Source organism: Pinus tabuliformis, chromosome 8, assembly GCF_031772625.1.
Source record: "Pinus tabuliformis cultivar Carrire ecotype Pingquan chromosome 8, CPIR1, whole genome shotgun sequence".
NCBI classification, from domain to species: Eukaryota; Viridiplantae; Streptophyta; class Pinopsida; order Pinales; family Pinaceae; genus Pinus; species Pinus tabuliformis.
The window spans coordinates 1,369,328,141-1,369,472,319 of record NC_142294.1 but is presented as its reverse complement, the minus strand read 5'-3'; the positions used below and the strand labels follow the sequence as shown (position 1 = coordinate 1,369,472,319).

Genomic DNA, 144,179 nt, shown 5'->3' with positions numbered 1-144,179 from the left:
AGGTAGAGGTGAAGGGGCAGAGGTTTAGTAAATGCTCCATCGTTTCTTCCTGTAAGCCACATAGATGGCATTTGGATGGGCCAACAAAACCCCTTTTTAGAAGATTCTCCCAAGTGAGAATTTTCTTTTGGTGCACTAACCACATGAATAACTTGACTTTCATCCACTGTGAGTTCTTCCAAAGGTTATTCCAAACCTGGTTAGGGTTTGGATAATCACAACCTATGGCAATGCATTTAGCTTCTTTGAGGTTAAAATTACCTTCAGTGTTTCGACCCCATCTCAGTTGGTCAGATGAGGAAGACACACTTCTCCAAGTCAAGAGCAAGGGGGTCCATCTGGGCTTTCAAAGGGATCTCTTCACTATATCCTTGATTCTTCCATATTCGCCATTTTTCATTGTCCCTTTCCTGCTCCCAGAAGTCACTTACCATGAGTAAACCTTTGTTATTGGTGTCATTTTTTAGAGCGGTTAGTTCTTCTCTAAACATATTTGGTTCTTGTTGCCAGTTATCCTTCCAAAACCGAGCAAGGTTACCATCTTTGATTTCCCAAAAACTATGCCTCTAGACAACGCCTCTATTCTCCCAAGCAAGGTTCCATATGTGGGAGCCCTTGATGAGCCCTGACATTCTGATATGATCCCTCTCCTGCCAATTACTTGCATATTTCTGCTTCCAAAACTTGGCCCAAGGAGTAGTTGATTCCTTGAGCCACCTCCACCACAATTTTTCTCCTAAAACTCTGCTTAGGATTTGAGGGTCATGAAGCCCCAAACCTCCATGGGCCTTAGGTTTGCAGAGCTTGTCCCATGCTACCAGCGCCCACTTCTTTTTCTCTTCCCCATTGCCCCAAAGAAAATCTCTTTGAATACTTCTGATTTGTTGTATGACACCTTTGGGAGCAGGGAGAACTGAAAACATGAATATGGGTATAGCCTGCAGGATAGCCTTAGTAAGCACAAGGTGCCCTGCCAAGTTCAAAGACCTGCAGGTTCATTTCTCGACTTTATCTTGAAGTTTATTAGTGACTGGTTCCCACACTCCCTTACTCAGAGGTTTGTCAGTAAGAGGCATTCCAAGGTACTTGGAAGGTAACTGAGCTCTTTGAAACCCTAGAATTCTGGTGAGGTTCCTCTAAATAGCAATGTCAGTGTTGAAAAAGAAAAATTTTGATTTTTCAAGGTTTACCTCTGTACCAGTCGCCAAAGCAAAGTCGTTCAAGATTTGTTTGAATGCTCTGGCTTCTTTGACCGTAGGAATGCCCTGCAACATTGTATCATCCACAAATTGTTGATGAGTAGAGGCATCCCCATCCGGGGTAAGTTTCAGACCTTGGATTCTTCCTTCACCATTTGTTATTTTGATCGCTCTACCTAGTCCTTCCATCATGAGAACAAAAAGGAAGGGGGAGAGCGTATCCCCTTGTCTAAGACCCCTAGAAGGTATAAAGGTTCTAGAGGGAGATCCATCAAGCGGAATTGATAAACTAACCGAGGATACAAGGGACATAGCCCATCTTATCTAGTTGTGGTCGAATCCATAAGCTCTTAACACCTCCTTGATGTATGCCCAACTTAGCTTATCATAAGATTTCGCTAGGTCCAGTTGCATTATCATACCAGCTTGCTTCTTTCTCTTAAGAGAGTGTACCACCTCATGTGCTTGTATGATGTTGTTGAGAATCTGTCTTCCTTCCATAAAACCAGTTTGCTCCTCTGAAACGAGAGCAGGAAGAAGAGGCTTTAGTCTGTTAGCAATCACCTTGGAGATAATTTTGTACACCACATTACATAAAGCTATGGGTTTGAATCTATCCGGTGTCATAGCTTTTTCCTGCTTTGGAATCAAAGCTATGAAAGAGGCATTAAGAGCTTTCAAAATAGTTTTGGATCTTCTAGAGTCTTCCACAACCTCAAGGATATCTTGTTTGACTGTTTTCCAACAAGCTTTGAAGAAATCCACATTGAAACCATCAGGGCCAAGAGCTTTCCCGTTTTGCATCTCATTGATGACCTCACTAACCTCCTCTTTAGACACTGGCCTGTTAAGATTGTGGTTGTCTTCCCTGGTTACAAGTTTAGGAATGAACTTTGTGAATTTGTTAATGAACCGAGATCTGTCAACGAGAGGCTCCTCTGCTATGCTACAGAAGTGATGAACTAGGACAGATTCTATTTCTATGTGTGAGACAAGCTCTTTCCCTTGAGAATATTTGAGTTTGGAAATTCTGTTATGAGATATGTGATCCAAAGTTGATCTATGAAAAAACTTTGTGTTTCTTTCTCCTTCTCTAATCCACTACACCCTCGATTTTTGTCTCCATAAAATATCCTCTTGCAAGCATCGATCCTCCCATTCATTCTGCAGAGAATCAACCTGAATTTTCCTTTCCTCGATAAAACCCTCTAGGATGTTGATCTGATTAATCTCCTGGATTTTCTTCTCAACTTCTTTTTTGGCTTTAAAAATATTGCCAAACTCTTGTTTATTCCAATCTTTAAGCCTAGATTTGATGTGCTTGAGTCTCTACTGCAGTATGAACATTTTAGTGCCTTGAACAGGCCTATCTTCCGTCCACCATTTGTCAATATTGTTGGTGAAGTCAGGGTGAGAGAGCCAGATATTTTCAAACCTAAAGGGTTTGTTCCTTGGTGTACCCATAAAAGTAGCTTCCATCTGGATAGGCCAGTGGTCTGAGCCTCCGAAGGGAAGGATTAAAGCTGACATATCAAGGCCTTTGATAAGGAGTTCCTCTGAGATTATGAATTTGTCTAATTTAGAGGCAACTTGAGAAGCTCCTCCTCTCTTATTATTCCAAGTAAAAATGCCATTTGTTGTTTCTGTGTCCACTAGCCCCATGTTATTCATGAAGTTCTAGAAGGCAATGGAGTCCCTGCCTAGTTTCCTTGTACCTCCTTTTTTTTTCTGTAAGAGATCTGATCATATTGAAATCCCCTGCCAGAATCCAAGGCATATTAGGATGTCTCTCCCTCAGTTCCTTAAGGGATGTGAGAAGCTTTAGTTTGTCTTCTAGTTTTTTAGGGCCATAGACATTAGTGATCATGTAGATCTCCTTATCCCCCAAAGGTTGAATCACCATCGATAGATAATTCCTAGAAGCTTCAGCATCCAGGATTCCAAGTTTTTGAGGATCCCATAGAGTGAGAATCCCCCCCACCGAGTTATCTTCTTTTACCTCTAGATACTCATACTTGATTAACCATTTGTTGTGTATCTCTCTGATCTTATCCATCGAACATTTTGTTTCCTGAATAAAAATCATATCTGATTTTTCTTCTTTTATTCGACTACTAAAATTTCTTTGTTTCCTTTTACTTCCTAGACCCCTAATGTTCCAGGTTGTAAGCTTCATTAAGAAAGGTTTGTAAAGGAGTAACTGGTAAGATCCTTCATCTTACTTGAGTTAATCATAAGTTTTCCACATTCGGACAACAGCTCATTCTGTTTCTTCCTTCCTCTTTTCCTACCCGGGTTCTTTGAAGAAAGCATCGGTGTATCCTCCATCGTTTTCACTCCCCTGTTCTCTTGGTTGTCATGGTTTCTTTTGACTCCAGAGCACTTTGTTTGTGATCTCCAGAGGAAGAGCTGTTGAACCCTGTCAAACTCCGCTTTTGGCAGAGAGTCAACCCCTTTGGTGATTCCCTGCTCCAGAAAATTTTCTAGATCTAAATTCTCCCTCTCTAGAATCTCCTACAGTTCATGGTCTTCCATTCTTGCCTCACTTGGAGTCATCTCGTGGTCCCTGCTAAGCTCCATCATATTTGGCAAATCATCCATTTGTTTGTTGTTTTCTGGTATCTCCTCCATGTTAGCATCCCCTTCCTTCTCATTGTGAATATTCTCCGATTCTTGGTTTGTCCCATTGTTTTCAACTTCTTCTTCTAAGATCTTGAAACTATTGTGGTTCATTTGTCCATCTTCAGTACTTTTCTTTTGGTACCTCTTGCCTCCTTTCCCTTTACCCCCTACCTTAGTAAAGCCTTCGGGATCCTTGCCTGTGGTGGCTTTTGTGTTGCTCTCTAGTTTGTTCAAAGGGCAATCCCTGTATAGGTGCCCGTGTTCATGGCACTTATGGCACCTGAATGGGACGTGTTCATAGTCTACCATTTGCACCCATTCCTCGTCATACACTTCCAAAATGATTTCATCCGGAAGTGCCCCAGATAAGTCCATTTCCACACATATCTGGGCAAAGGAAGTGTATTTGCCTCTTAGAGTAGTATCTGAGATTTTTATAAAATGCCCTAGCTTGTTACCGATAGCCTTTAGAGATTCTGGCAGCCAATAATCTAAAGGAAGGGAGTAGAGTCTTATCCATACCGGTACCGAGGTGAAAGTCTCTCGTTCTGGGACAAAGTTCATTACCCATGGTCTCATGTAAAGGCCTGCAGACGCGTAAAAATAGGGTCCTCCTTCGAACACTCTGTCTTTGTCCTCTAGGCTTGTGAACACCGTCGTGAAGAAACCCTTGGACCCAAGGTGAAGGTCAATTTTCCCCTTTGGTTTCCAGTGGTTCCTTATCCATGCTTGCAAAGCCTTCTCCATCGGCCAGATCCCCATGAATTTACAGATAACAACATATTCCGCCATGTGTTCTCTGTGCACCTGCAGCGTTGGGTCACTTAAAACGACTCGAGGAATAGTGGTCGCCTTGGGTTTACATGCCCTTGATATTTTCATGGGAGCAACTTTCTGATTGCTACCCTCTGTCCTCTTCTCCTTACTATGTTCCTCATGGTTCTCTTCCTGTTCTTGAGGTCTGATATTCCTGATTTTTCATTATCCGTAATATATGTTGCCACCTTCGCTGGTTCCTTGAAGCGATGGGAACTAGCTCCCTTACTTCTGTCCGCAACTACTTGACTGTAGGAGGGAGCAGAACTCCCTCCTCCTCGCCTCGCCATGGTAACCAACTACACAAACCCTAAAGCAAAACCCTAGATCAGAACAGTATCCCGCTTCCGTCTTCGGGTGGAAAGTCCATCAATCATGCAACCAAAGCAAACCTACTTTAAGAAAAACCAAGGAATAAGAAAAACTCTAGTCTACTACCCATGGAGCTTTATAACATAGCTCATTGCAGTATTTACAATGACCATATGCTAAAACATGACAAACATATCGTTCACTGAAGCTTTATAGCACCACTCATTACAATATTTATAATAAAAACCACATATACACATTTGCTCAACCAACAAATAAAGGATACGATGTCCGCATTCGCAACAAGGTAATCCAAAGGCTCACACCTCCACCCTCAAAAGTAGTACCAAGATTTACCTCCTTCCCAGGAAGTCTAGAATCCACTGTCAAAGTCAAAGTTGCATCCAATTTCTAGCGATACAATCCAGCGCGACTTGTCCTCTCAGTGAACAGTTACCGACTCTTGTTCTAGGGCGCACTACCAATGTGCATATGATTCCATCTAGCAATGTTGATGACCAACACAAATCCATCCCCCGACCTTCCCTTTTCTACTACACAGTCCCTTGGGAAATCCGATCACCCCTTTCTGTGTAGTCACTCACCTTCCAAGTTCCTCGACATCCCCTATCCCGGACAATCCATCCCTTGGCAAGGCTTCCTCACGTCGGAAAGTCAAACAACCAAGGCTTATACCTACCTCAAAACCATCAAATCGGTCATAGCATGCTCATGGAAATCAATGGAGACTATTGGGCACTAATGTCCAACAATGGCCCTGCTCGTGAATGCTTTACCAACATATTGTTGCCTGTTCCAATTCCTTTCATTGATGTGGCTAGTTCTTGTAGTCAGTTTCAGCACCCAACCGGGCATTTCTATGCTTCTTGTACTAAGCACATAACTTCTGTTAGATTTAAAAGAAATTGAAATAAATTCACATCATACCTCATTGGTAGCTCGTCAATAAGTTACACTTGCAATCCTATTTACTTCCTGTCACAACAAGTCAAACTAATTGTTTGATCAAATCATTATGTATGAACATATCACATCAGGTTAGTTCAAATCACAACCATCATAGATCAAAATCATAATCAAATGTAACCATCGTAAACTAGAATCATAGATCACGTGTAATCATCATAAACCAAAATCATAAATCACATGCATAATAAAACTGAAATAAAATACTGATACTTATCCTTTAAGCAATCCTTAGCTTCTACCTTTGTCCTTATTCTGTATGCACACCAAATCGATTGCCACACTCGACAAACACTCAATGCCTTCTCCTCAACCATGTACACATACCCATAGTGTGCATCACACACATACAACCACACACGACATACAACACCATGCAATACATGCACATGCACCTGACATACAACACATACCCCTACATCTAGTGTACAACACAACATAATACATACTCCTACATCCGAGGTACACCACAACATAATAAATACACCTACGCCCAGTGTACAACACAACACAAATACGTACACAAAGTATAACGCAATGAATACATATGTCACGATACCACAACTACACAATGCACATACATAGTACCACATGCCCGCAACACAATATGTATGACATGCACACAATACCACATGTACACTAGTACCATATGTACAACATCTACACAATACCACCTGTACACAACACCACATGCAGAATGTGTGCACAACATCACATGTACATGACACCACCTGCACAACGTGTACACAATGCCACATGTACACCGCACCACCTGTACAACATGTACACAATACCATATGTACATAGCACCACATGCATGCCATGTACATGACACCACATTTACACGACGCCATATGCACGACATGTAAATAGCACCACCTACACATAGCACCACTTGTACCACATGTACACAGCACCACGTGCACATAGCACCACATGTACAGTCTTGGAAACAAAACCATATGTACAACATGCACACAACATCATATGTGCATAGCACTACATATACAACATGTACATAGCATCACATGTACACAACACTGCATATCCAACATGTGCATTGTACGATATGTACACAACACTTCATATCCAATATGTACATAGCACCATCTATACCTAGCACTGCATATGCAATATTCACACAACACTATTTATACCACCTTGTACATAATATTGCATAAACAACATGTACACACACTATATATACACAACATCTCATGCATGCAACATCACAGATGCAACATGTACAACATATGCACAACAGTAGTGCCACACATCCAAAACCACATTGTCTCTACCAAGCAACCTTATTTCTAGTGTCTCTCTGCCATCCATGCCTATCCTAGCATGCCACAAAGCACATTGTTTTGATTTTGCGGATGTATCCTTCGGCGTTACCTGTCATAACATAAACATCGGCATAATACAAGCATACAATATCATTCATATCCAAATGATACTAACCTCATATATTTGTCATGACTACTCTTCCCACTTGATTCCTCACAAACCAGGTACCTCTTCATGTCATTCACCTGTGTAAGCAATAATTCTTCCACAAGAATGATTCCTGACAACCCTGTCAGACAGTGACATAGATACATACACACATGTATATATATATATATATATATATATATAAAACACCAGCATAATCATGATCATAACATAATTACTAGATAACATAATTTCAAGGTTAAGAGGACTCCCTTTATCTGTGCACACCATGCACGACATTGAGAACAATCATTCCCAACATAGCCAAGGCATTTGACGCCTCAAATCTATTTAATTTACCTTTCCTTGTTACTTTTCTCATTAATGTTTTGGCATCATCCATTTACACCAATATACCCAACCAATCCAACTGATTATCATACTCTTGCCTTCAACTGCCCTTATACATGCACTGAGGTTCATTCAGGCCTTACATCACTTGTTGGGTTTCATTCAGATCTTCTCGAGCTCCGTTAATTTTCCTCTTTACAAACCAATTCCCCAAGACTCTCAAAACATAAAAGGTAAGAATAATAAACAAACAAGAAAAAAAAACACGAAGAACCAACAATGATATGACACCACAACCAAAATGGCATAGCTATGCACCAGACATAAACAAGTCGCAATCAAACACAACAAATCACAAAATACCAAAAGCACAAGACTAACAACAAACACCATGAATCAATCCCCATGGTTCCCAATGCTTCCAAAGGAAAGCTCGACCCGAGCCTTCTTCAAAATTTCATGGTAGTCTCTTGCCATGCAATCCCCTTCATCATATTGCCATAAACACATAACTATCAGTTCATTAATAAACATAACAATACACCAGTTACCTTACCTTGTTGTGTCAAGCACGTTGCTTGCAACTAAACACATCCAAGCCATCTCTCAAGGGACTCCAATCCTTTGATGGATCCAGTTATAACTAGCAACTAGTTGATGTACTTGTCAAATACATGTTCATAACTATAGCACATATCCGCATAATGTCAGAAAAAATCAAGGTTAAGAAGGCTTCATGTATGAAAAACACTCATTCATTTGGAATTAGGGTTTCCAAACATAGCCAAAGTAATTCTTGCCCAATTCCTTTTCTTTTACCATTTACCTTGCTACAATTGAGTCTTATTATATGCTATCACTTCACCCAACTGTTAAGTATATATAAGAAAATCAATTGTTACCTTGTCATGCTAATACCAAGCATGTTGCCTTGCAACTGTTCACACATGTTAGTCACATGTTCCACAAATCAAGGCATCATATCTATAAATTTGAAATCAACCTTTACCAAGTCTAACAACCAGGTCATAATCAACTAACAATCATAAGACATAATGCTACAACTATCACCTATTACACTCGAGTACATGTCAGTTGTCTCAACACATATGTGTTAGTACAATCGTCTTAAAACAAGGTCATTTGAACACATACTCATATCATGCAATTAATCAAACATTCACCAACAGAGAGATGACATAATAGACACCATCACTTAAACACCAAATAGACGACATAATCAAACATTCAAGCACAAAGTAGACAACATAAGCAAGCTCATACCTTAATATATCTCAAGGGAGGCAATCTTATATGCATAATCAATCCAGATTAACACAATGTAACTTCACAACATATCAACTCAAACACAATTAAGATCATGATATCCATAACAATAACTAACTAACATGTTCACATCATGAACTCATAAACAATTATCATTCATACATAATAATCACATATGCATAGTTAGTCTAGATTAGTATGACATAATATCACAACATATCAACCCGTACCTGAATGTCATAACCCTAACCATTTGCATAGACCAATCCAAATTAGTATGATACACATAACATCAAGATCTTAATGCAATAACCCTAATCATTAACTAACATATAACATGCTAATATATAACATAATCATCGAGCTAACTACAAGTTAAAATATAACATGCTAATATATAACATAATCATTGAACTAACTACAAGTTAACATATAAAATATTCATCAATGACAGATAACATAATCATCAAGTTAACTAACATAAAACAACAATAATAATGCATACAACGACAGGATACTATCATTCATGACTATCTGACACATGTGTATATGACTACACTAATCAACTAACATATATCATGTATGTAACCATAACATCAATAGAATGAAAGGCATACATATAACCATAATGCATATAACAATCCTTAACCTACATACTTGCATGACCAACATATAAACCTGTATGACGACATGCTCTTTCCTCGAGGCCCAATGTTGCAATTTCAGTTTGATGATATGCATCTCCTGCTCCATCTCAACCAACACATTAGCATAATAACATACCAATATCATCATGATGACCTAATTGCATAGAATGACCTCATGCATAACCACATTCACCATAACAATGCATGCATAACAACATATAGACACTGACATGCATAACAAATGCATATACAACCATACACTCATGATGACACATTGCACGACAGCACCATCAACCTTCACATGGCGACATCACTACAACCATCATCAACACCATGCAAATGAAACAAGCACATGGACTACAAGCATAAGGAACACATATGCAACCGACATGAATGCATGACCAACACACCACCCATCTAGTCTGAGGGGTGAACCATGCTCTAATACCACTTTGTGGTATCAAATATCACACAAGGAGAATGAAAACCAGAAACCACTCAAAGAGAACAATTTATGGCTCTGATACCACTCTATAACACCCTCCTCCCACATCTACCCAAGTAACAACATCCTCAGGATTTGAGCCACTTTTTCAGGCCCATAGCCCAGTTCACTGCCCATAATTCAATGACACCTTCATAACAAAAAGATAACAAGGTAATGATGATACAAATGCAATTACTTGAATAAGGGATTGACTAGACCCATACTAGCCATGATAAGCATTTCATCAAACATATCACAATTATGTAATATACAAGAGTAAACAACAGATCTGAGCATAGGGGTCTCATACTTATATGAGAATCGCTAAGAACCATTGTTCACTTATATCATTAGTTGCATTATCATCTATTAGGTCATAGATACATTGTTCATTCATTTACAAATCAAAACACGAGGAGGTCGATACATCATCATTGTCATAATACATGCTTATAACTAACATAATAACAACATAAATATCAAGGATACATTAGCCATAGAATCCACATTTAAAACAATATAACACTCATGAAATAACAAGGAGAAATAACCTCATATTAATGATGCAAAAGCTAACCCGGTATGAGACTACCATGTTCTACCTGACCATAGATTGGCTGAGATAGATCTCTCTTCATCCAATCACCCCCATGTCATATTCCAAGCATGAATGTGGGACTCAAACCAAAAGAACCAACTGGGGTATCCCGAGGCTAAACACCTCGCCCTCATCAATAGAAACTAGGCTTTACTGTAATCCATCCCAAACCACTCAACCAACATAATAAACATGTAATAACATGCTTTACCATGATCTCCACCAAATCACTAGGCCAAAACAAGCATGGTTGCCACCGGATTTTTCCACCTACACCGTGAGGAAATTTCCTGTCTCCTAGTCTCTCAGGATTTGCTGCAATCCACGGTTCGATCCAGGGATCACTATACCCTAAACCGGGACACCACCCTTTAGGCTTTACTGTATATCCTGCCATTCGTCGGAAAGGATTCCTAGGCCTAATCAAGGGTAACCACCTCTAGGATTTATCGTATACCTGCCATTCACCGGTAAGGATTCATAGGCCCACTGAGACACACAATACCTGGCTTTACCACAACCCACAATCCGGTTCATGTGTCACTAGGCCATTGACTATACCGCAATCCATAGTTTGGTTCAGGGATCACTAGGCCATGTGTTCTTTCTTTAAAATATCCACCTTACTTAGCTTCGAATCCATTTGGCACTCTAGCTCAACTAAAACACGAGAACCCCATCACACCATGGCTGTCTGGAAATGATAAGGCTAAGCTAAAAACATTGCCACACTTGGAAAAACCCATGCCATGGAAACAAAAGAATCACATGCAATACCATGCATGCCAAATCTAGCATGGAAAACACACATGCAAATCAATTCCTACAAAGAATACTGTTGTTGTTGCTTGATCCTACTCTTCCTTGCTTGCTCCTTCCTTCCTCTTGCCTTCTTTGCCTTTCTTGATCCAAAGCTGAGCAAAATCTTGCCAACTGATCCTCAGAAGCCTTTTTATTAATGAGGCCTCTATATTATTCATTTTCCATTATTTTCCTTCATTTTCCTCCTCACATGCAACTTGTGACCTTTCACCTTCCTTTTCTCCTAATTTTCGTTATTTTCATAAATAAATGTGCCAAAATGCCATTTTGCCTTTCCAAAGCCTTTACCATTGCCTTTGTCAATTTCCTTAGCCATCATAAACTGATGAACACCCACACTAGGATGTCTTGCCCACCATTCAGTGTGGAATATGTGTCCCATGATCGTGGTATATATATATATATATATATATATATATATATATATATATATATATATATATATACATGGATTTTTAACCTCGGTTGATACAATATTCCAACACATAAGGGGAAGACTCACTTAGTATATGTACACCATAACTATCTACTAGCACATGAAAATGTTGCTTTGGAAAGTTAAGTCAAAGTTGTTAGGGCCCATGGTATTCGTAACCCACGGTATTGTGATAAATATTTCCTTTTATAAGGGTGTGAGTAAAAGGAATTGTGGGTGAGAAAGAATGACATGAGTGAAATGTAAGAAGATTTTAATTGTGATAATAAAAATATGCTAAACCCTTTCCCCGTGGTTTTTCCCAAATGGGGTTTTCCACATAAATATAGTAAAATTTTCAAGTTAAATCTTGTTTCCATTGTGGTGAAAGTTTTTATTTTTCTTTCAATTTAATTTATTTTGTTGTCTTTTATTCACATCTGGTATCAGAGCAAGGTTATTCCTTTTAATTTTTGGTGTATGAAAGGTTATTATGAGCATGGAGATAGCGACATTAACTGATATGGAGAAATTAAATGGGGCTAATTTTTCCCTTTGGAAGGCGCAAATGGAGGACGTATTGATTTTAAAGGATCAATATTTGTCGATTGAGGGAGTAGCGAAGTAGCCCTCATCGATGACAAATGAATAACGAAATAAGTTGGACAGAAAAGGCATTGACACAATTCGTTAGTATTTGGCAAAGAACGTATATTTTAACATCTGAAGAGAAGACAACAAAATGGTTATGGAAAAAGTTGCATGATCTATATGAGAAAAACACAACATCAAACAAAGTCTTCTTGATGAAGAAGTTGTACAATCTCAAGACGAAGGAAGGTGCTTTAGTGGTGGAGCATTTGAATAAGTTTAATATAACCATAAGTAAGTTTGCCTCTACCAAAATTATTTTGGATGATGAGATTAGAGCCATCTTATTGTGCTATATATTAGATAGTTGGGAGAATTTGATAGTAGTTATCAACACTTCAACACCTATAGGGACCGTGAAATTTGATGACGTCAATAGCAATTTAATGAACAAGGAGTTGTGTCGCAAATCAATTGTGGAAAACTATGGAGGAGAAGCTCCAGTCTTAGTTGAACGTGGAAGGAAAATTGAACACGGTGGACAGGGGCGTTCAAAATCAAGAGGTAGAATGAAATCAAGAACAAGAAGACTTACTTTTTTTTCACTGTGGAAGAGTGAGACACAAGAAAAATCATTGTTGGTTTTGGAATAAGGAACAAAAGGAAAAAAAATCAATCAACACAAATAAAAAATCAAGCAACACAAATGAAGGTGAGATTAACATTGTAACTTTTGAAAGTGATGTTTTATTTATTGTTTCAATAGAAGAAGCTTGTTTACATATTTATAGTAGTAGCATTGATTGGTTACTTGACTTTGGAACATCTCACCATGTGACCCCATGCAAAAATAATTTTGTTACGTATGAAGAAGTTGATCATGGTAGAGTACATTTAGGAAATAATCATTTTTGTAATATTTTTGGAGTGAGAGATGTTCGAATCAAGACAAAGGATGGATATGGTATCTTGCTGAAATAGGTTAGGCATGTCCGAGAGATGTGTATGATTTTGATCTCTATGAGACGATTGGATGATGAAGGATGCTCCACAATCTTTGGGAAATGTGGTTGGAAAATTACTAAAGGGTCATTGGTGTTGGCTAAAGGATACAAGACAAGAACCTTGTATACAATGAGGAAAACAACAAAAGATATTAGATGCAACTATTGTTGCAAAAGAAGAAAACTCAGCGGAGTTATGTCACAAGCACTTAGACCACATGAGTGAAAAGGGACTAAAAGTTATTGTTGGTAAAAATCTACTTCCATGTTTGAAATCGTATGAACTTAATCTTTGTGAGCATTGTATTTATGGTAGGAAAAGAAGGGTTTCTTTTATGAGAGGCAGCCATGGAAGAAAAATAATTTTGTTAGAATTAATATGCTCTAATGTGTTTGGCTTGTTGAATGTTAAGTCTTTAGGAGGAACCACATATTTTATTTCATAGATGATTCTATTACGAAGGTTTGGGCCTACCTTATGAAAAGTAAAGGTGAGGTGTTTGAGATATTTCTAACATTTCTTGTTGATGTTGAAAGGGAGACTAATAAATTGCTCAAGTTTTTGAGGACAGACAATGGTGGAGAATATTGCTCTAATGCATTCAAGAATTATTGTAATAAGTTTGACATTAAACGTGAAAATATTGTGCCTGGTACTCCCCAACAAAATGGTATTGCAGAAAGGACGAATCACACTATTATGGAGAAGGTGAGGAGTATGTTGTCAAATTTCGGATTGGAAAAACATTTATGGGTAGAAGTTGTAAGGATAGCTTGTGATCTCATCAATTGCTTACCTTCTACAGTCTTAGAGGATGGTATTCCTAAAGAAGTTTGAACCGGTAAAAATGTAAATTATTCTTGCATAGCTTTTTTGGATGTGAAGCATTTATGCATATTCCCAAAGAGCATAGAACCTTTTTTTTCTTTTTCTTTGGGATATGCGAATGGTGAGTTTGGTTATTGTCTATGGGATCCAAGCAATCACAAATTTGTTAGAATCATGGATGTAATATTTAATAAATTTGAGATGTATAAAAGGCTTACAGGTGAAACAAAGCTCAAGAAAATTGTTGATAGGTTTATAGAACAACAAGAAAATATCCCACCATTGGAAGAATCTGAGCAACAAACTCAAGAATAGGATGGACAACGAGAAGAAGAAAATTTGTCGCAACCATTACAAGAAATTCAAGTGGAAAACACACCACCATAGTTTGTTCGCAGGTCTATTAGGCCTCAAAAGCCCTCACAAAGGTATCCACCCTCAAATTATATTTTGCTAATTGATGAAGGTGAACCTAATTGTTTTCAGGAAGCTTGTGAAGTGGAAACTAGAAAAAAGTGGAAGAAAGCAATGGAGGAAGAAATGGACTCTTTGTTGGAAAATAAAACTTGGGAGTTAGTGAAGCTTCCAAAAGGAAGAAATTCCCTACAAAACAAATGGGTATATAGGATTAAACATGAGGGTGAGGAGAATAAGGAAAGATATAAACCAAGGTTGGTGGTGAAAGAGTTTGCAAAAAAAGAAGGTGTTGACTTTACAAATATTTTTTCACATGTTGTTAAAATGTCATCCATGAGAGTTATCCTTGGTCTTGCTCAAACTTTGGACTTGGAATGTAAACAATTAAATGTGAAGACATATTTTCTTCATGGAGAATTAAAGGAGGAAATTTATATGTGACAACCAAAAGGATTTAAGGTAAAAGGTAAAGAGAACCTTGTCTGCAGGTTGAAGAAGAGCCTTTATGGGCTAAAACAGGCAACTCTTCAATGGTACAAGAAATTTGATTCATTTATGCTGGGGTATGGCTTCAAAAGACTAGAATTTTATCATTGTGTCTACATCAAGAGGTATGACCAAGAAAAGTATATTATCCCATTGTTATATGTGGATGATATACTAATTGTTGGACATGATAAGAACACGATTAATAAGTTGAAGAAGGATTTGAGTAGTCAATTTGCTATGAAATATTTAGGTCCAAGACAACATATATTAGGCATGAGGATTATATGTGACAGAAAGAATAGAAAGTTGTGGCTATCACAAGAAAAATATATTAAAAAGGTGTTAGACATGTTCAATATGAAGGATTTCAAACTAGTTGGTACGCCCCTAACATCACACTTCAAACTTAGTGTTGATTTGTGCTCTTATGATGACAACAAGAAGGAGGAAGTGAGTAAAATCCATTATGCTTTAGTTTTTGGTAGCTTGATGTATGCCATGGTATGTACTCATCCATATATTGCACATTTAGTGGGAGTAATAGTAATTATTGTTTATGTTTTGGTATTAACAATGTTGTTCTTGAAGGTTACACAAATGCAAACAAGGCTGGAGATGTGGATACTTGAAAGTACACCATTGATTATTTATGTATTTTTGCAGGTGCAATGGTATCTGGTATCTTGGATGTCCAAATTGCATAATGTAGTGGCCCTCTCCACAACAAAGGCAGAATAAATGTAGTGGCCCTATCCACAACAAAGGCAGAATAAATCATTGCCACTAAAGCGTGCAAAGAGATGTTGTTCGCTGCCACTCAAGCTTGCAAAGAGATGTTGTTGATGCAACTATTTTTAGGAGAGTTGGGAATAAAAATAAATAAATATTTGTTGCATTGTGATAGTCAAAACATTATTCATTTATTAAAAACCCAACATACCATTTTAAGAGAAAGCACATTGATGTTCAATATCATTGGATCCGTGAACTGTTAAATGATGGGGGCACTACAATTGGAGAAAATACACACTACAACAAATCCAGTTGATGTGTTAAGGAAGACTTTGTGAGGCATAAACCATCGTTAGAGTAATGCAAATGTGATAAAATGCATCTTGGGAAAGGCTTAGTAACAAGAAGAGAAAACAATGTAAAAAACATTCACTCAAGCTTCTATTTGGTCTAAGAGGGAGATTGTTAGGCATGAGACCAAATCAAGTCAAAGTTGTTAGTGCCCATGGTATTCACAATTCATGGTATTGGGTTCATGGTATTGTAATGAAATATTTTTTATATAGGGGTGTGAGTAAATGGAATTCCATGCAAGAAAGAATGAAGCTAGTGGAATGTAAGAAGATTTTCATTGTGATAATAAAAACCTACCAAACCCTTTCTTAGTGGTTTTTCTCCCAAATGGGTTTTCCACCCAAGTAAATTTTTTAAGTTAAATTTTGTATCTACGGTCTTGAATTTTTTATTTTTCTTTCAGTGTAATTTCTTTTTATTTTTCTTTCAGTTTAATTTATTTGTTGTCTTTTATCTTTCAGTTTAATTTATTTGTTGTATTTTATTAGCAATAAAGTCTAGGAAGAAATCTTGCTAATATTAGATGCGTTGCAACTTAGAGCTAAAGGATTGGATCTACGTCTATAAATGATTAAAGGTTACTTGGGCGGTTCGTTAAAGGCTACTATCCGGGTTCATTGAAGGCTACTTGGGCCTCCCTACAGATCCAGGTTCGTTAAAGGCTACTTGAAGGCTACTTGGGCCTCCCTACAGATCGGGGTTCATTGAAGGCTACTTGGGCCTCCCTACAGATTCGAGTTACTCACTAGGGAGAAATAAAGGGCCCATTGTTGTCAAAGAACCAAGAGTGGGAGATTGTTAGGCATGAGACCAAATCAAGTCAAAGTTGTTAGTGCCTATGGTATTCACAACCCATGGTATTGGGTCCATGGTATTGTAATGAAATATTTTTTATATAGGGGTGTGAGTTAAAGGAATTGGAGGTGAGAAAGAATGAAGCTAGTGGAATGCAAGAAGATTTTCATTGTGATACTAAAAATCTACCAAACACTTTCTTACTGGTTTTTCTCCCAAATGGGTTTTCCACACACGTAATTTTTTTTTAAGTTAAGTCTTGTATCTACCGTGGTGAAAATTTTATTTTTCTTTCAGTTTAATTTCCTTCTTGTCTTTTATTAAGACTAAAGTCTGAGAAGAAATTGTAGCTTAGAGCTAAAAGATTGGATCTAAGTCTATAAATGATTAAAGGTTACTTGGGCCTTCTTGTCTTTTATTAACAACAAAGTCTGACAAAAAAATATTGCTGATATTAGATGAGTTGTAGCTTAGAGCTAAAGGATTGGATCTAAGTCTATAAACGATTAAAGGTTACTTGGGCCTCCTAAGGATCCGGGTTCATTAAAGGCTACTTGGGTCTCCCTACAGATCCAGGTTCATTGAAGGCTATCTGGGTTACTCTAGATAGGGAGACATAAAGGGCCCATTGTTGTCAAAGAACCAAGAGTGGGAGATTGTTAGGCATGAGACGAATCAATTCAAAGTTGTTAATGCCCATGGTATTCACAACCCATGGTATTGGGTCTATGGTGTTGTAATGAAATATTTTTTATATAGGGGTGTGAGTAAAAGGAATAGCGGGTGAGAAAGAATGAAGCTAGTGGAATGTAAGAAGATTTTCATTGTGATACTAAAAATCTACCAAACCCTTTCTCAATGTTTTTTCTCCCAAATGGGTTTTCCACCCAGGTAAAATTTTTAAGTTAAGTTTTGTATCTACCGTTGTGAAAAATTTAATTTTCTTTCAGTTTAATTTCTTTTTATTTTTCTTTCGGTTTCATTTCTTTATTGTATTTTATTACAATAAAGTCCAGAAAGAAATCTTGTTGATATTAGATGAGTTGCAACTTAGAGCTAAAGGATTGGATTTATCTCTATAAATGATTAAAGTTTACTTGGACCTCTTTGGGTTGCTCACGAGGGAGAAATAAAGGGCCCATTGTTGTCAAAGAACCAGGAGTGGGATATTGTTAGGCATGAGACCAAATCAAGTCAAAGTTGTTAGTGCCCATGGTATTGGGTCCATGGTATTGTAATGAAATATATAGGGGTGTGAGTAAAAGGAATTGCGGCTGAGAAAGAATGAAACTAGTGGAATGTAAGAAGATTTTCATTGTGATACTAAAAATCTACCAAACTCTTTCTCAGTGGTTTTTCTCCCAAATGGGTTTTCCACCCTAGGTAAAATTTTTAAGTTAAATTTTGTATCTAAGGTAGTGAAAATTTTATTTTTCTTTGACTTTAATTTCTTTTTATTTTTCTTCGAGTTTAATTTCTTTGTTGTCTTTTATTAACAATAAAGTCTGGGAACCCGGATGTGGGTGTTAGTACTTGGCATTAACTCCAATGCTTAAGCCACTGGGAGGCAGGACGGATCCTCATCCCCTGCGCGTGGAGAGCTTTGGTAATTGCTGTGAGTATTGTTGTCATCGCGGTGGTCATCGGACGGCAGCATTAACTCAGCAGCAGGGCCGACGGGACATGGCATTAAGGATGCTACCGGAACGGCGTCGGAGAGCATTCATTCCTGGAGGGGCAGCGCAAGGTTTCAAGCGAATGCAGAGGAGCCGACGGGACGCGGCCTTAAGGCCAACTCAGAGCAGGCGTGGGATGGCATTAACGTCTGGTTTGGTGGCACAGAGCTCCAAGGGTAGCAGGGGAGGTGCCAAGGGACTCCCACGCGCTGCAGTTATGACAATTTTATTATTTATAGGAACCTGCCATTGTATTCTGGCTCATCGCGGGCAAATTATGCACAGGCGTTTCGGAGGAAGCTATCCCGCTCATTCTCGCAGAGATTCTTGCAGTAAAGGCGGTTCTGCTGCTTCTGGCAATATGCCAAGGGATAGAGGTATCCCCAGAAGAGGGGGAAGATCTGGGGTGAGGGTAAGCTCGGACAGGGGCAGTGTGCAGCCTGTTTCTCCAATCAACGAGGCGCCCCCTTCACCAGATACGGATGATTCTGAGCAGGAGTGCTTGCTTCCGCAGGGCACGTATCAATCCTTTCGCTTTCGCTTCCCAAGCCGCCTAGCGTATCCAGAAGTTGTGGTAAATTTCTCAGTTTTTATCACGGAAGAGGACCCTAGCTCCCCTCCCCGAGCTCATGACAATGATGTTTTTATTGCGGATATGACGGGTCTGGTTCACCGGACGAGACGCGATGCTGAGGTTCCAGCTCCCAGCGTTTTAGCGCAGCCAGCAGAACCACGGGAGGACTCAGGCAACGATCTCTCTATTCAGGAAATTCTGCAACTTCCAGACTTGAATGTTGCTGAAGACGTCCTAGGTGTCCCAGTTCCCCCTGATCCTGAAGAAGGGATGGTCATCTGGATTGACTCCCCCAGCTATGGTGACAACATTCCAGCGGACCCGGCCAGCCAGCTTACATAATCTACTCCGGTGATTTCTTCTGGTTTTGGTCTTAATGTCTTCGTTTCTTATGTCTTTCTCTAGCTTTTTCAACTCTCTAGCTTTCTACAGATACTGCTGCTGGTTCCAAGTCATAGCAGTAATCTTTTTTTGCTTTAAAGCTCACAATGTAATATGGCACTACTCTATTAGTGGCCACAGTATCTCTGTCAGCAGGACTATTAGTTTTTTGTCTTCAAGAAATCATAGGGCAGACAGTGATTCCGGGTTTCAAGTAAAGGCGGATAGACAGATTGTCAAGCCTTTTAGCTCAAAGAATGGCCTCGGCCTCTTTTGTAAAATCTAAAAGCTCTGTAAATATTTTCCTTTTTTAATATAGAATTAGCACTTACTTAGAAAAAAAAAACAATAAAGTCTGGGAAGAAATCTTGCATGAGTTGCAGCTTAGAGCTAAAAGATTGGATCTACCGCTATAAATGATTAAAGGTTACTTGGGCCTCCTACGGATCCGGGTTCATTAAAGGCTACTTGGGCCTCCCTAGAGATCCGCGTTCCTCCAGATCTCACTAGGGAGAAATAAAAGGCCCATTCTTGTCAAAGAACCACTAATCAAGTCAAAGTTGTTAGTGCCCATGCTATTCAAAGCCTATGGTATTGGTCCCATGGTATTCACAACCTATGGTATTGGGTCCATGGTATTGTAACGAAATATTTTTTTATATAGGGGTGTGAGTAAAAGGAATTGCGGGTGAGAAAGAATGAAGCTAGTGGAATGTAAGAAGATTTTCACTGTGATACTAAAAATCTACCAAACCCTTTCTCCCGAATGGGTTTTCCACACACTTAAAAATTTTAAGTTAAATTTTGTATCTAGCGTCGTGAAAATTTTATTTTTCTTTCAGTTTAATTTCTTTTTATTTTTCTTTCAGTTTAATTTCTTTGTTGTCTTTTATTAACAATAAAGTTCGGGAAGAAATTTTGTATTGGGCCCATGGTATCCACAACCCATGGTATTGGGTCCATGGTATTGTAATGAAATATTTTTTATATAGGGGTGTCACTAAAAGGAATTGGGGGTGAGAAAGAATGAAGCTAGTGGAATGTAAGAAGATTTTCATTATGATACTAAAAATCTACCAAACCCTTTCTTAGTGGTTTTTCTCCCAAATGGGTTTTCCACCCAGGTAAAATTTTTAAATTAAATTTTGTATCGAGAGAAAATTTTATTTTTTCTTTCAGTTTAATTTCTTTTTATTTTTCTTTCAGTTTAATTTCTTTATTGTCTTTTATTAACATAAAGTTCGGGGATAAATCTTACTATATTAGATGAGCTGCAACTTAGAATTAAAGGATTGGATCTACCTCTATAAATGATTAAAAGTTAATTAGGCCTCCTACAAATCTAGGTTCATTAAAGGCTACTTGGGCCTCCCTACATATCCGAGTTCCTGAAGATCCAGGTTGCTCACTAGGGAGAAATAAAGGGCCCATTGTTGTCAAAGAACCAAGCTCTCCCGAGATGGGTTCATGTATTATAATCACTCTACTGCTATTCACTTTTATTTTTGGTTTTCTAGTTTTTTAGGTATGACACCTCAAGCAAAGCTGTAGACCTCATAATATTTATGTTCCTCATAATATTTATGTTGTAATTTTGAACTCTTAAATATTATCATTTGTTTTTTCATATATAAATTGAGCTTACACAAAAACTTATTCATCTTACCATTTAATACAATATTATTATTTCCTAATTTTTTTTAATATAATTATTAAATTAAATAATATTTATATAATAATAATAAAATTAAATAATATCGATATTATAATAAAAAATAATGTTATTAAATAAATATAATTTATTATTTTGTTTTTTATAATTATTATATGTTTTTATTTCTTTTATTTATTTATTTTATTATAGCATTTAAACTTAAATTTATTAAATAATAATAATAATTCTTTTTAATTAAAAGTTAAACAAAATAAAAATAAAAAATAGAAATAAAATATTAAAAAATAGAAAAATAAATATTTTAGTCAAACTAGTTGTTTTTTTAGAAGGACTAGTTAGTTGCTCTCTCCATCTATTTATTTCAATGCCTGGATCTGATTCATCATCTTGTCCTGAAGATGAACCACACTGGATGGTTTGCTCCTATGTGATTGTTTCCAAAAGAATTTGTTATGATTAATATGGATCACAGAAGTCTAAAATCATATATTATAATTTGTTTTTTCTTATATAAGTGTCTAGGGCTTGGGCTTGGACTATGCCGTAAAAGTGTTTCTACTTGGCTAAGAGCTTGTCTTCATCGGATGTAAGGAAACAGGGTAACGACCCAAGACACAAAGGCATAACTTATTCATCTTACCATTTAATACAATATTATTATTTATCATATATATAAATTCACATATTCACATATTATAACTTGTTTTTTCTTATATAAGTGTATAGGGTTTGCCCTGGACTATGTCCTAAAATTGCTCTTACTTGGCCAAGAGCTTGTCTTCCTCGACCCAGAAGCCCAAGGAAACAAGTTGCCTATCAATATGGGCCGCCAACATGTTATTTCACCGATAACAACTAAAAATCATTATTTTCAGTGCTAAATTTTCCCACTTGTAAAATAAAAATTCCCACATGTGAAAAAAGTATCTACAACTTTACACTCATATTGCCTCATGTCTTAATTATTAATTTTTACTAATATTATAAATTTCAAAATTTGTTTCCCAAACGACATATTCATATTACCTTATTTTAGTATAAATTCATAATTTCCTTTTTAAATCATATGTTCACGTCTCATCATTATATACTGTAATTATATTGTATTTTAGTTTTAACACATCATACTTAATTAATTGAAGCATTACACTCAATCAAATTCAATCTGATCTAATATTTTTGTTTATTATAAGTATTATAAATTTCATAATTTTCCTTTTAATTTAGATAGAATGTGTAAGGTTTTCATTCCAACTTTAACTTTATTTCCATAAAGAATTTTTTACCCGTCATTGTTTAGTTTTTTCACATCATTATTATATTCAATCAAATTACTTTATATCTATATATTTATTTCTCAATTTTTTCATATAATTTTAAACACATACAAATAAAAATAGAGTTTACTCATGCACATACACTTTCATAATTTTTGTATTTCCCAAAATCAAAATTATTAATTATAATAGTATTTATAAGTATATATTTTCAAAAAATTACATTAATTCATATGAACACATCTCATCATACAATATAATAATATTATAATTTGTTTTATTTATTTATTTATTTTTTATTTTATTTTATTTAAACATCTTATTACATTTAATCAAAATAAAAATAAAAATTACATTACCATCTAATGCGATATTATTTTTGTTTTTGTTTTTGTTTGTTTGTGTTTTTCGGTTATGGGATTTCATTAAATATTTGGCAAAAAGTCATAATTTTGGTTACAAAAAGTGAAGCCGGTTTCTTGGCATCTCTCCAACAAGGGGGACATAGCGCATATGCTTATGAATCGCCTCTTTTTACAATTTATCAAATGAACTCTTGCTACTGATTTCCCGAGCTTATGAATGCATACAAACTGATTCAATAAAAGGCAGAAGAACATAGAAAATTTAGGGAATTGGGTCCCAAGAGATTTCATTATCTCTGAGAATAGTTTCGGCAGCTAGTTGGACTGCCTTATTTGCCTCTATGTCTGCTTCTTTGTTGTTTTTTCTCAGGATATGAAAGAATTTCAAGTTTAGGAGCTTTTTCGTGCCTTTAATTCTTGTAATTGTCCTTGCAAGTCGAAGATCTGCTGGATTTGTGTTGGTTGCCATTGCTTTGATGATGACCTGGGAATCGCCGAAAACAACTGCTTCCATGTGTCCCAGTTCTTTAAGCAGTTTGATCCCTTGAAACAGGGCCATGGCTTCAGCTTGTATGCTTGAGGAGTGGACCAGTCCCCATGCAAAACTATTTATAGATGCTTCTTCTGGATTTATAATGAGCCCTCCTGCTCCAGCCATTCCTGGATTTCCCTTGGCTGCCCTGTCAAAGAAAAGAGAGGGGAGTGTTTGTTTGGATAGCCAAGATTGAAATTCTTCTTCGTTTTTCCTGATTTGCCAATTTTTGAGACATATAGGTGAGGTTTTCAATTTTTGGAAATTGAGGTTGAGGGTTGCTCCAAACTCAATATCCTGCTGGCTTGGATTTGTGTCATCGCTTTTGTCTCTTAGCCACTCATTTCACTGACCTTTCACTGTATTTTCTACTAGTTTGAAGTTCTGTTCCTTATTTCTAAAAATCCTTCTGTTCCTCTCCAACTAGATTTGCAAGCTGATGAATTTGGGCAGAGCAGTCCATGCTGCTTTAACTATCTTGTTTTTTGGACTTGGGCTTGGATACCTGGCCATCCACCCAGCAAACAGGTCCGAGACAGAGTGGGGGAAGGTGGGCATAAAATTTGATGGTCCAAGGAGCTCATGCCAGATTAGACCTGTGTATTTGCACTCCGACGAGAGATGAAGAGCGGATTCTGGACTTTCCTTGCATAATGTGCATCTTGATGGCCCTAGAATGCCCCTTTTCTGTAGCCTGTCATCTGTTAGAATTTTTTGATGGCATAGCAGCCAACAAAAGTGATCAATTTTTGGAATGGCAGGGAAGTTCCAAATACCAACCCAAGGCATCGGATTAGGAGGTACATGGGGTCTCTCCATGTATTTGGCATAGCCCTGAGCCACCGTATAGCCAATCTGCTTCGGTCCCCAGCCTCTTGTGTCTTTTCTTCTTGCATGCAATGGAGCCATCCCATGGAACATCTTTAACAGCGTAGCATAATCTGATTGCAACGCAGGTGGGATTGTGATATGTTTCCAGCCAGACCAGTTGTCACCACACCATGTCGATATGTCCCAGAGCGTTTTTATATTTATTTCATCCATCCATGCCTTAAGCTTGATCTTGAGATTCGAGTCTACCAGCGAAGGCTTATTCATGATGCTATCCTCCCATAACCTGATGTTTTTGCCATTTCTTGGTATCCAGTAGGCGTTGTTTCTTATTAGCGGGCCAGTTTTAATAATTAGAGCGCTGAAGGGGGTTCTGTTTTGGTTTTTGGGTTGCTCCAGGCACCGAAGTCTCTGTCCTCTGAAATATTTCCTCCACAACGCTAGTTGAACCCATCCTGGATTTGGAGCTATGATTTTCCAAATCAGTTTGGCTCCCATTACTAAATTTTGTATACTTAGATTTTTGAAGTTTAATCCTCCCTCCTGCAGCGGTCTGGAGACTATTTCCCAATTAACCAGAGAAATTCTCTTCTCATTATGTTTGCCTCCTTTCTAGAGAAATTTCCTGATTGGCTCCCCCATCTTCTTAATGATTCCCACAGGCTCCAAAAGAACAAAGAATTGAAATAGTGGCACGCTGCTAAGCACGGACTTGATGAGCATTGATTTTCCGACAATGTTGAGCCAAGAGGATCCCCAGGCCTGCATTTTTGCTTTGAATTTTTCTATCTGGGGATGCTAATCCTTGCTTATGAAAGATGGGCAACCCAAGGTATTTAAAGGAGGTCCAAGATGCTGAAGCTGCAAAGCCTAGACATTTGGCTATGGAACTTGCAGAAGCAGCTGAAATATTCCAGCAATATATATGACATTTACCCTTGTTTAGTTCACTGCCCGATACTTTACAGTAGTCTTCCAGCACTTCTTTAAATTTGATTGCAGAGTGTTGAGTTGCAGCCCCCAGCAATAAGGTATCATTTGCGAAAAGGGCATGGTTGATGCTCTTAACCCCTCTTGCTATGCACAGGCCAACTATATCTTGGTCTTCTTGCTTCTTGTTTAAATAGAAGTTGAGGACAGAGGGCTGCAGCACAAAGAGGAGGGGTGAGAGGGGGCACCCCTGCCTCAGCCCTCTAGAAGCTTTGAAGAAGTCAACAACCCTGCCATTCACTAAAGGCGCAATCCAGGGTTCCAAAATACAAGCTTTGATCCACTTGATAAAATTTTGACCAAATCCAAGCTTGTGCAAAACAACAAACAAAAATCTATGTCTTACACAATCAAATGCATTAGCTAGATCTAGTTTAATGACCATACCTTTTTCTTTTTGACGAAGGCTGGAATGAATCGCCTCTTGGACCATGATGAAATTATCTACTAGCTGTCTACCATGTATAAATCCACCTTGATTCTCCAGGATGATTTTGGGGAGAATTTTCTTCAACCTGTTTGCTATTACCTTGGTAATCACTTTATATCCAATGTTGCATAAGGATATAGGGCAGAATCTATTAGATGAGTTTGCACCTTTTTCTTTAGGGATGAGGTTGAGAAAAGCTGAGTTTGTGCAGCCTCCAATTTTCTGACACTCTTGGGACTTCTGGATCATTTTAAAGAGCTCCTTCTCAACTATCTACCAACAAGTCTAAAGAAATCTAGGCGTGAAACCATCTGGTCCTGGGGCTTTGTCGGGTTCCATTACAAAGAGGGCTTCCCTAACTTCATTTTTGGTGATTTTGCCTTCAAGGGCCTGGTTCATTTTAGGTGTAATGAGGTTGGGAACAACATCTAGCAGATTGTCGTTTTGGCTAGTCTCCATGTCCTCACTATACATCTTCTCAAAGTGATCTGACGCTGCCTTCTTAATGCTAGCAAAGTCCTTTAAGGTGCAGTTTTCTTTTTTGATTTCTGAGATAGAATTACGACATTTCCTGGCTTGAGCCTGTTTGTGGAAAAATGAAGAGTTTCGATCGCCAGCCTCCAGAATTCTTCTTGACTTGAGCCTCCAGAATTCTTCTTTTGCCAGACAAGCCTTATGGAATTTTTGCTATAACTGAGATTCCTTGTCCAGCTCTTCTTTGATGATTTCGGTAGCTTCTAGGTGGAGGTGCTGCTTTTCTAGGTCGCTTTGGATTTTTTTTTTTTAGTCAACAGCGGGATTGGGCAAGGTCTTAACCCAACCTTTCAGCATAGCTTTTACTTTTGAAGTTTTTCCTCCCAAACAAAAAAAGGGGAACCCTTTACTGGATCTTTCCAACAATCTCTGATCTTTTGCATAATGTCTGTCTCTTTAGTCCATAGAGAGCTAAATCTGAAAGGAATAGGCCCCAGATCCTTAGAAGTCAACAACTCTAGGCTAATGGGCTTGTGATCTGATACACTGCTATGGAGAATACGCATTCTAGTCTCTAACCCAAGAAGCAGGAAGGAACTTTGAACAAAAAATCTATCAAGTCTTGCCGCTATGTGACCCGGTCCAACTCTCTTATTTGACCATGTGAACGTGCCAGTAACCGGCTTTATATCTAGCAGGTCCTAGTCTTGCATGAGGTCTTCCGCCCATTCTCTTGCCGGATCTCTGACTATGCTACCTCCTCTTTTTTCTGTTGAGAGGAGGGTGAGGTTTAGATCTCCGGCTATGATTATGTTTTCCAGATTCTCTAGATCTGCCAGACTTTTGATGGAGTCCAACAGTTTTTTTTTCTCACCTGCATTGTTAGGAGCATACACATTGAATAGACAAATAATCTCCTTGGATTCTAAGTGCTGCATTTTTAAAAAAATCCAATGGGTATTCAGGGACTCAGAGATTAATGAAAACTTATTTGTGTTCCAGAGTGACCCAAGCCCTCCCGATGCTCCACGGGCAGAAATTGCATGCGCTCCACTTTTATTCCAAAATTTTTTGCTTGCTTGGAGGAAAGTTGTATCCTCCAATTTAGTCTCCTAGATGAGAAGGATATCCGGGGCTTCCAATCTTATTAAACTATTCATTGCTTCTTCCTTAGCTGTGGTGCCCATTCCCCTACAATTCCAGGAGACTATCTTCATCATTTATTTTTGCCTTGATGAGCTCCCTTGGAGCCCTGGGATTGAATCCTCGTCATCTTCGGGGTTTTTGCTAGGAGTTTCTTTAACGTTGGCTGGCTACCCTGAAGCTTGTCCTTATAAGTTTCTTGTTCTCTTTTTTCCTTTGCAGACTTGTGGCCTCTTGTAAATCTTCTAGGAGAAGACTGGGATTCACTTATTTCCCCTTCTTCCTCCGATTCCTCGGACTCTTGGGTTTCCTCCTCCTCTTCTGATATCCTCCCTTTGGATCTCTCTGGTACACTTTTGGTGGAGGGGGAGGCTTTAGCTGGAGAGGCCTCCTTTGGGATTTCTGTCTCCTGGGTGGTCATGATTTCAGATCCAAGGATCTCGAATTTATTCCCTTGGCTTTCCATGGATGGTTTCTGAGCAGGACCCGCTTGAGGAGCTTTAGCATTTACATTTGCATTCTTCTTGTGAGAAGTTTTGGAGCGCTTTGCCTGGTTCCATCCATCTTCCTTCCCTTTTTCTTCCACCCCTTTGGATGGACAATCTCTGGCAAAGTGTCCGTAGACGTGGCACTTCCGGCATTTGAACGACAACTTCTCATAATCCAGTTTTTGTACATGAGTCCAGGGACTTACAACTATTTTGATGGCCTCCGGTAGTCCGACCTCCGGATCTACCTCCACATAGTCATACTGATCTTTGTTGTTGGCCTTGTCTATAAATTTTCCAAGGGTATTTCCTATGTGCTTAAAAAATTCCCAGTTCCAGTAGTGAACTGGGAGATTGGGGAGTCTCACCCACACCGGGACTGCTATAGGCACATCCACCGCCGGATCGAAGTCTGGCGTCCATTTATTTAAATATAGACCTTGAGGGCCCATGAAGTAGGGGCCATTCCTGAAAATGAGATCTTTGTCCTCTTTTGCAGAGAATTCAAACAGAAAATATCCTCTCCCGAGGAAGTAAGAGGTTACCTTGTTTTTTATCAAAGGTGCCCAGTTCCTGGCGACCCAGTTCTCAGTTGATTTTGGGGAAGGCCAAAGTCCTGTAAACTGACCAACCAGTGCACGATCTGCTAGAGACAACGCTACTTGGATCGGTCCTTCTGGCGGAAGGGCGATCTCAGGGATATCTTCAAGTTTTTTCACAAACTTTTTTGCTTCCATGCATTTCTTCTTGGGCAGAGAGACCAACAAGGTTTTGAAGGCCTCAACGGCGGAAGGCGAAGGAGGAGAGGGAGGCCCCTATGGGGGAGTCAGCTCCTCCATGAAGAGCCAACAGATCCATCAAGGCCGGCCGCAGCCTGCAGCAGGGACCTCGGCTGATGCTCTCATAGGTTCAGAATGCGCGAAAAGCAGACTCGCACGCAGGCTTCAGATCGCGCGAATGCCGATCTCGCAGGTTGCATAGCTCGCTCTCTGATCACTATGTTATTAATTATCTAATGCAATATTGTTATATTAAACATACTCTCTATTAAATAGAAACTAAAAAAACCATTATTTAAATTCTTTCAGTTTTATATCGCCAAAACATTTTTTATTTTTTTTTTCAATTTTCATTGTGTGGTTTTTTATTGGTCACTTTTATAATGATGATGATGATGATGATGGTTAACGTCCGCTAAGACCAAACTTGGTCTATCGGACCTAAAGAAACAAATTATTTATTTTTGATTTAAGATTTTATTCCTATGCTCAAAAAGCTTGGAGAGAAGCCTCCCGAGCTCACTATAATTTTGACATTGTAAAAGGCTAGGAAGGTCAGTATTGTAACAAAGATTGTGAAACTGTGATCTAATGTGGTTGTAGGCGGGACACTCTAAGAGGAAGTGGTTTTCATCCTCGATGTTCCTATTCTCACATATATGGCAGATCCTTTCCATTCATGGTGTTTTCGGAACTGCCGAACGACCTGTCTCACTATGGAGCTCATGAGAATTTGTTCTAATCTTTGCTATATTAATTTTCTTCTTTGAGCTAGTTAAAATAGAGAGATACTTTTGATCTTCCTTTGTGGGTTGATGACCTTCTTATAATAACTTATTTTTCTTTTAGCCGCTAAATCTTTCTCACACCACATTTAGAAGTAACAATATCTTTAATGTTATTAATGTTTTGCAATGCATCATTCTCGTTGACCTCCCAATAGTTTAACCGGGTCCTTGTGTCTTTATGCACCCCCCATTGAGCCTTAGGTGGTTTTGGCTGAAATTTAAAGCTAGCTTAGAAGTCTATGATCATCTTTGTTATTGAGTTTGTGCTTGTACAGGAGAAACCTAATCATAGCTAAGCTCTCAATAGGGGAAAGACCTGCTTCTATATATATAAATTTCACATTTTAATATGATATTAGTATAGTAATAATATGGTATAGTGGCAGCAATGAGGTTTGATCCTGGGTCTCCCGTGGATTAAACTTGATAGTTACCGATTCACCATGTGGTTAAAAAAAAAAAAAAAAAAAAAAAAAAAAAAAAAATAATAATAATAATAATAATATTTTTGGATGTGTTTAGTGTGTAATTAGTGTCAGAATGTGTTGGATATTTTGGATGGACACTTTATCCATCTTAAAGGAACCAAAAAAACATAAAAATATTAATATATTTTTTTTTGTTTATATGATATTACTATTTATTATTATTATTTTCAAATAATTCTTATAAATTTCAAATTTTCTAAAATTTATATTTTATTTCACCATTTAATTTAATATTATTATTTAGTTTAATATTTAATATATTTTGATTTTCTTTTCATTTATATTATATATATATTTTTCAAATAAAATAAAAAATATATTAAATTTAAAATAAAGCGTAATCTAATTTATAAATAAAATAGTTTTTTTTGTCAAAACATTTTTTTTGGTTAATTTTAATTTAAATTTTAAAGAAAGAAAGAAAGAATTTTTTTTAACGTCCATGAGGCTAAAGATAGTTTACGGGACAGATTGCTTTTTCATCTGCTTGATGTATTCGACCCTTTTTCTGTGAAGCTTCACAATAAATGCTTCCAGCTTCTGGACAAACCCCTCGCTAAATAGATTATCCCAAGAGCTAGCTGCCAGCGTATCTGCATAACTTTCCGTGTTGTCTTTAAAGACCTCAGATTCTAAAATGAAATGTTTTTTTGTTTCCATTTTTCGGAAAGAACAAAAAATGCATACCCTTTATTGTGCTTTTAAAATAATATTAATAAATTTTTAACCATATAATTAAAAAAATAAAATAATTTTTTACCTAGGGAAAGAAAGAATTAAAGAACTTAAAATAATGAAAAAACCAGGTTCACTGTTGTCGTTTATCAGGTTACAGCTTACACGGACCCCGTGGTCAAAAACATAAAATTTTAAATTTGCAACGTCAACCTGCCCACTAATTTAAATAAAAAACCTTCCACACGGCTCGCTAGATTCCCCACTTAAACTTCGACAGCGCGTACGGCGCTACTTTTGCCGGGTCGGTAGTTGGAGGAGCCCTGCTCTGGCTGTGCCCCGCTTCTAACCTAACCCCTGTTCAGCCAACCGGACAGCCGGTAACCCTAGGGTTGGGTAGGCTACGGGCAGATCTATAAACGATATTTATTTATTTTTCATCATTATTTTTATTCTTCCACATACACACTGATGAGTAATAAGTGAAATTTCCGGCTCATTCATTCCTTCCTTTGCTCATTCTTCCGTCTTTCTTGTCTGGCTCGATTGGGATTCATTGTCCCCTTGGCCTTTGGTTGCGGAGGAGGAGAACGACGAGGTTTACAGTCTTTCCACGAACTCCAACTCTGGAACTCCAGATTGATTCTGTTGGATCGCTGTGTTCGCCTGGCCGAATCCCTTAAACCCTTGGGCTTTTCTGTTGACGCTGATCTCTGCTGTCTTGGGAGGCTGCCGGATTTGCGTCCTTGTTCGTTCATAGAAGGTCCCTGGTTTGCTCTTCGGTTCTCCTTTGTATTGTTATTTGCAAAATGGATCTTCCGAGCTTGGCCGTTATCCTGCAGGCGGCGCTTAGTCCCAACCCTCAAGAGAGAAAGGCGGCAGAGGAGAGCCTCAATCAGGTCGGTGCATTTATCTTTATTATGTATTTATTTCAGGATAATGGTCACATCCGCATACTGCGCTCGTTGGATTGCATCGGCGGCAGGGCATTGTCTGCCTCATTAAATGTCTTTTTAACTGTCCGAGCGCATTATTTGCAATGGCCGATGTTTACAGCTGGTTGCGTCAAGTAGATTGCGGCATATTGATTAGCTAATGCTGTTATTAAGAATGTCTGATGCCGTTGTTTGTGGTATTTTGTTTGATATTAGTAGACATGAATGGTTAATGGTCGCACACATTGGCAATCACTTTACATTCCCCAACACTGGACTTATTTATTCAGGAGGCATCACTGGTTCCTATTTCTCTTTTCCCAATGCCCCATCGACCCATGAACTATATTCCAAGTATAGTCTATAAATTTTCAGCTTTGGCTCTAAGCTGCCAATCCCTGGCAAGCTTGGATCATTTTAGATGTTAAGTTGTATAAAATCAGTAGAGAATTTGCTACTTTGGTAGAGAACGAGGGTTTTTTAGGGTATGGCAAGATTCTATGTTGATCTAAGTGTTATTTATTGTTTATACAAAACATACAGGATTACGTGTCTGTCTGGCAACCAGTAATTGTTGATTGCGATCTTCAGGATTCCTGACCTATAGATTTGATCGACCTGTCCTCATCTTGACTTTTATATGTGCCTGTAACATTTCACTTCAGAGAACATCTACCGAGTTATGGCCTCATATTGGCCTTATAATAGTGTCCTGGCCTTATAATGGTATCCTAGACTGAATCAGATTTCTATAGTATGCCTGCTTACTTCCAAATTTCTACAAAATGCTAACTATTTCGATTCATCATTTCCATTTCAGAGTGCCATACAGAATGCCAGACATAGCAGAACCTGGATGAAGCCAAAGAAAATTATGTTATTATCTTCAGTTTCATCTTGATCTCATTTAATTGGAATGCTAGAATCATTGTTCAGGATCTTCTGGCCGGGAACTTTGTTACTGTGCTCTTTTAGGCAACTGATGTCAACTTTCATTAGCAGGTGCTTTAGAGGGATAGTTTTTCTGATGTATGCTTTTCCACCATATTGAACATGTTTTGAATGAAAGCCATTTCAAATGCCTTGATAGCTATCACTAGTTCAGAAATGAAGGACATCATCACATATTGATGAAGAAGATCCATCTTCTGAGTAAATTTGTCTAACATGCCAACAATCAGGTTGTTTACCATTCATTGCTGATTCCATGGGCAACTCTTAAACATTCCTTTGGCCTCACTTATTCTTGGGGTGTCCTACGTGGAGGTCAAGAGGGGGACCCTTGTCCGCAATAGCCACATTCTCATCCTTAAAGCTTTAAATTGAGCTAAAATAGGAGATGCACTAGGATATTTGAACACTCTTTGTGCGTACAACCGTGTCTTTATATCAAGAATATTTGTGTTGACTCTTAAATACTACTATTACCAAGCTTGGATTCACCATCTCTATCCTTATGCTTACTTCACCTCCCAAAATATCCCACCTTCTTGTTCCTAGAACAACATTCTCTTGCCCTAGTGAAGTTGTTTATGTAGTATATTCTAATTTACCATCGTTCATGATAAGGATGCTACCAATCAACCTGCATACTTGCAACACAAGCCAATTTATTGGAATGACAAAGCTTTTGGTGTAAGTAATGCCTTATAAACCATCTTTATGCATTCAAGATATTTTGAAACACACACACACACAAACACTAGTGATAAGAGGACTATTAATGTGGAATGAAATCCCAACATAGGTGCATGCTATAGTGGAGATAACTTGCAACATCACACATATAACAAGCACAAGTCAAAGATAGCTCATAAAGCACGGTGTCAGAATTGATGATGATGTTAGTACTAGAGTGCGGGAGGATGCTATCACATCAACTTGTGGGTTTGCACCCCAAAGCCATTTTTTGGATTGCAAACTTTTGGTTCAAGAGTTACCTATGACCAAATGAGGTACACTAAACAATATGAATATGGTATACCCACACACCCATTGAGAGGAATAATAATCCATTTTAAAAGCTTTGAGATCGCTAAAGTATTTTTTTCCCACATGAGTCAAAATCCCACAAAGATTTTCATAAGTCTATTATTAATGCCCATTACCTATCGCTAACATATTTTTATGTAATAGTATTTTCTTAAATTAGATCTTAATAAGCACAACTCATCTAACATGGGCATAAACTACCTTGATTGCTTCTCACGTCACCTCTTAGGATGTGATCCAAGACATCTCCCATTGACATGCTACCGGGTCATTTCTCTCGAGATTGCTAATTGTACTAGTCTTCATTAATCAACCCTTGTAACTTGTCCTTTTGGTTTCTTAGCTAAGATCCTGATGAGATGCAACTAATTGTAGTAGATAGTTCAATGTGTTTATTGCATTTGTCTCTAGTTGTATACATAAATTCTATTTCTATGAGCCAACATGGGAAAGTATCCCTAAAAGCAGAATTATGCTAAATGTGAAATTTCCTTAATTACAGTAACTAGAAATGTAATCTTCCATCTACTAGAGATTATTTGTCTTCAGAATTTTAATATGACAAATAACGATTAATTCACTATTGCAATCTTCATAAATAAATATAGGAATTGAGAAATAACGCACGCACGAAATTGTTGACATCGATAATTTTGGACAAATTTCCCTTGTAAAAACTCCAATGCGGGGAAACCAATTTCGCGGATGTGGGTTTATATTATTAATAAATCTTCAATAATTTGAGAATTACAACAACTCCTTGCCTCTCTTTGTCAAATATTTGGCAAACAATTTTCTCCATTGGAAAAATCAACTAGAAATGCAAGTTCACTTCTGCAAGAACAATTCAACCTCCCTTTGCCGATTCGCACCTCCTGCTGCTCCTCGCACTGCTAACTGGAAATGTGCATTGCTGGCTCTGGGAAATTCTTTCAGCCTTCAAAAATTCGTTCTGATAACTACACTGCTTCCTGCAACACACTGAAGCCACTCACACCTCCTGCGGTAGCTAACTTCAGCACTGGAAATCGAACTGTAGCCTTTGCAATTCGCCATGGGCAAACTGGCAACGCGCACTAACTGAATCGACCTCCCTCTTGCAGAATAAGGCGACCTCCTTTCCTCCTCGGAATGACCGGAAAATTTGTGGAGAATTTATTTGGAAACTCTCTTCCCAAACTCTCTATTGAAACCTTGTTGTTGGTGTCTCCCTTTGTGCCCTTGCTATAATTGCAAATCATAGTCACTAAGTATCTCTGTGTGTTCTCCGAAGGCCCCATCGACTTGCTCTTATAATCTCTTTTTGAGCAATCAACGACCATGATCTAATCACAATCAATGGCTAAGATCATCTTGACCCATCAAGTGACCTTTTCAGAAATGTCTAGAGAAAAATGAATTTACCTCAATTAATTTGATTTAATTAACTAATTTTCCTAAGTTAGACTTACGAAAATAATTAATAATTGGTTAATTAATCTAATTAAGGCATTTCTTGCGAAACTTTTTCTGGGTATCAGAGAAAATGTGTTCCTTGGCCTCATAGACACCGTATAGACTAGAACCCCTGTCCACTGCTACCAAAATCTAAAACTCCCTCTTAGTGAGGAAGGTGTTCTCCACTACTCCCATCTTATCCCTGAAGTAGACAAACTTTGCCTTACCCAAGACCTTTGTGAGAATATCTGCAATTTGTTGATCTGTGGGAACATACTGTAGTTGAACTAATGCACGTTGTACATTATCTCTGATGAAGTGGTATCTGATGTCGATATGCTTTGACATATTATGAAAGATTGGATTCTCAGAGAGTTTGATACAACTTTGATTATCACAACAAATACTAGTTGAGTTAAAATTGGCAACTAGGGCAGGTCTTTTGAAGAAGACAATTATGGCATTGAATTCGTCTTTTCAATGAGGACCAAAAACAACTTAAAGATCATCAAATTTGGATAAGGAGAAATGAGTTTTTGAATTTATGCCCTCCCATATGTAAATTATCAAGGTCGGCCTCACCCTTATGTAGGCTCATATAGTCCAATGGTCATGTCACTTGACACCCCAACGATTTGTATATATAGAGGTACCTACAACCTCATTTCACACATCCATATCTCATTCTTCTCTTTGAAATAGCCGCAAAAGAAAGAAGATCTCCAACGAAGGTGATGAGGGCAAGGTTGGGATCATTTTTGGTCTCCTTCATGGGACGAGTTCCACAAGTAGGAGGCCGAGGTCGGTTTGAAGAAAGTCTTGGCTTAGCTATGAATTATTCTGGGCTCATTTATCTTAAATTTCATGATCGACTTTGAGCAGAAAGGAAGCCACATTTGTCAAGAGCTATTGGATGGTGTTTTTGGCATACATTTGTATGGGTCTTCTCTTCAACAGTAAGCCGCACTCCTGATAGAATGGTACAGGTAGGCTGCAGTGATAATATCTCTTGACACAGAAGGCAGAAAGGTTGATTGGTATCACAGTTAGGCCGCAGGCCTAGTCTCCATGGATCAGGTGGACCTAAAGGCTTATGTAGGGGTTGACATTAGCTGATTGATGTGGACATAACCTAGTGAAGAGAAGTCGCTGCCTTGAAAAGAGATCCAAAGGTTAGTAGAAGAGTTACAACAATATGGAATAAAACCTAAGATTTAGGATTGAGGGGGCAATATCTTTGGGATTTGGACAATGGTCCTGATCTTCATATTAGCAAGTCAATTTTGACTTTGATTGTACTCTCTTTCTCTGCTGAACATTTGATAATAATAATAAGAAGAATTGAGGGTTTTCCCCATCTTGGGGTTTTTCCCTGGCTTGAGCCATATCTTTACAATATGGAATAAAACCTAACTAAGATTTAGGATTGAGGGGGCAATTTCTTTGGGATTTGGACAATGGTCCTGATCTTCATATTGGCAAGTCAATTTTGACTTTGATTGTACTCTTTTTCTCTGCTGAACATTTGAAAATAATAATAAGAAGAATTGAGGGTTTTCCCCATCTTGGGATTTTTCCCTAGCTTGAGCCATATCTTTATGTTCCCTTGTCTTGGCTTATCTTCTGCGCTTACGTTTAATGTTCTTTCATTAGTTACTGTCATATGATGATGGTTAGTGTGATTGCTAATGGATTAATGGAATTGATAATGGGCTAATGATCTCAAACTCAATCACCAAGTTCCTCTTGCAGTCCTCTATGAGCCTTGATGACCCTACCAAGAATCTATGTCACAGGGTTCGCCGAATTTGAACCTTGAGATTCGAATTTTGGCGAACCCAAATTTTTTTTTCAAATTCGTTCAGGTTCGCCGAACCTGATAGTCGAACCTCGAATTCGAACCTCAACAAATTCGAACCTAAGCAAAGAACATTTTAACTCAAAATTAATACAATCCCACTAGTAGCTTCCAAAGTCGATTAGCTTCGCATGTGGCCATGCTTGTTGCCGTGTATTCTGCCTCTGCAGAACTTAGTGCCATGGACTTTTGCTTCTTGCCTGCCCAGTCTGCATTTATATATCCCATCAAATTGACACCATCACTTCGAGCATATCTCAGACCATACTTAATTGTACCGTGTAGATGCCTCAATACATGTCTTATTGCTGTCCAGTGTACTCTCTTAGGCTTCACCATGAATTGACTAAAAGTGTTGGACGTGAAACAAATGTCTTGCCTTGTGTTGACTAGATACATGAGAGATCCAATGAGCTACCTATATAAGGTTGGGTCCACATTTGCGTCCTTTGATGCGTCTAACTTCCTCTAGTTGGTAATCATAGGTCTGGACATGGGTATACAATCCTTCATTTTGAACCTCTTCAAGATCTTTTTAGTATATCTCCCTTGCCTAAGGAAGATCTCCTTGTTCGCCTGCCATACCTACAACCCTAGGAAGTAAGGCATTAGTCCCAAGTCCTTCATCTCAAACTCAATCACCAAGTTCCTCTTGTAGTCCTCTATGAGCCTTGATGACCCAACCAAGAATCTATGTCTCAGGGTTCGTTGAATTTGAACCTTGAGATTCAAGTCTTGGCGAACCCAAAAAAAATTTCAAATTCGTTCAGGTTCGTCGAACCTGATAATCGAATCTCGAATTCGAACCTCAACGAATTCGAACCTAAAGATGAACCTGAAGCCAATTTTATAATTTTTTTAAATTTTTATGGGGTTTGAGGTTAGAGTTCGGGTGATTTTTGTCATTTGTTTTAAGGTTTATAAGAAAATCCATGTGCAGCACATGGTTTTCTCTTGTTTCACTTCCTGCCAGTTAGTTTCCCATAGTGGCCACTGGTTTGGCTTTATTTACCATGGCTGTTGATAGGTTTTCATAAGCTAACATCAGTCTGAGTGTACTCGCTCTATTGTGCTTAGTGTTGCCACTGCGTGTTGTATTCTCTGCAATTTCTTGAATTCAATTTCTAAATGCTGCTTGTCCCTGCTGCCCAGAGCATGAAGTGAAAAGTGGTCATGATTTGTGGCTCGTGGGTGCTCACTACTACTCATATAGCTTTATTGATTGATTTTTTATTATTATTATTTTATGTCATATATATATATATATTGAAAAATATGAATAGTTGAACTTAATGTCGAACCTCATACAAACCTCATCAGAAAATTCGAATTTGAATCGAACTTAAATGTTGCCGAACTCGAACTCGAATCCGAACCCGAACTGTGTGACATAGCCAAGAATAGATCATCCAGATGCAAAACTAGGATGAGTGGCTCACCTCCTACCATTAGATAGTAAAGGTTGGAATTTGCCTCGCTCTTTACGAAGCCCATCTGCTGCAAGTAATTGTCTATTCGACCATACCATGCCTTGGGGGCTTGCTTGAGCTCGTATAGTGCTCTTTTTAGTCTGCACATGTGCATGTCTCTGTGTCTCAAATCCTTTTGGCTATTCGATATACACGTCCTCTTCTATCAACCCATTCAAGAAAGTTGTCTTGTCTTCCATCTGGTGAATTTGCCATCCCATCTGTGTTCCTAGAGATATCACGACCTTGATGGAAACCTGGCCACTGGAGGGAAGGTCTCCTCATAAATTATGTCTTCCTCCTGCGTATACCCCTTGGCCATGAGCTTAGCCTTATACTTCCCCATGCTACCATTTGCAACATACTTGATCTTGTAGATTCATCGAGAGCCTACTACTGACCCGTCCACAAGTCTAGGCGCGACCTACCATACATCATTGATCGTCATGGACTTGTACTCCTCCACCACGACATCCTACCACACCTGATGTCGTGCAACCTCCTCATAGTTGGAAGGCTCTTTGGCAACGACTTCGGTCACCAATGCCTTATACCTGTTTGGTTATCTGTGCTCTTTGGTGCTCACCCTAGGAGCTTCCATGAACTCCTGTGCATCTCTCAATGTCTGAAGCACCTCTCTACTCCTTTTGCTGGTGGTGGTTTGAGCTTCTTGCTCCTCATGTTGCCCTTGTTGCTCCATCTGCTATGAACTCACATGACCTCTTGCACTTGAGCTAGTGTTTGTGTTGGTAACTGTAATAGTACTCAACTGTCCTTGTGGCTGTCCTTGCGATTGCTGCCCAACCCTTGGAGCTTTTGTTGGCCCACTCTAATCATCTAGTGGCAACTCGCGAAACCTCCTGAGGCTTTCTCCTCCTGGAACTTCATGTTCCGTCTCACGATGATCCTCTTGCTACTAGGAATATAGATTCGGTATGCCTTGGACGTTTCACTATAACCAACGAAATAAACCTTCATTGCAGTGTGATCTAATTTGGTGCGTTTATCATTCGACACATGATAGTAAGCTATGTTGCCAAAGATCCTGAAGTGCTTGACTTCTCGCTTCTGCTCCGTGAAGACCTCCTCTGGTGTTATCTTCCCCAACGCTTTGTGAGGAACCCTGTTTTGTATGTACATTGTTGTGTTACATGCCTCCGCCCATAGAAACTTAGGGATATCTTGGTCATATAACATTGCCCTCGCTGCTTCAAAAATCAGCCTATTCTTTCGTTCTGCAACCCCATTTTGTTGTGGGTTGTATGGAGCTGCCCACTCTCTCCTAATGCCCTCCTTTGCACAAAACCCTATGAAGGCTTTATCCGTACAAAACATCTTGATCTTTTTACTTATGTTCGCCACAAGAGCGTTGAACTCTTGGAAGCGACTAAATACCTCGTCCATTGTCTTCACGAAATAGATCCAGGTTTTCCTGGAGAAGTCATAGATGAAGGTTACGAAATACTCATAACCCCTGAGAGATTTGGTAGACAACGAGCCACACATATATGAATGTATCAGATGAAGCACACCATTGGCTTTATTGTCACTTCCTGGGAACATTGCCTTTGCGATCTTCCCAATTACGCATCCTCTGCACTTGTCATTGTGTTCCGTGCTCAATTCTGGAACTCTGGTTAAAGTCTCCTTGAGCAACTTGAGTGCTCCATGATGTAAGTGTCCCGCCCTCCTATGCCATAGCTCTCCCACGTCTCCACCACTATTGCTACTGCTGCTAATTAGTGCCTCTGGATAATCATACTGCGACTTGTACAACCTGTTGCTTCGAACCCCAATCTGTTTGATCTTCTTCCAACTCTGGTGCTCAATGTACACCTTCTGCCCCACAAAGTAAACATCGTACCCCTTATCCTGTAGTGCAGAAACTGAAATTATATTCATACCCAAACCTTGCACATGCAACACATCTGTAACACTGTTGCTTTTGCCTAACTCCTTGTGAATGTTGATGGTACCTCTCCCAACTGTAGCACACTTGGTTTTGTTTCCCATATGTATCTGGAAGTCTATATCCTTTTCCTTGTAATTGGAGAAATAGTCCCTAACTCTCGTCATATGTGTTGACGTTCCACTGTCTATGTATCAAACACCTGTGGATGTGGAGCTAGAGAGGCAAGCTATGAGAGCGAATTTGTCTTCCAACCTAGAAGACAAATCCTCAATGTCCGCTGAAGCTGCTGTCTGCTTCCCCATCTTTTCCTTTTTTCGGTTAGGACATTGGTTGACATAGTGTCCATGCTGACTGCAACCAAAACAGTTGACTTTAGAAAGGTATTTCTTCTTCTTGTCTCGCTTTTAGCCATGCTCCTTATTGGAACCCTTCTTCGCGTTCCCTTTTCCTACTAGGGCTACATTTTCTTGCTCCTTCTCCACCTTCGGTGTTTTGTTGTTGCTACTGGTGACATTGACCAGTGTGAGCTTTAGCTCCTCTTGAGTGAAGTCACTCCATAGGTTATCCCAACCTGGAAGTGTATCTCGCCCAGAAATCACTTGGATGAACATACTCCATTCCTTGGAAAACCCATTCAATGCTATTCGCACTAGCTCATCATCACTTGACTTGTCTCCTACTGTAGCCAATTCATCTATGATAGCTCTGGTGAGATAGGATGTAATGTCCTCACTCTTATGCATCTTGATGGTCCTCAACTTCTCTCGGAGAATCCACTTCCTGTTTTCTGAAGGATTCTGGTACAGGTTAATAACTGCGTCCCACATCGACTTCGCTATTTCCTTCTTTGCGATATGTGAGACAATATGATGCTCGACTCCATAAAGGATAATCCTCTTCGCTTTGGCATTCTCCTTTTTGTAGGTTGCCTATTGTTGTGGATCTGTTGTTAGGGCAATCACATTCTCCACATACTCCTTCAATCCATACGCATCCAATATGAATGACATTCTGGCATTCCACATGCCAAAGTTGGAGGCTCCATCCAACTTGTTCTGATCTCTCATTCCTGCTACGACCATCTTTGGAAATTGTTGAAACTCAAATAAACTTGAGAATAACTGAAGCAATCAAGCTAGGTTAAAACCCTTGACTTTCTCTTTTTGTGCCTTGTATTGATTTACTCCTATAAACCCTCTGCGCCTAGATCAACTTTGATACCATCTGAAATTTCCTGAATTGCAGTAATTGGAAATTTAATTTTCTATCTATTGGAGATTATTTGTTTTCAAAATTTTAATACAACAAATAAAGATTAATTCACTACTATAATATTCACAAATAAATACAGGAATTGAGAAATAATGCACACACACAAAATTATTGACACTGATATTTTTGGACAAATGTTCGTGGAAAAACACCAATGCGGGGAAAACTAATTCTGCAGATGAGGGTCTATATTATTATTAAATCTTCAACAATTTGAGAATTACAACAATTGCTTGCCTCTCATTGGCAAAGCTCCGGCAAACAATGTTCTCCATTGGCAAAATCAACTAGAAAGGCAAGTTTCCTTCTGCTAGAACAATTCGGCCTCACTCTGCCAATTTGCACCTTTTCCTGTTGCTTGCATTGGTGATTGGAAATGAGCACTGCTGGCTTTGGGAAAGTTTTTCAACCTTTGGAAATTCGTTCCGACAACTACACTACCTCATGCAACACACTGAAGCCACTCACACCTCCTTTGGTAGCCAACTCTTGCATTGGAAATCGAATTGTAGCCTCTGCAACTCGCACTGGGTAAACTGACAATGCACACTAGCTGAATCAACCTCCCTCTTGTAGAATAATTCAACCTCCTTTCCTCCACGAAATGATTGGAAAATCTGTGGAGAATTTCTCCATAAATCATCTTCCCAAACTCTTTGCTGAAACCTTGTTGCTGATGTCTCCCTCTGTGCCCTTGTTATCACTGTAAATCGTACTCACTGAGTATCTCTGTGTTCTCCAAAGGCCCCATCGACTTGCTCTTATAATCTCTCGTTGAGCAATCAACAACCATGATCTAATCAGAATCGATGACTAAGATCATTTTGACCCCATTAAGTGACTTTTTTTGGAAGTCTCTAGAGCAACATCTATTTACCTCAATTAATCTGATTTAATTAACCAATTTTCCCAAGTTAAACTTAGGAAAATAATTAATAATTGGATGGGCGATTAGGAATGATTAGTGAATTTGATAGTGACTGGAAGGTTTTTTTTGTGTAAGTTAGAAGATTATATTATAGAACAAGTATAATACAAAAAACTGCCGAAGCAGTGCGAGCAGGGATATACAATAATCGAAGGCTAATCGCCTGCTCAGAGGTTATGAGACACATGGACCAAAAATAAGCCCACCGCGCAGGGTGGCTTGGAACAGAGCAAAACGTTACATGAAAACTAGTATTGTCGACACCATACATATAAGGCAACAACATACATAAGCTTATGCCGAGACAGAAATAAAGAGCAACAACACAGACAAATAAAGCCGAGACAGAAAGAGGGCAGAGGAGAACCACGGGCGTTCCCTTAAATAAATTTTCCCATCTGGCTGATGGTATCCAGGTCTATCTCCTGAACGTGGCGGTCAACCTTCGCTTGCATTACTTCCAGGGATTCGGGCTGGTCCTCAGCAGTGGGGGTTGGCTTAGCCGCATGAGCTGTGTTGATAACATCCGGTTTTGGTTACACATACAAATTTGGTAAAATATGTAAATGGATATGGATGATGACGAAGCTGGGAGTCATTAACATTTTAAAAGATCAGAGGCATATTAAGAAGTTATTGAACAAAGTTCCTTTCTATGATAGCCTATATTTGTTTGTAAAACAGATATGTGACCTTATTCTATTTGAAACCATATATAATACTCTGGTTAAGAACCTTTATACTGATAAGAAAACCAAAACATCAATCCTTAACACTATTGTACCATTTTCCACCATGTAATGGGGACATGGGATGGGTGGAGGCCTCCAAAATCTTCGGTTGTGTGACAAGTGACTTTGGGGTTCGTGACATAGGGGAACGTACCCCAAATATTAAATATGTAAAGTAAATAATATTTTTATTTTATTTTATGCATAACTAATCACAGATTTATACAGTTAGAACAACAATATCCAAGTTCCATTTGGCAGTTACACTGTTTTGGAAAATGGAGCAATTCTCAAGTTACTAGTCTTTCTCAATCAACCTTTGTTTTGCCCTTTGCACGTGCTAAGCTGTGGCCTTAAAATTAGGTTATTATTATTATTATGTTCTATAGGAAATTATCCTTATCATCTATGGGAATGTGAAGGTTGTCAACGCCTAGTTCAATCTAATCATTGATCTAACTTTTCAAGTCAAAGAAATGAAAAAAAATGATGCTTATTTAAGTTTTCATACTTGTTGGACCTCAAATGTTCTTGGAATATGGTCGAAAATCCCTCTTGTCTACTCTTTTCTCGCCTTTGAAAGCTGCTTGCTCTCTATAGTACTAATCCAAACCTCTTTAATCATTGGTCTAACTTTTCCAGTCAAATAAATGAAAAAAATGATCTAACTTTTCCAATCAAATAAATGAAAAATTGATCTAACTTTTCCAGTCAAATAAATGAAAAAAGATTGATGCTTATTTAAGTTTTCATACTTGTTGGACCTTAAATGTTCTTGGAATATGGTCGAAGATCCCCCGTCTACACTTTTCTTACCTTTGAAAGTTACTTGCTCTCCATAGTACAAATCCAAACCTCTTTAATGTGCTCAAACTAGTGTGTTGTAGCTGAGAAACAACAAAACTTTGGATTTTGGAGTCTTATATAGAGAAGAAAAGGGAAGGTAAGATGTTGAGATCCTCATCTTGTTCCAAAGTATAAAAATGTTTTTTTAATTGTTTTTATTTTTTGACTATAAATGAACTGCACCATATGGTTTTTCTTGCTTCCCGTGTCTTCCCTTAAATGCTCTCATCATTGATGTTGTCACACTCTACATTTCATCCCATCTACATCTTTGTTGGTTCTAGTTTATTACTATCTTCTAATTGCGATCATTTTGTGCCTTGTCTCCAACCATTTATCTCGGGCAGTGCCTCATAGTTGATACCTTTGTCTTTGCACTCCTTCACTAATGTTATGAATTCGTATGATGAATTATTTTAAAATTCACAAAACACATATTATTCTATATTGACAGTTTTTGTTTGTCGTCCTAAGCTTGCATTCAAGATTATTAATTTTGTTTTAATTTAATCAAGGGGCTTTTGTAGTGCAACATATTAGATATCATTTTTGGGATTAACTGCATAGAGTAAGTCATTATACTATGACCATATCCATGAGTATTAGTCTCAATTGTCCAAGTTTTTCATGATTTTGAATAGTCCATGTAGCATTCATTGCGTTGGGTGATGCTCACAGGGGAGAAGAAGTGGGATTGATACTTGTGAAATAAATTGCATAGCATCAATCATGACCTTTGGGGCTTGCACCCTATAACCAGGGCTTCCTGGGAGGGCCCCCATCCCAAGACTATTGGTTCAAGCATGCTTAACTGTGGAGTTTTTTCCAACATTCAAGCCCACTTAGCTTGCTATCCCATTTGCAAAACCTTAGCAAGTATTATGCCATATAAGCTATTCAGTTAGAGATCCCTTCACTCCATATATTAATGAGGAAAAATAACTTCAGTCTCCCATCCAACCATACTATATCTCCTTGGCTTTCTTCCTATTTGCATCCGTTTGTTTATTTGTCAAGTACATTTTCTATTAAATAATTTGCTATTTTCCTTAGCAAACGTAGTAGCGGTTGAAAGGTCAAATGTCATAACCATCGTATATCAATTCTTAATTCTTAATGCAATCAAGCTTTAAGTTACTTTTGGGCTAGTAACCTATAAACTAAATCATTAAATCAAAAAATTTGTTAAAACTTGGGTTGTTGTCATAATATATTGAAGGTTCCATCAATTTAGGTATCATTTGTCTAAACAATAATCTTTGATTACACTTGTTAAGGTAGAGTAGTCCATTTATATATAATTATGCAGTTTCACGTACAAATAGTTATTATAAAAATAACTAGAGAAGGACAACAACATAATGACAAAAATATAACTTTGACAATCAAAAGTATCACATGATTGATACACATGGATATGGTTAGGACATAAACTTGTCCTTCATTATTGTAATCATCCTAATTGCTTAAAGAATAATACAAGACATTCTTACAACAAGATTGCATCAATTGTATAGTCACATTACATATTTTTATCCGAGATGGTTTTAAGAACCTTATTTATTTATAATAGAGGGCTAGTATCTTTTACCTAATGAGGTTAGCTTACAAGATGTTGGGTATTCAAAAGCATTTGCTTGCTGATTGACCAAGTTTATTTTTGTATCAAGTTGTTTATCGATGATGTCAACCTTCATATTGTGGTCCTTCCTTGTTGATTGTCAACCACGTTCTCAAGTTGGCCTTTTTGACTTGGTAGTAGTTGTTGACACCTCAACAATTTTGCCCACTTGTTGATCACTTTAGAGTCATTGCTTAAATGCCCTGTAGTCATTCAACAAAATTGATTTGGTGGATTGCCATGCAGGTTCTAGGATGTAGACCACTTGGTATCATCTCCACTTGTAGACTTTATAAATGAGTCAATAATACCTGCATTTCTCTTACAACACTATGTAGACTCTACCATTTGCCTTATGAAATGCTATAACATATTGATGTGCTTCCCCTAGCATGATAAGTTTGGTTCTTCTCTAATGCCACTACACTCTCAAGTTTGCAATGCTTTTTCAAGGGCTTTGCCATATACAACTTTAAGTCTTTGTACAAATGTTGAAAGTTGAAACCAAATTTCCTTCTTATGAGCTTGCATTATTACAAGGTGCTCAACTCAATGTTGGACAATGCAATAGACTATTATATTTGATTGCTTGAATTGTCTACTCTAACACTTACAATAGTGACATAACTAACCCCATTTGCATTTTTATATAAGTGGAGCTGGTTGTGGCACATGACCACCATATCAAATACCAAATTCAGTTGTACCCTTCATATACATGAGTTGAATGGTGGTAGATCTATGAGAGACTATGGACCTCCTCTTGCATGGTTGCTAGACTTGTTACCTTTATGAGACCTTAGAGTTAGGCCTACTCACTATGGTGTATGTCATCTTGAGTTAGGGCGAATAGCCAGTTCTCTATCATGTGTTTCTTCTCCTGGACCTCAAATGTGAGGATAGACAAGTTTTCTCGGCCATCTCTCATCTCTTCTCTTGCCATGATGTCTCCAAAGATTGTATAGCCTTGCCCCCTAACTTTGGGTGCTTTGTGGATGACATCATCATGCTTTGCATTGGTCCCTTAACAATCATTGATGTGAATAGGGAGCCCTCCTTTCTCTATTATTCCTCTACTTTGATTTCTACTTATGATGTTGATGTGGAGGTAGTGCCTTGTGCCTTGTAGGTTTTTCCTAACTCTTGTGCTTCTCTTTCTTTTATCGCCATTTATAACTCTTTTATTTTGATAACATTCTAGCTATAGGAGTGTTGTAGAGACTCCCACTATTTAGTGGCCACTAATTGTAAATTGTAATCTTGAGTCCCATTGGCTTATCACTTGGTCATTTTTGGACATTAATAAAATTGTCTCATCTTCACAGTCTAATGATGACCATATCTAGTATTGGTCACAGTCTTGTTTTTTACTCCTGTTACTTTTGCGATGTCAAGTTTTGTATAGACCATTGTAGACCAAGTTTTGATTGCACTTTGATACAATATATTTTCATTCTAATCCCACTCAATGTTGGCCTTTAGGAATCATTGACTTCGATAGCCTGACACCATGTTATGTTAGGGTTCTAATTGTGGTTTCCAATTCAACATTATGAACATTTCTTGAATTGCGTTGATATAGTTTTGTTAAATCATGAAATTTTTCTTCATCCTCCCATGTTACCATATGTTAATACCTTAGCAGTGATGCATAGCACCAAGGTCCTTCGTCTCAAATTGAGATGTAAGTTGGAGCTTTTTTAACGTGATAAAGTGTATGTCATTGGTAGTCATTGGATTCAACATATTGAGAAATAATTACACATAACCTTTATCTAGTGTGAATTAGATGAAGTCATATCCAAATATTCTTGTAAAAACCTTCTTCAACCTATAACTATGAAGTCTTGTATCATCTTCTTAATGACTATCTTAAACCATATATTGACTTCCATAGTCAACATACTAATAACCCTCACCTCTCAAGGCTAAACACTTTAGGTTGTTTCATGCAGATCTTTTAATCTAATGACTTCGTGACATTGGTATTTCAAAGATCGTCCTAATGACTATTATGAAAATATTTAATGAATTTGTCTTAGGACACCTTCACGTAACACACAGTCTCCTAGACTATGTTAAGAACACCACTAGGGTCAAGTGGGGCCCCCCCTCTTGCTTCCCTTTTTGGGATTCATATTGATAAGTTAGACTCCTTTCTTCGTGATCAAACTTAGGATGGGGATATTTGTCTTCTACATCACATGTTCATTTCCTTATTTAATCCTTTGGCTAACTCCCCTAAGGGGATGTAGCGATAGATTAGTGTCATATCCAATGTCTATGAACTTCGATAGTTAATGGTCAACCTCGGTAAAACCAACATCATGCTCTTCAACACATTGAAGTATGCTCTTATCGATTACCATTTCATCTTTTTGGGGGAAGAGATTGAGATCACTACCACATATCGCTACTTGGGTTCAATTCACGGGGACACATTTTAATATGTGATAGGCTTTGTAGTTGTGGGTCAATAAGGGTTATGTTTCTATGGCCCTTCTTAAGTGCTAGTTCTTCAAGAACCACTTCCATGATATTTCATCCATGTTGTTGTATGGTTTAGAGGTCTAGGAACCAAGTTTCCTCTAGATTGATTAGGCTAAAATCAGAGAGTCTAGACCATCCATGAGTGCATCATCCAATGCAAGTGGATGGTTCCCTAATATATCATTTGGGTAGAGATTGGGGCTCAACTTTTTCACCTTTCTTAACAAGGTTGGACCTTGGAGATGGCCTTTGGGAAGGATTGATATCCAAATCTTGCACTTTGCTTAATGTTGCACCAAGTTTCTAAGATGCGGGGATATAAACATTGGGAATGCATCTAGGTGATATGTAGAATGACCCCCCAACTTTTAGTGCATGTTGTAGGGGACATTGTAGTCTCCAACATAGGAGACTCCACCCAAAATACTACATTATTTAAATTAGAATATGTGAGACTTAAAATACAAATGAATGATAAATCATAGTCTTATACATAACAATGTAACAAAATAATTAATAAATCATAAATCATGACTAATAAACCATAGATAGACTATTGCTACTGTATTTCTCATTATATTTAGCAAATTGAAAATTTATAAGATAGTATCACCTTCCCAATTTTGAGGTAGAAGTGTTTTTTCCTCAATACATTTTTGCTAAAATCATGACAAAGGAGTTCAACAATTGATGCCATCAACACCGGGGTACATAGAGGGCTTGGTGCTCTTGATTAACTTGTCAATGTTATATCCTCATACATGATAGAGTCCAATGGAAATCCTGCGATTTGGCCAATTCTGAAATCTTAAAAATTGTCAAGTCTACGAAATTATGTATCGGATATGAAATTCCTTTCCTCCATATGAAGTTTGATGAGGTTGGAACCACTCTCAAACATCTTGAATAATTAATGGTAATGTTAAAAATTCAAGTAAAGGGATAGAAAAAGAAAAATAAAGGATAATGCCAACTTTTACTTTAAGAATTTAATATTATCCATAATTACTAGGTTTGGGGGGGGTGGAAAACAATAGGCTTTGGTAAAAAAGACCATGGGGTCATCTCATTTTTTTAAGGAGACATTCCCCTAGTGTGTTTCCTTGCATTCCACCAAAAGGAGACATGCGAAAATGTACATTTTTGGAGTACCCACATTCTAGGAGTGTGGTGAGCACACCCCTTGCCTTTAGAAATGCCTACTCATGTAATATTGACTTTCTTGCTTTGAGGTTGTTGTAGCCCCTTGGGATGTGGTTATTGTTGGTTTTTTGAGGCCTCTAGGTTAAACAATTTTGTTTTCGTCTTCCTTGATCAAATCCCTCTCTTTTGATACTCTCTAGATGCACTTGTTAATCTCTTTCCCTTGAAGTAGGATTTAAACTGGGTAATGATTTTCCCTTCATGTAGTATTTAAAATTTTTAAACTGGGTAATCAAGCAAGACATCTACCAATACATCTAAATCACATGGATTGCACTACTTGATGGACTTGCCTTGAAGATGGCTTCCCACTTTGGGCACTTTGTGGAGTTGAGAGATGACTTGGTTATTCAACCTTAGTATGCACATAGGCATTGGATGCATGCCCTTATTGGATCTCCCTTTTTGGGTCTTGGGTGGGATCTTATGCGCTTTGAAGTTTGGATTAAGATTGGCTATTAGTTTTCCTGTGAACTTAGCACTTGGTATTTAATTCCTAGCGTAGAACTTATTGAATAAACACACACCTAGATTCCTAACAAAATATTCGGCAAAAGCAAATATAATGATCTCAATCACAATGACAAATTTTTGCCCAATCACAATTTTTCATTAATCAATTAATTTGTGAACCTACTTGGGCTCTCGTCTCGGGATAACCCAATTGTGGAATTACATATATAACAATAAACCTGGAGTTATCCACCCGATCAAGCCTTAGATTTGTCTTTTGATCTTCATTGGGTAATCTGGATCTATCACCCTCATTACTCATTGCACCTTCCTCGGACTCAAGACATCGCTCATTGAGATGTGTCTCTCAATTTTGTGCTACTGTTGTGTGTCTATCTCCTCTCCTCATCCTTGCTTTTATAACTTTACATTGAGCTAAAACCCTAACCCTAACTATAATCTCAAAGTGATTGACGATCAAGATTAGATCTCACCTCACTTGAGATTAATGGCTAAGATTAAAACTTACTAAAGTAAATTACTTTACTTTTCCTAAGCTTCTATTGGCTTAATAAGCCAACATGTTAATATGTGTTTTTTTTTCTAAGTTAGACTTAGGCTAAATTACATTAGCAACTTGATCACACTAATTCAAGTGTTCTAAGGAGAATGTGGGCGACTTCTGCACCCGTAGACACAAGGCCTGTGTAGAAGTACCTACTTGAGCTACAAAAAATCAACAGTCCCTCCTAGCGAGGAAGGTACTTCTGGAAGAACCTCCTCCACCTGGATCTATCTCCAATCCCACCACATCATCTGCTGCTATGGTGCTCCCTCTGGACTAGAAGGCTTCCATGTTACCTGCTTTGGAATTTGATATGAAGATTTGTTTCTCCCAACCATGCTCTTAGGAGGTTGCTCCTGAGCACCCATCGATGCTAGCTCATACCAACTGGTTATGACAGATCTGGAAGAGACCGCTTGCCCATCTTCCAGATTAGAAGACATGAGTCCTCAGTCTCAACCCAATGCTCAGAGTCTCTTGCTCAATCTTTGTCACTAACATCGATCCTGTGCTAATTCCTAGCAGTGTTATGGGTTATAAACTTTGTTGCCAATTCCTTGATTGATACGTCCACCCTCTCTCCCTATGAGGGTTGACCTTTGCCATTCTTACTGGCAAGCTGGTATTCTCCTTTTTACCTGCTGCTGGCTACTACTAGCTCAACCGACCAAACACTACTGGCACTCTTGCCTGTCTCCTCCAAGCTCTGGTCCCTTTGTGTGTCATTAACCTTTGCGGAGAGACCCATGGCCCTTTCGTGGTTGTTCCAGGTTGAGGATGCTCAAGCTTCAATTGTCCACGCCCTTCTAGTGTGTTGTTGTTGTTCCCACTTTGCAATGGTATTGTGACGCCCCAATTCTTTGCAACATCTATTTTGTAGTCAATAACATTTTGATATCAGCATCCCACACAACTTATAATTGTGATCCTGTCGACTCTTACTGGCGATTGTGTCTTGGCATTTGCTTGTGTGCTCGTTAGTTGTCCTGGATCCTGCACTCTGTTGCCCTGGTCATGACCTGTCGATATTTTGATCCAATCCATCCACCGCTCAACGTTTCTGTGCTCAAACCTACGTTTCTTTGTAGTGGGATTCTGTCGTCCGTGTCAATTGGCACTTCCACCACTGGCCTACCTTATCGTCATGACGCCCATTGATTGGTTTTCCTTGTTGGTTTATCACCTTGTGTGCATGGCCTATTGGTCCTATAGGCCCTGTCTCCTACAACACCACAACCTTCCTAGCCTTGATGACTTATTCTCCTGTCGATGCACAATCCATCCACTTGTCCGCGCCTTCTGTAAGCTCAAAACCATGTCACCTTCGTTCATGTTGCACTCTACTACGACCAAATCCCTGTGCATAGATCTTATTTTGGTGGCTCTCCTTCGCATAATCTTTCACACGATCTTGGGTAGGGTCTCTTGCGGTCGGTGGTTCAATTGTTGTAGGTTTCTTTATGTTGCCACCGAGTTGATCTGCCAACTGACACTGTCACTTCATCGTCCACCGCTTTGCTTGCATGGTTGATTGACTCTTTCGATTTTTTTTTGTAGCTTCGATGGTGGCTCCTCGTCAAGTTCCCTCTTCTTGGGCTTGACCGACTCACGATTTTTGTCAATCGGCTTGAGTTTATGGCGCTTGGTCTGACAGCCTGAGGTTGTTGGCCACCATAGCAACTAGGCTGTTTGCAACCCACTCAACTGCCAACCTTTTATTTGTATTTTTATTTTATCATCAAATCAGACTTTGGTCTCCAACACAAAATTTTGGCTTAAAAAGTTGTCTCTTCAGCCGTTTGACCGATTTACTTTGACTCCCTTAAATTTCTTTTTTTGCCTTTGCACGATTGCGACTGAACTTGGCTCAACGATCCTATACAAAACCTGGATTTTGTGATTTAGAGATTGGCTTTCAGTGTTCTAGCTCTAATACCGTGTTTGTTTTCTTGCAAACCTAGCACGTGTTATTTTATTCCTAGCATAGAATTTACTGAATAAACACACAACTAGGTTCCTAACATATTCAGCGGAAGCAAATACAATAATCGCAATCACAATGACACAGATTTTCGCCCAATCACAATTCTTCATTAATAAATTAATCTGAACCTACTTGGTGTTGATCTTTGTGTAGCATCAGGAGGTATTCCCGCATGCCAAGAGGCCTCCTAAATCGACCTAGAAATTTTATGGAAATCAAAATAAAATAAATTTTATTTTTGGGTTCCATGTATGCTCAAAAGGCACAAGTTGACCCCACCATGAAAGGGTGTGTCCCTTGGGGTAAATACACCCATATGACTTCTACATATACATGATGTGACACTTCATTTGATCACTCATTCACAATCATATCTCTTCTATAGAATACATTGGTGGGAGCACGAAACAGATGAAATGGCTAAAGTTTGGACTTGGTTTTTGGCACAGATTTCTAGACATTTTATTGTAAACCTTGCTGAAGATAAATTTCTCCTAGAAGAAGAGTTGCTTTGTTTTCTCCCAAGTTTGAGTTTCCCAAGGAAAAATTCTTGTCTCTATTGTGAATGGCTGTCTCTATATGATCTTATTTGTTTCTATTGTTTTCGCTGCATTATTGTTGATTTTTTTTTGTGTATAATTGCTTAATGATATTAGTGACATAAGAAGAATTAATTGAAGATCATTAGAAGTAATTATCAGATCATAAAATTATTTTCCTACTATTTATCTTTGTAGAAAATCAACATGGTGTCAGAGCCTTGTTGATAAGAATAGACGACGAAGAGACAATTTGCTCACTCAACACCCACGGTATTCACCGCGGGTCTCTATCAGGACAAAGTCCATCATTGACTTTGTTGAGGGGGACTGCGTTATGAGAAGAAGAATTTTGCATCCACAAGCCCGAAGCATGATTCCCTACTTCCTCTATCTTTAACTGTAGTGAGGTCGTGGCAAACTTTGATGTCAAACTATGTGAATATCCATGTATTAGTATCAATCTGACCTTGGATTATGCACAACGTGCTATGATTCTTTATCCGCATGCAGATATCGGTACTATAAAGAGGGTTGCAGTAATAGTAGAGATCGAGCACTATTGAAATTATCAGAAGGCTCGAACACATACATAGGTTTTGAATGCAATAGGGCACAAGGGGAGAACTTCTCTTCATATTGCACGGACACACACGAGATTTCCTCCTCTGTCATAAGATACTCAATACACAAAATAGAAGAGAATAGGCTCAAAGCCTACTAACAGTGATTTCTCCCATGGATACACCCGATGATTTTCCTCTCTCTGCCTACGGTGCAACCATGAAATCATCAAAGCGGAATGACAAATATACAATAGTGAGTGGGTATGATTTCAATGGAGAAATTGATCATGAAAATTCTCTAGTCAATGTTAACCACAGGCTTTCAGGCTTCTCATCTTGGTTGGGCTATTGACAATATGCTGGACTGGAGGCTAAGTGACAAACCTATTGAAGACGGTTGCAGTGAGGCAGAGAGGGATCTAGCTTTTAGACAAAGTGTAAAAGCAAATATGTATGCACTCAGTTGAGACCAAATAACTGGCAGCTTGCCGACCGTCCATTATTCACCACCATCCTCTTTTTTGGTCAGGTAACTTGACCCATGAGGTTGCAGGCTCGAACCACATCTCTCCCATTCTAACACATAGGAAACACATACAGTTCAAACCTTAAAATTGTCTCCTATAACACATCTAAGGCAAGTCGACTATTGTAGAAGCAGGTGATAACCGAGTTCGACGAATATTCATGTTGTTCAATCGTCAACCATTGCACATAACAAGGTCTCAGACACTACCCCTTTGGCCATGTTTTGACGACCGACAATACTCTCTCTTTGTGCTTATCAACGTATATAAGGCCCTCTAATTATTAGACCTCATTTTATATGAACTGTGATAGGTTGATAGGCTTATAATTTATAATCAACGAAGAGCTTGAGGTGCTGCCTTGGGAAAAGGATGGTGAAATTCTTTTCTTTGCTTTATCTATTTTCTTTATCATTTAGTTCCCTATCGCTTATTTTTTGCTGATCTTGAGTGTCGAAGAAAAAGATTAAATGGTGAGCAGTTTTGAGGCGTGAGGGCAGAGGTTGAAAATTTTAACCCTGAAACCCTTAGCTGAAGTGTTTATTAGACGAAGCTCTGCGGCCATTAAAGCAATCCTTTGGAAGTTGTAATATTTTGTCAGAAATCCTAATATGCCGGAGTTGATGTTTGATTGAATGTTTGGTAACGGACTTGGATATTTAACGTTAAAGTAAAAGTTGGCATCATGTCATCTCTTAGTTAGTAAAGAATTGGTGTTCCTTATACTACAGTTCTTAGATGAGGAAAAATTCAAGCAGTCGGTGCATAAGCTTGAGCAAGTGTCAGGCTTCTTTTCCAATATTAAATATTTTGAGGAGAAGGGTTGAACAATGGTCCAGTAGCCTTGGTTAGGGTAGACAAGATGACTACAAGTAGGAAGAGACCTAAAGGAGGACAACTGAGGGCTGGAAAGCACCTAGATCAACTGGACCAAATGTTAGAAGTCAGATAAGGGGCTACAAGGAAGTTTGTTAGGCAAAGGAAGGGGCTAACAGTAAGCTTGATGACGAGGATGAGCATCCACCTCAAAAAAAGACAAAGGAATCTAAGCTTGATAAGATTGAAGATGGACTTCATTGATTTCTACAATGAAGAAAGAATCAAGAGGGAGTTGACAATTCCTTACAACACTCAACAATTCTACTCTTAATCAAGAGGTAAGTATTTCATATTTTTCTCCCTTGATTATTATTATTTTTATTCCTCAGTCAATCTCTTGTCTTTTGTATTTTCTTGGTTGTACTTGTTTCTTCCATGGCCTCCTGAATGAGGGTTTCATGTGCCTTGTGAAGGCTGCCAAGATTTTGGCAACAGATGGCAACATCAGGAAAAACAAAGAAAAACTTGTGACAAGAGGGTTCTCCTAGTAAGAGGGAGCAGTATTGGCAGAAGGACATGGTAGAGGAGCAAGAGAGCTACATTACATATCCATAGATGAGAAAATTGTGGAGATACTTCAAAGACGAGCTTAGTATGATGCTGACTATCTCCCTCATTGGAAGGGAATGATGAGGCCTTTGTAGGATTGGGCTTACCATCTCTTGAAGCAGTAAAGGACTTTGGTTGGGTCATAAAGGACTTTGACCAGGGGAGATGAACACATTTACCTTTGAAGCCAGAAGGACTTGGCTAGGTCATAAAGGATTTTGACCAGGAAGGTGAATAGCCGAAGCTATTAACAGGGGAAAATTATAGGATACATTTACCTATGAAGCCAGAAGGACTTGGCTAGTTTGACTAGGAGGTGAATGACTCAGGGAAATTATAGGATTGGACAAATCTTCTCCTTAGAGGCCAAAAGAACTTGGTTGGGTCGACTGAAGGAGATAGTTGTAATTCACCTTTGAAGCCAGAAGGACTTGTCTAGGTCATAAAGGGCTTTGACCAAAAAGGTGAATTGTCCAAAGGCAATTTCTCTCCTAAGAATCTAGAAGAACTTGGATGCCAGAAGGACTTGGCTGGGTCATGACGAGAGGAGATTGATACTTTTGCCTAAGGAGCCACAAAGGACTTTGGCCAAAAGCCCTGGATTACATTGCCCACTCCAAGATGGAGTTTTCTGTAGACATGCATCGACATGGCAAGCTCATAAACTCTTCTTAATGAAGGAGAAATTTCAGCTAATGGAGAATCTGTTGTAGCCAAGGAGAATACCTCCCTTGCTAAGAGGTTTTGTTGATTTTTGTGTAGCATTGGGGGGTATTCCGACATGCCAAGAGGCCTCCTAAGTCGGGCTCGAAAAATTATCGAAATTAAAATAAAATAAGTTTTATTTTTGGGTTTCATGTAGGCTCAAAAGAGACAAGTCAGACCCACCATGAAAGGGTGTGCCCCTTGGGGTAAATACATCCATTCGACTTGTATATATACATGATGGGACTCTTCATTTGATCACCCATTCACAATCATCTCTCCTCTACAGAAGACACTCGTGGATGAAATGGCTAAAGTTTGGACTTGGTTTTTGGCACAAATTTCTAGACATTTTATTGTAAACCTTGTCGAAGATAAATTTCTCCTAGAAGAAGAGTTGTTGGGTTTTCTTCCAAGTTTGGGTTTCCCAGGAAAATTTGTTCTCTATTTTGCATGGTTGTCTCTTTATGATCTTATTTGTTTCTACTGGTTTCACTGCATTATTGTTGAGATTTTTTTGTTTATAATTGCTTAATGATATCAGTGACATAAGAAGAATTATTTGAAGATCAGTAGAAATAATTATTAGATAAAAAGATTAATTTTCTACTATGCATCTTTGTAGACAATTCAACACTTGCTCTGATGTTCTAGGATAATTGCCTAACTAAGGAATGACATATACAATAATAAACCTGGAGTTATCCAGCTGATCAAGTCCTAGATTTGTCCTTTGATTTTCATGTGCTAATTTGGATTTGTCTCCCTCGCTGCTCCTTGCACCTTCCTTAGACCCATCACATCGCTTGCTAAGATGCCTCCCTCAATCTTATGTTGTTGTTGTGTGTCTATCTCCTCTCCTCAACATTGGTTTTATAAATCTACATTGAGCTAAAACCCTACCTTAACCCTAATCTCAAAAGTGATTGATGGTCGAGATTGGGTCTTGCCTCACTTGAGATCAAAGTCTAAGATTAAAACTTACTCAGCAAAGGAAATTACTTTACTTCTCCTAAGTTTCTATTAGCTCAATAAGCCAATAGACTTTTTTTCTATGTTAGACTTAGGTTAATTTACATTAGCAACTGCTCACTCTAAAGCAAGTGTTCTAAGGAGAATGTGAGCGACTTTTGCACATCAAACACAAGGCCTATGTAGAAGTACCTACCCAAGCTACAAAAAATCAACATTGGCCACCATATTTTGAGGTTAGAGAGGATTTATCATTTTTGCTCCATAAATTTATTAGAGATGGAGGAACATTTTTCTTTAGATGTCCGAGCTTAGAGGGCTATTGTAGGATTTTGGTAGATCTTTGATCACTTTCCTTTGTTGTCTAGACTAAATGTGCCTTGTTTTCTTCATGAGAAAATTGATTGATCACAAAACCTAGTATTTTCATACTCCACCTAGATCAAAGATCATAGATCACATCTTACTTCCAAGTTTTGCTTAATTTAGACAACAAGTGCTAGGCAGAAGCCCAATCGATCTTCATACGATCCTTTAGATAATTGCATTGTGAGGTCTTGACTCTTTGGTCTACCTATGCAACCCCCCCAATGCTAATTGACCTCCATAAGGCCCCTATGGAGCTGTTGTTCTAGGCCACAAGTTGCTTACCATCTTATCTATAGACAATGAAGTAGCCAAACTGGACCAACTATTTTGGTTTGAAAAATTATACATATAGATATGTAGGTGAGTGCTCCGTTGAAAACATGCAATTTACTGTTAAAACCTGAAAATTTCAGTGAATATTACCAGTATAAGCACATTTTATGTAAAAAGAAGGGGAAATTTTGAAGAGAAAATGGCCAATTGGCAAATTTTTTATGAGAAGACAATTTTTTTTTGCAATTGTTGAAGAATTGTCACTAAATATACCCCTAGCTAGGTTGCTGGTGCTCCTGGTCATTCTAATTGGATGCCCATTCAAAGCTTTCTTTTCCATGGCTTGGTGTTATGAGCATTGTGCTTTGTCACTTTTGGGATCCCCCTACGATCATACAACCCGAACTTATTGGTCCTAGCCACACTCTAGAAGATTTCATCCATCAATGCATTGAAAATTTCACAATCATTGAGGGCTGCGGTAGGGCGAGACCCTCTTGGTTCACTCACTTGTCCTCTACTATTGCATGTGGCATACCATGACAGCTTCTCATATAGATATGTAGGTGAGTGCTCTGTTGAAAACATGCAATGTACTGTTAAAACTTGTACATTTCAGTGAATATTACCAATATAAGCACATTTTATGTAAAAAGAAGGGGAAATTTTGAAGAGAAATTGGCCAATTGGCAAAATTTTTATGAGAAGACAAAAAGAATTTGCCAGTTGTTGAAGAATTGCCACTAAATATACCCTGAGCTAGGTTGCCGGTGCTCCTGGTCATCCTAATTGGATGCCCATTCAAAGCTTTCTTTTCCATGGCTTGGTGTTATGAGCGTTGTGCTTTGTCACTTTTGGGATCCCCCTAGGGTCATACAAGCGGAACTTATTAGTCCTAGCCACACTCTAGAAGATTTCATCCATCGATGCATTGAAAATTTCACAATCATTGAGGGCTGTGGTAGGGTGAGACCCTCTTGGTTCATTCACTTGTCCTCTACTATTGCATGTGACATACCGTGACATCTTCTCATGCTGTTTTTCCTTGATCTCCTCCAGGCCTTAGATGTCACACATCTTATCTTTTTTCTTGTACTTGTACTTTGTTCCACTCCATGTCATGTACTTTCTTAGCTTACCTCAGCTTCCACCTTTTTGCAATCAGGTAACTACTCTGATATGCATTTTGGCAACTTTATAAAAGTCACTTTTGCACTCCGACATTGTACTTTTGTTCAGTATGTACTCTTTTAGACCCATTGACCTACTGTTGTGGTTATCTATTGGACATTAATAGAGTTATTTATCTTATCTTGCCTTATGATCTTCTTCCATCTCTCCACTGAAAAATGTTGTCGTCATTTTTTGCAATAACATTTCTTGAAATAAACTATGTTGGAGCTTAGAAACATCCTTGACTCTTTGAGTGGACACTTTACTCATCATTAGGGGATCCCAATCAAAGGTTATTGACAAATAGAAAAGAGTGTTCCATCAGATTGGAGCAACAAATGGCGGCAGGTAGAGCTCTAGACCTCATCAGACACCAAGATACCACTAAGACCAACTTAGAGGGGTTGATTCGTACATTAGGGCACACGTTCTCATAGCATTAGAGAGATAAACTCCAAACAGATCTAGCATAGAGCACTGCTCGCTTGTCAGTTTACCTCATAGATCCAGAGGAGGAACCAGAGATCCATTTAGAGTTTCCTTCTTTTGACCATGCATGCTAGGAGTTTCATACGTCCCTTCCTGGATTGTGCAGCCGAGCTCCCCAATGCTTCCAGAAGGCTTTGATAGCAAGCTACTGCCCAATTCACGCCCTTGTGTTGACCATCAGATTCAGTTGATCTTGAATCATTAGAATCATCACCCGATCTCTCTCTCTCTCTAGTACACCTTTTGGTCTTGGACAAACCCATGTAGTATTTTGTATCACTGTACCTTTGTCACGGTTCTATACATATGTTCTATGTAATACTTATGTAGGCTTCTTTCTTCATATTATTTTTGGCTTTTTCTAGGAGTTGTTTTGGCACTCTCACATTGTATTCATACTGGTTGTACTCTTGAGTCCCATTGACCTACTTTTGTAGTCATTTGCTGGACATTAATAAAATTGTCTTATCGTAACCAACATAAAGGATATGAAAAACTAGCTTTTAGGAATTAGATGGGAAATATAATATTAAAGAGGCGGGGGATTTGGTTAAATTCACTGTTAGGAATGAGTTGAGAAATGTAATGTCATATTAATGATGGGGGAATTGGTCAAATTCATCACAATAAAAAAATTACTTCTTTTCATTCAATAGATAATATTAATGGAAATGATAGTGGGTGATTACAACAATGATTTTGATGAATTTGAAAGTAAAGATAAAAAGAGAATAAATTATGATTAAAATCACAAGAAAGAAAAAAAGGGTGAATTAAATGAGAAATTAAGATAGGTGAAAAAACAAATAATGAAAATGATTTGAACAAAGTAGAAAGTAAATTTAGATAGGTGGACAATTAAATAATGAAAAAAATTTAAACAAAGGTGAGTGTAAATGTAGATAAACAAAAGGAATTAAAGTTAAGATTGGATGTATGAATACCACTAATGCAATAGAGGTAGAGTAATTTATTAGGAACAAAAGTGAATCCTACAAAATGTTATATATTCAATTAATAATTATAGGATAAGAATGAACAAGAAAAAATGGAGAGACGAAATTAAGGTAATTTATGAATAAATTTTTGCTCAACCTCTTAAGATCACATGCTGTCAAATTGCAAAGTACATCCTTGTTTAAGCCTATTTGTAATTCGAAAGTGGTTTCCTTGTATTTATTTCCTCCATGTGAGTATAATTGGCTACAAGTCGGGGCTTATACTTCTTGGCAATCTTGTCCAATTTGTACTTCTTGAATACCCACTTACAGTGAACGACTATCCATTATTCAAAAATTTCAGAGGGTGTAATGTCCAATTCTTGCCCATTGACATGGACTGTTGTTTCAAATGCTAAGATAGATATGAAAGATTGATAAGGGAGTTCTTTCTCATATATTAGATCTAGATATCAGAAGATAGATATGGCAGATTCATAAGAGAGTTCTTTCTCCCTGAATTCCTGCACAGCCAGTGTTCCTGCAAAGTTGATTTCCCTGAATACATAAGTGAAGGAGATTAAATCAAATTGTTCTTTTTACCTCCAGAGGTCTATGCATGGTAGGTTCTAGAGCCATATTAGTGTTCTGACACTAATGGTTCTCTATAAGACAAGTCTTATATTATGGGAAACCTTACCTATAGAATCATCCTTACCTTGCAAGATCATTTTATTTCTAGACAACCATTAACCCCATAAGACATAACATGGCAAGGCACTATGAGCTGTTACGTATTTGTCTAATATCCAGCTTACAAACCATTCCAAGAGAGATCCTTCATCTCAGGAGAAGATTTGATTGTCTAACGGCAGGACTTCTTTTGGAATATACCATGGGAGGATGGTCATACACAGATCAATCAAAAAGTGAATGTCATTTGTCCATTCACTATGACAGGCTCGTTGTAAGAACATTAATCATAGTTTATGGTCAAAATTAATTCACACCACAATTGAATGTAAATGTGAAACATCAGGCTTGAGAACTAAACTACACTGAATATTTCCTAAAAGGGTTCAATAAATTCTCCATCCTAAAAGCATTGGAAGAAACCATTATCCAGATAGAGCATTCCTTTATGATTTAGAGGTGTAAAATACTTTGACTTTGGATGTCCTGTAAATTATGAACCGCAGAGGAGATATCACTATCTGTTTCATGATTCTGGAGTGTCTGTTACCAACTTATTTCGCTATCCCAATCAGAGGTCTAGCTTTATACATATGCAAGGTGATCTCTCATAGATAGGAGACCTAGTAACACCTTTCCAGACCTTGCACCACTAAGGGCATCAACTCCATTTTCTGGCTTTTCTCAGTGATTAAAGGGCGAGAAGCGCAAAGTGCTGTGTGAATTTCCCATTGATGGGTTGGATGACATCAAATCTGTGAGACATTGCACATTCTCTTGCACATCCTCCAAGGGCCACTTCCACTCCTTGCATGGTTTTACCCTTTGCCTAGATCAAGTCGGCAGACATCCATCACTTGATTTTTTAATGCAGCCTAGGATATGTTAAGTGAGTTCTGATGGAGTGCTCCTGGGCTCCTCCCAGGTTCACCCAGCAAGGTTCTCTCATCCCCGGGTACTCCCCCAGAGTACATTATCTGGATTTGCGTTGACTTTTTCAGTGACAGATGATGACAGGGACATCTATACAGTTTACTTCTTCCTCTAGCTCTAACTCTATTTCTGATATTGAGTAGTGTTTCCTCTCTCTCTAGGGTTCACTTTTTTGGTTCATCCTTTCTCATGTTGAACTTTTATTTTTTGTGCTTTCATAGGTATTTTTTCATCTTTTAGCATTAACTGGCTGTATTGTCTACTCCCATGGTTCAACATTTACATCTTATAAATAAATTTTTGTGACTAGTTTTCTGTTGATGATGCAGTATCAGTACACACCTCAGCATCTTGTCAGACTTCTACATATAATAGTTGATGGAAGCTGTGATTTGGCTGTACGTCAAGTTGCAAGTATCCATTTCAAGAATTTTATAGGCAAAAATTGGGCACCTCATGAGCCTGGTTTGTTCATAGTCTCATCTGTTATATTGTGCTATTTGATTATATTCCTCTCTACCTTGGATCATCTAATTGAAAAATTCTTTTGCAGGTGAGCAGCAGAAGATATCACCAGCTGATAAGGCCACGGTTAGAGAAAATTTGCTTGAGTTCATTGTTCGAGTTCCTTCTTTGTTGAGGTATATATAATTGAAGGATGTGACAAGTCTGTAAAACTGTGAAATATCCACATGAAAGTTCATTTAACTTATTATCTGCAAGCTTGTTTACCTTAATATCGATACAAAAGCTTGTTTACCTTCATATCAATACGAAAGCTTTTTTGTACTTGATTGAATGATGTGACAAGTCTGTAAAACTATTGAATTGCTCGTGTTCGTCATTTCTAAATGCATTACCTTCTCGTAGTTGGTTAATCACTTTGTTCATTAAATTACAGGTATACTAAAGTTTCTCCGAGTAGATCGAGGTTGACTATTTTTTCCCATTTATATATTGTGGCCATCCTCTTAATTACTCTCTCCTGAACTTAGGGAATGCTGATGGAGATTGTCGAGCACATTCACCTGCAGGAGAAATGCTTGTTTCACATTTTGTGCATTTTCATGTGGAGACTAAGTATATATGTATGCCAGGAACATCTGATGGGGCCAGTTCCTGAAGTATTTTATGTATCAAGAAATTTAATGTTCAAGCTTGCTTGAAGCCAGTATCTTAGCTTAACAACTGCCACTTAAGTCGCTCGCGTATCATGGATGCACATTCAAATCTACATTCTGTTAATATCCCACTTTACTTTGTTCTATGGGAAACTTATTGTTTAAAACAGTAGCAGATTCACATTCACTTTTAAGTTTTATTTGTGCATGTCTTGACAAAATCTTTTGTAGCATCACTTTTTGAATTTTGTCTGCAAATGTAGTCTATATGCCATCTGTGGTGCCTTGAATGCTACAGCATGAATTTTACTCTCAATTTTTAATCTGTTAAAAGTGTCTTCGTAGTAGCTAATTTCATTTGCTGTCTTTGTGCAGAGTGCAGCTAGGTGAGTGCCTTAAAACTATTATTAATGCAGACTATCCAGAGCATTGGCCTGCCCTCCTTACCTGGGTCAAGCGTAAATTTCAAGAACAGCAAGTATATGGTGCTTTATATGTGCTGAGAATTCTTTCAAGGAAGTACGAGTATGTATTTTACCACAATACAACATATTGTTCTGGCTTTCATAATTTACCTTCCATTTCTATACTAAACTGATTAAATGTTTCCCAGGGTTCAAAGTATTTGTCTCTATAAGTTTTAACACAGTTTATATATATTTTAATTTTTATATATCAAGGTTCAAGTCAGAGGATGAGCGAACTCCTGTATATCTTATCATTGACGAAGCTTTTCCACCTTTACTTGACATTTTCAACCGCCTTGTTCAAATTCCGAGCCCTACAATAGAGATAGCAGAGCTGATCAAACTCATCTGCAAAATCTTCTGGTCATCCATATATGTATGCATGCTTTTACTTTTAACACCTAGAAAGCTTTTTTTTTTTTTCTGTATTTATCTCTGAATATACCTTCTCTGATTTGGATGTTGAATTAAGGTTGACGCAATTGCTGTGCAGCTAGAGGTCCCTAAGCAACTGTTTGATCCCAATGTCTTTAATGCTTGGATGGTCCTATTTTTAGCTATGCTGGAAAGGCCAGTTCCTACTGAGGGACAGCCAACTGACCCAGAACAACGGAAGTCTTGGGAATGGTGGAAAGTAAAGAAGTGGACCGTGCATATCATGAATCGGTTGTACACTCGGTGAGTTGAGGGAAGACAATTAGCATTGTATTACTGTATACAATAAGTTACATGGATTTAAAGGTGTTATCAGATATCTGTGATGCGAGTTCAGAATATAAAACCTTATTATGATTCCTAACATGTGCTGATTCACTCATTTAGGATATAGGAGCTTTTCATATGAAAGTTCTATATTAGATAATGGCATCGCAGTAAGAATTTAAAGAAAATGACATTGTATTTTGGACACAATCTATAGGTCTCCGATAAGAATCTAATCTTCTGCTGTGAATAATGTCTCAATTTTTGTTGATCATGGTGTAAAATCATGCTCTATTAAATGTGGTTATCTTGTTGCAGGTTTGGAGATCCAAAGCTTCTAAAACCAGAGAACAAGCCTTTTGCTCAGATGTTTCAAAAGCATTATGCTGGGAAGATTTTAGAGTGTCATTTGAATCTGTTGAATGTAATTCGACAAGGTGGCTACCTTCCAGATAGGGTGACCAATCTTGTCCTTCAATATTTGAGTAGCAGGTAGGTCTTTCAGATTTTCATATCTATATAAATAGGCTCTTATTGGAAGCTTGTTACTGTTCAAATTTTCTATGTGGTTAACATTGCACATTATAAATACACATTCTTGACTTGCTTGAAACTTTAAATTTGTGATATGTTGCATTAAGTTCTTTTCTCTTGTACTATTTTTATCAGTATCAAAAGGTAAAGTTCAGGAAGATGTAAGGTTTGAGGAATCCCTCATGATTGGAGTTGCTATTTTTAATAGTTCTCCAGTTAATGCTAAGTTCCAACAATTGGAAAAGATTGTAATACTTAGGATCCAGTTTTTTTTATTTGCACAATAAATTACATTGCTCATTGGAAAATGTGATTCCATTTGATTGGAAGTAATACAAGCTTTTCAGCTAAAATGAAGAGGAGTATAACTGTACCCCATCAATCATACATCGCCTGATAATACTAGTAACTAAAGTAGTTGCGTGACCTGAAAACAAGTAGAGGGACAACAATTCACATGTAGCTGATAATATACCATGGTCCACAGCTCAATGCCTTACACAGAAACGACCACCAAATCCAAAAAGTCACCAAATTGTAAATTTAATTGGCAGTGCTGTGATTCCCATCCAATGTACTGTTCGACACTATAGTCTGAGGGTTGGATTGTGTAGCTAATTTTATGCTAGTTTTGAAATCACTTATTGTTTAGAAAAACAATATAGCCTGTCCGTCGAGGACGCAACAGGATCTTGCTTGTGATACCAATTGTATGCCAGATTGTGCTCAGATTCCACTCTTAACATAGTTGTTGATAGTTTAATTGCTACTGTATTTAGTATTATAGGAAAGATCATGGTTATTAGATAGTTTGCATACCATACACATGGTAGTGATTCCAGAATAAGCACATCCTTAATAGGGCTTCATATGTACATCCTTGTCAGAAATATAGCTGAAACAACTAAGTGATATCCTAATGTACTATGTTGTCTATCAAAATGCGCAAAGGTACCTGCTGGCAATATAATCATGACATAGTTGGTACAGTGACACAATTGGAACAAACGTGACAAGAAGATAAATATAAAGAGCAAGTTATCCCTATTCCGAAGTTCAAAAATGTATAGAAATGTGCATTTTTATTTTTAATTCTTTCTATCTTCATAACATGTATTTCATAACTAGCCACAAGGGTTGGCTGAATTTGGTTTACTATCTGCCTTAGGCATGTTGCTGATGAATAAGCCATAGGTGATAGGTTCAAATCTGGCAGTCCCTCGGTGTTACAAGCTGCTATTGTAGTTGGTGGTTGAGCCATCCTCCATCTTGATATTCCAAGGAAGAACCTAGAAGGGGGATCCCACAGTGGATTATTGGAAAAAAATTATCTAGATCATTATCAATAATAGGCAGTATTATGCAAGTACAACCACAATTCATATACATCAAATTTGAGAGTGATTTATGTATATAGTAAAAACATGTTTTAAGACCTGCAATGACTTCAAATACTGTCATATTATCCATTGAATGACTTACTGTTCATTTCTTTCAAGTTCTATGACTTATGTTTCAAAATATGATCAAGAGATATAACATAATTGACTTGTTGATTTAAAATCTACCTTTATTTAAAGTAGATCCATACGTCAAAATTCATCCATCATCCAAAATAATCCTCCAAGGAAAAATTGCGAAGTTCTCTAAAGATAGAGAGATCCCAAGTCAAGTGATGATACAAATGAATGTATCTAACATCAATATATTGCCTCCTAAGGAGTTCAAATTAGCCTATGGGCCCTTAAAGATAAAATAATGTGCAAATAATAACTCCTAATTGTGGCAAGCCCACCATAGTAGCTCATAATGTAAAAAGAAGCCTCACAAGGGGCCAATTAATGATGTATGCATGTCATAAGGCCCTCCAAAGGCTCAATAACATCTTGAAGTGCAATGTTGAGGAATAAATTCCTTAGAATATGATGGACAAGGGGGTGGCCCCTTGTTCTCCAAGTAGTAGACCTGTAATGCTCTCAGTGGGTTTGAGGGCACATCAATGACCCCATGGGTCTCCATATGAATCAGAGATGTTTGTAGATCCTCTGCAATGGTCTAGGTGGTGGAATGAATGTTGCCATGACATCATACAAGTGCTGGGACACCTGCCAAGAGTGTGGGGCTCCTGTGGGGGCTTGCTGGGCATAGTGTACCAATCATGTCACCATCGTCCCAAAAGTGGATCGCTAGTAGTCTTTGAACATCCATGAAGATCTGTGGAGTGTTGTCTGTTGCTGTGGAGGCCCATGGCTCTCTATGCACGCACTACATGTGCTAATGTGGGCCTCTGGGGTGAGTTTCCCATATAGGAAAACCAAACCCAAATGGAAACCACCTGCAATCCTGCATAAGATCCAATGCGTCCCCTAGGCATCCAGTACAATTAGTCTTTAGAATAATTGGGTAAAGGAGCTTACAAAGCATGGATAACAAAGTGGGCACTTCATAATGGCATGCCCTTCCGTAGTGGGCTTTGGCATGTGCCAGTGTCTCCAAACTCCAAAGGGGGTTAGCCAAGTACCTTATTAGGTGGTTTCATCCCTTAGAGGGGATGGTATGTCCAAGGTACACCCTTTCTAATGGGGGTGGCAAGTGACAAATAGGTGAGATGGAATAGGGGACGAGAGGGGCAACCCTGGGTCACATAATGGGGCATAGGGGTAGCTAGATAAGGGGAAGCCCACACCTGGGTATATAATGTATAGGAGGGAGTAGTCGTGGTACATGAGGTGCCTCGACCTTGATTTTTCCACCCTTTTTTATATGCCTGCCTTTTATGAATCTTCTTTAATTAACTGCTTCGAGCTGAAAGGACAAGAGCATGATGTGTATAATATAGTAGTGATTACCACTTTTGAGGTAGGGCGTTTCATTGCCCTTTAGGGGTTGGGACAATCATGGGTTCCTAAATGATAAAGGAGGCTCATCTAGGGCCTATGGAACCAGGGTGATGGCCATGGATTGGGGTAGAGCTCATGTGTTGGCTTTTGCCCACATGCTAATTATTTTTGTCCCTTCCATCTTTTGCATTTTGTGGTACAATTTCATGTTAAATGTGGCCAATTATGCTTTTTTTTAGTTGCTTCAACCTCCGGGGCATCAGTTTAGACCTGACCCAAGGTGGGGGCAAGGGGATAGGGAGGTTAGCCCTATGTGGACCCATAATGGGAATATGGTCCCAGGTGGGAGAAATGATGAATGGGGGTATAATGAGTGGGAAGGGAGTAATATATGCGAGTAAAGGAGCGGGACCACACACCCAAAGTCGGGGTTTCCCAAGTAGTACCTCCCTAGAACGAAATGGTCAATAAAGGAGATCCCATGGGACTAAGATTCAAGGGTAACAACAAAGATCAAGGAGACAAGAGTACAGACTAAGCCCACTCTTTCCACCAAATCCCCCTCGTCAAACCATACTTAGAAGTATCCATGATATGTAAACCCAATACTCAATTATCAAACGACAAGACACACCTTTAGATTCGAGAGGCCCACCTTCAAACATATGATCAATACAGGTGGGTGAGGGGCCACATGGCTAGCTTAGGTAGCAAAGAAATGGCACAACGAGCTAGTAGGAGGCATTAAGGGGCTGCTGGTTGTCGGTTGAGGCTCATCATGGAGAAAAAATTCTCCTGGGGATATCACCACGAAGTGGTGGGTAATAGGACCCTCAGAGTTATTTTTGTGCACAATTTTTGCAACATTGGTTGAACGCTTTCAGTAAAGAAAGGTCGGGAAATACTAGAAAGTATAACTATTGAGCCTGTCGGGAATTAGGACCATATTCTGCCCTTATTAGCACTGCTAGGACCACTTGCTAAATTTATCCAAAATGTATTGGCAGCTAATTATCCTAGACTCTAATCCATGTTTATACAAATTTTCGATATAGTGAACTGTGTACACTGTACAATGTAACATTTTGATTCAAGTTTCAACTAATCTTTAAAAAATTAATTTAAACATTTAGTGAAGTTTAGTGAATTTTCCTATATACACACACACACACTAATGAAACCACATTTCTTGGTAACATAGAGATGAATCTCCCCTATAAAAAGCCTTGATGGCCTCTTTGGCCTTGTCCATGCCCTCATAAATGTAGCCCATTGGAGACTTGTCTCCATATAAGATCCTCAAGGCTTTCACAAAGGGCTCAGTTAAGCTAACAATCTCAGTGACTTTCTCCCACAAGTCATCTTTGAAGTGAGACACCTTCACAACCATGGCATCTGGTTTTGTGCTATCTTTCCAAAATAGCCATTGTTGGCTACAAAATATCTGTCTCAAAGCTTGTTACTCATTCAAAAGGCTTTGAAGGGAGAGGAAATTGGTGGATGAGAGACACCTTCACAACCATGGCATTTGGTTTTGTGCTATCTTTCCAAAATATCCATTGTTGGCTACAAAACATTTGTCTCAAAGCTTGTTACTCATTCAAAAGGCTTTGGAGGGAGAGGAAATTAGTGGCAAGTCGTGTGACAGCAGGCCAACTAAGCTCACCCTCTGTGAAGTCTCTCATAATGCTGAACACCCAAGCATGGTTATCAATATCCTTGGTTATTTGTTTGCACTTTGCAACAACATCAAACTCATGGCAGCTTCCTGATGTCCTCCAAAATCAGGTCTATGCAATGGGCAACATATAAGCTCCAAAAAATGGTAGGATATTTTTTGGTTATCCTTCTTCTAGCTGCCACATCCTTCGCAACCTTGTCCGTGATTACTGTGACAACATTTTTTATCCCAACGTCGTCCACAACCCTGACAATGTTGAAAAAATCAGATTAGCATTCTTTACATGTGAAGATGCATCAATAGATAGTTTCCTTTAGAGCAAGCAACAATAAAGTTGATGATTGATATACTCCTTTGATTTGCCCACCCATTTGACATAATTGTGCACCCATTGATCTTCCATGAGTTTTTACTGCTCTCCAACTGTGCCTTGACACATTCAAACTCCTCATTTAGGTCTTTCTGCCCAAGTGAATTAGAGAACGTGCTTTGTAGCCAGGGCCAACACATGAAATTGCATCTACCATGGGTTGAAAGAGTTCTGACCTTGTATAGTTAAATGGGAGGCTATCATGATACCAAAGCCTCGTCACCGCCATATCTACCTTCTCTTATTTTTCATTAAAACTTTCCAAGCTTGGTTGCGATCCCAGACTAGTGCCAGGAAGGAAGAAAGGAGAGGTTATATGATAATGTTGCACTCTTCAACACTGCCATGGCCTTAGCAAAAATGTACCCTCCACTCAAGTCAAAATCAATGATTAGGCATGCTAAGTTTTTTCTTCCATATTTTGAGGCTTGGATTAGGCAATTTGATCAAAATTGGGCAATGTTGACTAATATCCCTAGAGAATCGAGGTAGAGGCAAAGGCTGGACAAGTGGAGAAGAATCTAGGTTCTAGATGGTTGATGCTTGAATAATTAACCATTAATGTACTGTTGATGCCATTTCTATCTTGGTTTATGTACAATATGCATGCTTTGATATATATTGCAATTAATTTGACATTCAAGATGTTTTCTTGAATATAAATGCAATGATATATATATATATATATATACACACGCGCGCGCGCTTTTGGGATGCTTCACTTTTGAGGATTTTTGGAAAATGATGCTTCTTACGCTTCATCCCCACTTCATGCAACATTGAGATGGATTTCCTACAACATTTGATGAGCCAGTACCTATATGAGCATGTTGATCTTGTGTTCTTGTTTGAGATCCACCCATTGTTGTAGTTTCACGCTTCAGTCTTGCTTTCTTAGCATTTTATTCTTGAACGACATCCAAATTAGCTTGCATTTTGACTGTGACTTCTAGAGGGCAATGATCACAAACTGTCACATCTTAACATACTATTCTAGCCAGGTGGTATTTCAATATGTTTATGCCCTTTGACCAAGGTTACTTGGGAGTGTGAGCGGGAAGCGACATTTTCAAAAGCTCTAGGGTCGGGAGCAAATCAAGAGCGATTTTTTATATAATATATATTTTTTTATATTTTGATGCATATATGCAACAAAAGCATGTAGAATGACGAATTAGATGTAAAAAGCATAAAAACATTGATTCAACCATATAACATCAATCATCTATAAGTTACAACTTTCAACTTTCAACTTTCACAAAGCATCATATTCATATTAAATAATTCATTACCAATGATTTATAATTGCCAACTTCAAACTTCAAACTTAAATTGTCATATATTGTTTACAAAAAATATCATAAAAAATATGAAAGAGTCAACAGTTATAAAAACTACTAGAAACTAGAAAAGATAGATAAATCTATTATCTACTGCTTCCTCTTGCTGCCACGACAAATTTCTAATTTATGAGAAGGTTGTGGTGGTCTTCTCGGAGTCTCCTCCTGCATAATTAGACGACTAGAACCAGAAGGCGCATGCCCTCCACGTGAGGATGTAGATGGAGGTGGCGACAACAAAGGCCAAGATGTTGGAACTCAAGCACTGTTACTGGATGGTGGGGGTGGCATGACTATTGTTTCTTCTTCGACGTCTTTCAAAAGTTTTGTTTGCAATTTTTCTAGATGTAGAGCGCGATCCTCCAAATTATCTTCCTTTGGGTTGTTGTCCTAGGTTGTATATGATGTATCCTCACGAGCCCAATAACAATAATGACTCAACATCCTCAAGTTGTAGTGCATAGAAACCAAGCTTTTCGCCCGATTTTCATTGAGTCTGTTTCTTCTCACATTATGGATGAAGCTGTAGGTGCTCCAACATCTCTCTGTAGAAGTATTTACAACATGTGAGAGCACTTTTTTTCCTCCAATTTTGGCAAAAGTCCCTGGCTGGCATATGCCTCCCACCATGTGATAACATCAAATCTGTCCCTATCTTCCATTGCATGCAAAGAACCAAACACTCTAGTGCTAGTGAAGTATCTGCCTAATTCAAGACGCAGATTAGCACACTCCTCCCTGTCAGGGACCAACTTGTCTAATTCTTTCATATATCGGTTTTGTACCTCTGGATCTATATGGGGTTGGCCCTAACCCCACCATCAGGTGTAGGTCTGCCCAACAAGGATGGAGAGTAGTATTTTGGCATAAGGATATACACGAAGGCATGTAGTGGAACATTAAGTTTATTCCATTGTGCACACACAAAATTGTGAACAATATCATACAAGTTGGGATCTTTTTCCTGAACAATATCTTTTATTTGCCCCAACACAGTGTTACTTGGGAGCGGGAGCGAAGGCAGGAAGCGGGAGCGGGAGCGAAAGTGGGAAGTGGGAGCGAAAACGGGAGCGGGGGCGACATTTTCAGAAGCTCCCAGTTTGGGAGAGAATCCCGAAGCGTTTTTTTATATAATATATATATTTTTTATATTTTGATACATATATGTCAACAAAAACATGTAGAATAATGAATTAGATATAAAAAACATAAAAAAAAAAAACATAGATTGAACCATATAACAACAATCATCTAGAAGTTATAATCTTCATCAACCACGTCCACAAGTTAGTAACATAGTAACATACAACATATTGAGTCTCATGATTCATCAATCTTAAAGTTTCAAGCTTTAAAAATTCAATGTATAACATTTATCATCATTGATCACCAAAGTTGTACTTGTAAGCTAAGTGTAACCATTACAACAAATAATATCTAACATGAAATGAAATGTTATAAAATGAAATGAAATGAAACAACTTTCAACTTGCATGAAGCATCATATTCATAATTCTTTACTAATGAGTTATAATTGCCAACATCAAACTTAAATTGCCATATATTGTTAAAAAAAATATCATAATAAATATGAAAGAGTCAATAGTTATAAACTAGAAACTAGAAAAGAGAAGTAAATCTATTATCTATTTCTTATGCTTGGGCCTCTTGCCACCACGAGAAATGTCTAATTTTTTAGTCTTGTTGGAAAATCAGGATCTTTGTCATTAATATCACCCTCTAAGCATTAATATCCAGAGGTATCTTTGTCATTACCTCTGTATCTGTATAGGGATCTTTGTCATTAATATCACCCTCTAAGCAATAACATAAGATAGAAAAAGCATAGCATGTCAAGTCAAGATTTTGTTTGAGTGATGCATACATTTTTAGGAGGGTCATGATAGAGGAGTTCGACAACCAATGTCACTAATATCAAGGTACATAGAGGGATTGGTGCTCTTGATTAAATACGAGTTCCATACCCTAATACATGACAAAATTCAATGGAAACATTGCAATCCCCCAATCCTGAAATCCTGAAAAACTGATAAGTCTGCTGGATTTTGAACGAAATCTAAAATTCTACTTTCTCCATATGAAATCCAATGAGGCTAGAACCACTCTCAAACATCTTGAGTCATTTCATGGTAATGTTAAAAATTTAAGTAAAAGGATGAAAATGAAGATTAAAGAGAATGTCACTTTTAACATTACCATGAATAGCATATCAATACTAGGGCCTAAACTTGATCATTAAGCTGTCCCACTCAAAAATTATTTGTTTCTTTAAAAAAAATTGCATTTCGAACATTACTACAATTTTTTTTTTTTTTTGCAAAAATGGCAAACGCTCCTGAAAAGGCAGGGAGCGAAATTTTTTTAGGGAGTGCGCTCCCGACTTGCTCTTGAGTCGCCCGGACCGCGGATTGGGAGTGGGATCGAGGGGGGGCTCCCCCGCAACACTGCCCCAACATGTTATCCATTTGCTCATACACCTCCCCAATCATTGGTGCATCTGTATATACAAATATGTATTTGCAAAACAAATCATGTTATAAATGGGCTTGGTGAATTGCAAAACTCCCCTCACAAGTGTCCAAAATAAACCATCAAGAGTAGAGTCCTCCACCTGTTCAAATCCTTGCTTGTCACTTGCGGTTGGAGCCTTGTCCTTTAATACCTGCTAGTGTTGACTTGTTACCATGCTAGTCAATGACTCTCCTACCTTCAAAGGACACCTGGAGGTGAGGTAATAGCTAACAGATCTAATCTTCACAATATTCAACAACTCCAAACTTGAGTGACTGTGGAAAAGCCCATGGATATTGCTATGATTGGTAATAAATTTTATCGTTCTTTTGCCTTTCTTGTACAAATCACCAATCCATTTGTATTGAGGGTGTTTGTTCTTAATAATATCATGCATCAAAAGGTTCATTGTGTGAACCAAACACTCAGACCAAAATATGTTGTGGTATCTATCCTCAATAATTGCTCCTTACAATTAGAAGCATTATCAATGATGACTTGGATGACATTGTATGGCCCAATACGTTCAATTGTTTGAAGTAATGGTTCTGCAATGTTGATGGAAGTCTTGAACTTTTCTGAGTAATCATATGCTGAAAGGAAGACTGCATCACTAGTTAAGAGCCTGTGTTTCTTCCTACGAGGTCACAGTTCAAAACTAGAGGGGGGTAGAGTATGTATGCCTTCGTAGACTTGGCAGCAGAGGTGGGTCCCTTGTCCCACAAACAAGGGGGTCTCATATGCCAATTTGGTGTCTGGCTTGGCCGTGACCTTAAAATTGGATAATAATAATGATAATAATAGTAGACACAACATGAACATTTATCAGACCCAAGGGATAGCTCAAATGGTCGAGTTCCCGTTGCTAAGCACTTTCCCAGTTGGGAGGTCACGGGGTCAAATCTCCTCGACGCCCTCGGGGTTAGGCCTGATATGGCCGACCGGCAGATCCCTTCGGGTGGAACCGCCCTGCTTCTCTACGTGGACGTAGCGGCCACTCATTGAGTGCCCGTGAACCACATTGAAAAAAAAAACATGAACATTTATCAATCGCTTGCCTTTTATATTTATCCATCCATCAGACACAATTGATACCCCATGCTCATTCCAAGAATTTGTCATTTTACCCAAAGAATGTGCTATTTTAGTTTTTTCATGAATCAAGTCCCATGTTTCTAGCCCTGTCATACCTAGGGCTCTTGTATCCTTTGGGGGCATCATTAATGGCGTAAGCCATTTCATGCCAATAAGGTGAGCGAAGAATATTGAATGGTATCCCACATGCATAAGCAGAGGTGGGTCCCTTGTCCCACAAACAAGGGGGTCTCATACACCAATTTGGTGTCTGGCTTGGTCGTGACCTTAAAATTGGATAATAATAATGATAATAATAGTAGACACAACATGAACACTTATCAATTGCTTGCCTTTTACATTTGTCCATCCATCAGATACAATTGATACCCCAATTGACATCAAAGAATTTGTCATTTTACCCAAAGAATGTGCTGTTTTTGTTTTTTTCATGAATCAAGTCCCATGTTTCTAGCCTTGTCATACCTAGGGCTCTTGTATCCTTTGGGGGCATCATTAATGGCGGAAACCATTTCATGCCAATAAGGTAAGCGAAGAACATTGAATGGTATCCCACATGCATAGAGAAACCAGTAAATTTTTGAATCCACATCATTCCTACACCCTTCGTCAAGGAAATCTGATATGGTTCTATGCCTTAAAGTGATGTTTGTTCCTATGCTTCCATATCCAATGCCATGGGAGGATGCTGATGGAGTTCTTTGTCTATGTGATTGTGGGCTATCATGTTCAAAGTCACCCTTTGATCTTTTAGATCTGTATTGGGCTTCCTCCTCTTCCCTTATGTATTTGGCTCTTTGTTGTGCTGACACACTTACACAAGTTTTGATTCCTACTTGTTTATTTCCATCCCATGGCATTTTCCCACAGAGGTGCTTTTTGGCATGGGTGTATGAACTTGTGTAAGTGTTTTTGCAATGGAGGCATGTAAATTTAGTGGTTCCACCCCCTTTCCCTCCTTCAGGCCTAGTAACATATTTCCACAATGGGGTATGGTCTGCTTTTGTTTTTGTGCCCCCATCATCTCCACTCTCTCCTCTTCCTCCTCACCAAGGTACTCCTCTCTAGCGTTTTCAAATTCATCACTACCCACTTCTTCATCCTCTTCATCATGATCAACCCTACTAATCTCCAACAACATGATAACAAAAAAAGGAACTAACATCAAGAGAATGGCAGGCCATATAGCCATGATGTTTGAAGTTTTGATTCTTTTGAACTTTGGTGGAGTTATAGTTTTTTGCCTGCAATAAAATGGAGGAATGGGAATGGGAAAGAGAGAAGAGAACTTTTTCATTTAACAATGAACATATAAAAAACACAAATGCTAGATTAGAGTCTAGATCCTACCTCTTTGGCCTTCAATCCCAAGCTCCAATCTCCCTTGCAAGCTCCTCAAACTCCCAAGCAATCCTCTCAATCTTTCTCTCAATCTTCCTCATCAACTCAAGCTCCAATTCCAAAAGCCCTCTCTTGCTCTCTCAATACACAAATGGTGAATTATGGGAGGGGAGGAGGGCCTTTTATTTGTTTTGGCCCCTCCGCTCCTTCCCTTGCTCCAGGTGTGCCCTATTTTATCCCAGTCATGCTCATCCATAATTCTTGGCAAAACATAGGCTTAAGTCATATTTCAGAGATTCTGCAACCTATTTGGTTAACTGAACCAATACATTGTCTTCCAATTAGTTATAGGCATTATTTGCAACACGTGAGTTATGATCATTATTTCACATGATTGCAGACAAATTGGGACAATCTATTTTCTTTGATGTGCACGTTGAGTCTTTCACAATTTGTTGGGACTATTTTCTAGCACAACTCCATTGCATATAACATGTCCTCTGTGATATGGCTTGATCATTAGGATAACATTTTTGAAGTTTCCACATTTCAGTTATGGTTCACTAATTAACAAACTTGATGACAGTTTACTAATCACAGATTGATAATTTGACTCTTGTTGTCTGACATATCTGATCCTAGATTGACCAATCTCTGTTCGATACATTGGTTTCCACTAACTTTCTGTTTATCTTTTTTATACAGCCAATCTTCTGCAAGCTGATCTATTAATCGTGAGTCTTACTGCTACTTGATCCACTGTTTTGTATGGCTGATAGATTACTGTTTTGTTGCTCACCAATTTTCTAGTTTAGTGTCACCTAAGGGCGGTTTATTCATGTTGGTTGAAATCCATAGAACTTCTCCAGTTCAAAATTCTGGCAGACATTGAGTTAAATTTTAAAGAAAATTATCAGAGCCTCCATTTGATTGTGCATGTAGATGCATCACTGTGCTATTTCCAATTATAACAGACACCTTTTGAAGATGCAATCTCTTTTGTCAAATTCTTCTATTATCTATTTGCATAAAAAGTGAAACATTGATTAATGAACTGTCTGTTCTTTGACAGGAAATATGAATAAATTTATGATAAGGTGCTGTTTGATGGTTATGGGCTACATTTTATGTAGCATTTGATGAGGATAAGAAGGTGCCTAATGTTTCTGTGCTTTGATTTCAGTATTTCCAAGTCCAATACGTACCAGCTGTTAAAGCCAGAACTTGATATAGTGCTTTTTGAGATCATATTCCCTCTTATGTGTTTCAATGACAATGATGAGAAGCTTTGGCGTGAAGATCCTCATGAATACGTTAGGAAAGGTTATGGTAAGTGGCCATCTTTTATATTTTTTTAGAAATGCTAATATTACTCAACTGCTGTGTAGAAGAAATGATCATCTCATGGCATTTTGAATTAGCATGTAAAATTCAAGAAATGGGTGGTATGTCATGGGAGTCCTTTTTTGTGATTCTTATTCTTGGAAATCTCTAACAATGCATTCACTTGCTCAGATATAATTGAAGATCTGTATAGTCCCCGCACTGCATCCATTGATTTCATCACTGAGCTGGTTCGGAAACGTGGAAAAGAAAACCTCCAGAAATTCCTCACTTTTATTGTTGAAGTTTTTAGGAGGTAAAAAGTTTGTTATTTTCATTGCACTTTCAAAATTTTAGAAATCAAGCCTGCCAACTAACAAACGAAGTAGATTAGAGTTTATATAGCTACTGGAAGTGTGCAAAAGTGGAAAAGAAAACCTCCAGAAATTCCTCTTTTATTGTTGAAGTTTTCAGGAGGTAAAAATTTGTTATTTTCTTTGCATTTAAAAATGTAGAAATCAAGCCTGCCAACTAACAAATGAAAGTAGACTAGAGTTTTTTATAGCTACTGGAAGTGTGTACTAGCAGATCCTTTTTTTTCAGGTATGATGAGGCAGCTCCAGGCTACAAACTCTATAGGCAGAAAGATGGTGCGCTTTTGGCAGTTGGGGCTTTATGTGATAAACTGAAGCAGACAGAACCATATAAATCTCAACTGGAGCAAATGCTAGTGCAACATGTTTTTCCTGAGTTTAGGAGTCAAGTTGGTCACTTGAGAGCGAAGGTTTGTATCTTCTAGTTGACCCTATTTAAATGTCTTGCAATTAATGCATATTGGAATCTCTTGGCTGGTATTTAATTTTGCAAACTGAAACTTTATTTTTTTTTCAAAATTTGAGAACTTGAAACATTTCAAATCTCTTTTGGCTGTGTCGAACTTAGAAATTATGTTTCTTTTTTTGGTAATCTTTCTAATTCATTATCAGAAGTTCATAGAGGTACACAATACATAGAATCTACTGGGTCTGGTCTGCTTCCAGGATTGATCAGCTTCCTGCTCTGCTTCCAGAATTGATAAGCTTCCTGGGCAAAGTGATTAGAAAACTAAAATAAGTCATAAAAGCTTGGCCATAGGAAAAACAGGCTGAACAGAGTTGACCAGTTGGATAGACTGACATTGGGCCTAATGGTTAAGAGCATGTGTTTCCTCCTAAGAGGTCACAAGTTCAAAACTAGAGGGGGTAGAGTATGTATGCCTTCATAGACTTAGCAGTCAAATCGCTGCGCGAAGGTGGGTCCCTTGTCCCACAAACAAGGGGGTCTCATACACCAATTTGGTGTCTGGCTTGGCTGTGACCTTAAAAATAGATATTATTATTATTATATATTTTGTCCAAAAGGGTGGATTCTCCATAAGGGAAACCAAAACTGCCGGAAGCTATTGACATTAACGAATGCAGTTTCAAGGTTGATTGAAGCCCCCCTGGGGTATGTAGGTTATAAAAAGGGGGACATTTGATGTCCTTAGCTTCTTTCGAGTCCATGGTCAAGCCCTTACCCGCATGTCCCATGACCCCTACCTAGCATTTCCAGCTCATTGCTCCTAGGCTTGTCACTTTCCCTCTTAGGATCGATTTCTAGGAGTTTCTCCCGCAGGTCATGTTCCCCTCCCCAGATCGTGGTTAGCTTTACGCCTAGACTTGGACAATGACAACAAATCAAAACTGTTGCGTCCTAGTTGGCTACGATAAGCCGTGTTTGAGGCCGATTTGGATCACACATCCAATGCCAAGATACCAAATGGAGTCCACAACGCTGATGCGCTGTATACATAAGAATTCACTTTTAATAAGTGTTGTGACAACAATGTTAGGTCGACCTACACAATCCATCAATTGTAAGCATTTGTAAACATATTTTAAGGAGGTTGACTCTTTCAAAGGATGTTAGGTATTATTGTTGAAAATAGTAGCGTGGAAGGTCTTCTTGACTCATGCCTTAGTCAAGAAAGACCACGATCAATCTTTCTTTTAGCATGAACGAGTTCACGGAGTTAATTTATTCATGCACATAGTTGGAGGCTTAGTTATGTGGTTCTCCAAGTGCGAGTTCTAATTTAGAAGAGAACGAGTAAGAGAGCTTTAGCCTTGATTGAAGCAAGAAGCAATTCGACTTAGTTAACAACTCAAACTCAACTCATGTTCTAAAATTGTACTTGCTAGATATAGCATGATCGAATTGCTTAAAAGGAGGACAAATGGCATAATTGTATTATTATTGTTTGCACGAGTTTATGTGAGGAGAGCTTCTTGCTAGGACAGCATATCAAGGAGGAGTTTATACGCAGATTTGAGAGAGAATTCCTTGCAGGTTTGCGCTAGGATTTAGGAGTAAATTCCTAAAGAGCCAGCGCCACATTTTTGGCTTCCCTTTCTGCCCTTGTAACTCCCTTCTACCATTTTTTTTGCAGTCTACCATCTCTGCGTGTTCATATTCTTTTCTCTACTTTTGAAAGAACATTCTCTGCAATGAACCTTCTCCTATGCTGGTAGTGCATTGTATGGAGTGCGCGTCTTCGATGGCTGTGGTATGCGTTGGTCACTTCATCATTGTGAATTAAACTCTTGCTACGTTGAGGCTGGACGAAATCTGGAAATCGCGTTGAATATTTTTTATTGAAGGCCCTAGTATATACATCGAGGCCGTGGTTTGTTGTGTGCTTTGCAAAGACCATGTGGTAGATTGCAGTGATATATATGGTATGCAATGGTTGTGTTCATATGGTATGCGACATAACTCCATATGTGCGTTGAAATTTTTGAGGCTGTGTTTCCAATACTGTGTTCACTGTTTGTTTGCCTACATTTGGTGAGTGCCTGTATGTTTTTGAAGGACGTGAATTGGTGCGTTGACTGTTGTATGGTATGGTTGATTGTTGAAATGTCATGGTTATCCTTTCAAACTTGCGTGCTTCCTGGTTGAAAAGGTCGATATCTGCTTTGAGTCGAAGTTTCTTAATGGTCGTATGTGATGGCATGCTGGGATCACAATGCGGCAGTAATGAAAAATTGAACGCTATTGTGCATATATATATTTGTGTTAACTTGTGAGGACTGAGCCTGGTGTGGTGTTTTAAAAAAAACTTATTTTTAAAAGACCTATATATGTATATGGAAGAATGTGCATGGTTCGTTGGTATCCCTTTTTGAAGACCATAATTTGTCATACGTGTATAGGCTCATATAACGGGGCATGCCTGTTATTTAATCATTTATATGGTTGAAACAAAGATTTAAATATTGTTATTCAAAATAAAGTCAAATTCTAGTGGTAGTTTGAAGACATTGTAGAGATATATCAATTTTTTTGGTTGCAAGTATTATGTTGAGGCCAGATCAGATTTTATGATGCATTCACTTATCTCCATAGTTGGAGTGGTTCTCTTTGGCAAAGAGAACTACCATGGGTGGTCCAAGAAGATAATGCACACCTTGATTTTTAATGAGTTGTGGAACGAAGTTTGTGAAGGAGGAGGTAATCCTCCCAGTGTTGAAATATGTAACTAGGTTTGGTCTTCATAATGACATATGTAATCATGATTTTATGTATTTGATGTAATGAGAAAATAAATTTATTATTGTTATTCCCGAGGCATGGGTTTCATGCTCAAGGAAATTTATTTCTAGGTGAAAGCACCCATTGAGTGCTTCTAGGGTTTTTCATTGAGTTTACAAGTCAATTGAGTCATTCTCATGTATGAAAGACTTTTTTGGGCATTGTCATGACCCTAACCCTAGTTGGGCTTCAACTTAGGGCTTAATTTGAGGGTTTGCTTTCTCCTTTGTTGATTATATCATTTGCAAACCCTTTCTTTGGTGCTTGTGTGCCTAGAGATTCCTTTGTTGATCTACATCTTGAAACCCTAGGTTATGCATGCCTCTTTTAGGACTTGATATATGATACATTGCTGCTACACACAAAAGGATTGTGTCTTTGTCCATTGAAGAATATCTTTAACTAGTCTACATGTACATCACCTTGGGCCATATGACAGAGTACCTTTTAGGTGATCACAAAATCCCTTTTAGGTGATCACTGGGAAGCCTTCCTTTTGACAATGACAATCTTCCTCATTGTTGCAATAGGATCTGGCTTTTGTCTTGTGAGGCCTGTCACAAGGCTAGCTAGATTTTGAGGCAACAAGTATTAACCATAATTAGTGTACAAATTCTAACAACTATTTGTGAAAGAATGTTTTGATACCGATTTTGATGCAAATGGGAGTGCACAAGCAGAATTAGTAGAACCACATCAACAACAATGGTCAGTTCAACAACTAGCTTAGACATAATGAATTTATACTAGTGTTCCATGGGGACTCGCCGCCCCCCCCCCCCCCAGGGGTCTAGTTTCCTCGCTCCCCCGCGCTCCCGGGACTTGGGGACGTTTCCCCACGCTCCCAAAAATCAGGGTATGCAGGGGGACGTGCCAAGGGGTCATTTCCCTGTCCTGAGGGGACGTTTCCGAAAAGGGGGTCGTGGGGGGATGAGGGGGGACGAGAGCACGCTTTAAAAAAAATGTTTAAATTAACAGTTTAAAACTAAACTAAAGTTAAACTTTAATTAATTTATAACTAAAATTTAATTAATTTAATAGACACGTAGGGTTTTAAGTTATAACGCGTAGGACATCTATGCTTGACGTTAGATCGAGATGAGAACTTGGAGAAGAGAGATGCCATCAGCTTGTAAATGATTGAAACTGCTTCCTGGAACACTGGAACTGACTACTGCACTGCTGCTACAAGCTGTGTATGCTGAGAATTTGGTGATTTGAATTTTGGACGACAAAAAGTTCTTTGTTTTATGTCAATGAAGTTAATGAACACTAGAAACCCTAGGACTGTACACTGGTAAAGCTGTGTTCACCTGTGGGAGCTGAACTGGGCAGAAATCTGCACAAAATAATGAGCGCAATGAAGATATTTTTTGTTGTTGGTTTTATATAGAAAAACATCTGGAGTTTTTGATTGGGCTTGTGAGTCTGAATTGCTGAGCTGTGAAAAACTTTGCGATACTCACCAGTTAGATAACCTGCAAGTGCTCGCATGTGTATTTTCTTGCTGGTAAGTTAGACTCACTGTTAGCTAGTCTAGCCTGTAGCTGTTTCATAATGGCTTGTTTCAGCAGCTGGGCCGAATTTGACTCTCGAGTCTGAGCCAAACTTGCCGGGATTTTCTGCTGGTTTGGACCCAATCTACTGTGTTAACTTTTTGCTCCAGAAGACCTTGTTTTTTCTCCAAGCAATATTATCTCTGTTAGATTAGAAATTACTTAGAACTGAATGCTATCTCTTGTGGTTCTTCTGGGTGCAACAGATGACTAATGTGTGATCTATTACTGTGTCTATAGAATATACATCTATGAGCTCCTATGAATTCATATTACTGACTGATTTACATCTTCTTACACAGACACACACTAATACACACATTAGTTACTTCAAATCACACCACAAATAAGTGGAAGAGAAAACTTCAGCTAAAGTCTAGAATAGAAACTTGCCCTTAGGGATCATCACATTGTCGTGTCAAGTTATATTGATAAGTCAAAGCAAATTGGTTGGTATTGAAACCGTATTTTGTGTGGTTCATGGTAAAAGATCTTTGCGGTTAAAGACCTTTCAATCTCATAGTAAATTTCCTCCTTGTTGATCATAAAATTTAATGATATTTGAAGACACATACCCTCAACGTTATATGTTATCTTTAATCTTTAAATTTATATGATATTAGATAATGATATTCATATCAATGATCATGCTTTGCAGCTTTTCAATTCAAACCCAATTGTCATAGTGGACTCAATTAATAAATTATATTTTATATTTATAAATTTTTAAGACCCTGACGCTCCCCCACGTTTCCTAAAAATTGGTGGGGAGCTTTTGCATAGGCTGCTCCCGCGTATCCTCGCCCCCTCGTCCCGGAACCTTGGTGGAACATTGATTTATACAATAAATTCATATTGGTAGAATAAAAATGGGCAGCAAATTCTCAGTTATTAATTCTCATTTACAAAGTAAAAGTGGAAGAAAAATATGAACAAGTTGCAAGTTGAACAACACCGAAGAATACACCAACTGTCAACCAACATCCAACTTGATTAGAATCTTGGGGTGTTGTATATATAATTTACTAAAGGAATACAAATTCATTGATTTTCTGTCTTGTTCATATCCTCTAAATTACACAATAGAACAAAATTTGAGGAGGGGAAGAGATAAAAATAAGAAGATGATTTGTTGTCACTGTTGAGTTAGCATTTTTTTTGGCATGTGTCGCTGCAACAAGGATTGACATGCCAAGTTAGTGGGATAAGGTATTAGTGTGACTGAACTTTGGAAAAGAGTAACCAAGTCGTAGTGTTAGAATTGTGTAAGAAAAATGCATCTGTGACATAATGCTGTTTTTCCTTTTTGGTATATGCTGATATTCTCTATTGCAAAGCACTTTTGGTGCTGGTTAATTGTCTTGAATTTTCACCTTTAATACAATGCCCAATTTTATGTGCCCATACTTGGACAATTCTTGGGTGAACTTTTCATTAGCACAGTTCTTCTGGTTACAGGCTTAGTCAATCTTGAATTGATTCCGGGCAGTGTTGCAGGAATCGTCTCCCTCACCCCCTACCCACACATGCACCAGACCCCAAAATCGCGCAACGTGTAGAACCAAACTTTGGGTTGGATTTGCAAGGTTCCTGGAATTTTGGAACCACTATGTGGGGAACCATGCTTCATGGACACTCCCAAGGTGTGCCTTTGATGCTCCATAGATTCTTCTTAGATGCTCCGTAATGGTAATGTTAAATTTTTAAAGTAAAAGTGACATACTCAGTATGTTTGAGAGTGGTTTCAACCTCATCAGACTCATATGAAGAAATGGAATTTCATATCCCATTCAAAATTCAGCAAGCTTAACAGTTTTTAAGGTTTCAGGATCAATGGGGTTGCGGCATTTCATTAGAGTCTATTACGTATGAGGGTATGTGATCAGCATCTAATCAAGGGCTCCCAGCCCTATATGAGCCCCAGTGTTCGTGGTATTGATTTTTGAACTTCTTTGTCCTGGCTTTAGAAAAAATGTATCCTTCACTCAAACCAAAATCATTGATCAGATATGTTATACTTTTTCTACCATATTTTAAGGCTCTGGTTAGTCATTTTGATGAAAATTGGGTGATGTTGATTAATGTCCCTAGAGAATCATGGTAGAGGCAAAGGCTAGACAAGAGGAGAAGAATGAAGGATGATACTAGTGATGAGGATCTTGATATAAGTGATGTTGGAACATTGTTTGTGAAGGAGTGGTGGAACATGCATGGTGATACTACCCCACAACTACAACATTTGGCAACATGGGTGCTTTCACAATTGGTGAACACTTCTTTTGTAGAGAGGTCTTTAGCAACTAGCTCAATTTATTGTTCTAGACCATTTGGTCTTCATAATTCGGTGTGTAGATGGCCTCTTTCGTAAGCATAACTATTTGCTCATGTTATTGTTGGTAGTTGCTAGATAACCTATTTCATTCCATAAGATAATGGTCTACTTTCTATTCTATGACCTAAGAATTTGTATGTTTGTTTGTCATTGATAGAATCTAGATTCTAGATGGTTGATGCTCGAACAATTAATCATTAATGTACTGCGGATACCATTTCTATCTGGATTCAAGTATGCATGCCTCACTTCCAAGGATTTTTAGAAAATGATTCTTTTGACGCTTCGCTTTTGAGGGTTTTTGGAAAATGACTCTTCTGATGCTCTACTTCTGAGGATTTTTGGAAAATGACTCTTCCAACGCTTTGCTTCCAGAAAATTGCAACTGCTTCATCCCCACTTTGTGCAACACTGATTCTAGGATCAGATTTTGGGGAATGATTGGGCAAATTGAGGGTGAGATGTACTGTGAGATTTGCCTCAATTTTAATATCAGCCATCTCCACTGAATATCCACATGGACATATTTAGACACTAAGATTGCATGAGAAGAAAGGCCTCTAGAGTTGCAGAGGCCTTTCTTTTTCCTTGTCTCTTATCCCGTGTTCAAGGAAAGCGTTCAAAAGCTTCAGACTTCAGGAAATCTACTAAGCAATAGTGTACCTTTGATAGTGTACTTCCTCGTGCCCAAACTTCAATCATGACGTTGGGAGAGTTAAGTGGATGAATTCATTGTCTTTTGTTGAAGCTATGTAGTATGTGCCTTAAGGATCCCTTTTCTGAAAAGTTCAGCCTCCATACAGACCTGTAGCTGGGAATTTGAAATGCTGGTCAGTGCTGAAGATAGCTCTCTGCTAGGTAGAAACATTCTACATGTTGTGATATGTATACGAAAAAGGAAAAACCAACCCTAAGGCAGACTTGGACTAATAAATATCTTTGGGTGCATAATCAATTCTTATGATTGATGGCAACAAATCTAATTTCAAGGAGATCTACAGAAATGAATGGAGGAACACTTACAGTCAAACTATTCTAATACCCATTTTTTTCTTGTTATCTGTTATGGTTCTTTCTCTCGCTTGTCGTATTATGTCCTTGCATGCCCTCATTGTGACTTTGACCAAAATATAAGTTTCCTGTACTGCCATCAAATTGTTGCAATACGTCAATATTGTCAACATTTGGCAACATGGGTGCTTTCACAATTGGTGAACACGTCTTTTGTAGAGAGGTCTTTAGCAACTAGCTCAATTTATTGTTCTAGACCATTTGGTCTTCATAATTCGGTGTGTAGATGGCCTCTTTCGTAAGCATAACTATTTGCTCATGTTATTGTTGGTAGTTGCTAGATAACCTATTTCATTCCATAAGATAATGGTCTACTTTCTATTCTATGACCTAAGAATTTGTATGTTTGTTTGTCATTGATAGAATCTAGATTCTAGATGGTTGATGCTCGAACAATTAATCATTAATGTACTGCGGATGCCATTTCTATCTGGATTCAAGTATGCATGCTTCACTTCCGAGGATTTTTAGAAAATGATTCTTTTGACGCTTCGCTTCTGAGGATTTTTGGAAAATGACTCTTCTGATGCTCTACTTCTGAGGATTTTTGGAAAATGACTCTTCCGACGCTTTGCTTCCAGAAAATTGCAACTGCTTCATCCCCACTTTGTGCAACACTGATTCTAGGATCAGATTTTGGGGAATGCTTGGGCAAACTGAGGGTGAGATGTACTGTGAGATTTGCCTCAATTTTAATGACACTAAGATTGCATGAGAAGAAAGGCCTCTAGAGTTGCAGAGGCCGTTCTTTTTCCTTGTCTCTTATCCCGTGTTCAAGGAAAGCGTTCAAAAGCTTCAGACTTCAGGAAATCTACTAAGCAATAGTGTACCTTTGATAGTGTACTTCCTCGTGCCCAAACTTCAATCATGACTTTGGGAGAGTTAAGTGGATGAATTCATTGTCTTTTGTTGAAGCTATGTAGTATGTGCCTTAAGGATCCCTTTTCTGAAAAGTTCAGCCTCCATACAGACCTGTAGCTGGGAATTTGAAATGCTGGTCAGTGCTGAAGATAGATCTCTGCTAGGTAGAAACATTCTACATGTTGTGATATGTATACGAAAAAGGAAAAACCAACCCTAAGGCAGACTTGGACTAATAAATATCTTTGGGTGCATAATCAATTCTTATGATTGATGGCAACAAATCTAATTTCAAGGAGATCTACAGAAATGAATGGAGGAACACTTACAGTCAAACTATTCTAATACCCATTTTTTTCTTGTTATCTGTTATGGTTCTTTCTCTTGCTCATCTTATTATGTCCTTGCATGCCCTCATTGTGACTTTGACCAAAATATAAGTTTCCTGTACTGCCATCAAATTGTTGCAAATTGCAATACATCAATATTGTCAGTGAGAGGCTTAGCTGCAAAATGTTCATTTGATTAAAATGGTAATAGATAACTTGGTACTGGTGGTAATTTAAGGATGGTGACATAAGCAACTGTTGAGGCTGTGGTTTTTACATGATAGAACAAATACCCTGACACTGCAATAATTGTTCTTGCCATCTGAGCGAAAACATAACCTGTCAAGTTATCACATTTCTGTCCTTGTTGCTATTTCTAGTTCCATTTTGCGAGCTGTATGTTACCTGCAGTAAGTTCCTCACAAAAGTTTTCACTGTCTCATATTTAATCTGTTTAAATGACACTGATGATATTTCCTTGTCTAGATTTGTTTTTTCTTTCAATTGGTGAATTATGAAAAGTTATCGATTCACCAGGCAAGCAAATGACATTTAATAAGGCTTCCACTTCTTTAAGCAGTGTGCGGCCACTTGAATAGTGAGCAAATTAAGATTGTTCCCTTTCAGTAGATATGATGTAGCAAATTTCTTTTTGTAAAAATATAGCTGTCAGATAATCCTCTTTAATGCATGCGAGCAATAAAGATGTTTTGGGATAAACAGTAATACAATTCAAAACAAAATTTGTAAGGATACGATACTTTCTGCAGATGTTAAAGTTCAATTCACACTTGTGTTTTGGTTGGCCTGTAAGATCTAGTTATGGGTGTTTGTAATATTTTACTAGATAATGTTGCTGTAGATTTTAAGTGGCATGTAAATCTCTGAGTGAAAATCTTCCTTTGCTAAGTAAGTTAAAGAACTGAGTTAATATATACTTTGGTACTTGTCAAAGTCACCTAACTATTCTTTTCTCTGGAGTTGCAGGCTGCATGGGTTGCAGGTCAGTATGCAAGTATCAACTTTGCAGATCAGAGAAATTTCAGTGCAGCCTTACATAGTGTTGTAGCGGGTTTGCGAGATCCTGAGCTGCCAGTACGTGTAGATTCTGTATTTGCTCTTAGATCTTTTGTGGAGGCTTGCAAGGGTAAGTTTTCTGATTATGTTCATAACAATCTTTTAAGTAATATTGATGTAAAACTTGTATTTATCAGCAAAGTACACTGTTTTTCTAAGAAGTCTTTTATGATGTAGTCAATCAAATATGAAGTTTGTCTACTTGTTTTGACAGATTTGAATGAAATTAGGCCAATCTTACCACAACTGCTTGACGGTGAGTGGTTCTTTGGACTGTTGCTTGATCTGCCTCACTGAAAGCAAATGAATCGATAACTGTTCTGTTTTACTTTCTGAAAGTTTTTCAAACTTATGACTGGAATCTGGTTTTTCTTTCTCAGAGTTTTTCAAACTTATGAATGAAGTTGAGAATGAAGATCTTGTGTTCACTCTGGAAACTATTGTGGATAAGTTTGGGGAGGAGATGGCACCTTATGCCTTAGGGTTATGCCAGAATCTGGTCTGTATACTTTATCCTATGTTAAATGGCACTTGGGCTTTAACTTAATTAATTCTGATAATTGGCCCTTTTCTTTCTCTTTAATTTTGAAGGAGGAACTTGCTTGGTTTTCTTTTGTTCTAGTGGTTGTTATTTAGGCAGTTGTCTTCATTTTTCTTCAGGCTGCTGCATTTTGGAAGTGTATGCAATCTGCTGAAGCTGAGGAAGACCTAGATGAATCAGGTGCATTGGCTGCTGTTGGATGCTTGCGTGCCATAAGTACAATACTTGAATCTGTCAGCAGGCTTCCCCATCTTTTCCCTCAGGTGGAGCCTATTTTATTGCCCATCATGCAGAGGATGCTTACAACTGATGGTCAAGGTATCTTTTATTTTTCCCTTTGCACTATACAGGACGACCTTCTACAAGAAACAGATTGATCTATGCTTTCTATCTGTTTAGAATATTCTTCTCTACGACTGAGGTATTTTACATGTCGTTTCTGATATGATTCACTCAACCCTTTATTCTGCATCTATTTTGCATCAGTGTCAATGTATATTATGTTTTTGACTTTGTTCAGCATAAAAGAAGACAATTGATAAGTGTTCCTTCACCTTCCATATTTATGTCGGTTAATTTCAAGTTTCCTGGATTACAAGACCTCTTTTGATTGTGCTTTTTTTATGGCTTTGCATGGCCTTAGTCCGCACCTGTTACTAAACGGAACAAACTTCAAACACTTTTGGAGTAGCTTTAACTGTTGCCATAATTTTCTTTCTTTGACATTGAGAATTAAAATTTGATATTTAGCAATGTCTGTAATATATATCATTCACAATGGTATGTTATCTGCTTGAGTAGAAATTTTGTGTTTTATTTACCTGCTTAAGACTCAGCTTGGTAATGATTCAGTCAATGTAGAGCCGAGGGAAAACATGATAGTGTCTGCCATCCTTGAACATTAGTGGTAAACGACTAAGAATAGAAAGACAAATTAAAGTGGTCCATTTTAAAAAGGGTCAAAGTAATTTCCATTTATTGATTGGGCTCCGATATTGTACAGGAATTAGGCAGTTAGTTCCCTTATGATAAATTACTTGTAAATGCATACAATTGTTGGGAATTAGTTGTATTGTAGTTGTAGAAGACATCTATTCTCATGGTCATGTGAGCCTTATATAAGCAGTGATGTAAATAGAAATAGGGCCAGATTTATCCATATGAGGATTGATAGATAGTTTCTGATTCTGCCAAACTCATGTTGTACCCTTGTTGTTTGTAATTCATTGAGGCTTCTTTGGTTGTCATCAATGTTGCAAACATCGGGATTGGGATAAAATTGGCAAGGGTCCGGAAAACCAAAATATCATCAAAATTGGGAAATTATTAATAAAATTCAGCAAACATTGGCAAAAGCAAGATACCACCAAAATATTGGTAAAAATCGACAAACATTGGCTAGGCCAAAAAAATCATGATTTGTGATTTTATCGCGATAAAATCGAGATGTTTGCAACACTGGTTGCAAAACCAGCCTACCATTTTGGAATTGGCCGAGCGGACCGAGCCAGACCTCTACCTGGGCTGACTTGGTATAAAAATCGAGCTAGACGTCTGCCCGGGCCAACTCGGTATAAAAATCGAGCCAAAGGCTGGTCTATTACCTAACCGGCCGAGCTGGTCATCGACTCGGCTGATTCGATAACAGATCGGCCATCTCAGCCGAGTTCAACATAACCCGACCAAGCCAGTCATATAGCAGAGCTTGATTATGATGAGGATATTGGTCTTGATTTGGATTTACAGATGGAGGCATTAGTGGAACATAATGTCCAGTTAAATGCAGATCCACTAGTACCAGGCCCAACCCCAAGTCCTCCAGTTGTAGGCACTTCCTCTACTCAGCCACGAAGCAAGTGCATAAATCGTCTATTTGAGCGTGCAGCTGCTGTGCTTGCTAGTGCTACTACTACAGTTGCAGTTGGAGATTGTGACGAGGAGGAGGAGCCATGGGTTTCCCCGTCTGACTCTGATTCAGAGTCTGAGCCATATGATGTTGGCTTCTCTCACAGTAGCCACTAGCCAGTAGTGACTAGTGAGTCAGTGACTAGTGATGTTTTGTTGTAGAGGCCATTTAAAGCCTCCTTGGTTATGTGTTTTTGTTTTAATCTCTATATATTACATGTATTGGACAATGCACTGGGTGACATTTTGATATAATGGATATATTCATGAGCCTACTTTGATCATATGTTGTCCTCTCTCTATATTCTAATGCTTTGTGTTTGGAAACATGAATGAAAATCTTTAAAATTCTGTAATAAATAAATAAATATTTAATTTATTTTTTACAAAGACCGAGTCATTGAAATCAACAAGGCCAAGTCGATATCGAGTCGGAGTCAGAGTCAACCCTTGATTAGTTCAGAGTTCGAGTCGGAGTTTTAAAACATTGCCATCAACATATAAAACCAAAATCAAAGCCATACCTTGGACCACTGTTGAAGTAGAGGTTTGGATCGACACATCATTTTGACTTCACCAGATAACTGATAATGCAGACACATCGAGATCGATGAGCTTGCTTCATACTGCAAGCATAACACTTTTCCAAACCAATATGCTCAATATTGTACAATCAAATCAACTAAGTCAGCTTATCAAAGTTTAGATGTCAAACTAGAACCAATATCAAAATCATCAATATCACAGTATCAATTCTTTAGACCAAGTGACAAGTAGAGCTCTCATCAAGTCATGACTTCGTCTATTGTCATGCCAACAAGTTGTCATTTGCGAAGCAATATCAAACCAAACTTCATCAAGTCATCCTCATGGTCATAATATAAGTCACTAGATGCAAATGCATACACCAAGAATAAGTCATGCAGGTTCCATCCATTTATCGTGAGGTTACTTCATACTGAATCACATCTGTCAATACTTCAACCATTATGCTAAGAACAATGAGGCCAATACAAAACCATTATCAAACACCAATATTAGCCACTGAAGGTAACTATGCCCATATAACATTGTTATTGATGCAAATCATCTGTCGTCAAGTCAAATCATTAGTCATTAGGTCAAATCTGAATTTTGCTATCATAGAGTGATCTATAGTCCAGAACATATCTCAACATCAAGTCAAAGTTCTAAGTCATTATCAAGTATCGTGTCAAAACTCCAAACACTGCTCATCTATATCAATCAGTGGAGTCATGTCAAACTCTTGTAGCACAAAATTTAAACATAATGACATATCTATATGCATGTCCCGGTCACCTGCAAACACAAGTTTAGTCTATATATTCATATTATAGTAAACATTCAAACTTTCCTGCTCACAGATCTTTTTGTTGTTTGCTCCACATCTGTAGGATTGACATCCTTTAGGTGAACATCTGATTTCATACACAAAACTTCATTTTTGTGTCTAGCAGGCATAGTTGCACCCATAGGGCTTCCTGCGTGCGGTTGGGAAGCTTCAGTCGCACCCTTGGCCTTACTTACGTGCAGCTGAAAGGCTATAGTCGCACCTGTAACCCTACTTCCGTGCGATTGAGGCTTAGAGTAAGGGAAAACTCTCTCTTCTCAGATCAGAACTTTGCTGTAGATCAACAATGTCAGATATTTGTCTATTCATGCCCATAAATCATACTTCAATAGTAAAGAATATACATATAATGCCAATGGTAATAGGAGTAAGGATCTTATGGAGAGATTCTCCCTCTGAATGGGAATCCACTTCAGTCATCTTCAATCAAGTCATCAACCTGACTATAATACTATCATGCATCAACAGAGTTGTTAGATCATAAAGTTAGACTAAATCCACATATTAATCATGGTCATATACGTTAGCATCAACTACTTCACCATGACATCATGACATTAATCTTTTATCAAGGATTAATGTCAAATAGCTAATAGGAGCATACTTCAAGAAACATGATCGCAACATTATTTCTTTGTAACTCTATCCATCCAGTTTGGGCATTCAATTTTACCATATATCATAATTACTGAATATCAATCTCATTGTTAAATTTCTATCATCATGGCTACCATGCACAATATCAATAGTATAAAGTTACCATCTATTAGAATCAAGTTTCTACCCTTCTTCATGGGATCAAGATGTCAAAAATGATAGATGTTAGCCAAACATAAAGTATACCAATATATTAGCAATCAATATTTCCAAGTAGCTTCATAGAATCGGGAAATTAATTATGTAAGATACTTGTTCAACATCAAGTGCACCATTTCATCATAAGAATCTTTCATATACATGCATGAACCATTTGAGAAGGAGACACTCTCATCATACCTTAGGGCTTACCTTGCCATCCAATATTGTAGTTGAAACATAACTTTAGCATGCATACCTTGTAGTATTCAAATACTTGTGCACCTTTTCATTTGACATAGGAAACTTATGGCACTTTGTCTTCTTTTCATCAGGTGCCTCTTTACCTTTTCCAGCTCTAGCTTTTATTTCTTGCATCTCAAATGATCCTCAAGAAGGATGCATCATAAATCAGGAGGAACTTATCTTCAATGAGAGGTGATCCTCCCCTCTTGAACAAACCTTCTAGAGCCATCACTGCCCATTCATCAACTTTATCAACAACCAGGCCCACTAGAGACTATCCCATCTAGGGCTTCATCAAATCTATCAAAAGTGATTGAGCATCTTCAATCTTTGCCATAAACCAGGGTTTCTCTCAACCCTAACCTCATAATATCTATAAAACCCTAATACACGAATTGTCGAAGATTTTCATCAAACCCTAGAATTCTTTTAGGTCTTGACCATCCTCTTCTTGCTTCCATCAATGGTGTCATCATAGGGGTGATATTCATGACTTTTCTTCAACCCAACTTCGATACCATGCTAATTTTTCTTAGGGCTATATTGTTCTTTGCTTTGATAATTGCATTTCTTCATTAACACATTAAGTTCATCCCACAACATCATAACATTATTCAGATTTACATCATTATTCAGCAACATATGCAACTATGTAGAAAGAACAATATCATCATCATCAATATAGCGAAACATAAAGGAACAATAGAAGAAATGCCTTCACACAAAGACACCAGGATTGGTCGGAGATTAGGGCAAAACCCACTATGGGGAAAACCCTTTCAAATTTTTCTTAATAAATCATCATCAAATAATTTAGCAAAAGAGAGTACAATGATCCATATATTCATCTATGCAATTAACCAACAAAAACAAGTACAACATCCATAAATGAACCCAACAAAGCTTATACTCAAAAATCTGATTCAGAAGTCTGTAATGAACTGTCACTGTCTATAGTTAATTGCTGAGCCTTGCAGTCATTGAGGAAAATCTATTGAATACTGAGATTTCATCTTTTAGGTACTGGTCGCACGGAGGAGGTGTCAAGCGAGCAACTATAGCTTTCCCAGTGTCTCCCTTAAGCATGGCATGCAAGCAACTAGGGTCATATCTGGATTGCGAAAACCCTAACTCGCAGTTGCATGGATGGAGAGTTGTCCATGGGATTGGAAGGCTCCAGTGGCACAGAAGAGCTTCTGTGCGAGCGACTGTGGTCGTCTTCATCTTGTGCTGTGCCTGCGACTGAGGCCCCAAACCCTAAATAAGAGATGCAGACTTTAGGCCTTGCAATTTCACCTTAGAGCGAACCTGATCCTCTACAGACGAGCCTCATACATGTGCGAGCCAAAAACCAAGATAGAAGAGTGTTTCATGATTGTGTTTAAATGAGGTAGATGTCACTTGTATTTATAGCCTTCCAAGGGTGTCCACTTTGCATTAGGGCTGACCTAGTCAAATGTGCACATGTGGGATTTTCTTCATAAGTACACTTTCCCTTATTCGATTTGAGTGATCTTTAGGTCAATTTCGGTCCTCTTGAAAGGAGGAATTCAATGCAATCATTATCTCCATCAGGTGATCTGTCCAAAGTGGAATTTGACTGCAGTTGCATATTTTAACACATCATTTACAACTTTGGATCTGTGAGAAATCTCAGAATTTTCGCATATATCAGACTTAAAAAAGTCTTCTAGGGCTGACTGCACTTTCTCCTGGCTCTTCTAGCCTTCTTAGCAACCTTCGCATGCCTCTTTGACTGCAAATCATATCTTCAAGTATGTGCAAACGTGTGCCTCTAAGGAGGACGAAGTTTACTCTATAAATAACTTTCCACATGGGTCCATAAGCCCTCTCTAGGCCGACATCCACTGGCTGGCCGACTTGTTCTTGGGAGCTGACTTAGACACTTCCTAATACACAATATTTTTTCTTTCTTTGTTACAAGTGCCCAAATGAGTCTTTTACATAATGATAATGACACTTTGACTCATGGAAACCCTAAGAGCATACAATGAATGCTTGACCTAGTAACCAAAGACATAAGCATGAAACCCATGCTTTACAAAATAATTTTCTTTCATCGTTTTGATCAATACATAGGACTCTAGGAGTTACATCAATTATTAAGATCGAAACTAGTTACAATTAACAGCACTCCCTCTTAACTTGGGAGGTATTCATAATTGTCCAATCTGTACAAGGACAATACTCCATTTGAAAAGTTCTCATAAGAAGAGTATCACAAACATGTACAATGTTAGAAATATAGATACCATCTAGACTAACTGCATACCATCTAGACTAACTGCTAAGGTATCAACTCATCTAGGTACCATCCCAACAAGGATCTAGGTGTCATCTAGGTTACCTACCAAGACACCAACCCTAAAAGGGTTCTAGGTATCATCTAGGCTACCTTCCATGATACCAACTCAACAAGGATCCTGGTGTCATCTAGGTTACCTGCCAAGACACAAACTCAACAAATATCCATGTGTCATGTAGGCTACCTGCCAAGATACCAACAAGGATCTTGGTACCATTTAGGCTACCTGCCGAGTACCAACCCTAATAGGGATCTAGGTATCATCTAGGCTACCTGCTAAGATACCAATGCTAAGTACCATCATATGGGCTTTTCAGCCTAAGGTACACCAACTCACCAAACCTCTTTCTGAGGTCATTATTTTCTTTGCACATTTCATCGTCAAGTAACAATTAGGTACATCTCCATCTTCATCATCAATGTGGAATCTTTAATATCATCATTTGTATCAACAATGTTCCTACAACTTCCTCTTTCGATTATGTCCATCATGAAGTCTTTCTTAACCACAAGATTTTCTTTTGTCTTGTTTCTTACATCTTTTTCATACAATCATGTACCTGCAAATTTTTTATCATCAAGTACAACCAAGCAAAATATATGTCTACGAGAGCATGATGTTAATTTTGTGAGTCTAGGGTTTTCAAAGGATACAACTAGGGTTTTAGATATTCTATAATCCCTAAGAAATCAAGATACAAGGTTTTATAAGAGGGAACAAATAGTTAGGGTTTCAGATTGTACTTATTCTAGGGGTTTTCTAATTCAAGCTTCGACAAGGATTTTCTAATCCTAGATACAATTTTTTTAAATAATGTAAAACCATAGATTCCTATCATGTAAAATATGCCATCTTCATACCCTAACATTTTCATAGTCTTTTGGATGTAAGGAAATTGTAAAGATCCTAACATTCTTCATAAGCAATGATAATGAATTAATTGATCGTACCTCTTGTTATTACTTACTTTCTGAAGATATGGGAGGTGCTTTGATTTTCAAGTTTTAATACGAGGCCCCCTCTGAATTAAGGTTTCATCTTCAAAATTCTTTCTCTCTTCTAGGATCCCTCTGAGTCTAGCTTCAACCTCTTGACTTTATATTTGATGAATAGTCTTTGAAATATACTTGCAATCTTCTTTTAGGGAGATCATAAATGAAAAGGTTATAATCAAGTGATAATAACATTAGTTATACTAAGGAAGTCAACAACAATGTAATGAATGTGGCTTCCTCTGGATTTTGTATTGATCTAGATTCATTGAAGTATTCTTATATTCATTCATTTTATTCAGTGTCCGTGGATCAAGCTTGATTACCAAGCGTTAATATTTGAAGTTGTCATTATTTATATCAGGCTCACCATTAACTGCTTTGCTTAGCCATCCTTCTTGTTTTGCTTCCTTCATTATGTACCTGCAATATTCATTAACTGCTTTGCTTAGCCATCCTTCTTGTTTTGCTCCCTTCATTATGTACCTGCAATATTCATTGACAAGTACCACCAAGCAAAATATACAAGTACAAGAGCAAGATTATGATTTTGACAGTCTAGGGATTCCATGGTATCTTAGAGAGGGAGAATTTTTAGGGTTTTCACATCCAAATCCTAAATTACTTGATATTTCCATTTGAAACATTAGCCCTAGGTTTTGAATCCCAAATTTTCATCCAATTCCACCCTCACTAGGGTTTGCGATATACCTTAGGTTACTTGCGAACACTAGAAGTTCAAGGGTTTCTCTTTTGACTAAGGTTTTCAAGTACCAACTAGGACTTACAATCCTTAGATACCAACAATCTTCAACAAGATGAAGACTATAAACCCTTGAACCCCATATGTTCCAAAACCCTAATACAATTCAAGCTAGACCCTATATGTATAAAAACAATTATACGTACCTTGTAGACAAGGACTACATACCTCAATCCTCTATGGAAGTCTACTACAAAGCTTTCTTCACGATCTTCTTACTATTTTCAAGAGTGAAAACTCCAAAGATGCCAATGCCAAAGACTACCATCAATGATCTATTTCTTGAGATGTTTGAAGCCCTTTTGGAAATGTCATACTCTTGTTAAGCTGTAGGACTTCTTTATTGGCCATTTTTCAGTTTTTGCTTTGTTGTATTAACTAGGGACAAGGACTTTATTCCTATTGTCAATGATTGTTTCTAATATGACATTGGCCCTCAAACAAGGTCTACACGTTATTCACTGTGTTCCTTTAAAATAAGACCAAAAGGTCTTCCATGTAAGCCAACCTAGATACCTTTACTAGGCATTGTTGACCTGTAGGACTATATCAATGCTCATGTTCATTGATAATGTAACCATAATACGCCTTCCAGATCAGGCCTCTTAAAATACCTTCTGAAGATGATAATTAAGGATATTTTCCGGCTGATATTCTACTTCACCAGACATGCAGTTATAGTTTGTTTATTATTACAGAGGTCTCGACCTCTCATTGTAGGTTTCATTGCTCCTATATAGAATTATAAGGTCAATTTTTAATGCTTCTGAGCTTCGTTATTTAAGTATGACACTTCAGCCTAATTTTTTTTCACACGGGTCTCAGCCTCTTATAAAATTATATGCCTCCTTCGCTCTTTCATAGGGGTATATCTCTTTCAAATCACAATGCCATTTCATTCATTCCTTTCGCTGGTCACAAAACTTGCAATGTACAGGACCCTTGGTTTATATAGACCTGGTTTCCTTTTATTCGGAATTCATATTCTTCTCCTTCTCTCTACCACATAGATGTTCTTCCCTATAGTTTGTGCTTAAAGTGACCCGCCTGTAGCTCTTAGGTCTGAGGCTTATTGATGCCAGTCTCTGAGAATTTTCTACCCTGAATATAGAGGCTTTAGATTCTTTTTATGCATAGAAATATAAGGACACTTTCCAATGCTTTTTGGTCGTGGTCATTAAGAGCAAAGCTTGGCATAATTCTTAGGCCTAGACTATATTATGTTCTTCCTTTAGGCCTTTGCTCCATAAACGATATATCTTTGTACCATAGCCTTGACACAAGTTTTCAAATTTGAGGCTATCTCAAAAAATTTTGGTCCTTGGTCTATTGCATAGGAAGAAGCCCCGAAAACAACCTTTTGCCTATTCATTCCTTCTTTAAATCTCTGTAGCCTTCAAAATGGTCATGAAACAGTGATCCTTACCAACTGCCTTCAAGGTGAACCTTCGCTTTGATACCATGTTGGAAAATTGATTAGGGCAACATGTTTAACTTATCATTTTCCTTCTTTGAAATTTAATTGTGATTTAGGTTCTTCTTATCTTGATTAGGTTTATGTTCTTATCATCAAATAAATGCCAAAGACAATAAATATATGTTAAAAATGGACAACTAAGGTCCAATTCCACTATAGACAACTCATTTGCATGAGATGATGATGGCATTGGATTCCTCTTCTTGAGAGGATCAATTTTGACCTAAGGCACGATGGATTCTGACAAGCAAAAATGTATTTTTGAAGTCAAGCCCAGAGAGATGGTTTTTGTTAAGGTCAGTCTCACAGTCATGTAGGCTTATGAAGCCCAAGAGACATGACCTTTGACCCACATTGACTTGTATAAATACAAGTTGAGTTGAGATCATTTTGGCACATCAACAACAATCTTTTCTTTTCTCTCCTCACATGATTGGGTAGTTCGACATCTCTTCTTGGACAACGAGTTTTCTCTCTCCTCTTCACATGTGCGGATTTGTTTGACTGTAATTTTTGTGATTTCTAGCGGTTGACTTTTCCAATGTACAAAGAAACATTGACCAACATTGACCATGACCTTTGACTGCGATTTTTGTGGATTTGGATTTTTCCAGCTAGGTCGTACTTGCAGGCATAAAGATCAAGGCAATCTGTGATGTTTGATCAATGTTGACCACATGACTAGTTGACCCCGTTGATCGAGTTTGACCTGATTTTGTGGCTGCGTTGACTGTGTTGTGATTAGATAGAAAGGTGAGCTTCTCTCATCTTTGACCGAGCTCCTTTGTGGAGTGTTGTGGCTACATTCACTGTTGACCTTTGCTGGTTAGGGTTTGTTGTTGACTGCTGTTGGCTTCTGTTGACCAGAGACAAAATTGCAGAGATGTTTAGATCTTCTATTGGGCAAGTCAACTTGTCTGTTGACCTTGACTATTGTATCATTATACTTATGAATTTCTCTCTCTTTGGACATTTGATATTATCAAGAAGCAAAGATCTGTGGGTTTTCCCCCTTGTGGGGTTTGGCCCCGACTTTAAGCCTAAATTGTGGTGTCCTCTTGTTTTGGCTTGTCTTTTGCATTTATGGTTGTTGGTCTTTCATCAGTTACTGTCATATGATATTGATTAATGTGATTGCTAATGGAATAATAATGGGCTAATGGATTAATAAAGTAACCGTCCTAAGAAAAGAGCATGTTAAGCTAAAATTAACATGGTACCAAAGTTAGGTGAGGACAAGCCCAAGCAAGAGGAGGAATGCAATCACAAGAGAAGTTGTCAAGTTTCCATTGAGCAAGGGATTGTTAGAATGGAGAAGAAGTATCTTGTTGCAAGCCCTAGTAATCATGATTACAAAGTCCTCCTTCAACAACTAATGGAAGCAATCCTATCTTGAAGTGATCTAAGGTTGTGTTAAGCCTTCAAGCCTTTTTGAGCAGACAAGGAGTCCGAGGAGAGCTTAGTAAAAGATCCAAGTCTCTTTAGAAATCCAAAGGTATGTTCTTTAATTCAGTTGAGAAGAGGGCTAGTGTCACTATTGACATTCTTTGAAAGAAGCTTTGGTGAGGACCTGTGGCTTTAATCCTACAACAACTAAAATCATTGAGGCACAATTCTGGGCTCTTTTGAAAAGCCCAAAGTTTTGAAGATATGAATGGCCGAACTTGAATCCACTGTCATCTTTTTGCCATGTTGTTTTCTCCTAGAAGCATGATGGCAGAAAAGAGACTTGAATCTACATTGAAAGGCAGGAAAGACATAGTTCTAGAACCACATTGGAAGAGATATGATTTGGAAACAGTTCTGAAAATTAGATGAATTTTGTCTAGCAAGAAAGAGTCATATCCGAGCCTCATAAATTTTGAGAAAGTTTGGAAGCCCAAAAATTTGTCTTCAAAGGGATCTGAGTCCTTGTGAACCTACATTATAATCTCAAAACTAAATCTTAGTACCTAATGAAGGACAAATTATAAGGAAACAATTTGGTCAAGCTTTGCCCAAGAACCCGAGTTCTGTTGCAGTCGTATTAAGCTCTTCAGCAAGAAGTGGAGTAGGTTGGGAAATCCTGCCATGGAGCCGAGTCTCCTTGTAGTCTTGAGCTTATCCATATGATTGAAGTTAGATACGAGTTCTACCCTCTTTTATACAAATGACAGTAACCCAGTGATTATGACCCAAGCTACATCTCTGAAATACCTTTGCTAAGGACCATTTGAGTTAAACTAAAAAATTTGTCCTCTATGATTTCGTGGTGCGAAGATATTACAATAATGACAATGATACAAATTACAGTAAGGCAAAGTGATGAAAAATCAAGATAGTAATGCAAATCGTATGACAATGGAGTATGAGAGAATTGTATCCTTGACATACCAAGTCACCTTGTTATGCTAAAAGTTGATCTGAAATAGGTGTTTGACACACAATTTATTAGGCCAAGGCTTCATGAAAAACATTGATTCAATCCTTTAAAGGTGCGCTCAATGAAGAAAGTTGATAGTAAAAAGTCTTTGTAGAAATGAACAAGGTAAAAATCGAAAAAGGTACATATACTTTTATCATATCATGCATATAATGTTTGCAAAGTTGACATAGAAATCCCTAACATTTAAGGTATCCTTTTGCATATCAACAAAATCTCATAAATAGAAGGCATGGTATCTCTAGGGTTTTATAATTAACTCTTTAGTATACAGAACTGAAAAGAAATTGAATTCAATTTTACAATTTTTTGGTATCTAGGGTTCGTAATCCCTGGATGGAGCTTGGATTTGAAAATCCTAGATAAGTGAAAACCCTAAATCCTTATTATTTGTTATGAAGCCATAGCTCTTGATTCCTAGGGATTTAGATAGAATCAAGGATATGTAGTAAAACCCTAGCGAGGGTTGATGTATAAGTGAAACCTATGGCTTGTATGTCAAAAACTCTAGGTGTAGAAGTTTCCGCTCAAAGTAAACCTTAACAAGGGTTAGGTCATGGGATATCTAGGGTTTGCAACCAAAACCCTTGCTGCACACTTTTTGTAATGATAACTCTAGATTGATAAAATCAACTTCATGCTCTTGTCTTTGTATATTTTGTTTGGTTGTATTTGTTAGTGAATATTGCAGACACATAATAAAGGAAGCAAGATGACCTTGGAAGGTGGAGAAAGGGTGTGACCCTCGTTGACTTTGATCTTTTGGAAGGACTTTGTTGGAACACTGACTTGGTGCTTGGAGAATGTCTTGGGTCTTGGTCAGAGGTCTTGAATGTATCATTTGGTTTGATTCTATGAGGAGAAGAATTATTTCTGGGTTTTATCCTTGGCGGGGTTTTGCCATGGGATGGAGCCTGTATCTTGTGTCTATCTGTTCTCTTGTGATCTTCATTATTTATGATTTGATAATTGTTTGATGAACAAGAACATATTAATAAGAAGAATTTTTTTAATAATAATCACACGCAGTTATCAAATTAAAAAAGAAATCACCCTTATATGCTGCCCTAATAGATTTCTCAACAGAGGCAAAAGTTCAAGGAGACTTAAGGCAAGGCAATTATTATTAATGTAACTTGATTATTAAATTAGAGCAAGTATGAATATCTGTGAGCAATGTATATGACATAGATTCGATTAAGATCAATATGGCAATCATAAGATGTATAAGATGATAGACCAATGCCTTATAAACAATGCTCAAATATGAATCAAGATACTTGCAAGTAGATTTTTCAAGTCACAATAACAACAATGCTACATGACAAGGTTAGTACAAGAAACCAGATTATATGCAACTAGAAATATGAGCGACAAGATTAGAAATACAACTTGCAATAAGATGAAACTTGCACTTCAAGTAGAAGATCCTTGATATAATATTCAAGAGATGATAATCATGAAATTGTCAAGCACAAGGATATAAGGTGAAACTTGTAAGTAAATGACTAGCCCACAATTCCAATTACAAATAACCAATTGAAATGACAATGTTAGATGAATGCAAGTCTAATCTATATGACATTCAAAGTCTAAATTTAAGATGAAAATGCAAATGCTTCAATGAGATTCGATTTCAGCAAGATGCTTCAATGATTCAATGAAGCAAATATTACTCAACGAAAAAATAGAAATGAATGAAATGATAATTAGATCTAAATGTCAGAAAAACAAGGAACTCAAATGCCTTAAGTTATTAGTGATCTTAAGGGTGCTTCTTCACTTATATTATGTTATGACAATTAAACCAAGTGAGAATTATATCACAAAGCACAAGTAAAAGATGACAAATGAAATTGCTAGTCAGAAAATAAGAAAATACTACTTTAAATCTAAGATACAAACAAAATGATGATAGGAATTACTCAAATGCAACTAGATTAAATAACCAATAATGAATCTCATATCTAACAAGATGATGCAACTCAAGAGACTAGATCTAAGATGCAATGAGCATGAAAATGAAACTATACCACTGAAATGCAAGAGACAAGTTAGCAAATTAGATCTAAAGACTGAAGAAAAGAAACGAAAAAACAAGAAACAAGAAATCCTCCCTTTTAAATAAGGAGGTGGGATAACATGGGAATAAATCTCAAGCTCCCTTAAAGAAAGATGCCTTTATTATTAAAATTACAAAGGCCCTCTTTAGACAAGAGAGAGGGTTTAATGTCTCCAAGGAGGATTTACAAAAAAAATAACTTTAATAGCAAATATCCTCTGCTTGAGATGCTAATATGGAAAAGAGAAATTTTAAAATGATATCGTAATAGTTTATGACAAAACTCCCTTAACCAATGAATTAATGAGGGAAAATTTTATAATGATTCTTTACAATTTTTTTAATAAGAAAATTTCCCCAAAAATGAAAACGATGTTCCTCAAAAATAATTTCACTCTCCCTTCCAAATTATATTTCGTCCAAGCTTGTCATACATCCAAAGGAAAGGAAATAATCACAATGGTTTGATTCCTTTAATATTTGTGGCTAATTAAATTTTTAGATTCTTGAACCTCAAAATAATTTCGCTTAATAGATTTTGACGTCCAAATGAACTCGCGTAATGAAGAGATGAACTCCTGTAGGGCTTGTGGCTTTTCCAAAAAAAAGATTTGACTTTAGAAGTGCAGATGGCCCAAAAAGTTTCGATTTTAGCAGCAATCGTCAAGGCTCCAAAAAGGTTGTGCACTAGGGTTATGTAGTAGTAGCCCTAATGGGATCTCCACCTTGTAGGAAAAGAGGCTCAAGGGTAGACGACTCCCTTAATTTTTTTTACAAGTTAAACCAAAGCCTTATAGTATGACTCTCCGTCAAATTTAATGGTAAGTTCCAGCTCGAGATCCTGAGGACAGACCTTCCCAGATTGATGTTGAAAGCTAGCTGCAAAAAATTAAAATCTTATCAAAAGAAAACCCTCACTTGAGGAGGGTTTCCTCAAAAATTGCTTGTGGCCAGGAGTATGGACGACCTCTTTGAACTCTGAGCCAAAGGAGTTCAAGCAAAAATTTAAAGTTGAAAACTTCCATGCTTAGGAAAAGGTCAAATTCTTTAATGCTTGCGGGTTGGTGGATTTTTGCGGCCCTCTATGATAAATTTGCAATAATTCCTTGAGTCGCAATAAACAAATAGAACCTAAACGAAATGCTTTCTGGGGCTAGTGGCTTCACTAAAAAACATATATGTTATGGATCTACAAAAAAAACTTTGAAACCTTAAGGTGAAACCCCTAGAAAAATTTGAGAAAAAAAAATCATTTACAATTTTTTTGTGATTGGAAGCCTTGTTAAAAAAAATCGGCTGAGATGTGAGGAAGGGTCTCGAAGCCCTTGCGGCCATAAGAGAAAGGCCTAGACAACTCAAAAATTTCAATCTATAATGAAACCGTAGTCATCAAAGCTAGATGAGGGTTTGGCCCTCAAGAAATTGTTTTCCCTTTGATTTTGAAGAGGATCCACCTACAAGAAAAATTCCTACAAAGATCTATGCCAAACCCTTATCCGTCTCTTTAGATCTGTAAGGAACAAGTGATAAAAAGCACAAAATATATATACAAGAAATTATTTTACATGGATTAGATATATATATACAAGATCTATTTACAAATTTACAAAAGTAAGCTCTCGAAATAACATATCTATTCATTAGAAACATAATAATTGAGAAAATTAGATTAGAATTAGATTATATCAGAAGCCAAAGCCAAGAAACTCTTGCAACAAAAATAATCTCGAATGATAAGCCTTTAGAAAGTTATAATGTGGGTTCTTCCACAATATGCTCAAGAGTTGGTTAGTTTAGCAGACAACGACCCCTCAAGCTTGAGATATCTACACACTGAAAATAAAATCTGTTAGATCACAAGGAGGCGGATAACACAATGAAATAGAGGCCTAGGGGTTCAATCGAAAACCCACTAGGGTCGCTAGTTCTAAAGTCTTTCTCCTAACTCAAAAACTAATGCAGTATACCTGTGCAAATAAAAGATCCACCAATGGCAAGTGAAATAACAAAGATCTAATTTAAAACCAGTAGAGCATCTAATTCAAAATAGTTTCTACACCACTACAAGATTTTTTTTAGATCCATAGGGGTTAGATAATATAATGAAGAGGAAGTCCTAGGGATTTAATTGAAAATCCACTAAATACGTCCAAATCTAGAATATTTCTCTAACCCAAATACCAGTGCAAGATAACTATACACCAATAAATCTATGAAAGCTAATGGAAATAACAATTAAAATTATTACCAGTAGAATATTAAGCACATAATCAAAAAATCATACCATATCCGTGGAAGAAGAATACCACAAAATTAACCCCAAAGACTTTGTTATATTACTAAAAAAATGTGGAGCTTCCAGAGCCAAGAGCTCATTTACAGTTATCAGAGACTGACCAAAGATGGTTTACAATGAGGAGCATGAGCTCAATTTATAGAAAAAATGAGAGATCTAGATCCCTCTCCAAGTGAAAATGGCTAGGTCCCATGAGTTGCACAAATTTGACTTGATCCTGGAATAAAACGACTAGTTGAATGCTTGATCCGTGTCAAAATAATATTGTCCCTTGATCTGGAAGAAGAGATTCGAATTCCTTGAAGATGGAGTTGATCTCGGACCCAAAAAATATTCTTCCTCGAAATTTACTCCTTCAATTTAACCAACATGCACAAAAAATTTGATTTTCCTTGAATAAATAAATATTTATTTATTAATTTTTTAAATTCTGGCTCAGTGAATTTTCTGGGATTTTTCCTTGCTTGATTTGTGGAGATTCCTTTCTTGGAAATTGCTGGTCATTCTTTTTAAATATTTTTCACTCGGAGATAATTTTCTTTTTCTCTCATTTTAATTTTCTAGCCATTTTCTGGGTAATTATTTTGCCATTTTTGCCAGAAAATAAAAATAATGACTCTAGAGGGGTTTATAAATATCTTTCCGCCCTCAAAGTATGTCTAGATAGAAAGTTTAGGGGTTAAGGTGTAATTTTAAGTACTCACACCCCCTAGAACTTCTATAGACAACACTTCTCTACATCTTTACTTCAAAATATTACCTAAAAATCCCATTCAGAAGGGGGAATTTTGAAAATTAAAAATTTACCTTTAGACAACCAAATTTTGCAATATTTTAGACATGATCTAGTATGATATTATACATCGACTCTCTACAGTAGGACTCACTTAAGACTTCACTAGCAAGCCCCACTCTAGCTTTGGGGTATTTTGGGGAGAAATTTTTTACCAATTATTTGTAGTTGAAAAGCACAAATAATTAGCAAAGGAAAGAGAACTCCCTAGAGTGAAACTCTCTAGAAAAAATCATAAGTTTACCTAGATGTGTTACATGGCTTTATAACATACTAGAGCCAATTTTACATAATGGCCCCTAAGGAATGCAGAATTTGGATTACATAACTCTGAATATTTATTGAAGGGTGATGATGATTATCTAGACTTCTGACTGCTCTGACCGTAAAAAATGTACTCTGCTATAGGATCGTTGACACATGAGTGATCAACAGGGCCATTGACCTACTACAAGACTGCAAGTCTACATATCAGTGATCAACATGATCACTCTTCATCATTATCAAACTCATAAACACTACTAGACACAAGATCATCAATAGGAGCTACATAATCATCATTTGGAGCAAAGTTTGAGGATGCGTTAGCCTCATCTACAACCTCAGTAGTAGCACCCGTAGCAATAAAACTAGTCCTAATGGAAGCACGAGTTGGTTGCACTACACAACTAGTGCCTTCCATTGGTTGTTTTTTTTGCTTGATTTGGCTACTGGTTCTGGTTCCAATAGCGATACCAGATATCCATTGGGATCAACCCTCCAACTCCATGTGAATATCAAAATCAACATCAAATTCAGTTGGTCGAGTCTCCTTCACCCATTCTGATGTTGGATCAATATTGTCCAACACAATCGGATCTAGATCAGGTCTTCTATTCATCAATTGGTTTTAGCTTAGTCGAAAGTTGTGTTGCACGAAGGCAAGAATATTTAATCATTTATGTTGCAAGTGTTTTTTCTTCTTCGTGTGTATGCGCTAAAAAATAAACCAATTGCATTCACAACCTGAAGCACTACAAGTTTGGATGAGGACTCTAACTGCAACCATTTGCAATTGAGGTCATTGGCTGTCAAATGACTCCCACCAATGTGTTGTTAAGAAAAAGACATTAGTTAGTTCATTTCATTACTTATTTACAAGTATTTACAATTTACGTTGTAAACAATTGAACTTCAAATGAAAAACAAATTGGATTTGCTTACCTGGTTGATCCATATCTCTTGCCAGTTTTGCCAAAGGTACCTACTGCCATACTGAGAAGGGTAAGTTGTTTAGGTATTTCCAATTGGTCGGAATGGTTAGGGACCATGTGCTCCAAGCAATTGTAGAACCCATCTATGACCTCCCCAATTTGCATATGTCCTAGTCGAGCTTTATAATGATACTTTGGGTTCAGGAAATACTCGGTTGCATGTATAGGACGATGGAGTTGATTGTTCCATCTGTTATCAATGATTTCCCAAATAGGCCCATATTTAGCTAATTTATCCTTGTAAGTTGCTTGTGTATACTCCTTTGCCTAATCCATAGCCTCATAGATGTAGCCCATGGCCAATTTTTCCCCATGCACCATCTATAACACCTTAAAACCAATTTTCACAACCTCTGCAGATTTTTTCCAAAAGGAATTGTCAAAAACTTTCTTTTTGGTGTCTTTGCCATCTTGTCTACGAGCCCACTAAGATGAAGTCCATTCATCAGAATAAAACATTTTCTGCAAGTTTTTTTGTTGATAATTGAGACATTGCAATCTAAGGAAGTGAGTTGTAAATCTCGTAATTGCAGGCCTAACAAGATCTTTGCCCCCAATGTTTTTCATCATTAGGCTCAATACCCATGAGTGGTTGTAGATCTATTAACATTCTCCTCCCCCACTGCCCGAATAATCTCTTCTAAAAGCTCAAATAGATGGTTTGCATCCTTCACCTTATCAGATGCATTAACTGATCTCAAAAACAAGGTTTCTTGAGGGTAAGAAACAAGGAAATTAATGATAGTGCAATTCTTTCCATCAATCTATCCATCTGAAATGATGGAACAACCTGTTTTGGTCCATGACTGACTCATTATACTTTGTCAAATACTCATCGATGCAAAAAAACCTCTTTCTGCGAAAGAGATCCCCTCAAGTCATGTACAGTAGGGCCTTTGAAGCCCCTTTTTGCAGCTATAACAGAGACCCACATAGCTTGGTAATAAGGTGAGCGAGCAACATTAAATGGGATATTTGCATCATACCACCATCTAACAATATATTGAAAAGAAAATTCTTTTCCAATGGTCATCCAAAGTGGGTTGACGTTGAGTTAGACTTGGTTGGGAGGAAGTGGGATTAACAGAGGAGTCTTGAATTTGAAAATCATCATACCCACCATCTCTCATGGCTTGTAAAATTTCCTTCTTCCTTGCAATTTCTTCTTGGATAGCCTTATCCCTAGCATTATTTTCCTTAAACGTCTCAAACCTCGCAAGGTATTCTACCCTAACATCTCCTATCAGTTCCATTGGTGCTTGACATGGCTTTACTTGGCCTCTTATCCCAGCCAGGTGTTGTTTCAACCTGAGAATACCCCTCACCCAATAGATTTATTGCAAAATTTGTAGATCATTTTTCCATCAATCATATTACAATGAGCCCATGCAATGTCATTGGATTTTGGAGGCATGGTGGCTAGAAATATTTGAAATTTGCAAATGAAAGAAATCTACAATTAAAAAAATAATTGCAGCTAAGTAAAATGGAAATCCTAAGATAAAGTTGACAAAAATAAATGGGGCATGTTTAGCCTACAAAATTTAAGACTTGAAAACTAACAATTGAAATTTGATAGAACACAAAAAAATTAAATACATGGACAACATTGAAATATGGATTTTTTCAAGTGAAAATACTTACCTGGAAATGCAAACTAGCTCCCTTAGCCTCGTCTTAAAGATACCAACTCCACTAACAACTCCAATGTAGCTCCAAGTCCAACTCCAAGCCTTCATGATGACTACTTTAGTAAAAAATCAACACTCTCCAAGCTCCCAATGAAGCTCACAGAAACACCAAATGAGATGTTTGAGGCAAATGGGAGGGGAGACATCCCTTTATTGGCTTGGAGGGGCTTTTTTTTTGTAGGGAAACAACCCCTAGTTTCCCTCAAGAGTCAAAACCACCTCAAAAACCAAGAAAGAGGTGCCCATGGGGTCCACGACTGACTTGGCAATAAATCGATCGGTTTATGATGGAATTGACCGATTTATGGGAAAACCAGTCGGTTTTGTCATAATCAGCTGGTTTATGGCCGGTCAAACCAAAAAACCGGTGGGGCTGACTAGATAACCCGGTATTTCAACTGGTTTGATGCTTTAGGATAATGAACCGATCGGTTTGACCGGTTTACGGTTCGATCTGGCCGGTTTTGAATACTAAACTTTGAAGTTAATAGAGCATCTAGCCAAAGTGATCCACTTCTCTGAACCGAGGTGCCTGTAAAGTTTACAAAAAATTCTTGCTAAGAAACTTTGTTAAGAGATAGGTGTTTCCTACATATGAAATGTAAAAAGAAATGCCAATCAAACTAGAAGCACATATAATCTTGAATACCAAGATGTAAGACAACAAATAGATTTAACAAATAACCAGCTTTGAAAAATCGTGTCCTACTGGGTAACTGTTGACCTCTACCGGTCAACTACCCATGCAGTACACCCCCTTTTTCTTTGCAAGAAAAGGGTAGCACCTGATCAGCGTGTCCGTGCCATCCTGCAGTCATCAGCAGCTTGATCATTTTGATTGTAAACCCAGTCTGCATGTATGAATTGTAAATAATCTTAGCAGACATGAGTCGTGTATGTGTATTGCCTAGGTGGACCTAACTTTCTAGTGGTAATCTACGTCCCGGAAGGTTTTTTGTCTCACCGATCCATGGATCGGCAGAGTTTTCCTTCAAACCTGACCCCAAAGCCGGGATGCATTTTGTCATTAGAACTTTAGGAGAATCCTAGTGTGTTGATCTGCTAGATTATAGTTGTGTCGCAGAACTGGGTGTTTTGTGAGGGTTTGTATTAAGTGGGTTTGTCCCCTTGAGATGTAAATTGTAAAAAGTCATCATGAAATGTGTCTTGAGGGTTGAAAATGTTTTAAATCCCCTCGTGAGTCCTAAGTCCTAGGTCCTAGGTGATGTTTTCAAAGGTTTAGTTCGATGATCCATTTAAAAAATATGAAATAAAATAATAAATAATAAAAAAAATTTAAAAATTTAAAAAATAATAATAAAATAATAAATAATAAGAGATTTTAAAAATTTAAAAAATAATAATAAAAAATTAAGTGAATAAATCGACGGATGAGATCAAGAGATGTCTTGATCCTCATCAACGGTCGAGATCATTTCTACATGGATCATTCGAACTAGCCGTTGGGATCATTTCCTTTATATAGGGTCTTAGGTGGTCATTTCAGATCATTCGATCTGTGAATCTTGTATTGAAGAAGCTCTCTTGTAAATCTGTTCTGGTTAATAAAAGAAGACTTTGGGGTCCATATCTTGCTGGTGTTACTCTCTTGAAATGCTGTGAGATTGTTTAAATTTTCTGCATATGTTATTTTCAGCCATTAATAATAGCTTTCTTGTAGAGTATTGTGAGTACAGGTATCTTGCTCACTTGCTAGGGTTTGGGTGTTGTTAGGGTTTCTGAAGTAATGGCAGGTATCTCCATTACTTCCTGAGATCTAACAGCATTTTTGCCCTCTTTATTGACAGTTGTTTTGAGCTGTGCAGAAAACATTTTCTGAAGGAATTTTGTGGGCGTTCGGGGAAGTTCTCGGCTGAACCAGCCAACTCCCGCAAGCATTTTTTGCTGAGCCCAGTTGGATTTGATCCTGGGTCTATCATTCGGTTTATTTTTCTAATTTGCATGAGAGATTTTCTGAAGTCCTTCACAGTGAAAATCTGAAAGCTTTATTTCTTTAAAATATTCTTGTTCTTATTGCTAAATCTGGCTGTGAAGGGGCCAAATTTGTAAATTAATCAGTTGTCTTAGGGTTTCAGAATTTTCTGATCTAGGGTTTCAAATTTTTCATTAGGTTTTGTTTTCGTGTACAGGGTTTTCATCAAGATCAGATTTTCAGGAGTTCGCGGCTGTCCAGATTATAGCAATCCTGTGCTTACAATTGTGGCCATCTTTCAACTGTTGTACTGGAATTTGCATTCATTCAGTAAACAGGGATCAAATTTCGGCTCTATTTACATTCAAAATAAAAACGCAGCAAAATATTGCTTGCTGGCCAGTGAAGAAAAGGGTTTCAGGCTCTGGTTATTAAATCTGTGTATGCCCACACACAGAGAGCAGAAGTTTCTAAACGATACAGCGTATGAAAACACGCATGTTGGCCATCAAAAGGAAAATACCCACGCATTTTTTTTAATCACTGTCGAACGTCCCACAGACATTTGATACACATGCTAATTTTTTTTTTATGGGCCAAGTGATTGACGAGTTCTGAAACGTGCAAGCGCCAGAATCAGCGTGAGGTGAAAGCACGCATTTTTGGCATGACGTATTCACCTAAACCGCCAACAGGTAAAGTATCAAGCTGATTTATGTAACCGTCTTCGTCGAGCTGTAATCCCATGGTTTCTCCCTGCGTGTCCTCGATTGTCTTTTGGGCCACGTGATTCTGGTAAGGTGATTCGCATCCAGCGGAAGAGGTTGCAGTGCGTGTAAACTCCAATAGCCAGGGTATATTAAACGTAGGGCAAACTAAACGCTGCGTATTTGTTTTTAACGCCTCGGTCTTGTGGACTTCTGGTAGCCATTTTTGCATCAGCCTTCAAACGTGACTGCTCGACGGAACAGACCAGGGATCGAGTTCTCCTTGTCCATCGTCAAAGATCTGCAAACAAATTACTATCACGCACCTCAGGCCTTTCATATCCCTCTGCGTGATGTTAAAGTCTGGAAAACGACGTATTTCGAGGCAGTGTTTGACATGACCGAGCAGCTGAAGAACCAGGTATCCGCCATCGTTTTACGCACAGATTTCGCTGAGGGATGTTGCGTGGTTCATCAAGGTAAGTATTTTTATCACTTCCCTTAAGTTTTGATTTAAATGTGAAATAAATAGATTTGCGGGATAACATATAAAAGGAAAATTTGAAAATCGATTTTGTTTATTAGCCATAGGAAAGCGTTAGCGTAAAGTGCAATTTAGATTTTAATTAAATTTTTATTTTAACTTTGGTTTAATTTTTAGATTTTAATTGTTTTGTTTTTTATAGACTTTATTTATATGAAAATAAAAAATAAAAAAGATTTTATTTAGTTTTTTTAAAACTTAGGTTTATCTTTTTGTATAGTAAATTTTTTTAGATTTTTAGAATAGATTTTAATTTTTTTAGATTTAACTTTAAAGGGATTTTAATTTTTAAATAAAAAATAAAAATATATATATATATAAAATAATAAAAAGTTTTTTTTTTTTTAAATTTAGGATTTTAGATTTAGAATTTTATTTTTGTCAAAAAAAAAAATTTCTCTCGTTTGCCAGATCCAGTTATTCTGGGGAATTATCATCTTTTATGCTGAGATCTAAGTCGAGATACGAATATGATATCTGGTTAATGATTCATGACTCTTGTGGTGGTTTTAAAGCATTCATCTTTTCTAAATTTTCAGTTGCTGGATATCGTTCTAAGAGCATTGTGATTTAGCTGGTATCTTGTGATGACATATGATTGCTGTTCATGACTTATGTGTCTATATCATCTAACAAGTAATCGTTTTAACCACAATCTCTTAAGGCACTGGTCTGCTAAGTTAATCAAATCTATCTGGTGTTTTTTCATATCGTGTCTCGTGTCTCCCAACCAACTGGTCGACAGTTGGTCTCATCACCTCACAGGGACTACCCCCCTTAGCCGCGGGAGACAGGCTTAAACGGAGGGATCGGGGATCAGAGTGACACCCCCCGGTCTGAGCGTTGTCGTGTCAATCCGCGCGACAACATTTTTTGGCGCCGTTGCCGGGGAATTTGTTTTCTCGGCGTTTCAACGACTTTTAATCATTCATCGTTCATCTTTCTATCATTCGTTTGAGCCGGCAACGCCAACATTTTTTGGCGCCGTTGTCGGGGATAGAGTTTTTCTGTTCCTGGAGTTTCATCGACATTCACCTTATCATCTTTCTCATCTCTCATTTTGAGCTGGCAAATTCAACCTTTTGGGTTATCATTTGGATCTTTTATTGCTTTATTTTTCGCCATATCAGTAGCATCTCTTCGGTCTGTTTTTCGTTTGGGTGGCGACTCCACTTTCTTAGTTTTTCCAAACAAGAAGCTTTCCTCATACCTGCTTGTGGTTACTTTTTGGATCCTAGAATCAGATTCATTGTTCAAGTGGCGACTCCACTTCTCTCATCTCTTAATTTTCTTGAGCAGAAATCTCTTTCTATCATCCATTTGATCCTTCATTGTTCATCATGGATTATTCATTTAAACCATGTCATTTTACTGATAATCTCCATGATCTTCCGAAAGAGGCCGTTGGTAAATTATTTAAGTTCTCGGGTGGTGATTCGGTCACTGTTGAACAGCATTTAAATAGGTTTACTTGTGTAATGATCTTATATTGTAGATTTCCTCAATATAATCATGAAGATTTCAAGATGCGTCTATTTGTCCATTCTTTAGAGGGTGATGCCTTGAATTGGTTTAATAATTTTCCTAATGATTTTTTCACTTCTTTACAAGACATTCTCAATGATTTTAAAGATAGATATGATAGTCCAAACAGCTTGCCTTCTGCCTATAAAATTGTGCAACAGATTGAAAGTAATTTGATAAGAGGTCCAGCTGAAAGATCCCAAGACGATTCATCATGTCAGAATGTGTCATCCACCGGAAATATTGCAGATCAAGTTCATGATAGTGAAAAATCAGGGACAAATGACAATGAAAGGGAAGAGCAAAAGCAAATTATACGAGACCTAATGATGCTGGTAAGAAATATGGAAATCAATCAAACTAATTATGTCAATGATGTGAAAACTTTATGCACCCACCTGGAAAAACGTAATAGGGAGATTGAGGTCACGCAAAGTCACCATGCTAAAGAAATTGAGGCCATGAAAACTAAATATGAAACAGAAATTGGAAACATGCATAGCAAAATGTCAGTCTTAGAGGAAAATATGGTGACCATGAAAGCTGATCATGATAGGGAAATTGACTCTATGCAAAACAAGTTATCAACTATGGAAGAGGAAATGACTATCATGACGTTCAACCATAATAATCAGTTGGCTGACATGCAAGCGAATCATAAAGAAGAAATGAATTTCATGCAGCATTACTTGATGGACATAAAGGAAAAGAACAATAAAATGATAAAAGACATGGAAGAACATCATGCCAGACAAATCGGTAATATAAAGGTTGAACACTTTAGACAGATGGATGCCATTAGAATACAGGTTCAAAGGTTTCAGCAATTGGAAAATGAGAGAAACCAGGGAACATCAACAGATCAGGAGCCTTCTCATTTGCTGCAACAAGCTCCATCTTATTTTGAGGAGGTTATTGATTCAATTGAAAGATGGTTAATTGAAGGTGATCCAGATAGACTTAAGAATGATAAAGATCAGATGCAGGATAAAAAAGGACATATCACGCAGATCTTATCTGATAGTTTTGAAACAGAAAGTTCCAGGTCATTAATAATTCAACCTGCCAGAAAGAAAAAGCGCAAGAGAAAGAAAATAAGAAGAAGATTTGATGCATCAGACGGCCGTGAGCAGCTTGATTTTCGGATAGGAAAGAGTCCTACCTTATGCAAAATTGGACATGGTACATCCGACAAGCAGCCGACAGATTTGCCTGAAAGCAGGCAAATGCTCAGTATGCACTATATTGAACACATCTGATGCCATGGGGCATCTTTTGTATCGTATTTCTAACCCTACTCCTTCTTTTTCCGCATTTTCATTTCTGCTTTAGATAGTTAATAAATGAAGAGCTCATATCTTTCCTGTGCTTAATGTTATATGATGATTTTTGGACGGACGCTACTTATATTTTGTTTTGTGTTGTATGGATGCAGATTCTGGATTCTCACATTCCTGCAAGCAGCAACGTGTCCCCAAGTAGAGCCAGATGTTGACCTCTACCGGTCAACTACCCATGCAGTACACCCCCTTTTTCTTTGCAAGAAAAGGGCAGCACCTGATCAGCGTGTCCGTGCCATCCTGCAGTCATCAGCAGCTTGATCATTTTGATTGTAAACCCAGTCTGCATGTATGAATTGTAAATAATCTTAGCAGACATGAGTCGTGTATGTGTATTGCCTAGGTGGACCTAACTTTCTAGTGGTAATCTACGTCCCGGAAGGTTTTTTGTCTCACCGATCCATGGATCGGCAGAGTTTTCCTTCAAACTTGACCCCAAAGCCGGGATGCATTTTGTCATTAGAACTTTAGGAGAATCCTAGTGTGTTGATCTGCTAGATTATAGTTGTGTCGCAGAACTGAGTGTTTTGTGAGGGTCTGTATTAAGTGGGTTTGTCCCCTTGAGATGTAAATTGTAAAAAGTCATCATGAAATGTGTCTTGAGGGTTGAAAATGTTTTAAATCCCCTCGTGAGTCCTAAGTCCTAGGTCCTAGGTGATGTTTTCAAAGGTTTAGTTCGATGATCCATTTAAAAAATATGAAATAAAATAATAAATAATAAAAAAAATTTAAAAGTTTAAAAAATAATAATAAAATAATAAATAATAAGAGATTTTAAAAATTTAAAAAATAATAATAAAAAATTAAGTGAATAAATCGACGGATGAGATCAAGAGATGTCTTGATCCTCATCAACGGTCGAGATCATTTCTACATGGATCATTCGAACTAGCCGTTGGGATCATTTCCTTTATATAGGGTCTTAGGTGGTCATTTCAGATCATTCGATCTGTGAGTCTTGTACTGAAGAAGCTCTCTTGTAAATCTGTTTCTGGTTAATAAAAGAAGACTTTGGGGTCCATATCTTGCTGGTGTTACTCTCTTGAAATGCTGTGAGATTGTTTAAATTTTCTGCATATGTTATTTTCAGCCATTAATAATAGCTTTTTTGTAGAGTATTGTGAGTACAGGTATCTTGCTCACTTGCTAGGGTTTGGGTGTTGTTAGGGTTTCTGAAGTAATGGCAGGTATCTCCATTACTTCCTGAGATCTAACAGCATTTTTGCCCTCTTTATTGACAGTTGTTTTGAGCTGTGCAGAAAACATTTTCTGAAGGAATTTTGTGGGCGTTCGGGGAAGTTCTCGGCTGAACCAGCCAACTCCCGCAAGCATTTTTTGCTGAGCCCAGTTGGATTTGATCTTGGGTCTATCATTCGGTTTATTTTTCTAATTTGCATGAGAGATTTTCTGAAGTCATTCACAGTGAAAATCTGAAAGCTTTATTTCTTTAAAATATTCTTGTTCTTATTGCTAAATTTGGCTGTGAAGGGGCCAAATTTGTAAATTAATCAGTTGTCTTAGGGTTTCAGAATTTTCTGATCTAGGGTTTCAAATTTTTCATTAGGTTTTGTTTTCGTGTACATGGTTTTCATCAAGATCAGATTTTCAGGAGTTCGCGGCTGTCCAGATTACAACAATCCTGTGCTTACAATCGTGGCCATCTTTCAACTGTTGTACTGGCATTTGCATTCATTCAGTAAACAGGGATCAAATTTCGGCTCTATTTACATTCAAAATAAAAACGCAGCAAAATATTGCTTGCTGGCCAGTGAAGAAAAGGATTTCAGGCTCTGGTTATTAAATCTGTGTATGCCCACACACAGAGAGCAGAAGTTTCTAAACGATACAGCGTATGAAAACACGCATGTTGGCCATCAAAAGGAAAATACCCACGCATTTTTTTTAATCACTGTTGAACGTCCCACAGACATTTGATACACATGCTAAATTTTTTTTTTTATGGGCCAAGTGATTGACGAGTTCTGAAACGTGCAAGCGCCAGAATCAGCGTGAGGTGAAAGCATGCGTTTTTGGCATGACGTATTCACCTAAACCGCCAACAGGTAAAGTATCAAGCGGATTTATGTAACCGTCTTAGTCGAGCTGTAATCCCATGGTTTCTCCCTGCGTGTCCTCGATTGTCTTTTGGGCCACGTGATTCTGGTAAGGTGATTCGCATCCAGCGGAAGAGGTTGCAGTGCGTGTAATCTCCAATAGCCAGGGTATATTAAACGTAGGGCAAACTAAACGCTGCGTATTTGTTTTTAACGCCTCGGTCTTGTGGACTTCTGGTAGCCATTTTTGCATCAGCCTTCAAACGTGACTGCTCGACGGAACAGACCAGGCATCGAGTTCTCCTTGTCCACCGTCGAAGATCTGCAAACAAATTACTATCACGCACCTCAGGCCTTTCATATCCCTCTGCGTGATGTTAAAGTCTGGAAAACGGCGTGTTTCGAGGCAGCGTTTGACATGACCGAGCAGCTGAAGAACCAGGTATCCGCCATCGTTTTACGCACAGATTTCGCTGAGGGATGTTGCGTGGTTCATCAAGGTAAGTATTTTTATCACTTCCCTTAAGTTTTGATTTAAATGTGAAATAAATAGATTTGCGGGATAACATATAAAAGGAAAATTTGAAAATCGATTTTGTTTATTAGCCATAGGAAAGCGTTAGCGTAAAGTGCAATTTAGATTTTAATTAAATTTTTATTTTAACTTTGGTTTAATTTTTAGATTTTAATTGTTTTGTTTTTTATAGACTTTATTTATATGAAAATAAAAAATAAAAAAGATTTTATTTAGTTTTTTTAAAACTTAGGTTTATCTTTTTGTATAGTAAATTTTTTTAGATTTTTAGAATAGATTTTAATTTTTTTAGATTTAACTTTAAAGGGATTTTAATTTTTGTTTTATTTTTGTTTTTAAATAAAAAATAAAAAAATATATATATAGAAAATAATAAAAAGTTTTTTTTAAAAAATTTAGAATTTTAGATTTAGAATTTTATTTTTGTCAAAAAAAAAAAATAATTTTTTTTTTTGGAAAATTCTCTCGTTTGCCAGATCCAGTTATTCTCGGGAATTATCATCTTTTATGCTGAGATCTAAGTCGAGATACGAATATGATATCTGGTTAATGATTCATGACTCTTGTGGTGGTTTTAAAGCATTCATCTTTTCTAAATTTTCAGTTGCTGGATATCGTTCTAAGAGCATTGTGATTTAGCTGGTATCTTGTGATGACATATGATTGCTGTTCATGACTTATGTGTCTATAATATATATCATCTAACAAGTAATCGTTTTAACCACAATCTCTTAAGGCACTGGTCTGCTAAGTTAATCAAATCTATCTGGTGTTTTTTCATATCGTGTCTCGTGTCTCCCAACCAACTGGTCGACAGTTGGTCTCATCACCTCACAGGGACTACCCCCCTTAGCCGCGGGAGACAGGCTTAAACGGAGGGATCGGGGATCAGAGTGACACCCCCCGGTCTGAGCGTTGTCGTGTCAATCTGCGCGACAACAGTAACAATACCCTTTCAAAAGCCTATAATAAAGCTTAAAACAATATAAACTCAAAGCAAGGTTACCTCATTTGTTAAACATCAAGCATCCACACAAAGGTTGTACACCATTATTTGTCTCCAATGCCTTTTATTCCATATGATAAGAACAATTACAAATGCTAGCAAAGCTCTTCCAATCTTACTCTCTAACTTTGTTTGAAATGGAGTAGAGTGCTTTGTTTTATAGACCAAGAGGGAGGAGTTTACAAAGAATAGTTTCCAAAGAAACTCGTCATTTAGAGAAGAGGAAATTCTTCACTTAGAAAACGAGGAAACTCTTCACTTACAAAAAGAGGATTTTTTTTTTTTGAAATTTAAAAAAAGAGGAATTTTGTAACTAGGAAAAAATTAATTTATTCACCTTTTTGAGCGAGTAATTAATTTTCATGAGGAAAAATCAATATTTTCTCTCAAAAAAGGGTTACTAAGGTAAAGTGAGTTTTTGAGTTAGAAAACGAGTACCCCCAAGGCATATGACACCTCCTAGTACCGTTTTTTTATTTATTACATAAATTTTGCAAGGAAAATTCCTGTTTGCCGGATTTTTTTTTTATTATAGAAAAACCTAGAAAACCTAAATGCAATTCTGTAAGACTCTGGATAATGAGTAGCATGGTAAAATACATTGACTTTGACTTAGACAACACCACTAAGGCCTAGCCATTAGAATGTACTCCAGCTTTAGAGGTACGAGTGAAAAAAACTTAGGTAATTATTAATTGCTAAAAAGCAAAAAATAATTAACCAAGTATAAAAAACGCTCTAGAAAACTAGCATAGTTATGAAAACTAGAAGAAAGGGAAAAATTGTCCTGCAAGGCTTTTGAACTTGAAATTTGAACAAGTGTCTTGTTCAACCTTGGTGGCTCACTGCGAGTACTGCCTGGTGCATCTCGGGAGGGAACATGTTGTTTTGTTTTGTGCAGTCATTTACTTCTAATCTTTTATTGGGTGGTTGTTGAGCTATAGATTGTATTGGATAATAGTAGTATTATGTTGTACTGGATAGTAGTTTTGGATAAATGTTGGTAAAGTATTCATTGCTACAATATAATTGTGGCAATGGGAATACATGTTATTACAAGATTACCTTAACATTTTGAATGTTGATAAGGGATAAATCTTGAAGCTCCGAGTATTCAAGATTTGAGCAATTTTCTTGAGGGAGTTATTTCCAATTGTAGGATCTAGATCCTATCATATAGAATTTGGATCCAAAGTTAGGATTCAATTCCATGGTAAGGGGAAAGGGTTCTGAAATTTAAAGATGGCTGTGTGGATTTGTAGTCCAAGGTTGAACTTTTACTAAACCATAGAGGCCTCTTACATTCCGTAGTGACAAGGCATTATGAAAAATATTCCTAGTTTATTAAAAGAGATCTCATAACTAATTCCCAGAGGAGGTGATATAGATCATAGCTATGAGAAGAACTTCCTGGACATATAAGAGTAATCATTTGGATTCGACCCAGATTTAAAACTGATCCATCATAATTATTTATGTTCTATACCAAATAAAGACCATGTAGATACTTGTAAAAAACACTATCTAAGGTTATTAAAGATGACATGGTTGCAAGTAAGGTTTAGACAGGATCTCTGCAACTATGTAAGAATGCCATGTTGTTTGAGGTTATAGATTTTCCATTATAATTTATTATCATGGTAATCATTATTTGACTAAAATTTTCATTTTCCTTTTTCTTTTTACAGAGGTTTTTGAGGAGGTTTTGGAGATTGTATCTTACATGACATACTTCTCAGAGACCATTTCTTTGGAAATGTGGAGTCTTTGGCCTCTCATGATAAATGCATTGGATGATTGGGCTATAGATTTCTTTGAAAGTAAGTATAAGTGATTTTCTTGACTAAGTCATGTTGGTAAACTAATGACTATGCCTGGATAAATATAAATTAATACATTATTTTCCATTTTTTGTTTTTTCATTTTAGTAAGGCCTTGTGAGATAAATGCATATGACATTTGAATTTTTGTGTAATAGAAATTCTTGAAGTGCTGAGCATTTAGGAAATTAATTATTTCTTGATTGCAATTTTGAATTATTTGATTTTACGGTATCACACTCATGAACGGACCCATATTGCAAATTCCCATTTAACAAATTGCATTTTATTCTATTTGAGAAATTGACAAGTTTTTTGTGGCATATCTTCCTTTTCTAGTTAAGTGGATGCTTTTCTTACAAGTCTATTTACAGATGATTTCTAGAAAGCACCTGTGTTCTCTACAGATAAGGTTTGTGCCTGAAGCCATAGATGATGGTGTATAAGATTTCAAAATCTGTATGTATGTTGCGATGTTGCCTATTCATCTCTAATGTAGTTTAGATGCAAGCTATAAGCGACTTGAGACAAAGGGTACCTAGAAAAATAATAATGGTAAGCAGAAAGAATACGAGACAACGTAAAAGCAAATGATAAGTGTTGGATGTCTTGTTGTGTTTGTTTGCAAAATCACCTATAGAGGGTCATTCCAAGTGCAATTTCAAGAATAATTTGAATGGTGTCTAGGTCAATGTTTCAAGTAATGACCTGTATTAAACTCGAGTCATAGCTAAATTGAGATCCATTTATCTGTTTTTTTTACCAGGTAACATATCCTGGAGAAAACCCTTGGGAACTTCCCGTTATTTGAGGATTATATCGAGGATAAACCCTAGATTCTTTAGAGCACAAGCCCAGCTCAGCTCAACAACAGAGCTCAAAGTTATTACAACAATATACCCATTATGAGCTCAACGTATATATCCTCATCATGAGCTCAATATGTCACTTAATAGAAAGTGGACGGGGAGGATAGTACTCCATCCAACAACTACTTGGGCTAGAGCCAAGTGACATCTTTATCTGTTTTATGTAATTTTAACATGATATTTTGTTAGGAGAAGTCAAACTATATTTCTCAATAATTTGTTGTGTGTACCCAATTTGCAGATTAGTTCAAGATCTTTTTCAAGCATTGACAACTCGATATAATTTAATTGGTTATTGAATGAGTCAATTAAAGAGCTAGTTAATAGGTTGTGTATTGTAATTAAAAGTATTAAACAAAAGTGAGGGTGATTATTTGATCTTGGAACATTTAATGTATAATCAGCTTGGAAGATTATTAAACATTATTTACAATATCAGCATCAGTCCCCGAGTTTATATTTAGTTCTTTGATGTTTCTCATTTGCAAAGTTTTGCATGCAGAGTTTTAATGTTAGAAGTGTGTTCTCACTGCTTACCCATGAAAACATGTCCATAATTTTGAGATAAGAAAGCTTATTTTGTCGGCACTATATTTTAGGCTGAAGGTCTATCCAAATTTTGCAAGTTGTTGCTATTGTGTATTGTTATTTTGCAATCTGTATGGGTGGTATTGTGCAATGCAAAATAAATCAATCTGTATGCAAGTTTGTCATGCTTTGTGTTGTGTCTCATGCATGTGTGCTATGAAATTCTACACAACATCATACTTAGTGACTGTGATCCTGATAGGAGGAAAATTGAGTTTCGGTGGCTGATGAGTCCTGGCAGGAGACCACACCTATGTTATTTGATCTTTAAGAGTTTTCATAAAAAAATTTGTTTTCAAATATCGTTTTTTTGAAAATAATTTGTATTAGACACTAATAGACACAGTTCAGTCCAAATCTATGTTGCATGAAACATCTAGGAACCTCACATTTCGTGCCCCATACCGGTACCTGAAACGTCGAAACTTGGCCAAAACATGAGTGTCGTACTGTCATCTATGAGAGTTAATAACTTAATATAGACTTGGTTTTCCTTCTAAATTGTCATCTATGGGTCTTATTCCCTTTTTTCTTGCAAGATAATGTCTTATTCACTCATATATATATATATATATATATCAGTCGATGTTTCCATTTTTGGGAGTTGATGTTTCTAAACGTACCCATTTGAGAAATTTTGAAATGTTTTGGCGTTTTGTGCAACGTAGGTCCAAATTGAAGAAACACTGCATTTCTGGTTACCAATCATTTCACAGGGAAGAAAATATGCCATTAAACTAAGTGTCCATGAGACTAACAAAGTTTTGGTTGAGAGACAAGTCACTAATCTAAGAGATGTTTTTGATATTGTACGATCCCCTCAATGTCTAAGAGCTGGATTAAAATTGTTTGCTGTTCACACTGTTTCCTCTTTTATCCTTCAGACTTGTACACTGAGTGAAATTGCTTCATCACTTTCTCAGTTGTTTTTTTTTCCTAACACTGTTTATGTATCACACTGTTTGCATCTCACACTCTGTGTCTTTTCCTTTCCCTTTGTCATTCTTTTATAACAATGAGTTGATGACCAAGCCTCCATAACCCTAATCTCAATGAGATCGATGTATGAGATTAAATTGTTGATTGGAGTGGAGAAGAAGTGTTATGCTTGTCTAATGCTAAGACTAGCAGAAGAACACAGAGGTCTGCCACTTCAGTAGAATATTAATTTATTTAACTATTTTTGAATGTTAGACTTAAGAAAAAGTAAAAGTTAAGTTAACTTATTATTTAATCTCAACCATCTATCACGATGTAATCTCAACCGTTGAGAAGGATATTAGGGTTGAGGTTGAAATTATAAGAGGAGATAGACGAGTTGGTGGCAAGATAGTTGAGCACAAGCAGGTGTGAGAGAGCAGTGAGGGAAGAGAAAGGGTTTCAACAGATCACATAACTCAACATCCAAGCAGAATAAATCGAGTGAGGGCCAAGCCTTTACAGCCCAACGTAAAGGTCTATTCGCACGTGGATTAGATTGCTGGTCTAGATCTAGTGCACAGGAAGGGAATTGATTTAGCTGGAGAGTGGACGAGTATTTTTCTTGTGATAAACTGGGAAGTTTCTCCCTTGTAATTCTCAGAAGAATTTTTTTTGTTGCAAGAGAATAATAAAATACACACAGCATTGCAGGTTTTCCCAGGAGTTGGGGCTTCCTGGGTATATCTTTTTTTCTATGGTTGATGTGTTTGCCTTCTGATTTTTTTTTTTTTTTTTTTCTTTGTCTGTTGTGCGTATTAAATTAGAAAGCTTAGTGTATTTGTGACTTAAGTTTCCAAAATATCAGTTGTTTGTGTTTCTGTTTTTTATACTTAGAAGATTGCGAATCAGTTTACTTGGTTTCAAGGAAATTTAACAAAATCCCAGTCGATGGAGGAGATTACATCTAAATCACTAAGGTAAATCATTACGTTTTATTAGACATTAATCAACTCACCAATAAAAGACTTTTCACTTTAATAATTAACTTTAATTAAAGTGAATTACAAAATAGAAAGGATCTTTTTGCACAACCTCCACACATTCGACAGTAGACTTGAGAGGAAGTTCCTGTCTGATACTACAAACATCAATAGCGTGAACATTTGAAATGGCTTCAAGGACTCCCTGCATGAACTGATTCATAACAGGTCCAAGTAACATGATGTTTATCCTACATTTACAATAGGCCCAATTCACCATCAACTTTGTATTTATGAAGTAGTCTTGCTTGTTGAACAAATGCAATATGAGAAGAACAAGCCATTGTCAGAAGAAGAATAGAAGGAACACGCGAGTTTGTTATAGAAGAAAAAAACAAGGAACCACTGGTCTCTGGACACTTATGCATTGGCCCAGAACCAACAAACCCAATAAGGTCAAATTAGAACATGGTGCCTGAAGTTGTCCCATTCGAAGAGTTGAAAGAAATCTAGCAGACGATTCTATAAACTATGACAGAGCAGGGGAAAGCAACTTAACAGAAGCAGAGGCCTTTTGTTGAGAAAATGAAGAGTAGATATCCATGAATCTTCTAGCACAACTGAGCTGATACACATGATTGAGCCAACACCACTAATTTGTCATACACTTGGGAAGAAAGAAAATTGCACTGAAAAATTTGTAACCCTGGCTTGTAATTTGCAAATAGAAAGAAATGTAACAATTTTAATAAGATCTTTTGAGGGAAAAGGAAGCATAAAAATTGTTACTGAAGCAAGAAAACTGATAGCTTGGAGATTTGAATGTAAAAATATACGAGGTATTTAAAATAATAATTTATTAATATATATAAAATTGTACAATTGTTCAATGTTTACAATGAGGACCTGCCTATATATACTTAAGCAGGTGTCCTTTCGTCACTGGGCATGTCTTTTAGACATGCCTTTTCACTTAACTTAATGACTATTTAACATAACTAATATTTGATTATTTAATATTTATATTAATTTTATTTATCTATAATTCATAACAGAAAACCAGTGGAACCTGAGATGCAGTGATGTAATGAATCTAGATTTAGACTTTTGAGGGCTCATAGTGCAAACATATTTCTAGACAAGACTTGCACCCTTGGAGAAGAGAATGAAATGAAATTGCAGAAATTTAGGCAAAGACAAATGAAAGCCAAAATTATGCAGATGAATATTTATTTTTTCTGAAGATTAGTTCCATGAAAGGTTTTTCAGTTAGGGTGAAGTATACAAAGGTAGGGTTATGGTTATTATTTTTATGAAAAAAAAGGAAAGGAAAAAATAGAATGTTATGAATAAAAATATATAAAATATTACAAATAATGTAAACATTAATAACAATAAATAATGATTAATTAGTTAGTAATTAGGTAATGAAGAGGTATGTCCCTAAGGAGATGACTGTTGGTGAAGAGGCACCCGCGTAGGGTATATAAGTAGGCCCTTATCATGTAATCATCACATCAATTCTTTTATAATATTTAATATACAATTACTTGTCCTACAATTGATGTTTTTGTCTTTGAAGTATTCCGAAGATTATTGTTGCGTATACGAACTTTGTTCGTTACATTGGTATCAAAGCATTCCTCTAGCCCTTCTGGAGAGACAGTGTTTCCGGCACCATTTCCAGGACATCTCGTCCAAAATGTGCATCATGGATACTTTGGTTCGGCCCACAGTGCTTTATGGCTCAGAAATTTGGGGCCCCTCTCTCCTAGAATCAGATTGGGCTTCAGTGGAACGTGTCCAGACTCTCCTTCTACGCCGTTTTATTAGGTGCAAGCAGACAGTTCCCCAGCACATCCTTCTAGCCGAGTTCGGGGCTCAACCTTTCCGCCTAGAGGTGATATTCAGGCTAGTGTCACTCCTGCACAGACTCCGTGGCCTGGCAGAAGTGAGGGAGGGTCGTGACAGATACCCATATTTAGCATATTGCTCCTCGGAGAACATCGCCCGTTTACAGACAGGCCGATCCAAATGTTGGTACACCGGTGTGACAGAGATTCTGGAGGCTTCAGGAATCCAGATTGAGCGTCTCCCTCCTTTTCAATACTCTCTGAATGCTCCAGGCCACCTCCTTCCCAATCAGCAAGAGCTGAATAAAATCATTAAGGAAGATATTTACAAACGTTACATTCAGATTACATGGACCAACCCTCCCAATGGGTTGCGCCCTAAAATGGCCTTTTACGCGGAACATTGCTTGGAGATCAAGGATGGGCTCATCATCAGACCCCAATACACGTTCCAGCATTGGATGCATGCCCTTAGAATCCCCCTCGGGCAGCTCAGAGTCGGATCTCACAGACTCCGGGTGGAAACAGACCACCACACTGATAGAGCAGATAGGATCTGCCAGCTTTGTCACTTACAGGAGATAGAGACAGAGACACATTTCATCTTCGGATGCCCTGCATACTACGAGATCCGGGGCCGTTTCCATTGTCTCTTCAGGTCTTCTCAGACCCTGTCCAGCTTCCTCAGATATGTTGACCAGAGATGCCTAGCACTTTATCTCCAGGAGGCCTTCAGATTCCGGGCCCGCTTTCTTCAGCCACCAGCCAGACCGGACACCACACAAAAGATCACGGACTTCTTTAGAGCACTACCCTCAGCGCGAGGCACCAAAAGAATCATAGACCGACCCACAGACACTGAAACCAGATCAGTACGGTCCCGGGGGGGCCGACCCACCAGACTGCGCCAGCGCTCCAGGATCAGTTCCACCCCTGTGAGGCGTTTCAGAACTTCTAGGAGACATCAACGACAGCCCAGTATGCCCACAAGACAGCAGACTTTGACGAGCTTCTCTCAGTTTTCTTCTCTCGACCTCGGATGTTAGGAGTAGGGGTTAGACAGGGCCCCCGCCCCCCCTCTTCTTCTTCCTCTTCTCCTTCGCTGCTTCATCGTAGCGCTTTGTTCCGAAGCTTCTTGACTCTTCATTTACTTTTAGATGTATTTCTTGCTTTTAAATAGAAATGTTAAAGGGGACCGTTTGGTCCACCGACTTGCATAATGTAATCATTTGTAACCGACAGTCCCATTGACCTATTATGGTCATTTGTTGGACATTAATAAAATTATCTTATCTTATCTTATCTAGGTAGACGTTCGTCACTGTGGTATCAGAGTCATGTTCTCCAATCACTGACCTTTGGCCAACAATATTTTGTTAACCTTGTTGTCATCAGAATTCAAGCATAGTTGGAAGTTCTCCATTCTAGTGGATTCATTGTCAGGTCTTTGGCCATTGAAGAAAAACTAAATAAAATAAAAAATATAAATATTTAAAAAAAGAGAGAAAAAAGTCTATATAAAAGAATTATTAAAAGAAAATCCCAAAAAAGAAATTGATATATATATATATATATATAAATCAAGATAAAAAATAAAAATTATATAATAATAATAACAAGCAAAGAAGTCAAAATAGCTGCCTCGAACTGCAGCCCAGACGCTCTCTTCCGGCCATTCTTTGCCCCGTGTCGGCTACTCTTACCGTCGTATTTGCTACCACCGGTTTTGTAACCCGCCATTATCATTTTCCTTCATCAAATAGTCACCGCTAATTGCCGTTTTCCCTACTCGTGCTCCTTATCATTTGCATTGTCTTTGCTGTTGCACACTGGTCCGACCAAACCTGCATTCAATCAACCTGAGCACCCTTTTGTTTTACTGTTGACCCATTGGTCCAACCTTTCATCGTACTTGTTCTTTTATCAAGCGCTTGTTGATTTCATTCCTAGCAACCAGTCCACTTGTATTCCTAGAAACTCAACAACATCCTATTAGAAACGGAAGAAGAGAATGCATGTTTAAAAACCCTTAATCAAAGGTTATTGGAACAAATTAAAAGTTTAAAAGATGAAGAGGATACTAAGGATAAAGTCAACAATCCAGAAAGCAAAGAGCTTTTACGTTTAAGGAATCATAACCAAAACCTTCTTACGCAATAAAGAAGCTTAAAAGTGACAACGAGTCACTAAATGACAAGTTAGAACAACTTACTCAAGAATAAGTATTGAAGTCTCCAGTCGAAACAATCCAAGTTGAAGATAAAGCAACAAATAGCGATCCAGTCAATATCATAACTCAAGAAGATGAGAAACCAACAGAAGTTAAAACACATTTAGATGTTGTAGTTCAAACAATGGAAATTCCAAGTGATGATTCAATAACCACCTCAACAACGACAATACCTAAAGTAAATCAGGGAATTGTCACATACATGATAAGGGAAGGTCAAATTACAAGAATTCCTTATCGACATCCAAATCACAAGAGCAGACAACTAAGTCAGCCTACATATTTGAACCATTCAGAATGGAAACAACAGATTTATGCTCCAAGGAATACTAAAGTTTGTAGCACCCAGTCCTATGATAACAATTCATTACAAATTTCCAATGAACGAAAGATTCCACAAAATATTAATCTTGGATGGTCTGATCCATTCTCGGTCCGACAATTTTGTTTATCACTCAGAGGATCATATCATCTTGTGTCTACAAAGACGAAAGTTCGGAGACTGAGAAGATTTTTGAAACGAGAAAAGAGATCAAGCCCTTTCATAAGTAAGCTTTGAGGACAAAGCTTTTTGAAGAGGAAAGCAATGTTATGAATAAAAATATATAAAATATTACAAATAATTTTAACAATAACTATAAATAATGATTAATTAGTTAGTAATTAGATAATGAAGAGGTATGCCCCTAAGTGTGAAAATTCCTAGATCTAACAATCTTAGGAATCCTACTGCAACTAGCTGAATCTACTTCACCTAGATTGTAAATTACATTACAAACTTATTTCAGATTTCTTCATGAAACATTGAAGTAAATTACTGAAGCAACCTACACCAAATTAAATATGATTCTGAAACATAGAAATTGAGTAAGGAATACAAACACATAGGACACCGTTATTTTTGGACAATAGTCCCCGGAAAAACCCAAGGCGGGAAAACTAGTGCAACAATAAGGGTTTTATTATTATGCAGGAGAAAATTTGAGTACAATTGTAGGATGCTCAACTAGCAATCTAATACAGAGTGAATACTGAACAAAAGACTGGTGAAATGATCTCGCCCTATCGGTGGAGAATCAATGACTGATCTTGCTGCACTCCCGGCAGTTTCTGCGTCACCCTTTGCGTGGCTTTTGCGCAGAACTGCGTCACTCCCGATAGTTTCTGCGTCACCCCTCTTGGGTATTACGCTGCCCCTCTTCCGGATCCTCTACTTGCTGTGAAAATCGATCTTCTACCTCCCAGACTCACACCCCGGTTTCCGGCAACTGGAACTCGACTTCCCTCAGTAGGAAACTCGACTTCCCCTCAAGGATTGCGTCGCCTCTGTGTCAGCACTATGTGGGCCATCGTCAACCTTCCTTTGAACGTCTTTCTGTTCTCCCTCGACCTCGTGCTCTCCGGAAATTCCTTCTTCCGGATTCTCACTACCCCTCTGCTCCAAGAAATCTCCTCAATCGATTTTCTTCCAGAAAACTTCACTTCAGAAAAATCGATTTTCTTGATCTATCAGTGTGTCTTCCAAATGACCCTTAAGCCCCTTCTTATATCTTCCTGTTGGACAACCAACAATCTAGATTAAATCTTAATCAAAGGGTCATATTGTTTTGGCTTCATCTGTGTCTTTTTCTAGAAGTTTCACCCATGATTAGATTAATACCCATTAATGCTTTAATTTTCCCAAGTTTAGACTTAGGAACCCAATTAAAAATATTAATTTTCTTTAATAAAATCACTTCTCGGTGGAATTTACCAAAATGCTTTCTAGGTTCTTTGGAATACATGTGCCCAAGCCTCCCTGCAAAATTTGAGGCCTAGAGCACATCCAATGCTACCCCAAATCAACACTAAGGAATGACCATTGGTGTAGAGGCACTTGCCTAGGGTATATAAGCAAGCCCTCACCCTCCTTTGTAATCATCACATCAATTCTTTTATAATATTTAATATACAATTAGTTATTAAAATTGGCAACTAGGGCCAAATTCCACCTTAGGACAACTCATATGATGAAGATGATTATTGCAATGGATTCCTCTTTCTGAGAGGTACAATTTTGATATAAAGATCATTTCATTCTAACAAGCAGAAATAGAATTTTGAATTTATTCTTTCTCATGCACAAATTGTCAAGGTCGGCCTCAGTAAAATGTAGGCTCATGAAGCCCAATGGATGTGTCTCCTCGCCCTCATCGAAGCGTTTAAATAGAAGTGACCTTTCTCTCATTTGGACATCATCATCTCATCACATATCTATCTCTCTCCTCTCTTGTTGGTTTGTACAACTTGGAGGCTTCTCTACTACGCATGTGTGGAAGAGGACGAATTTCTGGACTGGTTTTGGAGGTTGAAAATTTGACAGATTAAGGCAACGTTGACCAACGTTGACTTGGACTGTTTGACCATGCGTTGACTTTGATTTGGAGGACATAATTACAATTTTGAAGGTTGCATTGATTGGCACAATTTTCAAGGTGATTGGGGACAGTTTGACCAAGTTGACTTCAACGTTGACTTTCTGATTTGATTGCAGAAATTACAATAGACTTTGAATGGGTTGATTGAGTTGTTTTGGGTTGACTTTGACTTTCTGGGTAGGCCAAATTCTTCTGCTGTTGAACGAGCTGCATGAAGGACATTTTGGGGCTGCGTTGACCACCATTGTCTTTTTGGTTAGGACTACAATTGACTACTGATTTGACATGACTGTTTTGGGCATGTAATTCTGATATTTGTACTCTCTGTGTGTGCTGAACTATTGAAGAATAATAAGAAGATTTGATCAAAGGGTTTCCCCACATTAGGGTTTGTCCCTGGCATCTGCCATATCTTGTGTCCTCTTGTCTTGGCTTGTCTTTTGCACATGTTTTTATGTTCTATTTGCATTTACTGTCAATGTGTTTAAGTTAATGTGATTGCTATCGAATATAATTGGAAATTGTCATTGGGCTGCTAAAGGAACATTGAAGTAAATTGTGCTAAAGCATAGAACATAACATTGTTATCTAAAATTAACACTTGTCCTACAATGGATGTCTTTGTCTTCGAAGTATTTTGAAGATTATTGTTGTGTATATGAACTTTGTTCATTACATTGGTATCAGAGCATTCCTTTGAGTAGACGAACTTTGTTAGTTACAGTGGTATTAGAGCCACGTTCTTCGATCACCGGCCTTTGGCCAACAATCTTTCGTCAACCTTGTTGTCGTTAGAATTCAAGCATAGTTGGATGTTCTCCATTCTAGTGGATTCGTCCTTGGGGCTTTGGCTAATGAAGAAAAAAATAAAAGAAAAAAATATAAATATTTAAAAAAAGAGAATTTTTTTTACTGGATTGAATTGTTGAAACTTTAGTATTCTTTGGACTGGCTTGTTGTTTATGTTTTAAGTGATACATATTCGTAGATTGATTGAGATGTCTGTTCTTGTGATTTAAATGTAGATAAGGAGTTCTTTTGGTTTGTCTTTCCTTTATCATGTGTGTGGCAATATTTTGATTTACTTCAGGTGACAATGTTGTTGAATTGGTTACAAAACCTTCACTTGGGATGTTCATTGTTTGAACTGCAACATCTAAGTGTGTCTTTTCTTCAACTGGCTTGTCTTCTTCTTGAGTTGTGATATTCACTGTATCGATATTTATTCCTTTCTCTTCAACTTGGATTTCTACGTTCGATGCTTCCTTCTTGATAAGCTATTGTACCTTGTTTTCCAATTACTTCTTGTCCTTCTATATATATATATTTTTTTCTTTTATTATTTTTTGTTCAATGGCCAAAGCCCTAACGACGAATCCACTAGAATGGAGAACCTCCAACTATGCTTGAATTCTGACGGCAACAAGGTTGACGAAAGATTGTTGGCCAAAGGCTGGTGATCGGAGAACGTGGCTCTGCTACCACTGTAACAAACAAAGTTTGTCTACTCAGAGGAGTGCTCTGATACCAATGTTACAATCAAAGTTCCTTATAGCAGGTTAAACACTCCAAAAGACTTGGAATATGTAGATCTTTGTTGAAGATACGAGAATATATATTAAATTTAATGAATTGATGTGATGATTACAAATGAGGGTGAGGGCCTGCTTATATACCCTAGGCATGTGCCTCTTCACCAACGGTCATGTCTTTAGGGACATACCTCTTCGTTAACTAAATACTAACTAATTAATCATTATTTATTGTTATTATCGTTTACATTATTTGTAATATTTTTATATATTTTTATTCATAACATAGAACTGGAAAGAATTTAATAGAAATATTGTTGCCAATTGGGAAGTTTGGCACTTTACTTTCTACATCCTGCATTTTATAGGAGCCAACTTTGTGATTTGGCAATCCCACTGATATGGTTATTTGTTGGATATTAATAAACATACCTTATCGTCAAGGCGCAAGTCATCCTTGTGGGTCATGTGACCCTCTTGAAGGAGAGGCTCCCTCTTGGGGAGGTCAACCTCTTGGTGTAGGGTGTCTTCTTGGGACACTCTCTAGTTTTTGCTTCATCTTGACTTATTGCTTCTTCTTTCCTCATGATTTTCTCATTTGATATTCTTGTACTCTCTATCTCACCATCCTTCTTGTCAGTTTTGGTTGTTGACATCCTCTTGCCTAATTATGTTCAACTAATTCGTTATTAATTATACAAGTTGCTCTGTTTCTTGTCTTCCACGTGGAATTTTTCCTGTTCAATTTTCATCATCTTGAACACCTTTTCCATAGTAGTTTCTTCACCTTTGACTTTGGAAGAATCATATTTTGCTCTTTGTCCATTTGCCATGATATTTTTGGAATTAATTCCATTTGTTACTTCCTTTTGACATATGATGCCATTTTGTTAGACCCATCTTCATATCTTATCCAACTTCAGTGAATTTACTTGTCATTTCTGACCAAAGACATCACCCGTATCATTGTATGTCGTCATAAAATGCAGTTCTTACACCTTTCATTAGGCCATCCTCTTCAAAAGTATGATGCTGAAGCGTTCCATCTCACCATTGCTATAAATATTCTCTAAGCCATTTTCATAGGAAATTTTAACATCTTTGACTTGAATGCTATCCTTGTTAGACATGACATTACTACTGTGCATAATTTTGTGATGATTTGTGCTATTCTAATGATTTTGGCAATCTTCATTTAAGGTGCCTTCCTTGACATTTAAGCCATTTTTAACATGGAAATATTAGCCTCCCATACTTAAGCTGGCTTTATGAGGTAGGTTCTCTTCACTCTGCAAATCGTCCTCCTGGGGTAGGTTGTCCTTGGGATTGGTTGTTGTCATGAAGTAGATTATTCTACTATGGTAGACTTTCCCTATTGGTAACATGCCCTTATGAGCGATGCTCTCCTCCAACGGCAGGTTATATTTGACATTTAAGCTATATCCAACATGTAAATATCAGTGTAAATGTTTTCAACATGTAAATAACCTCCCATGCTTGTGCTGGCATATGCTGTTGCCCTGTCTTCTTAGGGTAGATTATTCTTGTGGGGTATCTGGCATAATGAGGGAGGCCGTCCTCCTGCGGTAGGTTATTCTTAAGTAGGCTTCCCTCATGAGGTCTTGATGACGCACAGCAACCTCTTTTTACATGCTCCATTATACCATCATGATATTGTCACACATCTCATCCATTAGGTTGTGTTTATGCATCATGTTGCTTGATGCAAGCAAATGGTCTTAATCTTCCATGTTGTCATCTGTTATGATGCCAACCACACTGGCCTAACCCATGGTTGGACAGAGTTACCATTTCATCACTTTGATTTTCACTATTGGATGTTTTCTTTGGTTCTCTTTCACCGGGGAAAGCTAAGTCTACACCATGCATCCACAAAAAGGCTTTCTTATTATTGTCACTGCCTTCATCACCTTCATCACAGTTCTGTTGAATGACTTTGACACCGCCTTCGTAATAGTGACTTAATCTTCTGGAGCATTAACACCCCATCCATTGTTTCATGATGTGCTTGACTAGGACTCATCCACCATCTTATTCACTCTGTTTCTTTATTGACAAGGTTCCTTACTAATCATTGACTGTTTGTTTCTTCAAATCAATTGATAATAATTTTCCATCCTGTCTTATTTCAGGATGTCTTTGCACTAGTTATTAAAAGTGCAGGCTCTTCTCACCATCAGCAGTCCAGACAAATCTGAATAGTTCAAATTCCCTGGGTACATAGGAATTGCCATGAAATAAACATAGAGTCCTTGTCCTACTATAAAGGCTTCTCAGGGATTTCTAATAAGTTGAAAAAGATAGTTCCTTTCCTCTTTATTGAGGATGTTATGAGCAAATTCTTGCTGTTTTTTTCTTCAAACCAATGATAACAATTTTCCATCCTGTTTTATGTTTGGTGTGTCTATGCACCAGTCACTAAAATTGCAAGCTCTTCTCAGCCTCAGTGGTCCTGACAAAGCTGAGTAGGTTGAATTCCCGAGTACAGTGGAATTTCCATGAAATCAACAGAATGCTTGTCCTACTATAAATACTTCTTATGGATTTCTAGGAAGTCGAAAAAGATGGTTCCTTTCCTCTTTATTGAGGATATTTTGAACAAATTATGAAGTTGTCTCTCCTTGTAAATTTTAGTTTCATGGATGTCATGAACATTTACTCTTAACTTGGATCTGTTGAAAAATTATCCCAATGCATTATATAGAATAGGTAGTTTAGAAGCCCAAGCCACAAAGTTCCCAAAAGGATGATGTCAGTTTAATTGAAATTGATGTTATACAATGTCATTTGAAAAGGATGCAGGCCAAGAAATCTAAGAAAAAAATGCGTATGCATTACTTTGAAAAAACTTTTGAGAAGACTAATCCACTAATTCTTAAAAGAATGACACTGGTTTAATTGTCTGAAGCATAAACTTTGGAAACATGTTTTATCATGGTAGTGTCTGTTGAAATGGTTTAAAATTTCAAATGAAATAGGGATTTTTAGAGAATTGCAGTAAGAGTTCATGAAAGTAATGATGGTGAACTACCTTTTTGTTGTACAAGAGTGCAACTCAAAAAGTTATATCTTAGTATGAGAAATACTGAATTAGATATAATAGCTTGGTGGTAGAAAAAAGGATTGAGAGGATTAAGCTATATTTGAGCTTAATGCGAAGGAAATGAATCTCTAGGGACAATGCTTTCATCTGAAAAAGAAATGTGGACAACAATGCTTCTGGTAGGATTGGTCGACCTTACAAATGCAATATGCGGATCATTTGTTTAAAGCACGATAATTTATTACTTTATTAAACCCTTTTTATAAAATAACCAAGACCCCCACATGTTAAACTTGAAATACCAGTCGAGATTTGTTTTGTAAGATTCCAGTTTAGAAATGACTCCAAAAATATCACTGCTTCTGTCAAAAATTTGTGAGACTCCCTCCTTACAGTTTGTCAAATCAGAGTTTACATCAACTGCTGTAGGTTAATGCTTCCATTCAAACGATATTGCATACACACAGTGGCTTTCTTCAATATATAACACATGAATATATCTATATATATATTTGTTTTGTTTTGTTTTTTTGTTTTGAAGTGTTATATATTGAAGAAAGCCACTGTGTAGATTAGGAACTTGCCCAACATGTAGACAGAAATATCACCATTACAAACAGAGGGTATAAGCTCAAAATGTTCATACATTCACTTCAAACCAGCAGCGTACAACATTAGACAGTGACACAATTTTGGAAATGAGACGAGTGATATAACTGGATAGGTGAACCTGGAAAATTGATGACCGCTGGTTATGACAATTGTAAGTGTATATTATCAGCTTACAGAATGAAGTTCCAGTGCTGGTTCATGGAATACGCTGCCCAGAAATATTTATGCATACTCACACTGGCATTTGCCCCTTTGCTCCGAGCCACACATGAAATGTTTGTCCCTGAAATGTCACCCAGCACTCACAGTGAAGCTACAGCAGCAGCAAAGGCATAGGAAAAAGGCACTACGATCATCTCAGCATGACCACCAGAACTCGTGGTAAAGTCCAGCATTAGCCTACGACCCTGAGAAAACTGTCTTGCGTTCAGCACCAACAACACGAACTGCCTGCAGCTGTTTGGAAGCACCCACAACCCACACGTTCCAGCTTTTAATTAATACGCTGCCCAGGAATGGGATACAACCCAGCTCTTCGTCCTAACAAGAATTTCAACTCGTCCTTCCAATAGAGATATGGTCCAGCTGTTAGAAATGTTTCCAGCTAACCAAGAGAATTAACCCGCCTCCCTTTTTGTCTTCAAGAAGAGCTTGACCCAGCTAATAAGTCTCAGTGGGGATCGTGCTACCTTTGTGCATTCAAACTCAGTCACGTAAAGTTCTACGCTTCTGTACCTTTGGAAAATATTTGGAATGGCCCCACCATAAATTATCCAGCCCTTTCAACAACTCGTGGGCCCCAGGAAGCTGAAGCATTAACTGTTCTGCACTCAAACTCCCTTTACTGATTTGAATTTGTATCTGGTCCTTAATTCTCAATGAAAATCTTCAGTCTGTCATAAAAAAAATAGAAAATACTATGCAAGGATACAATCCCAAATGATAAAATTTGAATACCTCGATATTTCTGAGAAATTTTGTTCTCCATTGAAGTTCACCGGTGAAATTTGGGTGATTTCACTCTCAAACCTGAACTAGGGTGTCTAGTTTCAAGTTTCAACACCGAAGTCAGCTATGGCAGCTAGGGTTCCAAAACCCTAAGCTTCTCTTTCAACTCTCTACAATAGCTCTCTCTCCAAACTCACAAATGCACGAATGAGGAGTCTCTTCATTTTCCTTCTTTTATGAGTTTAGGGTTACCTTTTCACCTTCTCTTTTTATTAAATTCACTTTTATAAAGTCATTTTATGATATTTCACTTTATAAAGTTAAAGTGACTTCTAACTTGCCTAGGAAATATCACCCTTTCTCCTTTTTGAATTTTATAAATTTTCCTTAGGCAATTTAAGCCCCCTTATTAAATATTTACTCGCTTTAGCCTATGGGAACCACTTTAGGTTAGCGGACTTCGTCATAAGCTTCCTAAGGGCTTAGGGACATTACAATCCTCCCCACTCAAGATTGCTTGTCCTCGAGCAATTTCAATTGAGGATGTTTGGGCACCTATTCACCCACTTAGGTAACATCTTCTACAGGAAAATCCCTCCATTTTACCAGGTACTCCTTGATTGTTCTGCTCAGTAGCTTCCTTTCTCTTGTATCTAGGATCTTATCGGGAACTAATACCAATTCTCCTTCCTCATCCAATGGTGGAAGCTCTGTGGAAGCAACAACATGTTGTCATAAGGCTTTTTTGAGGCATGCGACATGAAAGACGTTGTGAATCTTGCATCCCTCCTGAAGCTCGAGTTCATAGGCCACCTTTCTTACTCTTCTCAAGATCTTGAATGACTCGTAGAACATGGGCTTTAACATTTCCGCCCCTTTGGTTTTGAGAGAAGACTACTTGTGAGGGAGAAGACTACTTGTGAGGTTGAAGACGGAGGTATACCATATCTCCCACTTCAAAGTGTCGCTCCACCCTATGTCTGTCTACATCCGTGTTTTTAAAATCGGCCTTCCTAATCGATAACTGGGCAAACCGGCCGGTCAGCAAGGCCATTGGATGGAACCGGTTGAAAAACTGGTCAGGAAGGCGATGTGGCGGATTTTTGGCCTTAATTGGTCCTAACCGGGCAGTTTAGGATGGAACCGGCCGGTTACTATATAATGTTTATGTGAATGAGCTAGGTTGGTTCAACTAACATCAAACTTTCAAGATGTGCAATTAGTAGAGGTTGTGACTCAAATGAAACAAGCTTGAGTTGGAATCAGCGTCCATTGCCACTTAAAGTCCACCTACATCTTGAAACAACTACATTTTACCTACAAGCTCCTTGATTCACATTAGATCTTTAGCTTGTGTTGTTTAAAGCCTTTTTGGCATTGAGCTTATGACTTGTGAAATTTGTGGAGTGTTGCTAAGCCTTAATTTTCCATCTACTAGTCCCTCTTTTATCTTCACCACAAGGCTTTTGTTGAAGTTTTCAAGCTTTGACACACCTCTCGAAAGTTACTCTCATTGTGACACTTTTCATGTCACTTAAACTTAGAACTTGCTAGTTCCAACAACATTCACTAGTTTGTGGCAACCTTCCATCTTTGTAATATGGCATGCATCATCGAAGCTTTTAACTTTTTAATACTTATGACAAGGTGAAAATCTCCTAGACTTTGAACCTTTTAAACCTGTGTCATTTGATCAATTGTCTCTATCTTTTGATTTTTTGTATCAACCTATGGCACAAAGTGTACAAGTTTTGAAGTTCAAAGTTACCACAACACGTTGCACAATGATGTACCTTTGGGTATCAATAAAGGTGCAATAAGACCATAAGAGCCACAAAGCAAAAGAAACAAGTTTGGAACTTTCAATAATGTGCATCAAATCACATGTAAATGAAAGATTGAAAACTCCAATCCTTATGATAGGGAGTAAAAGGAAAAGAATTTGCAAATGTTGCATTTTGCAAGCTACTTAAACTTTCAAAAAATCTCAACCTCACAAGAAAGTAAAACTTCAATATCAAGTAAATTGCAACAAGGAAAAGGGCTTATCATGATAAGTTTTAAATGAAAGCGACATGTCACAAACATCATAACCGCTGAAAGATTCAACTCACGCAACAAGACACATAAGAACGACTGAAAGATTCAACTCACACAACAACACACATAAGACGGATCAATAGCGCATCACAAGTTGCAGATCAGGCTGAGGCATCCTCGGACTTTGAACCAAATGATGTCTATGTAGCTCCTGATGATGATCCTGTGTCTAGTAGTGGTGATGAACTTGATGATTGATAATACCTACACTGTAGACTTGTAGTAGGCCAATGGCCTCATAGCTTGAAACATTGTTTTTGGACTTTATAGGCCATTAAGAGCCTCATTGCTTATGTATTTTACTATTTTGTCGATGATATGTATTGCACTGAGTGCCATTTTGATATATTCACCTTTACATGGCATATAAATGAGCAAACTTTGCATATTTTGTCTCTATTGGCTTGGAATCATGGTTTTAAATCTTAAAAATAGTTTTGTTTCATTAAAAATTAATTATTTAATGTATTTTTCTAAAACCGGTTTGTTTAGACCTAACCAGTCCCGGTTCGACCGGTTCCGATCGGTAAACCAATTCATTAGGTGGATTTGTCCGGTCAGCAGTTCCGGTTTTAAAAGCATTGGTCTACATACAATTTTTCTCGGTTCTGAGCCATGTGTAGATTGTCCGTGAGGAGTTTTAAAGTGTCTTGGCTCTCTTGGATCCCTTCTTTGGCTAATGGTGCTCGACTGTCCCCAAATATCCTGTTTGCAGAAGGTGGGGCATCATATCCATATAATGCTTTGAAGGGAGTCATGCCAATGGACATGTGGAAAGTGGTATTGCAGCAATGTACCTCGAGATGCAACCACTTCACCCATATCATTTGTTGGCCAGTCACATAATTCCTGAGATAGCCTTTTGGCCACTTGTTGACTATCTCTCTTCCCATCAATTTGTGGGTGATAGCTAATGCTCGGAGTTAGCTCAGTCCCCAAAAGTCGGAAAAGGTCCTGCCAGAAGTCGCCCATGAACCACCTATCTCCATCACTGACAATGCTTTTCGGCAACCCATGCAATCTGAAAACCTCCCTGAGCCACTTGTGAAGTTGAATTTTTTGATGAGATGGCAAAGAAATGGGAAAATTTTGTGAGCTGATCTACCAGCACATATATGCGATCTTTGCCTTGGACCAAGGTAAGCTAGTGATAAATTGCGTGGAAATTCTCTCCCACTTCTGCTTCGGGATGGGGAGGGATTGCGACAAGCTTGTTGGATGGGTATGCTCTGTCTTGTTTTGTTGGCAAGTGTTGCACTCCCTCACAAATCTCAACACATCCAATTTGAGGCCTTTCCAAACGAACATCTCTTTTGACCTTCTTGTAGGTTTTGAGATATCTTGGATGTCCTAATATTGTGAGCTTCTGGCATGATTCTCTCTTTGAGTTTTGATTTTGGTACAAGATAGATCCAGTCTTCATAACTCGATACCTGTCATTCATAACTTGATACCTGTCATCACGGATCAATCCATTTAGAACCTCGGAAGCGAACTTATTCTTTGAATACTCCACCAACACTAGCAAATTCCAATCTTCCGTCATCTCCACGAGTGAGAAAGTGGGTGGCATCCTTGATAGAGCATTAGCTACTATGTTGTTCTTTCTCTTGACGTAATCTATCTCAAAGTCGTAGGCCTGCAACTTGCTTATCCACTTTTGCTGCTTTTCACTCAGTTCCTTCTGCGTCACGATGAACTTCAGGCTGTTGCGGTATGTTTTTATCTTAAATCCACATCCTACTAGATACTGCTTGAATTCTGCCAATGCATGCATTATGACCAACATCTCCTTGTCATATATCGAATAGTACAACCCATAATCTCTAAGCTTGTGACTTTCAAACGCTATGGGGTGTTGATTCTGCATAAGGACTGCTCCAATCCCTATCCCCGAAGCATCGCATTCGAGCACGAATGGCTAGGTAAAATAAGGTAAAGCAAGCATTGGGCAAGTGCTCATCACCTTCATCCTTTCGAATATTTCCTATGCTTTCTCCAACCAGCTGAAGGCTCTCTTTTTAGTGAGATTTGTAAGAGGAGTTGTTAATTGTGAAAACCCCTTAACAATTTTCTTGTAGTAAGTGCAAAGACCAAGGAAGTTCGTCAACTCTGTGACATTCTTTAGGGTGGGCCATTCAATGATTGCCTGGATTTTCTCTTGATGCACCTGTACCCCATCATGACCAATCACATGCCCCAGATAGAGCATCTCTGTCATACCAAACTCACACTTGGACTCATTTGCATATAATTCCTTCTCCTCTAGAATACCCAACACCTCGTCCAAGTGCCTCAAGTGGTCTTCCCATGTCCTACTGTAGACCATTATGTCATCAAAGAAGATCAACAAGTACTTCTGCAACTGTGTGTTGAACACATGGTTCATACAGGATTGAAAAGTCGCGGGAGCGTTGGTCAGCCCAAATGGCTTAACCAAAAACTCGTAGTGCCCACAGTGGCACTTGAAAGTTGTCTTCGGTATGTCTTGCTCTCGAACATGGATCTGATGATAGCCAAAACGAAGATCAATCTTCGAAAAATATTTGGCCCCTTTCAACTCATCCATCCCGGGAATATGATATCGATTCTTGATTGTTTTCTTATTGAGAGCCTAGTAGTCTATACACATCCGGAAAGTTTGTCCTTCTTCTTAGCCATCATTGTGATGATGGGTGCAACATGGTGCAGGGTGAGGTGCAGCATGATGACGAGATGCAACACAATGATAGGTGAAGGAGTCACCTTGGAGAATCAATTGAAGCAACATGTCTTCAACTGATCTCATGTATCATCTTCTTAGAGATGATCTGCTTTTATCTAGATAAGTCAAAGAGTTGACTTCTGTTATAAATGTACTATCTCTCTCTCTCTCTGTGCTGAACTATTGAAGAACATGTAAGAAGAATTGATCAAGGATTTCCCCACATTGGGATTTGTCCCTGGCTAGCACCACATCTTGTGTCCTCTTGTCTTGGCTTGTCTTCTGCAGTTTATGTTTATGTTCTATCTGCAATGTACTTTAATGCTGATGTGATTGCTAATCTGGAAAATATATTGAGCTAACTGTGAAAATTGAAATAAATTGCTCTAAGCATAGAACATACCTAAAATCAACAAGAATGGAGTGGTAAAACGAAGAACAATACTATTGTTGGGGCAACCAAAGTCATGTTGTATGATCAGGATCTACCTAAGTATCTATGGGCAGAAGCTTGCAACACGACAATATATATCTAGAATAGAACTCCTCATAGAGCATTGGGGAAGAGAACGCTCGAAGGAGTGTTCACAGGGAAGAAGCCGGAAGTCAATCATCTCAGGATATTCGGAAGCGTGGCTTATTGCCACATTCCAGACGAGAAGCGCAACAAACTGGATCAGACTGCAGAGAAGGGGTATCTTGTAGGATACAACGAGACCTCAAAGGCATATAGAATCTACATTCCTAGCAGCAGGAAGATTGTAGTAAGACGAGATGCAAAGTTCATGGAAGATAGAGCCTTCTGGAAATCTCGTGAAATGCCTGCAGAGGATTAGTCAGGAGATGTTTCGTTAGTCCAAGAGAAGCAGGGGCAATAAGAAGGACAGGGAGGAGAGCATACACTTGGGTCGAGTACAATGAACAACACCAATATCTCCTCATAGGGAGGAAATGCAGATGCTTCTCAATAGACAGAACAAAATATCAAGAGGAAGATTTGGTTGAACCTCCCACCACTAGTGTTAGAGCGAGCAGAGAAGTGTGGTAGACACTGAGGAATGCAGAGGAGTTTGTTGTAGCTCCTAGAGCTGAGAAGAGGCAGCGTAGACAACCAGATAGATACCAAGGATTGGTAGCTCAGGTTGAAGAACCCTCTAGCTTTCTGGAAGCTTTTCAACATCAAGTATTGGTCGATGCCATGGTGGAAGAGTACAACTCCATCATGACGAATGATGTCTAGGAAGTAGTACGTAGACCAGAAAATAGATCAGTTGTAGGATCACGATGGATCTACAAGATCAAGTATGCTGCAGAGAACAACATAGAGAAGTACAAGGCAAGGTTTGTAGCAAAGGGGTATGCTCAGAAAGAAGGAATAGACTACGAAGTGACCTTTGCTCCAGTTGAGCTGTTATATCCCTAGTAGCTCAAATGGGATGGGAGATTCACCAGATGGATGTCAAGACAACATTCTTGAACGGAGTGATAGAAGAGGAGGTATATATAGAATAGCCCGAAGGCTTCGAAACTCTTGAGAAGAAATCTCATGTTTGCAGGTTAAAGAAAGCCCTATACGAGCTCAAGCAGGCACCCAGAGCATGGTATGGTTGGATTGATAGTTACTTGCAATAGTTGGGATTTGTCAATAGTAATGCTGAATCCAATCTCTACTATTTATTGGTAGAGAATGAGCCACTTATTCTGGTACTATATGTAGATGACCTGTTCCTAACTGGGTCATCTAGGCTCATCCAAGACTGCAAGAAGAATCTTGAAGCCGAATTCGACATGAAGGACTTGGGATTGATGCATTATTTTCTGGGGTTGGAAGTTTGGTAGAAGAATGGGGAGATCTTCCTTGGACAAGGAAGGTATGCTACAGAAATTCTGAAGAGATTCAGAATGCAGGATTGCCGACCCATGGCTACTCCCATGATCACCAACTGGAAGAAAATAGATGCATCAGAGGATAAAGAAGTAGATCCCACCTTGTACAGGAAACTCATTGTGTCACTTATGTATCTGGTCAACACTAGGCTAGGCATTTGTTTTGTTGTCAACACTCTTAGTCGGTTCATGGTGGAACCAAAAAGGGTGCATTGGGCAGAAGACACATACTTAGGTATGTACGTGGAACAGTCGGATATGGGTTGAAGTACTCTAGAGGGGAGGACATCAGTTTGAATGGGTTCACCGATGCAGATTGGGCAGGTAATTCAGTAGACCGAAAAAGTACCTTAGGGTACTGCTTCAGTGTTGGATCAAGGATGATATCTTGGTGCAATAGGAAGCAAGAAATCGATAGCACTGAGTTCAGCAGAAGCAGAATATATGGCAGCCAACACAGCTATGTGCGAAGCCATATGGCTCAGAAAATTGCTTGTGAGCCTATTCAGAAAAAGGATGGAAGCGACCAAGGTTTACTGCGATAATCAGAGTTGCATCAAACTCTCTGAGAATCTAGTATTTCATGATCGGTCGAAACATATAGATATTTGTTGTCACTTTATCAGAGACTGTGTTCAGCGTGGGGTAGTACAACTACAATATGTTCCCACAAGAGAGCAGGTGGTTGATATACTCACAAAGGCTCTCAAAGAGCTAAGTTCACTCAGTTCAGAGAGCATATGGGTATGGTTGAAAATCCGTTTCAGTAGCAGCAACAGTTTGTAGTGCAGGGACAGTTGGCAGTGGCAGTGTTAGCAGTAGCACAAATGC

At 37.9% G+C, this 144,179-nt stretch overlaps 1 protein-coding gene across 1 annotated transcript; it reads left to right on the top strand.

Moving 5' to 3' along the window:
• The first annotated feature begins 31,211 nt into the window (after positions 1-31,211).
• On the top strand, positions 31,212-121,567 carry LOC149240593 (importin beta-like SAD2). Its single transcript, XM_089373762.1, has 16 exons — positions 31,212-31,656; positions 62,388-62,523; positions 62,612-62,699; positions 63,555-63,704; positions 63,860-64,022; positions 64,140-64,324; positions 64,667-64,840; positions 77,265-77,410; positions 77,597-77,720; positions 78,008-78,188; positions 88,156-88,315; positions 88,460-88,501; positions 88,626-88,744; positions 88,906-89,104; positions 120,512-120,643; positions 121,410-121,567. The coding sequence occupies exons 1-16, from the start codon at positions 31,567-31,569 to the stop codon at positions 121,550-121,552; spliced, it is 2,232 nt and encodes a 743-aa protein (XP_089229888.1). The 5' UTR covers positions 31,212-31,566; the 3' UTR covers positions 121,553-121,567.
• The last annotated feature ends 22,612 nt before the right edge of the window (positions 121,568-144,179 follow it).

Excerpts from the sequence above, each read along its gene's own strand:
- LOC149240593 (XM_089373762.1), top strand. The coding sequence starts at position 31,567 with ATGGATCTTCCGAGCTTGGCCGTTATCCTGCAGGCGGCGCTTAGTCCC. Across the intron at positions 64,325-64,666 it reads ATGAATCGGTTGTACACTCG|GTTTGGAGATCCAAAGCTTC; the intron begins GTGAGTTGAGGG and ends ATCTTGTTGCAG. Across the intron at positions 120,644-121,409 it reads GGCTATAGATTTCTTTGAAA|GTAACATATCCTGGAGAAAA; the intron begins GTAAGTATAAGT and ends TTTTTTTACCAG.